The 144,179-nt window shown below is 41.7% G+C and overlaps 2 protein-coding genes and 1 non-coding gene across 6 annotated transcripts in view; all 3 read left to right on the top strand.

The window, feature by feature from the left end:
• The window catches only part of TAF1B (TATA-box binding protein associated factor, RNA polymerase I subunit B), a 60,704-nt gene extending 22,707 nt beyond the window's left edge, over window positions 1–37,997 (top strand). For both annotated transcript variants that reach the window (XM_060186999.1, XM_060186998.1), the window contains exons 8-15: window positions 1–73; window positions 11,817–11,964; window positions 19,854–20,031; window positions 20,856–20,902; window positions 25,503–25,593; window positions 27,196–27,266; window positions 28,561–28,783; window positions 36,229–37,997. The exon at window positions 1–73 is cut by the window's left edge and continues 27 nt beyond it. In XM_060186999.1, coding sequence (XP_060042982.1) covers window positions 1–73; window positions 11,817–11,964; window positions 19,854–20,031; window positions 20,856–20,902; window positions 25,503–25,593; window positions 27,196–27,266; window positions 28,561–28,783; window positions 36,229–36,433 — 1,036 coding nt within the window. In that variant the 3' untranslated portion in view covers window positions 36,434–37,997. The remainder of the gene's footprint in view (window positions 74–11,816; window positions 11,965–19,853; window positions 20,032–20,855; window positions 20,903–25,502; window positions 25,594–27,195; window positions 27,267–28,560; window positions 28,784–36,228) is intronic.
• Window positions 37,998–65,602: 27,605 nt separating this feature from the next.
• GRHL1 (grainyhead like transcription factor 1) lies at window positions 65,603–133,938 on the top strand. Of its 3 annotated transcripts, none has more exons than XM_060186996.1 (16): window positions 65,603–66,232; window positions 69,949–70,135; window positions 72,126–72,196; window positions 75,571–75,961; window positions 77,000–77,076; window positions 78,969–79,125; window positions 79,527–79,638; window positions 80,821–80,915; window positions 114,910–115,068; window positions 119,761–119,848; window positions 122,977–123,116; window positions 124,259–124,296; window positions 126,511–126,602; window positions 126,945–127,030; window positions 129,761–129,825; window positions 132,264–133,938. In XM_060186996.1, the coding sequence occupies exons 1-16, from the start codon at window positions 66,213–66,215 to the stop codon at window positions 132,376–132,378; spliced, it is 1,893 nt and encodes a 630-aa protein (XP_060042979.1). In that variant the 5' UTR covers window positions 65,603–66,212; the 3' UTR covers window positions 132,379–133,938. The 3 variants fall into 3 exon arrangements, with proteins under 3 accessions (XP_060042979.1, XP_007529894.1, XP_060042980.1); XM_007529832.2 differs by having other exon boundaries at window positions 65,605–66,232; window positions 119,761–119,812; XM_060186997.1 differs by lacking the exon at window positions 65,603–66,232 and adding an exon at window positions 66,239–66,736.
• On the top strand, window positions 81,176–81,301 carry LOC132537908 (small nucleolar RNA SNORD22). Its single transcript, XR_009549320.1, has one exon. It is a non-coding gene; the product is annotated as a small nucleolar RNA SNORD22 (small nucleolar RNA).
• Window positions 133,939–144,179: the final 10,241 nt, after the last annotated feature.

The following is a 144,179-nucleotide window of genomic DNA, read 5'->3' as shown; positions in this document are numbered from 1 at the left end:
TATAAATACTTTTGAACATTTTCCAGAGGAGATGAAACTATATGGGCGTGACAAATTAATCTTTGCTATAGAGGTAAGTTAATTTTTTTATTTTGTCATAACTAATAGGACATAAGAGTAGTATGATGAATTATACTCCTTAACTGATATATTACTTGGTATTGGGAGGATTTTTTTTTTCCATCTAGCTTTTATTGCATCCAAATATGAAGTATAAGTGTGTATACCCACAAACAAATTAGGTGTGTTGTTATACTAATTTTTAAAGGCCTTATATAGAGATCTTTAGATGATTCATTTCTTAAAAAATGTTTTATTGGGAGTCGGGCGGTAGCGCAGCGGGTTAAGCGCATGTGGCACAAAGCACAAGGACCGGAGTAAAGATCCTGGTTTGAGCCCCCGGCTCCCCACCTGCAGGGGAGTCGCTTCACAAGCAGTGAAGCAGGTCTGCAGGTGTCTCTTTCTCTCCCCATCTCTGTCTTCCCCTCCTCTTTCCATTTCTCTCTGTCGTATCCAACAACAGCAATAACAATAATAATAACTACAATAATGAGACAACCAGGGCAAAAAAGGGGAATAAATAAATATTTAAAAAAGAGTTAAAAATATTTTATTATTGTTTGCATACTATATTCCTTTGAAAAAAAGAAAGTTGTTTCTGTTTAAAGAAGTACTCTATTAAGTTCTTTTGTGTGTATCTTTTTCTAGATCTTTTTTCAGATATTTTAAACAATTTCTGTCTTAATTTTTTGAGTACTCAGTGGTTTTCTTGCCTTTATTTTTTATTACAAGCTTTTAATATATTACTATTAAATATTATTCTTTGCTTATCTAAGAAACTATTTTCATAGGTCTTCATAACTTGGCAACCTTTATAGTATTTACAGTTTAATTCAAGAGACGTTAGTGATCTTTACTATACTCTGTGGGATAAGCTGTTGAGAATAATACAACTATGAGGACAGGTGTACATATGTCCTTTAAAATTATCATCTTCATGTCCTTTAGATGTATGCCAAGAGTGGTCTTACAGAATTAAAAAGGGTTTTATGGTCCCAGAGGTGGCACAGTAATAAAGCTTTGGACTCTCAAGCAGGAGGTCCTGAGTTCGATTCCTGGCAGCACATGTGCCAGAGTGGTATCTGGTTCTTTTTCTCTCCTCCTATCTTTCTTATTAATAAATAAAATCTTTAAAAAAAAAAAAGAATTAAAAAGGGTTTTCTTTTTTTTTTTTATTTTTTTAACCAGAGCACTACTTAGCTCTGGTTTATGGCTGTGGGAGGGGGGGGATTGAACCTGGGACTAGAGCCTCAGGCATGAGAGTCTGTTTGTATAACCATTATGCTATTTACCCCCACTCCCGCCCTCATTATTATTTTTTTAAGGACTCTTCATACTGTTTTCCTACACCGGTTTGGGCCTACACCAGTTTGCATACACTTATAATTCCTCATATATATATTTCTAAAACCATTTCTGGCTTAATGTTACTTTCTATATAGAATATATCACACCAACAGAGTACCAGAGCTCCTTTTTCACCAATCAGTCCTCACCAGCACTTGTTGTTTGCAACTTTCTTGATATAGGCACATTGTTTTCTTTTAATTTCTGTATTATCTTTATCTATTGGATAGAGACAGCCAGACATCAAGAGGGAACAGGGTGATAGAGAGGGAAAGTCAGAGAGACACCTGCAACACTGCTTCACTTGTGACGCTTTCCCCATGCAGGTGGGGACCAAGGGCTTGAATCCGGGTCCTTGAGCATTGTAAGTACATTCAACCATGTGCCCCAGCCAATTGTTTTCTTTATCATGTTTCTCATCTACTGATAAAACTTGGCCTTATCTCTACTTGTTTTACTTTTTGTGGTTCATTGACCTTTGATTGGTGAGTGTATAGTTTTCATCAAAGTCGAAAAATCTCCATCCATTATTTATTCAAATATATTTTTCCGTCCTCCCTTTATTTTTGTGTGGGACATTGGTTCTATTTTAGACCACTTGATACTGTTCTATCAACTCATTAAGATATTTGTCCTTATTTCTTGCTTTTTCTTTCCTTTTTCCTTTTTTATTTCTTTTTCTTTCTTCTTTTACTTCTGTTTTTTTTTTTTTTCCTCCTTTACCAGTGTGTTTTATTTTCATTCAATTCTGTGGTCATGTCATCAGATCCACAGTTCTTTATTTAAGTTTATATACCCATCAATGTATTCTTTTCTGTAACTTCCATTTTAATCTCATTTTTTTATGTTTCCTTCATTATGTTTACATTTTCTTTTATACCCTTGAATCTCTTGACTGTTTTTATAATAGGTGGTTTAAGGTTCTTAGCTACTATTAATAATTTCATTATCTCTGTTATTTCTGGGTATGTTTCCTTTAATTGATTCTCCTGTTATATCTCAGATTTTCCTGCTTCTTTGCGTGTCTGGGAAGTTTTGAGTGGTTGCAGGTGTGACTTTTAGGTTGTTGGATCCTTTGATTTTTTTTTTTTTTAAGAATTTATTTATTTATTCATGAGAAAGATAGGAGGAGAGAAAGAACCAGCCATCACTCTGGTACATGTGCTGCTGGGGATCGAACTCAGGACCTCATGCTTGAGAGTCTAGTGCGTTAGCCACTGTACCACCTCCCGGACCACCCTTTGATTTTTTTTTTAAGTCCTGATGCATAATTAGGAAACTTAGATATCAGTTTGATCCTGTAGAAGTTTGTTTTTAAGTTATTAACAGTTGGTTCATGGCTTTTATTCTCTTTGTAAATAAAGTTATGTACAGTGTACCATTTCTGTTAAACTAAAAAGAAACTAAACTAGACTTATTATGTATCTAGATGTAATCATGTGTATGATAAACCTTTGGGAAAAAAAGAAAGTTCATGAGAGTCAGGCGGTAGCGCAGAAGGTTAAGCGCATGTGGCGCGAAGCGCAAGGACCAGCATAAGGATCCCAGTTCGAGTCCCTGGTTCCCCACCTGCAGGGGAGTCGCTTCACAAGCGGTCTTCTTCTTCTAGCGTTTGCCCTTCTTCCGTAGCCAGTCAACAGCATCAGGTTGAGCCTGATGTAAAGTTTCGAGACCTCCTTTGACTCTGGAGAGGTGGCAGTCGTTGACTATGTGGGTCATAGTCTGTCTGGAGCCGCAGGGGCAGTTCGGGTCGTCTCTGGCTCCCCAGCGATGGAACATAGCGGCGCACCGGCCATGGCCTGTTCGATAGCGATTGAGGAGGGCCCAATCATAACATGCTAGGTCAAAGCCGGGTTGACGCTTGCAGGGGTCTGTGATGAGGTGTTTGTTCTTTACCTCAGCTGACTGCCAACTCTGTTTCCAAGAGACTGGAACAGAGAAGTTCAGTGTAGGCGTAGGGGACCAGATTGGGTGACGAGACGTCAAGCGTTGAACAGGGTGGGCGAAGATATCCGCGTATATTGGCAGGTCCGGTCGAGCGTAGACGTGGGAAATGAACTTAGATGATGCCGCATCCTGACGAATATCTGGCGGGGCGATGTTGCTAAGAACTGGCAGCCATGGAACTGGGGTGGAACGGATGGTTCCAGAAATTATCCTCATGGAGGAATATAATTTGGAATCGACCAAGTGGACATGGGGGCTACGGAACCATACTGGGGCACAGTATTCTGCAGTGGGATAGCATAATGCCAGAGATGATGATTGTAGTGTGGAAGCGCTCGCGCCCCATGAAGAGCTGGCCAGTCTTGCAATGATGTGATTCCTCGCGCCCACCTTTGCTGCAGTTTTTATGAGATGTTTGTGAAATGACAGAGTGCGATCGAGAGTAACGCCAAGATAGACTGGCTGGGCTTCATGCCGGATTCTCGTATCGCCAAGCTGCACATTAAGCTCATGCGAGGCCGAGGCATGGTGTAGATGGAAAACAGATGATACCGTTTTTGCAGTGCTAGGAATTAGTCGCCATTTTTTACAGTAATCAGATATCAGAGACATGTCTTTCGTGAGTGTTTCCTCGAGGATGTCGAACTTGGATGCCTGAGTTGCACAGCAGATGTCATCGGCGTAGATGAACTTCCTTGAAGAAGTTTTTGGGAGGTCATTGATGTAAATATTAAATAGCGTAGGAGCCAGAACAGAGCCCTGGGGGGGGAGGCCACTTGAGACAAGTCTCCATCTGCTAGACTTGTCACCCAGATGTACCCGGAATCTTCTGTTTTGGAGAAGAAACGATATAGTGTTGGCCACCCATGGAGGCAGGCATCTTGAGATCTTGACCAGGAGACCACGGTGCCAGACCGTGTCATAGGCTGCTGTGAGATCAACAAAGACAGCACCCATCTTTAAATTCTTCTGGAATCCATTTTCAATGTAAGTTGAGAGGTCCAGGGCTTGTTCGCAGGGCTTGTGAAGCAGGTCTGCAGGTGTCTGTCTTTCTATCCCCCTCTCTGTCTTCCCCTCCTCTCTCCATTTCTCTCTGTCCTATCTAACAATGACAACATCAATAGCAACAACAATAAAAACAAGGGCAACAAAAGGGAAAATAAATAAATATTAAAAATTTTTAAATTTTGAAAAAAAAAAAAAGTTCATAATGAGCAAAATTTACAATACTTCTTACCTCAGGAGAGAGAGAGACAAACACATATTGGTGTTGCAGTCAAGTTCTATAGTGGACTCCTGGGTATTTATTATCATGCTTCATAGTTTAGATATGTACTGTTTTATACTTTTTAGGATTTTAATTTTTTATTTATTTTATTTTTGAGAGAGATTCAGGGAGCTAGACACTCAGAGGGAAACATCAGAGCACTGCTCAGCTCTAGCTTATGGTGGTGCAGGGGATTGAACCTGGGACCTTGAAGCCTCAGGCATGAATGTCTCTTTGCATAACCATTATGCTATCTCCCCCTCTAGCCCCGCCCTCCTTTTTAAGATTTTTAAAGGCAGCTGGAGGATGTTATCTAAATAGAATGTCTAAAACAATAGTAAGCGGCAGCTTGTTATAAGTGGGGTTGTTTGTAGGTGTCTTACATTTACCACTATTGGAGAGTTAGCCTGAGATATAACACATGTGCCTTACCTACCCTGAGCATGGCCAGAGTTCTTAGCCCCATATGGGAGCTGCTGTTGCGATGGAGGATGTTTCATGCCACAGTGTCTCTTCTTATCTGTCTCTGTAGCTGAATGTAAAGGCAGAGTAGAGAAATCTTGCATGTGTGAGGAGCTGACTCTGCAAAAGAACTAAAAAGATTGAGTTGGAACAATATTAAATGCTTGGATTTTGTTATCCACAAACTTAATGTAAGTCTGTATACATGTTATGTACACAGGCTGTATTTGTTAGTGAAATGATTTTAAATAGCTAAAAACAGAATAAGTATAAATATTTTATCATCACAGGATTTCAAGTTGATCTGTTAATTTTTTATCACCTAGATAAGGAAACTTCCAGACTGTTGCTGGTATATTTGTTACATAGTTACATCAGAAATTCATTAAGCATGCCATTTGTTTGAAAACTATTTCTTGAAAAAGTGCACTACTAGCATTACCACTAGTAGAGCATATGTGCAAATGTATAAGGGATATGAATTCTCTTTGTAAACAAAGATATTTAAAATTATAAAGTTAGAGGCATGTCAGTATCACTCATGAAAACCAATATGCGAGATATAATCTTAACAGTTAATTAATTGTACTGTTCACCACATACTAAGGTGAATAGTAAATCAGTTTTGTGAGAAAATGTTTATTTGAGGCTACAATGATGATACTTCTTTTAGGAGAACCTTGACTCTTACTTGCTAAATGAAACAAGTAATTTCATATGGCTTGTGGGTAACCTAACTTTATTTATTTATTTGTTTTAAAGATTTTATTTATTTATGAGAAAGATAGGAGGAGAGAGAAAGAACCAGACATCACTCTGGCACATGTACTGCTGGGGATCGAACTCCAGATTTCTTGCTTGAGAGTCCAAAGCTTTACCACTGCGCCACCTCCCGGACCACCATAACTTTTTTTTATGGCTGAGGGCAGGGGTGCTGTCATCTCAGAGGCTACACTACTCCTGACTCATTTCTTCAGGTAGAATCAGAGAGGCAGAGGCAGAGACACACAGAAAGAGATACCACAGCACCAAAGCTTCCTTCAGTATAGTAGGTACTAGGCTCAAACCCAGGTTTCACACATTGCAAAGAAGCACACTGTCCAAGTGAGCTATTTTTCCTTGCCAAACCAGACACATATTTCTCCTCTCCCCCTCCTCTCCCCCCTCCTCTTCACTCCTCTCTCCTCCTCCCCCTTCCTCACCCCTCCCCTCCCCTCCCCTCCTCTCTTCCCTTCCCCTTTCTTTCCTCTCCTCTCCTCTTTCTCTCTTTCTCAGTTTATTGTGGGGTGAGTGGTTTACAGTGTGGTTGTGGGCATATGGGCACATCAATACCCCATGACCTTTTTTTTTTTAATATCTGTTTTTTAAAAAATATTTATTGGATAGACACAGCCAGATATTGAGAGGGAAGGTGGTTATAAAGAGGAAGAGAGACAGAGAGACACCTGCAGCACTGCTTCACTTCACCATTCATGAAGCTTTCCCCCTGAAAATGGGGACTGGGGACTCAAACCTGGCTCCTTGCGTACTGTAATATGTGCGTTCAACCAGGTGTGCCACTACCCCGCAATGACCCTTTTCACACTCTCAGCCCCTCCCTCCCCTGAGTCTCAGTGTGGTACACACACCCTGCCAAGTCCAAAGTCCGCTTTGTTTTCTTTTTCTGAAACCAGACACATCTTAAAGAGAAGGACTCAACTAGATTTTTCCCAGATCTCATCCTGGGGCCAAAATAAATTAGTGTCTCCTTTTCAGTTGGAAAGTCCTCACTGGTGATCATTTCATAAGTGTGTATTTGCTCATATGTGTTGTCTTTGTCTATAAGCCAACAACATGTTTCTAAAATGTTGAATTAAGACTGTATTTCACATAAAATAATGTGTTAGAAATGTGTTCATCACAGACTCACAGAAGACTTTTGAAGAAAAAAAATATATATACATATACTGTTATTACATGGTAAATTTAAGACAGCATAAATAATTCTGGCAGACTGAAAATTCTAGGTAGATTGTTTTGTAATATGTGTGGGAGTCATTTGATCCTTCCACAATAAAAAAATATATTGCAGGGGTTTTTCATTATTTCTTATGTTTATTCCTTGTTAATTTTCCTTTGTCTCCTTTTAAGTTTGGATTACAGGTGCATGTAGCACTAGCTTTTTCTTAGCTGAGTCTTTACTTCAAAACAACAGTAAGAATAAGTAAGGGTGAGGCACTGTACCCTTTTCTTTTTAATAGCTAAGCAGGAAGTTCACCTCTGACAGGGTATTGTAATCAGGTTTATCACAAGAGCCTGCTGTTGTGTAACAGAAACTCTAGCTTGTCCTTACCTGTCTTAAGGCATTGCTTCATGAAGGAAAATAAACTCACTGGAATATTTGTGAAATTCTATAAAATGCTTTCCCAAGCACTCTGTTTTTAAGTGCATGCTGGAACGATGTATTACAGTTTTGTGGACTTTTAAAATATATATATTAAACTTGTGGCTTATTGCCATTGTAATTGAGTCTTTATCATCCAGAAGCCCTGTGTGTCAGTCTACTATACTTTTACAGCACATTTTCAGCCACGTTTATTATTACTCCCCACCCCCTCCCTCTTGCCCCTACCTCCCTTTTCAAGAAAAAGGGGGAAGGTTTGGAATGTCTTCTAATGAGTGTTTATTTAATTGACAGGCAGCTTTTCTTCATTTTGTGCTTTGCCTTTGCTCACAAAAGTGCATTCACTATGCCATTGTATGTTGAAACTTTTAAATGGAAACGGCTTTTCATTAACAAAGGAAGCATTTTCTTTCCTCCTTCCATGTCTTAGCTTTCTCCACTAAGTCTTGGCTTCTTCAGCAGCTGTACCTCCACCAGAAATGACAAAAGGTGCAATTGTTCTAGAAGATGGCGATGAAGATAATGCCAGTGGAGCTTTTTTGTGTGTGGGCTGCTCAGGACTGTTTTTCTTCTGTGTTTGGTTTTGTTTCTGTTATTTCAGCAAGCTGACCATACCTCAAGCTTCCCCCATCAGCACCAAAGGAGAGGCTCTAAAGACCCTTAAACTTTTATCCTAGGTGAACTGTTTCTTTCCATTAAGTTGTTCACTTTGTGTTAAGTGGGCCTCCCTGTCCCAATAACAACACATCTGAAAAAAACTCACTAAAAAAATAATGGAATGGAATAGAGGACACAGTATTTTTTTTTAAATAATTATTTATTCCCTTTTGTTGCCCTTGTTGTTTTATTGTTGTTGCTATTGATGTCGTTGTTGTTAGATAGGACAGAGAGAAATCAAGAGAGGAGGGGATGACAAAGATAGACACCTGCAGACCTGCTTCACTGCTTGTGAAGTGACTCCCTACCTGCAGGCCTGATTTTTAAGAACAAAGCTCAGGAGAAAAGACAAAGTGTGCAAATTAAGTTTCTGTATTTCCAGCCGTCTTCTTTTTCTGAGTTGAAATTGTCATCTCAAGAAAGGAAGCCTTTTTATTGTATATACTTATTTAGTTAGAACACAGCCTCTTTCTCTCTGCCTCTTTACCTCCTGCTGCTTTGTTTTTTTACCTAACTTTTTAAAGTTGAGTGCTAAATCACATAGCATACTTCTAACAAACATCATTCAGTAGTTCATCTGGCAGGTTAAACTGAAATGTAGCCTCTCCCATGAGCATCATCTCTATACGGAGTACCAGATAGCCAGATCACTGACTGAACCAAAGTATTAGGTCAGTGCACACTTGTCTCTACCTTATTATTTTTGTTTTGACTTAATTTATTATTATTTTTTTTTTACCAGAGCACTTGATCAGCACTGGCTTATGGTAGTGCAGGGTACTGAGCCTGGGACTTTGGAGTCTCAGGCATGAGTCTCCTTTGCATAACCATTATGCTATCTACCCCTGCCTCCACTTGTCTCTATATAGACACTCATCTGCCAGTGACTTACAGACAGTAGAGTTACTTCTGTCTTTCCACCCTAACATTCTTTATTTTAATATATTGTAAACTCACAGAGCTATTTTTAACTGGATAATGTGTAGCATACATATTATTTACCATGGTCCTTTGACAGGGTTTCTAAATCCTTTCAAGAATTAGTCATTTCATCATCTCTCACTAGACTCAGCAAGAAGGGATAAAGAGGAAACTGGAAATTCATTCCGAAGTGCATCTCAGTGTTTTGAATGTTGATCAACAACATTCTGATCTTCTCTCTGAATGAGTAAAAAGAAAAGATGTAATGCTGGTTCAGCCAAACCCACTCACTGGCTCTTTGCCACATGATTCATCTTGCCTTAGAGCCATCTTACACTCTCTGTGAAACTAGGTCCTGTTGGTTGAAAGAAAAAGAAAGAAAAGAAAAGACTCTTCCAGAGCTGTCAGTCATTTCTTAAGCACCTCTAAATGAAGGTCTTAGTGAATCAAAAGCTAATACACTCTGAGTCTTCAAACTTTACTCTAGATGTGTTCACCATATTACTTTGTAGACCAGATGTAGCTGTTGGGATTGTTTGTACAATCACTGTTAGAATAATAATATGACAGGTTGAAGTTCTACCTGTGGGAAATCAAGGCGAGTGTAATGATAACCGGTGTCCTATTTCCCTCACTCCCACTTCTCCCTTAGAATTACTACAGCTGATGTTTTCTTTTTTCTTGGCTTCCCACATCTTAATCATCATGGAATTTGTGATGCAAAACCATCTGGGGATTTCTTCTAAAAAAAAAAAAAAAAAAGAAGAAGGTGGATGACCTCTTCATTTTATTCTTTGCTTTCTGTTTAAGAAAATCCTGGAAACTTTGTTTAAACTGCAGTTCCTTAAGCCCAGTGTTAGAGACTGATTTATATTAAGTCTGGTGTGGGTTTTAGGAATCTGCTTTTTTTTAATTTGGTCATCTCTAGGGTTGACTTTTCCACATAGAGATAGACACAGGGAAAGGGTCTTGGTAGGGGAAGATTAACTGTATACTTCCTGTCTGTTGCGCTATCTCTCCAGTCCAGTAAACACTTTTTAAAAAATAATGGCTTGATATGTGTGCATGTATTGTATCTCCAATAAAGAAGTGGTGGATTACTGATAAAAGTCCCAGCTATCCCATAGCATAGTTAAATGTTGACATACATAGTCTTGCTACACAGTGAAGAAACGAATGCTCTGCATGCAACAGTATAAATGAATGTTCAAAACAGTGTTGAGGAAAAAGATGTCTCCAGGTTTATAAAGAATCAAAACAAATAATTAACACTACTCTTATGTATGGTTACAAGTCCAGTTGGCTATGAGCGTTATAGTTATGTCTTTGCAGACATGTGTGTAGATTTCTGCTGGGCATATGTAGGTAGAGTACATTTTTTAAAAAATATTTTATTTATCTTATTTAGATGCAGACAGAGACAGACACAGAGAGAAAGAAACACCAGAGCACTGCTCAGCTCTGGCTTATGGTGGTGTGGGGGATTGAACCTGGGACTTTGGAGCCTCAGGCATGAGAGTCTGTTTGCATAACCATTATGCTATCTCCCTCATCCGGTAGAATACATTTGTATTCATTTAATAGATACCATCAAACAGTTTTCCAAAATGTTTGTTATCCTGACCCAGTTTGACATGGGTTCTGCCATGTGAAAAATGTTATTCTGAAATCCTGTGAGCCTTTAAATATAACCTTTGGGTAGTACTTGATAGCTTTCTGCCTTGTGCCAGTTACTTTTGCATACCTTGTTTCCTTTTCTTAATTGCCAACTCATTGGAATGGGGTGTTTTGTCTTTTTTATTTCCCAGAGTACCTTGCAGAATAGAGTCTCAATTCATTTTTTAGAAAAATAGATGAAAAGTTATGTGTAATATCAACAGTGTTTATAAATGACAAAAATCTAAATACTATTCCCACTGTACTACAGGGTTGATCTCAAAGTGGGCAGAATGAATTTATTAGTACTAGCCTTTAGATTCTCCTGGATTCTATAAAAGAGTCTTACATGCTCTGGGTTGTCAGAAAAGTCCTGATGCATTTTTGCATAGATGCATAATGCATTTTTGCATATATCCTAACTCTGACAACCCAATATTATGTGGAAGAGCATAGTTTGAAGTTGAGGTGTTGATTTTTAACTATTAGACTTAAACCCTAGCATTATCTCTCAGATAGAAAGCATGTAAATATTATGCAACAGCAACTTAACTTTCTTAGCTGTGAATTTGAATATTAATGAGAGGGTACTGGTGAAGAAGGGTGAGAGGGAAGTTTTGCTTTAGAGCAATTGCTTCAGCCTTGTAGCTCCAATTAGGTGAAGCTGATATCCCTTCCCCTAGCCCTCTATGACTGGCAAGAGGTAATGATTTCACTATATCACGGATAAGGCCTGAAAAAGTTTGATGAACCCAGTGGAATTCTGTTTAGTTTTATTTATGTATTTATTTTACCAGATCACTGCCCTGCTCTGGTTTATGGTGGTTTGGGGGATTGAATTTGGGCCTCAGGCATGAGAGTCTTTTTGTATAACCATTGTGCTATCTCCCCCACCCTCAAATGGAATTTTAGTGAGGTGTTTTTTTCTTTGTCCCCTTCTTATTTAGTATCATTACTGAATATAGGATATTAGGGGTTTGTGGGTGTTTGCCCCTTCATGCTTTTCTTCATATTCCACACTATTCAGTGAATACACACTATTTTTTAAATCAGAAACTTTTCATAAATAATTTATATTGTAAAAGCTGCTCTCTTAACTATCTTTTTTAATTTCAGTCTTGGCCTATCTATGAAGATATCTATAAAAATACAATCGAGCTTGCCACATTTTTAGATTTGCCTCGTTTTCCAGATATAACTAAAGATTGCTATCTTCACCCAGACATCTTGTGTATGAAATACTTGATGGAAGTCAACCTTCCCGGTAAGTTTGTAGTGTACAGTGATAAAGCTTTTACCTGAACAGTGTGATACAGTTTTGAGCCCATCCCTAACCTCACTGAAACAAGCTTTGGTGCTTTGATGTCATTCTCTGTCTTGTCTGTCTGAAAGTCAGCCCAGAGTGATGAAGCCCAGGTGATGACTGAAAAGTAAGCAGATACCTACTACAATTATAAAGATCAAATTATACAATCCAAACATTGATCATTAGAGCTACCTGGCAGGGTCCATTAATAATATAAAACTTGGGGCAGTCTGGCGGTAGCACAGCGGGATAAGCGCAGGTGGAGCAAAGCGCAAGGACCTGTGTAAGGATCCTGGTTCGAGCCCCCGGCCCCCCACCTGCAGGGGAGTTGCTTCACAAGCGGTGAAGCAGGTCTACAGGTGTCATTCTTTCTCTCCTCCTCTGTCTTCCCCTCCTCTCTCCATTTCTCTCTGTCCTATCCAACAACAACGACATCAATAACAACAACAGTAATAACCAAAAAAAAAAAAAAAAGGCAACAAAAGGCAATAAAGAAAATTTTTAAAAAATCGAACAACAACAATAATATAAAACTTGGGAGTCAGGTGGTAGCACAGCGGGTTAAGCACACGTGGCGCAAAGCACAAGGACCGGCTTAAGGATCCTGGTTCGAGCCCCTGGCTCCCCACCTGCAGGGGTGTTGCTTCACAGGTGGTGAGCAGGTCTGCAGGTGTCTATCTTTCTCTCCCCCTCTTTGTATTCCCCTCCTCTCTTCATTTCTCTCTGTCCTATCTAACAATGATGACAACAACAATAACTACAACAACAATGAAAAACAAGGGCAACAAAAGGGAAAATAAATATAATATATATATATATATATAACTTAATTTTTAAAAATGTATTTGTTTATTAATGGGAAGGATAGGAGGAGAGAGAAAGAACCAGACATCACTCTGATACATGTGCTGCCGGGGACTGAACTCACGTCCTCATGCTTCAGAGTCTCAGGCTTTATCTACTGCACCACCTCCTGGACCACATAAAACTTAATTTTAAAAATCCTTTAAAAAACATTTAAGGTTATTTTAAAGTGATTAAAAGGATACTACAGGGTGGAGGGTAGATAGCATAATGGTTATGCAAATAGACTCTCATGCCTGAGGCACCAAAGTCCCAGGTTCAGTCCCCCACACCACCATAAGCCAGAGCTGAACAGTGCCTTGCTTAAAAAAAAAAAAAAAAAAAAAAAAGGACACTTTCAGAAACAAGAGTTGTGTTTTAGTGTGGGTGTATATACTAGAGAGACTATAATTGCTTTGTTTTAATTTTTTTATTTCTTTTTGTTGTCCTTGTTTTTTATTGTAGTTATTATTGTTGTTGTTGGATAGGATAGAGAGAAATTGAGAGAGGAGGGGGAGAGAAAGATAGACACCTACAGACCTGCTTCACCAGCTGTGAATTGACCATCCTGCAAGTGGAGAGTGGCGGGGGGGGGGGGGGGGGGGGGCCTCGAACCAGGATCCTTACACGGGTCCTTGCACTTTGCACTACCTGCGCTTAACCTGCTGTGTTACCACCCAACTTCCTAATTTTATTTTTATAGATTTTTTTATTGGATAGAGACAGGATGGAACAGAGATAGATAGACAGACAGATGGACAGATGATAGATGGACTGACTGGTCCTGCAGCACTGCTTCACTGTTGTGAAACTTTCCCTATGCAGGTGGGGACCTGAGGGCTTGAACCCAGGTACTTGCACATTATAACGTGTGCTCAACTGCTCAGCCAGGTGCACCACCGCCGGGGCTCAAGAATGTTTGGTTTTTATAGTTATTTACTGAGTGAAAGTAAAGTAACAGATATTTCAGGATATACTGTTAATTGCCTAGGTACCCCACCCTCACAGAAAAATTAGTACTTCACTATCCTACAAAGCATTATTATTTCTAGGATTTTTTTTTTTTAACCCCAGAAGCTAATCTATAGCAGGGCTTTTACTCTTCAGTAACATATTGCTAATTCTAGTTCCTGAAACAAATAGGGGTCAAAGTCTGATAGAATCACAGTGAATTCTTTAAAGTAGTGGTACAGAACTTCACTAGACCTTATTCACCATCAAGACACACATAACCTGATGGAATCTGCCACTGGAATCCAGCCCTGAATTTCTTGCTAGACTGGAAATGTAAGACATTCAGGACTTTTATTCTGAAGAGAAAAACACAAACATTGTATGACTATATTATTTCTTAAACAATATCAGTAGTGCTATTGAACATATATATTAATAGGAAATAAAATACACATATATAAAACTGTTGTATATAGTATAGTTTTAACCATTTAACTATAAAGATAAATATCAACTGGGGTGGCCATTAGTGGGATAGAAAGAGTTCACTTCTTGCACACCTGATGCTCTAGGTTCTGTCTCAGAACTAAATATGATAGAGAAGTGCTTTGACCTCTCTTATAATGAATCTTAATAAGTAAATATGAATGTAGTATATGAGTAAGTACAAACATTGTCTATAATTTTAAGATTTGTTTTAAATATTTTATTTATTTATTAATGAGAAAGATAGGAGACAGAGAGAAAGTACCAGACATCACTCTGGTACTTGTGCTGCTGGGGATTGAACTCAGGACCTCATGCTTGAGAGTCTAATGCCTTAGCCACTGCGCCACCTCCTGGACCACAATTTTAAGATTTTTTTTTTTTTTAAAAGAATCTATTTATTTATTTATTCATGATAAAGATAGGAGGAAAGAAAGAACCAGACATCACTCTGGTACATGTGCTGCCAGGGATCAAACTCAGGACCTCATGCTTGAGGGTCTAGTGCCTTAGCCACAGTACCACCTCCTGGACCACAATTTTAAGATTTTTTTTTTTAAAAAAATTTAATTATCTATTTACTCATTGGATAGAGACAGCCAGAAATCAAGAGGGAAGGGGAAGATAGGGAGAGAGAGAGACACACACCTGCAACCTTGCTTCACCACTCACAAGCTTTCCCCTGCAGGTGGGGACCAGGGACTCGAACCTGGGTCCTTGTGCATTGTGACATGTCCACTCAACCAGGTGTGCCACAACCTGGCCCCCAATTTTTAAATATTTTTAAAAGAACAATTCTTCTTCTTCTTCTAGCATTTGCCCTTCTTCCGTAGCCAGTCAACAGCGTCAGGTTGAGCCTGATGTAAAGTTTCGAGACCTCCTTTGAATCTGGAGAGGTGGCAGTCGTTGACTATGTGGGTCATAGTCTGTCTGTAGCCGCAGGGGCAGTTCGGGTCGTCTCTGACTCCCCAGCGATGGAACATAGCGGCACACCGGCCATGGCCTGTTCGATAGCAATTGAGGAGGACCCAATCATAACATGCTAGGTCAAAGCCGGGTTGACGCTTGCAGGGGTCTGTGATGAGGTGTTTGTTCTTTACCTCAGCTGACTGCCAGCTCTGTTTCCAAGAGACTGGAACAGAGAAGTTCAGTGTAGGCATAGGGGACCAGATTGGGTGACGAGACGTCAAGCGTTGAACAGGGTGGGCGAAGATATCCGCGTATATTGGCAGGTCCGGTTGAGCGTAGACGTGGGAAATGATCTTAGATGATGCCGCATCCCGACGAATATCTGGCGGGGCGATGTTGCTAAGAACTGGCAGCCATGGAACTGGGGTGGAACGGATGGTTCCAGAAATTATCCTCATGGAGGAATATAACTTGGAATCGACCAAGTGGACATGGGGGCTACAGAACCATACTGGGGCACAGTATTCTGCAGTGGAATAGCATAATGCCAGAGATGATGATCATAGTGTGGAAGCGCTCGCGCACCATGAGGAGCTGGCCAGTCTTGCAATGATGTTATTCCTCGCGCCCACCTTTGCTGCAGTTTTTATGAGATGTTTGTGAAATGACAGAGTGCGATCGAGAGTAACGCCAAGATAGACTGGCTGGGCTTCATGCCGGATTCTCGTATCGCCAAGCTGCACATTAAGCTCATGCGAGGCCGAGGCATGGTGTAGATGGAAAAGAGATGATACTGTTTTTGCAGTGCTAGGGATTAGTCGCCATTTTTTACAGTAATCAGATATCAGAGACATGTCTTTCGTGAGTGTTTCCTCGAGGATGTCGAACTTGGATGCCTGAGTTGCACAGCAGATGTCATCGGCGTAGATGAACTTCCTTGAAGAAGTTTCTGGGAGGTCATTGATGTAAATATTAAATAGCATAGGAGCCAGAACAGAGCCCTGGGGGAGGCCACTTGAGACAAATCTCCATCTGCTAGACTTGTCACCCAAATGTACCCGGAATCTTCTGTTTTGGAGAAGAAACGATATAGTGTTGGCCACCCATGGAGGCAGGCATCTTGAGATCTTGACTAGGAGACCACGATGCCAGACCGTGTCATAGGCTGCTGTGAGATCAACAAAGACAGCACCCGTCTTTAAATTCTTCTGGAATCTATTTTCAGTGTAAGTTGAGAGGGCCAGGGCTTGTTCGCAGGTAGATCTTCCTGGGCGGAAACCAGCTTGGGCGGGTGATAGGAATTTCTCTGTAAGATGAGAAATACGTGACAGAAGCAGCCTCTCAAGGAGTTTGTAACACACGGAGAGGAGAGAAATTGGTCTATAGCTGGTGGCCAGTGTTGGGTCTTTCTTTGGTTTCAAAACCGCTATAATCTTCGTACGACGCCAAACTTTGGGCATAGACTCAGATTCCAAGATGTGGGACAGGAATGAAGCGAGCCACTTCTTTGCCGCGGGACCCAGGTTAAGAATGAGTTCTGGGGTGATGTTATCATAGCCAGCAGCTGTTCCCAGTTTAACCCTCTTCAAAGCGTCTTCCAGTTCAGGCAGTGTAAAGGGAGAGAGTTTTGGAGATGGACAAGATAACCGGAAGTGGGATGACCACTCATGGGAAATTTCTCTTTTCCAGACTGGGTCGATCTTAGCACGTCCAACTTGAGTTAGGTGACTGGCCACTGAGTTTGGAGATACGGGAGGATGGGAGACGGGAGGGGGTTGACTACCTGCTCCCAGTCTGTGAAGAAGCCTTCCTACTTGAGTGGGTGAAGTTCAGACTTTCCGTGAGTTGTTACCAGCGGGCTTGGTGTGCTGCATCCAGGGAGGCAATGAGATGGTCAGCCACATCTGGGTTGCCCGACTCATCATACTGCTTTAGTAGTTGCTCGCATTCAGCATCAAGACAAAGAACAATTTAAAGGTTTAAATATATCACTTATATTTGGAGTGTATATCTGCTTTGTTGAGATTTTAAAATCAATTGAAGACCCAGAATCTGGGAAATCTTATTGCCATTTTTACTGCCATATTTCAGTGTGTTACATAGGTCAGAATTACTGTTTTGGATATTTTAAACTTACATCTTCAGTGGTACTTTGAAAATGTGAAAGTTGTATATTCCCTGATGTACTCCAAAATCTTGAATTTAAATAGGGGAATAGAAGAAATACCAGGCATTACTAAAGCATAACTGATTCAGTCTTATGGTTTATGAAAAGGGTCTAGCTCATATGACTACTACTGGATAAGAGAAAGGGTGGTAGTATTTTCTGACCTATGTTTATTTTAATAGTATTTCTCACCTAACTCTTCTTGAGAATAACAAGTAAAATTAAATACACTAACATGCAGAGAGGTACTTACTATCATATCATATCTATTTAAGTGCCTTCTTGGAGATAGTATTATAAAGAACTGGAGTAGAGAAATTTCATTTCTCACAAACTGTTTGGTAGAAGAAGTATATTATTATTATACATATAATATTACTTAATAATACTGAAAAAATCAGAAACAGCCTAAATATCCAATAAGAAGGTGATAGTTAAGTACATAATGGTTTATATATGTACTTAGTATATCATTATGCAGCTTTTAAAATGGTATCTGTAAAGAATTCAGAAAGCTTGGGAAATGTTTATGTCATGATAAAAACTGAAGTAAATTAAATTATAAAAGTTTATGTAGCATAATCACAGCTACAAAAGATGGAAACATTAAGATATTAGAAATACAATCAAATCTTAGTGCTATTTCTGTTTTGATAATATGTTTTTTCTTCTGCATTTATATATTTTCCTAATGTCTACTTAGTAGTGGGGCCAGAGAGCAGTAAACAAAATAGATTTACAAATTAAGGTATGGTAGATCCAAAAAGGATGACAGAGGACCTGGTGGGGGTTGTATTGTTATGTGGAAAACTGGGAAATATTATGCATGTACAAACTATTGTATTTACTGTCAAATGTAAAACATTAATTCCCCAATAAAGAAATTTAAAAAAAAAACACAAATTAAGGTATGGTGAGTGTTTTAGTATATTCATTACATGATTTCTAAGTTCTTTCAGAATTCTTGCAGTTTTTGTCTTTGTATGTTACCATCAGTTTTATTGTGCTGTTTAAAAAAAATAAAAGCAATCTGAAAACTAAAAATGGTATTAAGCATGCTGGATTAACAGATGCCCCTCCTTAGAGCCATACTTGTGATCATGTTGTCTCTGGAACCAAGGTAGAAAGGTTTCAGGCAAGCATATTACACAATCTTACTGAGTAAGCACTATTTCTTTGATGACTTTGAATAAGCTTCAAAAACACATTTTCTACCTTTGTTGCTCCTACTGGAACTGGCAGACTTACTAGAGAGAATTTTTGGCAGCTTTCACAGTAACATATAATTTGTGAAGAAGTGTGGTATTTCATAGTGTCTTTAACTACATTATTTCATTTGTGAAGGTGAGAAGGACAGATGAGTATTCTTATTTGCATAGAGAAACTCAGTGGCACCTAGATGGGAAGTAGCAGAGTATGTACTTAAACCCAAGCAACTTGTTCTAGGGCTACAGTTCTTTCCATGTTATGTTCAACTGTACTTATTTCATTTCTCATATACTTTCTAATTTAGAATATCATATTTCTATTTTATTTTTATTACTCTATTTTTGGCATAAGAGAAGCAGTTTAAGATACTAATTTTAGATGAAGTCAGGCATGTTCAGGGTAATATGGCTGTTGACAAGATACTAATTTTAAAAGAAATGGAGTCAACATTTTCCACTCTCTATAGTAATAATAATATTTTATATATTTTTTGTTATCTGAAGAGACTACAAACTTTATAGCCCAATATAGATAATACATAAAATTTTGGAGACTGTATCTTAAAATTAATTTCCTCAGTGTTTTCAGTGTATGTAGTTGGAGGGAAAATTCTATTACTCATTTTCTGTATCCCTCCTTGGTAAATGTTCGATTGCTTAATTTTGAGTCCTGATCTTTCTCTACCAAAGTAGAATTCATGAGTAAATTAAGATGAAATCTTTATGCTGAAATTATGTTGGCAGCAATAAATTTTTATCACACAAAGCTCTGCGTGATCTCGCCTCACGTATCTCTTCAAAATAAAAAAATGTGTGTTGTTAGGGGAAACACAGTGTAGTACTTGGAATGGATTTATTGTAGTCCACCCGAGAAAAGGACTCTGGGGGGAGGAGCCTTTCAGGGTCACCCTCTGGGGGTTGTGGTGGGGAATAGTCTTTAGGTGGTGGGAGCGGTGTGAAACTGTACTCTTATTAACTTAAGAGTCTTATAAATCACTGTAATTCAATAAGCCAGGGGAAAATACATTTGACTATTTAAAGTTCTATAACTTTCTACATTTTAATCTGTGTATATATTTCTTTAATTTAAGCATTTAATGTATCAAATTTGTAAACTGAATTCAGAACTTGGGCTTAAATTGTTTAAGCAGTTATATAAAAACTTAAGTTTTTAAAAAGTGTATGTTTTAAGATAAAGCTGGTCTTACAAAAATACACATTCATATGATATAATTAGCCAAAGAAGTTAATTCACATTTTCTTCATTTATTATTCAACAGATGAAATGCACAATTTAACCTGCCAAGTGGTTAAAATGACTGGAATAGGAGAAGCGGATTTTCTCACATTTGATCCTATAGCTAAAAAGGCAAAAACTGTTAAATACGATGTGCAAGCTATAGCTATCATTATAGTAGTATTGAAACTGCTGTTTTTATTGAACGACAATTTGGAATGGTAAGTCTAGATAAATTTTACTAGAAAAAAAATGTTTTATTATATCTAATTATTCAGAGTGAAAGAATCCATCCATAAGTTATCTCAGCAGAAACTGGATTCATCCATTCATTATAGAACATTGATTAGTAGTAACAGTTATTTCTCACATATTATTTTGATTCAGCCTATCTGAGACTCTTCATTTACCTTAGTAAGTTGTATTATGTTTTTAAATGAAACATGATGCATAGTGATTGTAGAATTTTGAATCATCATAAATAAATCCTAAGGAATTACTTAACACTTTATTTGTGTGCTTTTAGATGCTTGGCATAGTCTCTTAGACACTATTTTGGAAAATCAAGGATCTTAAAATTATACCTCTCTTAAATATAACAATGATTAGCAGTTATCTATAATATTTTCTCTGCTTCAATAATTGCTTCTTCATTAAAATTTGGCATTAATTTCAAGTATTTTGTACTTTTTTCCAGAAGAATTAAAAATTTAACTGTCTTCAAATAACTAAATAAACTGACTTTCTTTTTTAAAAATATTTATTTCCTTTTGTTGCCCTTGTTGTTTTTATTGTTGTAGTTATTATTTATTGTTGTTATTGGATAGGACTGAGAAAATGGAGAGAGGAGGGGAAGACAGAGAGGGAGAGAGAAAGATAGACACCTGCAGACCTTCACCACCTGTGAAGCGACTCCCCTGCAGGTGGGGAGCCGGGGGCTTGAACCGGGATCCTCACGCAGGTCCTTGCACTTTGTGCCACGTGCACTTAACCTGCTATGCTACTGCCCAACTCCCTAAACTGACTTTCTTGTTGATGTTTCCAGGTCTTTGTCTGATATTGCTGAGAAATATAATGAAAAGAACAAAAAAGGTACTTAATTTTTTAATCAATCAAATGCAAAGCTATTGTAAATGATGTATCAAAACATTTAATAGTAAAACCTAATCATAATAGTAGGAAATTTTGAAAAATATATACATACATACACACACACATATACAAATTGTATATACAAATTGTACCTTGTACCAGAACTATTTATTTTTTAAAGATTTTTTAAATATTTATTTATTCCCTTTTGTTGCCCTTGTTGTTTTATTGTTGTAATTATTATTGTTGTTGTTACTGATGTTGTCATTGTTGGATAGGACAGAGAAATGGAGAGAGGAGGGGGAGAGAAAGAAAGATACCTGCAGACCTGCTTTACCACTTTTGAAGCGACTGCCCTGCAGGTGGGGAGCCAGGGGTTCAAACCTGTATCCTTACACTGGTCCTTGTGCTTTGTGCCGCGTGCGTTTACCCCGCTGCACTACCGCCCGACTCCCCAGAACTATTCTTAACTTTTTAATTATTTATTTGTTTTATTTCCACCAAGGTTATCACTGGTGCAAATTCACCTCTCCTGGTGACTTGCTCTCTTCCTTTCCTTTCCTTTCCTTTCCTTTCCTTTCCTTTCCTTTCCTTTCCTTTCCTTTCCTTTCCTTTCCTTTCCTCTTTCTTTCTTTCTTTCTTTCTTTCTCTCTCTCTCTCTCTCTCTTTTTTTCTTTCTTTCTCTCTCTCTCTCTCTCTTTCTTCCTCTCTTCCTTTCTTCTTTCCTTCCTTCTTTCTTCAGAAAAAGGTAAATTGAGAGGGAAGGGGAAGATAGAGACACCGGCAACACTGTTTCTCTGCTCAAGATGCTTCTCCCCCCTGCAGGTGGGAAGCAGAAGCTTGAGCCCTGGATCTTGTGCATGGTTATGTGTGTGATCTAGTAGGCATGCCACCTCCTGACCCCACTGGGATTAATTTTTCGAATAATTATCTAATGATATCTTTAGACATAGTCATTTCCTGCTATGTGTAAAAATAAGGTTGTGGGTTTTCTTGGGTTTTTGTTTTGTTGTCTTTTTAATAAGCTGGGTCCTTGTGCTTAGGCAATTTCACAGCTCCAGAGCTACTTTATATTAGCATCGTCATTGCTATTATTATCATTATTGCTCAGATAGAGGGAACACACCAAAGTACCAGAGTGGCTTCTGATGCCATGGTATTTCCATGAGGTACTGGGACTTGAGCTTGGGTCACATCGTGGCACCCTACCCAGACATCCATCCCTGTGCCCACAGCCAACTTTATTTGCAGCTTTTCTTTCCTAGCCACACTAGTCCATAGACTTACTGAGAGTTTTCTGGCTTTACCATCTATTTTCATGCCTTCAATCTTTGTTCACAGTAGTTCTTCTATATTTGAAATGCTTTTTCCTACTTATCCCCAAACTTGGCAAACCTTGTCTTCATTCTTCAAGGTGCAACATAAATACCGTTATTTTTTGGTCTCTTCACGCTCATCTCCTATCTCATCTTTTCCCAGATCAGTGCCACAACGACTCTTGTCCAAACATTCACTAGATTTTTTTTTTAATATTTATTTATTTTATTCCCTTTTGTTGCCCTTGTTGTTTTATTTTTGTAGTTATTATTGTTGTCGTTGTTGGATAGGACAGAGAGAAATGGAGAGAGGAGGGGAAGACAGAGAGGGGTAGAGAAAGATAAGACACCTGTGGACCTGCTTCACCGCCTGTGAAGCAACTCCCCTGCAGGTGGGGAGCCAGGGCTTGAACCAGGATCCTTCCTCCAGTCCTTGTACTTTGTGCCACCTGTGCTTAACCCACTGCACTACAGCCCAACTCCCATTGACTAGATTTTTAAAATTTAGCACACTGAATTATAATCACTAAACTAAGTATATCTAGCCCAGTGAAATTGTCAGTATTTGAAAAGTGCTTAGAAGACTATCTGGCAAATAGAACACAAGTGATGGATAGACAGGAATATAAATTGTGAACCTCTAAAAGCTAGGACCTTTCTTACTTTTAGTATATATCCTAACATCGTGACTTTTCAGCACCAACTCAGTGCAGTTTGATAAATACACAGATTCTTACTTTCATTTTCAGAAACTGAAGATTTTCCTCAAGATTTATATTCTTTTTTTTTCTTCATTTTATTGAAGTGTGGTTGTCTAAGATTGTATGATAGTTAAATCGTACACTGTAATGATTTGATACACATATATATTGTGGAAGTATTCCCCCCTTATCATGAACACATCTGTCACCTCACATGGTTATCTATTTTTTTGGAGGGGGGATGAGATATCTAAGTTCAGCTAGCAAATATGAACTATGTGATGGACTTTGTTAGTATTTAATTAATTAATTAATTAATTATTGGATAGAGACAGTGTGACCTCTATTTCCCCCTCCCTTCTCAGTTTTTCTCTGTCTTATTAAATCAAGTGGGGGGGGGGGGGAGTTGGCTGCCAGGATCAGTGGATTTGTAGTGCCAGCACCAAGCTACAGCAATAACCATGGAGGCAAAAAAAAAAGAGGTTGAAAAGTAGTTGTTAGGGCTGTTAGGTGGCACATCTGGTTGAGTGCATGTTACAGTGTACAAGGACCGAAGTTCGAGCCCCCAGCCCCTACTTGCAGGGGGAAAGCTTTGTGAGTGGTGAAGTAGTACTGCAGGTGTCTCTTTGTCTTTCCCTACCTTCTCAATTCCTGACTATCTCTATCCAATAAATAAATAAATAAATATAATGATAATAATGAAGAAAAGTAGGTCTTAGAGGCTGCAGTGTGAGGGAGACAGAGAAGGGCTGTTAAAAAGCATATATTTTTAGTCGAATGAATAAAACCTGAGGATCTACTGTAAAATACAGTGACTATACTTAGTAATAATCTATCATAGGAGCCATGCAGTGGCGCACACATGATTTGATAGGACAGAGAAAAACTGAGAAGAGAAGGGGGAAATAGAGGAGGACAGAGGAAAAATAGACACCTGCAGACCTTCACTGCTTGTGAAGTGTCCTCACTGCAGGTGGGTACTTGGGGTTCTAACCCAGGTCCTTGCACATAGTACTATGTGCACTTTACCCAGTGTACCATTGCCAGGCCCCAGACTTTTCTTTGAGTTTCACTTTTGTATGTGTATTTGCGTAGGTTTCACACAGCATGTTCATTGGTTTTAGGAGACTGAACTTAAGGCTAGCAGTCATATTAAGTGTTCTCACCAAAATATGTCAAAAATAAATTAACATCTTTCTGTTTGTTGCCTAATGCTGATCCCTGCCTAGAGTGAAAGATTGAGCGAGATGTTTTCTAATGTTCCTTCTCACAAAGGGTCATAATAGACTGTCGACAGTAAGGATACACAGCATGCCCTGACGTTATCTCCCCCGTGGTCCGCAAAACCAGTCTAGTCTGTAAACAGGACAGAGATTGTTTTCTTCCTTCTCTCCTGGCTGCACACTCACCCTTACCGTTACTGATGATGAACTTGTGGCTTAGGGAAATCGTAACTTGCTTAAATTAATCAAAGAACTTTGAGTTCAATTAATCATTACAGTTTTCCTCTAAAAGCTCCTGGTACTTAGCTTTATTCTGTGACTGTATAGCTTATAAGGCTGCATTAACTAGGCATTGAAGAAGGCTATTTTCACTAGAGAATGTGTTTAAAAAATTTTTTTTTCACCCTATTATTCAGTCATCTTCCTCTTGTCAGCCCTCCTTCTAGCTTCCTCACTCTATAATCTTCTTCTATTATTATATATTTTCTCTTTTTACTCTTCCCATCTATAATATGGATTCAATAACAGTGGTAAGTGAGGTTTTGGTTTTTTTTGTCCATTTTTGTTGTCTCTGTCTTCGCTATCTTGAGCATACACATCTACTTTCCAGTGCAGTCCACTTTCTTAATACACTACATTTGAATTTGTATTAGGATTGGAGAGAACGGGAATAGGAGCTGATGAAACAAAAAAGTTGCATTCAGCTACTATAGTGTCATTTGCCATCTTCAGCAGTCATTCATTCCTTAACTTCTATGTTGTCAGACATACTGGGACATCACCTTATGGTAGGCAGTCTCCTAGATGATGAGTTGGAAAGCAGAGGTCTAGCTTTTTGGTGACAAGCAAGATATCCTTTAAAAAAATTTTTTTAATGGCGATTTCACCATTTTCTTTTTCTGTCTTTTTTTTTTTTATGGGTAGAGACAGAGAAGTTGAGAGGGAGAGGGGGAGACAGAAACAGACACAGAGAGACCCCTGCAGCCCTGCTTCACCACTTGTGAAGCTTCCCCCCTGCAGCTGGGGACCAGGGGCTGGAACCAGGTGCCCCACCGCCTGGCCCCAGCAAAATATTCTTCCAGTCTCAAAGAGATAGTAGTGAACTCTAGGAGAAACATACATTTTAAAAATAAATCTGCTTTTAGTACAATTCATTGATAGGGTCACAATATAGGTAGGAATTCTGAGAAGGGAATGGCTGGCTGTTTAGGAGTCAGACTGAAAAGGCAGTGATTCCATAATTTTCAAGGGCCATTTTATAAATGTTGAATCATGTCAATATCTAAGGATTCAAGAGAATGGTGTGTATTATTATTATCTACCTTGTCTAGTTAATAATTATGGATATCATTTCTTTCAGATAAACCATGGTTTGATTTTAGAAAATGGTACCAAGTAATGAAGAAATCTATTGATGAGAAAAAACAAAAATGGGAGGAAGCCAGAGCAAAGTATGTTATCTTCTCATTTTAAATTCACTTAGTTTTTTGTCCTGTCTTATTTCCATATGAAAGCTGAAGTTTGGGGGCCAGGGAGGTGATTTATCTGTTTTGCCTGTATGAGGTGTTCTGGGCGTGAACCCTGTACCACAGGAGAACGATGGAGACGGTGAACAGAGCTCTATGGATGGTGGAGCAGTGCTCTGTGTTATCTCCGAGCGTCTCTTTCACACTCTTAGAAGAAAATAAAATTAAAAATTGGGCTGGGGAAGTGACTTAGTGGTAGATCACATGGGTGAAATTCTGCATTTGACCTCTGGCACTACATTAAGAAAAAAAGTTGGGCCGGGGTAGATCGCATAATGGTTATGCCAATGGACTCTCATGCCTGAGGCTCTGAAGTCCCAGGTTCAGTCTTCGTACCACCACCACCCCCCTCCCCTTAAGCCAGAGCTGAGCAGTACTCTGGTTAAAAATAAATAAGTAAATAAATAATGTTGAAGTTGATCAGTGTAGAGTTGTCGGCATTGTGACATTTTTTTCCTAGAAATGTCACTGAGATTCTATCTGTTTTTTAGCAGAGCTGGGGCCTCATGTACATATGATTTCACCACTCCCAGGTCAGTGTTTTCATTCAGACAGAGAGACATCACAGTACCTGAACTCCTAGTGTCATGATACTCTCACATAGTGTTGAGTCCCACCCTAACCCTCATTACCAGGATCCCTCTTTTTTTTTTGTAACATAGAGAAGGCAGAGAAAGCATGGAAGAGACCAAAGCTTCCTTCAACGCAGTGGAGATCAGTCTCACTCCTGGGTCGTGCACATGACAAAGCAGCACACCGTCTAATTGGACCATGTTGTCAACCCCTAAGACCCCTCTTTATAGAGGGTGTTCTTTGGGCTGAGATAATATTTAGAAATCACTGCTGAGTACTGTATGGGTATAAAGGTTTTTTTTTTAAATTTTTATTTATAAAAAGGAAACATTGACAAAAACCATAGGGTAAGGGGGGAAGGGGTACAACTCCACACAATTCCCACCACCGTTCTTTGCTTTCTAGAACACCTGGATTAATCTGGAAAGTTGGATCAGTTCAAGATCTCCATTTTATAGTGTCATCTCCCTGATGCTCCCTCTGTAGACTGGGATGACTTGAGTCAGTACATGGATTATCAAGTTGTTCTGCTGAAATCCAGATCTTTCCCTCTCATTTCCAGCAGGGATAGGATTGATTCCAGGCATTAAGTAGCAAAAGACTGGCACATACTTTTCACTTTGTATGAGATAAAAGAAATCAAAAGTACTACCAATTTAATTATCAATCAATGGGCAGTTGGGTAAGGGGATTTTTACGGTGAGGAAAGCCTTACCTGTATTATATAACCCATAGCCTCTTATGGCATCCAGGAAACTTTGTAGTGGATGTTGGCTTATTCTCTCCTTTGGTGATGCTTACTTCCTCCTAGGATGTAGCCTCTGTAAATATGTTAATAGATCATTCTAAGCCGGAACTATTCCACTGAGTATCAAGACTTTTAGATCTTGCTCAAGAGAACCTTCTCGAGCATGTATTAGGTTCATTTTATCTCCATCCTCCTACTTTGTATAGGTACTTGTGGAAAAGTGAGAAGCCACTGTACTTGTCATCCTACAACAGACCAGTAGTATATAAAAGAAGAGGTAAGTTGGGGGTCGGGTGGTAGCGCAGCAGGTTAAGCGCACATAGCGCAAAGCGCAAGGACTGGTTTAAGTATCCCAGTTTGAGCCCCCGGCTTCCCACCTGCAGGGGGTTTGCTTCACAGGCGATGAAGCAGGTCTGCAGGTGTCTGTCTTTCTCTCCCCCCCCCCCATCTTCCCCTCCTCTCTCAATTTCTCTCTGTCCTATCCAACAACAACAACAATAACAACAACAAGGGCAACAAAATGGGGAAAATCGCCTCCAGAAGCAGTGGATTTGTTATTCAGTCACTGAGCCCCAGTAACAACCCTGGAGGCAATAAGTAAATAAACATATAAATAAATAAGAGGTAAGTTGCATTTTCTTTCATTAATACCAACTAACAACAGTTGTAGGAAGGCTAGATATTTTGACTTGAAAATTAAAAACACAAGTAATTTTTTTTATTTTTTTATTTATAAAAAGGAAACATTGACTAAACCATAGGATAAGAGGGGTACAACTTCACACAATTCCCACCACTAGAGAACTCTGTATCCCATCCCTACAAGTAAATTTTTAAATTTCTTTCACATATGTTCATGTACACATCCAGAGAAACATCATCCTCTGAAAGAAATCTACATAGGCATATATTGCAGGAATATCCTGCTAATCAAAACTAAGTTTAAGTTCCTAATTGTTTGGAAAATTGCTTTTAGTTTGTCTTATCATTTTTCTCCTTCTTCCTCTTTATCCTTTTCTTCTTCCCCTTCTTCTTCCTCTTCTCCTTCTCCCTTTTCTTCTTCATAAAATACACAAAAAAGAAGTAGTTGGATCCGGATGGTGGTATACCTGGTTAAGCACACATATTACAATGTGCAAGGACCCAGGATTGAGACTCCGGTCACCACCTGCAGGGGAAAAGCTTCACAAGTGGTGAATGAAGTAAGGTTGCAGGTATCTCTCTCTCCCCCTTCCACTCAATTTATGGTTGTCTCTATCCAATAAATAAAAAAAAACAACAATTTTTATAAGAGAGAGAGAGAGAATTTCTCCTTCAAAAAAGTAGTAGTTCCCCTATGCCCCCTATACTCTTAATACTAGCATAGTACATATGTGAAAATTAAAAAACCAACATCAACACACTATTATCAAGTAAAGTACAGTCGTTCTCTGCTTGGAGAACTGCTGAGCTCTGTTTTGAACCCTGAGACTCCGGAGCCTTGAGTAGCCATTATGCTATCTACCCCAGGCCCTTCTCTGTGCTTTAACATTAGTTCTTATATTACTCCCTTGCTTCCTGCTCATTTCCAGAAGTGGTGGTGAATCTACAAAAACAATTTAGCACATTGATTGATTCCACACCAGTTGCTGAAAAACAAAACCCCTCAAGTTTTCAGTTCAACTGGACTGAAGAAAACCCCAACAGAACTTGTTTTCATGGACATAGCCTCCAGGGAATCCTGAAGAAGAAAGGCCAATCACTGACAACCATGAATTCACTTTACTGGCTTAGTACACAGAAATTCTGTAAAAGGTACGTGATGCTTTTAGATCTCAGGGGATTAAAAAAAACATGATATCTTTAGTTTGTTGAGAAGTAGTATTTTGTAATGGAAAGATGTTTGTTTGTTTGTGTTGGTCATCACTGGGGCTTTAGTGCTAGATGTCAGCTTTTTCAGATAGAGACAGAAGGGGAGGAGAAGAGGGAAGACACCCCAACACCAAAGCTTCCCCCCAGTGTGGTGTGGTTGGAGCTTGAACCTGGGCCCCTCTCAAATGAGCTCTCTCTCTAACCATCACATATAATTTAAAGGAATGACTATGATGTGAGCCAGATAGGGTGACCCAAGAGATGGCACAGCGGATAAAGGGCTGAACTCTCAAGGATGAGATCTCAAGTTTGATCCCCAGCATCACATATGCTAAAGTGATACTTGGTTCTCTTCCTCCTCTTTCTCATTACTTTAAAAAAAAAAAGAGGTGGGGGAGTTGGACAGTAGCACAGCGGGTTGAGTGCACGTGGCGCGAAGTGCAAGGACCTGCATGAGGAGCCTGTTTGAGCCCCCAGCTCCCCACCTGCAGGGGAGTCGCTTCACAGACAGTGAAGCAGGTCTGCAGGTGTCTGTCTTTCTCTCCCCCTCTCTGTCTTCCCCTCCTCTCTCCATTTCTCTCTGTCCTAACAGTGACAACAATAATAACTACAACAATAAAAACAACAAGGACAACAAAAGGGAAAATAAATAAATAAAATTTAAAAAAGAAAGAAAGAGATTAAGAGTCAGATAGTTTATTTGTTGGAATTAGAAGATGGGATGGGCAGACGATAGTCGACTTAATGGAGTACACACTTTACCGTGCATGAGCACTGGGTCTGAGCCCCTGGCTGCCATGTGGGAGCACTGTGCAAAGGGAAGTTTCACAAGCTGGGAGCAGATTTGTGTTGTGCTCTTTCCTCTCTGTCTGACTACAGACAAATACACCCGTATCTTACCCTCTTATTTGAAAAAAGGAAAGGAAAAAAAAAAATGTCTGCCTAGGTTGGTAGTATCTCTCAAGTACAAAAAGTCTCAAAAACCCTGGGGGGTGAGGGTGGGAAGATGAGCTTATAATCAGGAAAGACAGAAGTATACACTTGAGCTTTGCCTCAAATCATACAATATACACCTTAAACTTGCATGCATGTTGTATATTAACTTTATGGAGGGAAAGGTTTAAATTATAAAACCTTGTCTCAGCGTACCTTTGTATTTTCACACTGTTCCCAATTCCACATTGACACAGAAGTCATCTTTAAGGCAGTTTAACAAGATAGGTAAGTGCTGATCAGTCCAGCTGTTGATCTCACAGCTCTGCACTTGCTGTCTGCCTCCTCTAGAGCTCTGCTACCCCAGTTGTAAAAACAGGACTAATACTGATTTCTCTCTCTCTCTCTTTTAATTTATTAATTTAACAACTTTGGTACTTTCTTTTCTTTAAGATTTTATTTATTGTTAATGAGAAAGATAGGAGGAGAGAAAGAGAAAGGACCAGGCACCACTCTGGTACATGTGCTACCAGGGATTGAACTTGGAACCTCATGCTTAAGAGTCCAGTGCTTTATCCACTGTGCCACCTCCTGGACCACCTGGTCTTTCTTCTCAAACTCCAGTGGACCCCCCCCCCCATCTCACTCAAAATACAGTTAAAAGACCGTGTAAAGCCCCCAGCCCCCACTATTCTCTGACCCTATGTGTACCCTCCTCCTTGGTCACTGTCCCTGTTCACACTGGTCTTCTAGCTTTTCCTTAATCTTACCAAAGGACGCCCCTCGTGCCAACTGTTGTATGTTTGTTCTTCTCTGGTTTATCCTCATGAGCTCACTTCATTCCGATTTTATTCACACTATTTTATTTGTCTGCCTCCCTGTACTAAGATGTAAGATCCTTGAGTTCAGAGACTTTATTTTATTTCATGAGAAATCCCAGATGCTAAAACCTACCACATTGTAGATATACACCAAGTATTTGCTGAATGAATGAATGAGAAATAGCGCCTGCCTCATAAGGTCTTTATGAAAATTAAGTATTTAGTCTCTGTCACATAGAAAACTACTTTAAAAAGTGGTAGCTATTCTCATTATTCTTTCAAACAAATTTGATTTTTCAAGAAGTTTCACTTCCTAAATGAATTTGTCAGTATTAAATTTTATTGCATGGATTAAAATATATACAATATAACTAAGTCTGGAGCGACTGAGTGGCAATGTCCAAAGAGCAGCAGGCACGCCAGAACTCCACCCCCAGGGGCAGCTCTGCTTCTGATGTAATAGATTCCTTTGCCTTGGTTAGTGGAATGGCTTTTTCAGATTTTAAGATTTCATTGAGAAGAGCAGAGAACTTGGTACCCCTGGCCAGTGAGGAGCACCTGCATAGACTTGTAAGTTAGGGTGTAGTGATAGGTTCTGGTGCTTTTCTGCCTGGTCTACCCGCAAAGCCTGTCCTGAATTGTGTGTTAGGAGGTTACTTACACCTTGGTGCTTTTTAATATATATATGACAGAAATTTAAACAGAAGGGTAAGCTAGAGAGGGAGAGACACACACACACCTGCAGCCTTACTTCAACACTTGTGAAACTTCCCCCCTGCAGGTAGGGACAAGGGGCTTGAACCCAAATCGTACACTGTAGTGTGTGTGCTCAGCCAGGTGTGCCACAGCCTGGCCCTACCTTTGTGCTTTCTAACTGGCACAGTAATGGATTTTTGGATATTTTTAACAGACTTAATGCTATTTTAGATATTAAAAAAACAAGGATGAAACAACTGAGTTTTGTGGAATTTGTGTGTGTGTAATTTAATAATGATTGACAAGCTTGTAAGATAACAGATACAATTCCACACAATTCATACCACCAGAGTACTGCATCCCATCCCCTATGTTGGAAGGGTTTCCCTATTCTTTTTTTTTTTTTCAGTCTTTTTAATTTTTATTTATTAATTGGATAGGGACAGAAAGAAATTGAGAGGGGAGGGAGAGAGACAAAGAGACACCTACAGCCCTTCTTCATCACTTGTGAAGCTTTCCCCCCTCAGGTGGGGATCAGGGGCTTGAACCTTGGTCCTTGCAAACTGTAGTGTGTGCACTTAACCAGGTGTGCCACTGCCTAGCCCCGGGTTCCCTATTCTTTATCCCTCTGAGAGTATGGAACAAAACTTTTTATGGGGTGCAGAAGGTGGAAGGTCTGCCTTCTTTATCTGCTTCTCTGCTGAACATGGACATTGATAGGTTGATCTATACCCCCAACCTGTTTCTTTCTTTCCTTGATGGGGTAATCCTCTGGGGAGGTTAGGTTCCAGGACGCATTGGTGAGGTTGTCTGCCCAGGGAAGTCAGGTTGGTGTCATTGTAGTATCTGCACTTGGTGGCTGAAAAGCAGTAAGATATAAAGCAGGACAAATTTTTTAATCATTAGGAACTTAAAGGTTAAGAGTAGAGCAGATGGAAGTAAGGGTTTTCATGTGGGAGGAAGCTAGGAAGTCTTATTTTAAGTATGATCAACTGAGGGGTTTTTTTCCCCTTTGCTTGGACTACAAGACTAAACTATAACACACATAGATGAGTTTCAAACTTTTCTGTATGTCCCTTAGCCCCTCATTCAAGTGGTTACTCTACTATCAGCCATGTTTGTCAGACTAAGTTGTCTGATTTCCAAATTCCTAATCTTCAAAAAGAAACAAGTACAAGAATGACTGAGAGGTGCTCTGCTGATAGGCATCTTAACAAAAACATAAATGACATCCTTTTGACAAACAATAAAGGAGCTACCATGAGAACCAGACACAGACAAAAGAACTCAAATTATAGTGGTCTTTGAAGTTCATTCATGACACACAGTTAATAACTCCACACACTACATAAGTCTGACTTTGTCTTACCAGCTGCATGGAGCATGTCCCAAAATACTCTTTGCATTTGTTTTTCCTGCTGCATTTTCAGTACTCCTTCAACAAAAATGGGCAACTTGAGGAGCCCAGGCGGTAGGTAGCTCACTGGGTTAAGCGCACATAGTACAAAGTGCAAGTGTCCAGGTTCAAGCTCCTAGCTCCCCACCTTCAGGGGGGTCACTTCGCAAATGGTAAAGCAGGTCTGCAGGTTTCTATCTTTCTCTTCCCCTCCTCTCTCAGCTTCTTTCTGTCCTATCCAACAACAACAGCAACAGTAGCAATGGGAAAAGGATGGTCACCAGAAGCATTGGATTTGTAGTGCAGGCACCGAGCCCCAGTGATAACCCTGGAGGGAAAAAAAAAGGGTGCCTTGTAATAATGTGATTGCAAAGGATAAGAAGTGTGCTGGGTGTGCTCTTTACGATAACTACTGCATAGCTCAGTTTTTAAAGCTGTTCATCCATGATTAAAATGAAATATGTTCATCCTTAAATGGTCAGTGGTGTAAAGAATTTTGTTTTGCAGAAATTAATTTTAAAGGCTCAGTTCAGAAGAAACAAGCATTGTACTGTAAGATAACTGTAAGAAGACTCTGACCCTGAGGAGTAAGCAAAGAAAGTCTGCACAACCACTTCAGATACAAAGATTATTTATCCTTATCTAAGGCAGAGCTTTTTTTTTTTTTTTTAAGATTTTATTTATTTATTTATTAATGAGAAAGATAGGGGGAGAGGGAAAGAACCAGACATCACTCTGGCACATGTGCTGCGGGGAATTGAACTCAGGCCCTCCTGCTTGAGAGTCCAAAGCCTTATCACTGCACCACCTCCCAGACCACGGCAGAGCTTATTTTAATGATGTTAAATACTCTTAATATTCCTCACATATATACAAGTGCTCCTCTATAAGTAAGCCAGCTACAGACAGCTCAGTGCAGAGACCTGTTGTACAGGATGGAATCTCTTCCCTGACTTTCCTGTCTTTCCACAGGAAGAGGGACAACTGTGATTCTTCCAGTTATATCCTACAGGAAATGAAGTTTGGGCACCCCACAGAAGAAATTGAATTTAAATTTTTCAAATGTTCTTTTCAATTTTTTTTTTTGACAATAGCCAAAAAAAAAAAAAAAATCCCTCAAATATTGTGACCTAGGAGGTGGCACAGTGAATAAAGCATTGAGCTCTCAAGCATGAGGCCCCCAAGTTCTGTTGCCATCATTGCATATGCCAGAGTTATGCTCGGTTATTCTCTCTCCCACACAAAACTTTAAAAAATTCAAATATGTCATATGTCAAGCATACTGAGACCACCAAAACATTATTATCAGGATTATTTATTTTACTTTTTTTGTGACTTTCTGGGGAATTAACTCACATAGACCTGACAGCATTACTGAACAGCCTCCTGGGGTCTTTTTTATTATTATTATTTTAATTAGAGGGAAAGGAAGGGAAAGAGTAGAGATACCACAGCACCACTCCACCATCCATATTGCTGCCATATGGTCCTGTTATTGTTTGTTTGTTTTCTTAGCAGAGCACTGCTCAGCTCTGGCTTACAGTGGTGCTGCTGAGAACTAAACCTGGCACTTTTGTAGCCTCAGGCATGAGAGTCTCTTTATATGACCATTAGGCTATCTATTCCCCCTGCTATGTGGTTCTATGGCTCAAACCCAGAGCCCCACACACGGTAAGACTCATGCTCTACCAGGTGGGATACTCTCCAGCCCCTGATTAATTATTTGTACAAATTTCCTTTTAAGAAGTGTAGTGTTTGTAAAAGGAATAGTCTCAAGGAAGTTTGTACATTGAGACCCCTCCCCCTTTTCTACATGTAAACCTGTATTGATCCACTCACATAAAGTTGCTTATATCTTCTTGCTGCGTTTATTTGCCACACGTTTAAATATCAAACAGAGCGCAGAGAATCTCACTCAGTTTATATACCATTCAGAGGAGAATAATCGAAACTAACAAATTCTACATACTGTATATTAAAAACTAAAAGAGGAAGAGCAAGAATCCAGCCTGAAAGTCTTTTTGCGGTTTATTATGCTATCTCCCTAGCCCTTTTAATGTATATCCTTATCTAATTCCTTTGGTTACTCTATGAGATAAGCATTGCTATTTTTTTCCTTTCACATCTCATAAGTGAGAAAATCCAGAATAAGTATCCATAATCGTAACTGATGAGTAGTAGAAGTCTGTCATACAAACATGAACATTATTACAGGAATTTATAGCCATGTATAGTATTAAGTAAAAATATCTAAAACCTTACATCTGGTGGTTTGTTTGTTTTTTTGACATTTTATTATGGAAAATTTCAAATAATATGCACAATTAGAGAAGATAATATAGGGGAACTCCTTGAACCCATCAGCAAAAAGCTAGGCTAGACTACTTCCCCTGTGCCCTCTACTTCTGTACTATTTGGGGACAAAAATATTTTTAAACAAAACCATAATATCATTAATCAGACATTTAATAAAACTAGTTATTTCTTATTGCCCACACAGTCAATGCTTAGACTTTCTCAGTTGTCACATAATTTTTTTTAATAACTCAGAATCCAACTAAGGTCATGACTTGCAAGTGATTGTGCTGTTCCTTAAATGTTTGAGTGCTTTCCTTTGTAAATTCTCCTTTTTTATCTCTCCCCCCACAAAAGGGAACAATTTATTTTGTTGAGTAATCCAGGTCATATGTACTATAATTTCCCATAGTCCAGACTTCACTGATTATAACCTACTGTACCATTTAACGTGTTCTTCTGCTCCCTGGATTGCACATACCTTGATATGGTTAGAGTTAAGGACTGCTAATTTGAGCTAGAGATTTGGAAATAGAGATTCGATGAGGTTGATGTTCTACTGCATTAAAATAAGTGAAACTGCTTTTGTAACTTTTTGTAACTTCTTTCTGTAGTGTGTATTGGGTGGTAAACTAGACAATCAAGTGCAGTGTCTTATTTACATAGTGGTTGGAAATTACTTTTGTTTGATTTCACAGTGTATCCAGAATTGTTGTATTTGAGTTTTTGTTTCCCTGGGGGTGTGGGGGAGGGACGACACTCACCTGGAATGAAAGATCCTCTAGGCAAGGAATCAAAAAACCTGACTCTAGGATGAGAGTATGGATCGACCTGTCAACGCCTATGTTCAGCGGGGAAGCAATTACAAAAGCCAGACCTTCAACCTTCTGTATCCCACAATGACCTTGGGTCCATACTCCCAGAGGGTTAAAGAATAGGAAAGCTATCAGGGGAGGGGTTGGTATACGAAGGTCTGGTGATGGGAATTGTGTGAATTTTGTCAATGTTTCCTTTTTATAAAAAGACAAACAAAAAAACCCTGACTCTAATACCACCTTGTATGGTGACCACAGACATTGTTTTTTTGTTTGTTTTTTTTTAAATTTAAGAGTTTTATCATTTCCCCTGAGTTTCCTTCCAGCTCAGAGCACTATTATATATATATATCTGGGGATGTTTAAGAGATGCAGGTATACATTTCTGAAAGGCCATTTAGAGATAACGTCTTTCTCTCCTTTCCTTTCTAGCCATTGTAAACATGTGACAACTTACGAAGAATCATATTTTTCTCAGAGTTACCAGTTTGTAATAAGTCTCTTCTCTTTCCTGCTAAGAATAAAAACCTCCTCTCTCCATGAAGAAGTGAGCTTAATTGAAAAGAGAATCTTCAAAGCAAAATACAATCAATCGAAAAAGAAACCTTCAAAAAAGAAAATAAGAAAAGTGAAATAGAATTTTCCCTGAGGAAATATTTTAATAGTGACAATAATTTCAAATTATGACATTCCAGAAAATGGTGGGAAATACAGTTGTATTGCATTATTATATATGCATATATATGTATACACACAAATATACATATAAATGTATCAAAATAACTTATACAATATTTATTGGAAAACAAAGTTTGAATTTGTTAATGTATGAGTTTTCTTTTGAGAAAATTAAAGTAGTAAGTTATATAAATGATATTCCTAAATTTATGTTCATTTTAAAGCTTAATGTGTTTGTTTTTTTTATAAAAAGGAAACACTAACAAAACCATAGGATAAAAGGGGTACAAGTCCACATAATTCCCACCACCAGAACCTAAAGTAGATCACTTGGGGGCCAGCAGTGGCACACCTGGCTAAGTGCACATATTACCATGTGCAAGGACCCAGGCTCAAGCCCCAGTCCTCATCTGCAGGGGGAGCTTTATGAATGGTGAAGCAAGTCTGCAGATACCTCTCTCTACCTCCCCCTCTCTTCTCAATTTCTCTCTGTCTTATCAAATAAAGGAGAGGGGGAGAGAGGAAATTAGGGAATCCTTGGATTCCCACACACAGATATGAAGGGCCTAGACCTCTAATAGATCCATCCATCTCTCCTCCACCACTGCTCACTTCATCAAGAACATCAGCACAAGCCCTCTTATGGGCTACCAGGAACTTGTCCTCCCTATAAGGTAGCAACGGTAGGGACTGCCCCACTCTCTGAAAGACATCCTGCCCTCTGGGTCATCCTCCCTGCCCCTCGGAGAACACTGGTCCTGAAATAAGTGCAGCCTGGAATGTTCCCACCTGTGACCATGAACTGTGAGCTCAGACTGACAGGACACAGGCTTCTGTGCAAAATATGAATATAAATGGGCCCTGGGTCAAGTTGATGGGGTAAGTAGATAATTTCATTCAGGAATTCTCATTTGTGGCAGCTACTCTGTCTGCCCCAATCCAACTTTCTAGTCCTATTCTCAACTCTTTGTCTCCATCTTCCCAGACAATAGTTGTCATAGGTCCCTAGGAACATACCTAAAATGAATTTCCTTGCATTTTTCCACCCTAAGATCCCTATTCTCATCTGTTCTATTCCTACTTTGTGTTTCCTGTTCATTAATCATTTTGTCCTGCTTTATATCTTAGCACCTTTCAGCCACCAAATTGCAGATGCTATCAGAATTCCAACCTGACTTCCCTGGGCAGACGACCTCCCTCACCAGTGTGTCCTGGAACCCCGCCTCTCCAGAGCCCTACCCCCTAGGGAAAGACGAACAGGCTAGGGGTATGGATCTACCTGCCCAAGACCCATGTCCAGTGGAGAAGCAGTTAGAGAAACCAGAATTCCCACCTTCTGCACCCCCAAAATAATTTTTGGTCCATATTTTCATAGAAGTCAATGATAGGGGAAGATGACCAGAGGGCTCTGAACTCCAACTCCATCAAGACCCGAAGAGAGAAGAGGAAAAAAGGAAGGACATTCAGAAGTAGTATTAGGTGTAGGTGTGACTTAGAAAGGAAGAGAAAGCAGGACCATGGGGGGGGGGGGAATGTAAAGGGGGGGCAAATATATATAAATACAGAAAGTTATAGAAATAATAATCAACCTATCTCTACAAGCTTGGGAGAACTACTGTAGTTTCCAGTGGAGGGGAGATGGGGATACAGAACTCTGGTGGTAGGAATGGTGCAGAATTATACTCCTGTTTATCTTATAATTTTGTAAGCCAATAGTAAGTCACTAAAAAATTAAAAAGGGACTCCAGATCCCCGCCCCACTGAGGAAAGATAGAGACAGGCTGGGAGGATGGATCGACCTGCCAACACCAATGTTCATCAGAGAAGCAATTACAGAAGCCAGACATTCCACCTGCTGCATCCCATATTGGCCCTGGGTCCATGTTCTCGGGGATAAAGAAAAGGAAAGCTTCCAATGGAGGGGATGGGATACGGAACTCTGGTGGTGGGAATTGTGCCCGTCTTACCCTACAGTGTTGTGATCATTATTAAATAAATTAAAAAGGAAAAAATGGCCGGGTGCTGGGCAGTAGCACAGCGGGTTAAGCGCACATGGCACAAAGCGTACCAACCTGCTTAAGGATCCGGGTTTGAGTCCCGGGCTTCCCACCTGCAGGGCGTCACTTCACAGGCGGTGAAGCAGGTCTACAGGTGTCTATCTCTCCCCCATTCTGTCTTCCCCTCCTCTCTCAAATTCTCTCTGTCCTATCCAGAAACAATGACATTAATAATGACAACAAAGATAAAGAAGGGCAACAAAAGGGAAGAATAGCCTTCAGAGCAGTGGGTTCGTAGTGCAGGTACCAATCCCCAGCAATAACCCTGGAGACAAAAAAAAAGGGGGGTGGGGAATGGCCACTGAGAGTAGGATTTGTCTTATAGGCACTGAGCCTTGGTGAAAACAAAGATAAATAAATCACTTAACTTTATGCTGCAATGTAAATTCCAGGTGGATCAAAACATTAATGTATATGTCTGTATATTTAAATATTAAAAAACTAGGAAAAAACAAGTCTTACTGTTTTTATCTTACTGCTTTTATCTTACAGTTTTTATTTTACTTTGGCTAGAGACAGAAAAGTTGAGAGGAAAAGAGGAGATAAGGAGGGAGAAGGCTTGCACTGCTTGTGAAGTTCCCGTCTGCAGATGGGCACCAGTGGCCTGAACTCAGGTTCTTGCACATTGTCATGTGTGCACTCAGCCAGGTGCACCACAACTTTGAATATTTTACTGATCTTGAAATGGGAAGGACTTTCTAAGCAGGAAACCAGGATGTCCCAAATGGCCTATCCAGAAGCCAAAAGGAGAAAAATCTTGATAATGTGACAAAATCAAAGGAAAATGACAAAATTCGGGGGGGGAGATTACTTGTAGCACACAGTGGAAAAAGCAATAATCTATTATTATTATTATTTATTCATGAGAAAGACAGAGAGAAGCAGACATCACTCTGGTACATGTGTTGCCGGGGATTGAACTCGAGACCTCATAGTTGAGAATCCAACACTTTTACCACTGTTCCACCTCCAAGACCACTGCAATAATTTCTTTAATGCATCAGTAGCTTTTGATAAGCAATAGGAAAAAGACAAGCTGAGCAAAGCATAGGAAAAGATAGCTTTCTGGATAAAAGAAATACAAGTGTCAAGACATCTATTCATCCTCATTCATGTAAAAGAAATACACACAATAGTTCACCTGGGAGGCTGCAAGTTGGCCTGAGAAAACAAAGCAGAACTTGAACTGGATTTGGCATGCTGTACCAAACTAAAGAACTCTGGGGTGTGCGGGAGTGTTCAGGTCCTGGAACAAGATGGCAGAAGAGGATCTAGGTGGGGGATTAGAAAGTTATGTGGAGTTGAGTTGGGCAGTAGCGCAGCGGTTAAGCGCAGGTGGCGCAAAGCGCAAGGACCAGCGTAAGGATCCTGGTTCGAGCCCCGGCTCCCCACCTGCAGGGGAGTCCCTTCACAGGTGGTGAAGCAGGTCTGTAGGTGTCTACCTTTCTCTCTACCTCTCTGTCTTCCCCTCCTCTCTCCATTTCTCTCTGTCCTATCCAACAACGACGACAACAATAACTACAACAATAATAAAAAGACAAAGGCAACAAAAGGGAAAATAATTTTTTTTTAAAAAAAAGAAAGTTATGTGGAAAACAGAAATGCTACATATGCACCAACTATTGTATTTTACTGTTGACTGTAAATTATTAATCCCCCCCTTCAATAAAAAAAAATTAAAAGTTGGCTTGGAGCAGTGAAATCCCAGCAAGAACAAAAATTCTGACATGCTATGCAAATTGATGGGCACTTTTTAGACTGCATTTAACAAAAATCAAATGTATTTATTTCTCTTACATCATGAAAATCTGGAAGTAGTTCTGGAGTTCAGGGCCTCAAAAGTATCATTAAGGACACTCTCAGCATGTTGGCTTTTGTCCTTCTGTTTACTATCTCATGGTCACAAGCAAGATGCTACAGTCTGATTCAAAAATTCAAGGTGGAAAGAGGGCATTGTGAATATAAAGACTCAAGAGACTTTTAATGAAGACAGCTTTTTTTTTTTTTTTTTTTTGCCTGCAAGGTTATCGTTATCGCTGGGGCTCAGCATCTGCACTATGAATTCACTGCTCCTGTGGCCATTTTTTTCAATTTTTTGGATAGGACAGAAATTGAGAGGGGGAGGGGAAGACAGGGAGAGAAAAAGACACCTGCAGACCTGCTTCACCACTTATGAAGTGACCTCCCCTCTACACTGGTGGAGAGCCAGGGGGGCTCAAACAGGACACTTGCTTTGGTCCTTGCACTTAGTACTATGTGTACTTAACCTGGTATACCACTGCCCCCGCCCCAGCTTTTCTAAAAAAAAATAATAATAATAACCCAATAGTTTTATTTACATAAATGGACCAGAACTGCATTATTTGCTCAGTAACAAAAAGGAATGGATTACCATGGCAGGGAACTGTTAGCAAAAAGATGAAGGGACTAACTGTAGGCAGTGAGCAACATCTCTGTACATGGTCTTTGTTCTCAAGTTCAAAGTCCTTTATTTTTGCCTTTTTTTAAAAAATGTTATTGTTGTCGTTGTTGGATAGGACAGAGAGAAATGGAGAGAGGAGGAGAAGACAGACAGGGGGAGAGAAAGACAGACCCCTGCAGATCTACTTCACCGCCTGTGAAGCGACTCTCCTGCAGGTGGGGAGCCCAGGGCTCGAACCGGGATCCTTGCGCCAGTCCTCGTGTTTTGCGCTGCCTGCACTTAACCCACTGCACTACAGCCCGACTCCCAAGTTCAAAGTCTTAACATCTTATAGTGCAAAAGCATGATGCCATGGCACTACATATAAAATAGTTCCTAACATTTGTTGGCCATCCAGTGCCAGGGTATGCTTAGAAACTTTTTTCAGCATCCAGATTTTTTTAGTCTTATGGAGAATAACCCAATAGTAAGTGCTTACATAATGTCACCAGACAAAAACAATGCCACTGGATTTTATTATCTATTACTTTTTTTCAGCCTCTATTGCCATGATTCTTGAATCTCAGCAATTAAAGATATCGTAGGAGGAGGGGCAGGCAGTGGTGCACCCACTTAGGCGTGCATAGTACTATGTGCAAGGATCTGGGTTTGAACCCCCAGCTCCCCACACATAGGGGAACATCTCAGGTGTGATGAAGCAGGTCTGCAGGGGTCTATCCTTCTCTCTGTCTCCCCTTCCTCTCTCAATTTCTCTCTGTCCTATCCAATAAAATGGCTTCCAGGAGCAGTGGATTTGTAGTGCCTGCACCGGGTGCCAGCAATAAACTTGGAGGAAAAAATTTAAAAAGACACCTTGGTTCCTTTGGGGTTAAAATGCTCACTTTGGAATAAATAGTAAAGTTATAATTCAAATTCCTTTATTTTGGTTGGAGACAGAAATTGAGAGGGAAGGGAGAGAGAGAGAAAAGGAGAGAAAGAGACCTGCAACATGGCTTCACTTCTTGTGAAGCCATCCCCCACCCCCTGTACGTGGGGAGCAGGGTCTTGAACTTGGGTCTTTATGCATTGTAACGGGTGCACTCTACCCAGTGCACCACCACCAGGCCCCATAATTTAAATTCCTACTAGAGCTGTTTGCCTTTTCTACTTCCTTCCTCCGTCCACATGGGGAAGAGCCCCTACTATCCATGCATTCTCTGGCTCTGGTGTAGAGAAATGGTCGCTGGTGGCTGGTACTGGTGCCACATGGGGTTAATAGGGCCCCCACAGTGGAACCTGAATCAGCATAGCCCCTTGTTGACTCCTGTTCTCAGCTCCCACCGGCCTTGGTAAATGCTAGCTCTCAACCCTATTAACTTCCTTCCACATCTTCATTATGAAAGGACTTTGGATCCCTCCCCCAACCTGGGGTGGGGGTGCCTGAGTAGGCTAGGCCTCCCAATCTTCCCTTCTGCAGTCAACTCACTGTCCTGGCATGGAGAACCCTGTAGGTGGTCTCCACAAGCCCTATCTCCTGCCCAAATACTTGCCTCAGTTTTATTTAATCTACGAAGGCACACTGTTATGAAACAAGGCAGATATAGGCTAAGTGTCCTAATAGATGTACAAAAAGAGCTCAGTGGGAGCCTAGAGGAGGAAGAGATAAACAGTTTTGAAGGGCTCAGGGCATAGAGGAGCTGGCTTTCCAGGGATGCCTAACAGACTCCCAGGCTTCCCTGCCACAAAAGCAGAAATCATAATTTTAATCTTCTTTCAGGGAAAGTAATAAACTGCTTTACCACTCACTGGAGTGATAAGGTAAAGCAGTTGATTTGGGTGTAATTTCTCTAATGAACAAGTCTTTTTTTATTTATTTATAAAAAGGAAACATTGACAAAACCATACGATAAGAGGGGTACAGCTCCACACAATTCCCACCACCAGAACTCTGTATCCCATCCCCTCCCTTGATAGCTTTCCTATTCTTTATCCCTCTGGGAGTATGGACCCAAAGTCATTGTGGGATGCAGAAGGTGGAAGGTCTGGTTTCTGTTATTGCTTCCCTGCTGAACATGGACGTTGACTGGTCGGTCCATACTCCCAGTCTGCCTCTCTCTTTCCCTAGTGGGGTGGGGCTCTGGAGAAGCAGAGCTCCAGGACACATTGGTAGGGTTGTCTGTCCAGAGAAGTCTGGTTGGCATCATGCAAGCATCTGGAACCTGGTATCTGAAAAGAGAGTTAACATATAAAGCCAAACAAATTGTTGACTAATCATGAACCTAAAGACTGGAATAGTGTAGATGAAGAGTTGGGGGGGTGTCTCCATTTTGTAGATAGCTAGTAGTCCTATTTTAGTTATATTCCAAAGGGCCCATGACTGTACTAGTTTTTTTTTTTTCCCTGAGCCTGAAATCTGATATGCAGGTGGATCCAAGTTATTGTCTGGGGAGATGATATCATGGCTGGAAAAGGGACCAGAAAGCTGGATGAGGGAAGAGAGTAGCTCCCTAATATGGGAAAAGTGTATAGATATTGTTGATTGTAAACTCCATTGATTTGATCTGATCTGGGGCCCATATTCAGCTTAGGAGCCTATGTGACCTCTGCATCCCTGTAGATCTGAGCTCACATTCTGTGGTCATGAGTAGGAACATTCCAAGCTGCCCCAATATTGACCCATCTTCCTCAGGTATAGCATAGAGTATGGTGTCCAGCCTCCCTTCAGAGGATGGAACATTCTCTACCATTGTTCATCCAAGTTGAAAGCAAGGAAGGTCCTATTGAGGGCCCACAAATGGGTCTATTTTGTTGTTCCTCATTGAGATGACTGGTAACAATGAAGAGAGGGATATATTCGAGGTCTAGGCCCGTCCTGTCTGTTTGGGAATCTCAGGACTCCCTGAATAGGGCCCCAGCTGATGGGGTGGCCTGGTGAGTGACTAAAGAGTCACTGTTAATTTATGCCAGTCTCTTGCCCTTATTCAGCTTTTGCAGTCCTTGCTTTGATAAGCTTAGCTTTAGAGTGAGTGAGGGAAGTGTAATAGGAAGTAGGTGAGGAGGGTAGCTAAGTCTAAGTAGACACTATTTCATTATGAACTTGATACTGACTCACTACAGACTATTGTGTACTTTTGCTTTCAGGTATATATTTTGCCCTAATTTATGGATACATGTGAACATATGCTCTATCTCAGGGGACCTGGTCTATATCTAGGTTTTGGGACTTTGTTAGGAAGTGAACCTCCTGGGATGGAATTAGAGAATCCTATGAAAGGAAAGGTGCCACCCAAGTAATGAGGCTGAAGGGTTGACATTCCATGCCTGACGTCTCTGGACACAGTCTGAAGTGAAGCATGCCGAAGTGGTTGGTACTCCTTGTTTTGAGTAGGTTGGGATCGGCGGATGCAATATCATTTGGTATGAATTGAAAGAAGCATGCAGGAAAGTGAGCCCCACCCTAGAAGTTCCAGGACTGGGGGAAATATAGGCTCTATAGAGGAATCAGGAGGTTCCTTCTGTCTTAGGGTTTAAGAAGGCAATTATTGCTATAATCACATTTTTTGACAATTGGGTTAACTTTGAAATATCCCTTTGTTAGGATTTGCTGTATCATACACAACATCACTATAATTTATGTCCTTTGACATTATTTGTATATAGCTGTGCCACCGGTTGCTTCTGTTCTCCCTGGTCTAAGCTTTTAAGAGAGTCAACATATCAAAGATTCAGCCTATGTATTAAAAAGGCTCAGTCTGTGCTTTAAAAAGTTGGAGACATTCAATCATTTTTTTCCCCTCTCTTATTAATTAAATAGTGATTTATATTACTACAAATTAATAGGAGTGTCCATAAACACCATTCCCACCACCAAAAGACTGTGTCCCATCCCATCCTTCCCTCTCCATCCCCCCCACCCCCTGAAGCCCAACATCTACCCTCACCCTTAACCCAGGGTTTTTACTTTGGTGCCCTACTGAACAAGTCTTTTTATTGTATTCCTTATGGCTACAACAAAAACATACATTTATGGGCTGGGGAGACAGCATAATGGTTATACAAAGATTTTCATGCCTGAGGCACCAAAGTTCCCCAGGTTCAATCTCCAGCACCACCATAAGCCAAAGCTAAGCAGTGTTCTGGTAAAAAGGAAAGAAGAAAGAAAAGGAAGGAAGGAAGGAAGGAAGGAAGGAAGGAAGGAAGGAAGAAAGAAAGAAGAGAAAGGAGAAGAGAGAGCAAAGTAAGAACAAAAGAGAAAGGAAGAAAGAAAAAAATTTACAATTTAGTTGACCACCCTAAAGGTAAATAAAGCCACTGTGAGATTTCAACTGGTCTCCAATCCAGTAACTATTTTAAGAGTCTGGAATCATGTGAAAAAAGAATCTTTAAATTGTTTACCTTAGTGATTTGCCTAATATATTTTTTAATTTTTTATTATATTAATCTATTTCCCTTTTGTTGCCCTTGTTTTTTTTATTGTTGTAGTTATTATTGTTGATGTGATTGATGTCATCATTGTTAGATAGGACTTAACCTACAAAGCACATGGACCTGCTTAAGGATCCTGGTTCACGACCCCAGCTCTCCACCTGCAGGGGGGTTGCCTCACAAGCAGTAAAGCAGGTCTGCTGGTGTCTTTCTCTCCCCCTCCCTGTCTTCCCCCTGCTCTCTCAATCTCTCTCTGTCCTATGCAATAGCAAAAATGGAGAAAGATGAGCACCAGTAACAGTGGATTCATGGTGTAGGTACCAAGGCCCAGCAATAACCCTGGAGACAAAACAAAAAAGAACTCTGGTGGTTGACATGTATTTTTGTAAATCAACATTAAATCACTAATAAAAATTGTAATCTGTAAAGTATGCAATGAACCTCTTTTTCATGATACTATAACAGAATTTAGAAATGCTCAAATAATTTAATCTATGGGGTTAACTCATAATTTTTAAATTTTGAATATATATATATATCATCAGCTTAATATTCTGTGTTAGACTTACAAGAATAGGGGTGAATCCCACCTGCCAGCTTTGTCATGGGAATGAAATGATGGTTAACAGGTCAGGAGCTTGGGGATGACTGTTCACCACTGGGTAACATTTCTCTCCAGACCCAGATGCCTGTCATTCTCACTCAGGTAGTCTCAAAAACCCAGAGGATGGAGAGCTCAAACCCGGAACAGTAAGACAACTGAACATTGATCTGTAATTCTTTATTATGCTCCTGGGCCATTGTTTGTTTTTCCTCTACAGGCACAAAGCCACCTGGGGGTGGGTGGGTGGAGATGTCATATTAATTCAATACCGCATTTACAAAAAAAAGGTCTGTTGCTTAGAAGGAGAGAAGGAACATTATTTCTGAGTCTTAAGGAAAAGCTTGAATGGAATTCCAAAGTGTGACTACTGTGAAAGTTCCATGAATTAGCCTATCTTGTGGCTTGTTAAGGGTGTGCATTGTTATGTTGAATATGTGGCATGTGACGTTTTACAATTTGTGTTGTTGAACGCTGAGTAAATGGGCTCCCGGTTAAGTATCTCACAAAATGTTTTCAAGATGTTCTTAGGGGAGCTGGGCAGTAGCGCAGCAGGTTAAGCGCACTTGGCGCAAAGCGCAAGGTCCGGCATAAGGATCCAGGTTCCAGCCAGCGAACCTGCAGGGGGGTTCGCTTCACGGGTGATGAAGCAGGTGTGCCGGTGTCTTTCTCCTTCTCTGCCTTCTCCTCCTCTCTCCATTTCTCTCTGTCCTATCCAACAACAACAGCTATGACAACAGTAATAACTACAAGGGCAACAAAATGGGAAAAATGGCCTCCAGGAGCAGTGGATCCGTAGTGCAGTCACCGAGCCCCAGCGATAATTTTGGAGGAAAAAAAAAAAAAGAAGAAGTTCTTAGTTTATGTTCCCTTGTTTTGTGCCCTTGTGAAGCATTCATAGCATAAAATGATTTCAGTGCCAGATTTATCGAATAATACACTAGGACTTGAGAAGGGTTTACAATAATAGAGTGCTTTATTGACTTTATAAATTAAGAACCTGGTATTTCAGTTCGCTTGATTTTTTTGCCCTTCTGAAATAATTATTTCCAACTAGAGCCATTAGTACACACTTTATGGATATTTGCATTGAACTGGGTGACTCACAGATACTCCCAAAAGAATTTTTTTAAGTGAGAATACCTTGTAAATACATTACTTTTTTTGTCATCTTTGTTGTCTACATGAATCCAAGTCAAGTGATTAAGTTAAAGGTTACCTAAAATGAGAAAGGTATTCTCTGAATTAAACTCCAAATTTGTTTTATTTATTTATTTTTACTTTGGGGATTAATGGTTTACAGTCAACAGTAACTACAGTTGTTGGTACATAAGTAAAATTTCTCAGATTTCTGAAAAACACTCTTTTTGTAAAAGATTTTAAAACATTTATTTATTCCCTTTTGTTGCCCTTGTTGTTTTCTTATTGTTGTAATTATTATTGTTGTTGTTATTGATGTCGTCATTGTTGGATAGGACAGAGAGAAATGGAGAGAGGAGGGGAAGACAGAGAGGGGGAGAGAAAGATAGACACCTGCTTCACTGCCTGTGAAGCAACTTCCCTGCAGGTGGGGAGCCAGGGGCTCAAACCCGGATCCTTATGCCGGTCCTTGCTCTTTGCGCCACCTGTGCTTAACCCACTACACTACCACTGAACTCCCTGCAAAACAATATTAACTCCCCACAGCTATGTCCTCTGCCATCGTGCACCAGGACCTGAATGACACCCCACCACCACCACCCCCCACCAAGTTCTTTTTTTAAAAATCATCTTTATTTATATACTGGATAAAGACATCTAGAAATCAAGAGGAAGGTGGTGATGGAAAGGGAGAGAGACAGGGAGACACCTGCAGTCCTGCTTCACCACTCACAAAGCTTTCCTCTACAGGTGTGGACTGGGGGCTCCAAGCTGAGTTCTTGCACATTGTAACATGTGCACTCAACCAGGTGTGCCACCACCTGGCCCCCTCCCCGCCCCCCAGAGTTCTTTACTTTGATGCAATACAGCAAAACTCCAAAGTTTTTAGAGTAGGAAATATGTGTTCTTCTCTAAATTAGATAAGAAACTATGAGAACAATTTTTTTTTTTTTTTTTTTTTTTTACCAGAGCACTGATCAGCTCTGGCTTATGATGGTACAGGGGAAATTGAACCTGGGACTTCAGAGCCTCAGGCATGAGAATCTCTTTGCATAATCATTATGCTCTCTACTCCTGCCTTTTATATCTTTACCCTTTTTCAGCCACCATGCTCCAGATGATATCATGATGCCAATCTAACTTCCCTGGAGAGATGACCCCACCAGTGTGTCCTGGAGCCCCACCTCCCCAGATCCCTGCCCCACTAGGGAAAGAGAGAGACAGGCTGGGAGTATGGATCTACCTGCCAACACCCATGTTCAGTGAAGAAGCAATTACAGAAGCCAGACCTTCCACCTTCTGTACCCCACAATGATCCTGGGTCTATACTCCCAGAGGGATAAAGAATAGGAAAGCTATCAAGGAAGGGGATTGGATATGGAGTTCTGGGGGATGGGCATTGCATGGAAATGTACCCTTCTTATCCTGTGGTCTTGTCAATATTTCCACTTTATAAATAAAATTTAAAAAAGAAACTATGATAAAGCATGTTTACTTACATTTATCTTTTTAATATTTATTTATTTTTCCCTTTTGTTAGCCTTGTTTTATTGTTGTAGTTATTATTGTTGTTGATACTGGTGTCGTCGTTGTTGGATAGGACAGAGAGAAATGGATAGAGGAGGGGAAGACAGAAGTGGGACAGAAAGATAGACACCTACAGATCTGCTTCACCGCTTGTGAAGCAACTCCCCTGCAAGTGGGGAGCGGGAGGCTTGAACCTGGATCTTTTCACAGGTCCTTGCGCTTCACGCCATGTGCACTTAACCCACTTTCCTACCACCTGGCCCCCTTGGTACATCTTTCTGGTGCAGGTCCTTTTTTTTTTTTTTTTTCTCTAACTAGAGAATAAGCTCTAGAGACAGTCAGGGTGGGGTAGAAGGGCATTTCCCATGGCCCTGTATAGAACCCTACATTCAACAGACGTTTAATGGCATTGATGATAGAAAGGGCAATGTGACCAAAAAAAAAAAAAAAAAAAACTCCCTGCTTCTCTTCACTATTGTGTGCAATGGTCACTAGTGAGAAAATGAACTCAGTCATCTGTTTTCTAAATGTTGACTTTAAATCATATTGAAGTAAGACAGAAGGGGGTGCTGGGGAGGCAGCATAGTGGTTCTACAAAAAGATTTTTTTTATATTTATTTTATTTATATATTCCCTTTTGTTGCCCTTGTTGTTTTGTTGTTGTTGTGATTAATGTCATCATTGTTAGATAGGACAGAGAGAAATGGAGAGAGGAGGGGAAGACAGAGAGGGGGAGAAAAAGACAGACACCTGAAGACCTGCTTCACCACCTGTGAAGCGACTCCCCTGCAGGTGGGGAGCCGGGGACTCCAACTGGGATCCTTAAAGCCGGTCCTTGCTCTTTGTGCCATCTGCGCTTAACCCGCTGTGCTACTGCCCGACTCCCCTACAGAAAGATTTTTATGCCTGAGGCTCTGAGGTCCAGGTTCAGTCCCCGGCATCACCATAAACCAGAGCTGAGCATGGCTCTGGGCTTTCTCTCTCTGTATCTGTCTTTTGTTAAAATAAATACAATGTTTTTTAAAAGACAGAAGAGGAAAAGGGGGTATAAATTTTGTTCCTCTCAAAATACCTGTTTAGAATTTTGAATTCATAGAGACATCTATATAGAAACATATATATATATATATATATATATATATATATATATATATATATATATCCTCCTTTAATCCTCTTAAGGACTCTGATGTGGTCCTGTTTCATTTTACCTGAGGACAATGAGAGGCTTTGATCTCTGGCAATCTAGCCCAGAATCTGTGAACTTCACCAGCTCCCAGCACTGCCTCTTGAAGACCTCAATCCTGCTCATGTCAGTTTGGAATCTAAAGAACCCCAGAGATACTCCGAAGAAGCACACATTAGCATGTATGATGAGAGTATGTCCTCACTCTCTGCCCTCCTCCCAACCTCCACCTCCAAACCTGTTTGTCTTCTCTGTTCCCTGCCTCTTAATTATAGCATCATTCACCTAATGGTCTCAGCCATAAATTGCCAACCGCTCCCTGCCCAGCCACTCAGCTCTGACAGTTCCACAAGCAAGTCCCTCTCTGGCCAGTCTCCAATCGACACAGTCACAGCCTAGCTCAGGCCTTCATCATCTCCCTCCTAGTGGGTTGCAAAACCTTTCTTTCCAAGCATCTGTCATCTCTCTGCCTCTATTAACACGGTAAGGTCCAGGCATCCTTCGAGGGCTCCCCTGTTGCCTCCACAACCTTCCTGCCATGCTCTGCCCCTGCTTCCTCATCTCAGTCCAGGGGGTCCTGATCCAGCCAAGATACCACGCACCTCAGGGCCTTTGCCTGTGATGCTTTCCTTGTCAGGAATGTCCTCCCTCTTCTTAGGAAAACCTTTCTTCTCTCTTTATGACCTTACTCCAATAGTCTTTCCTCTGATTTCCCCACCTCAGCTCTCTGGGCAGAAGACATACATCACAACCAGAGCACATGCCTCCATCTGGGCTTTTACAACTTCTGTGTGAATGTGCCTGAGGCTCTAGACCAAGTCACTTGCTTGAGTGCCAGATCTTAATTTCGTGGAGTGTCTGCACACCCCAGGGTTTAGTGGGAGATCTGAAGTCAAGAAACTCGACACCTTATGTGTAAAATGGAGTGCACAGAGAAGAACCAATCATTGGCAGCATGCCAAAGAAACAAATCTGGGGCGTTTTACCCACTGAGTTTGTAATCATGAAGTTTGCACAACTCATTTCCACTCACCACTCCTAGCTCAGGAGAAACTTGGCAGGAGCCCTCTTCTGTGCATTTATAATGAGATGCCCGCCCATTTGCTTGGCTCTATGAAGTGTGTGTGTGTCTGGTCCTCCATGTCTGTATTAAAAAGCCTCTGATTTTTTTTCAAGCTATTTTTTTTACTTTATTAAATGATGTAAAATAGCATGCATGCTTATTATATACTGTTGTCTGTGTTTTCTTATATATGAAAGCTTCTCAAAAGTAAAGATAAACAAACAAAATGATGTCATTTGGTACACACACACACACACGCACACACACACGCACGCACACACACACACACACACACCAGTCCTTTAGCTGGCATGTTACTGGGTTTCCTATTGTACAAATATAAATATCAGAGGAAGTGGGAGACTTGAAGTTGTACTGAGGCTAGAGCACACCTTGGGAACTGTTGCTGAGGAAAGTTCACGAAACTTTTTCAGTCAACTTGTTTCCTTGGGTGGGGGGTGGGGGAGTTTGATAGCAAAGAAATTCTTATGCCTGAGGCTCCAGAGTCCCAGGTTCAATCCCTTGTACCACCATCAGTCAGAGCTGAGCAATGTGCTCTGGTAAATATAAATAAATAAATAAATAATGGTTTGGGAGGTGGCGCAGTGGCTAAGGCACTGGACTCTCAAGCATGAAGTCCTGAGTTCAATCCCTGGCAGCACATGTACCAGAGTGATGTGTGGTTCTTTCTCTCTCTCTCTTATCTTTCTCATTAATAAATAAATAAAATCTTTAAAAATAATAAATAAATAAATAAATAATAAGGGACCAGGCAGTAGGGCAGCAGGTTAAGCACACATGGTGCAAAGTGCAAACACCAGAGCATAATCACAGTTCGAGCCCCAGGCTCCCCACCTATGGAAGAAGGTCACTTCACAAGTGGTGAAGTAGGTCTGCAGGTGTCTTTCTCTCCCGCTCTCTGTCTTTCCCCCTCCTCTCTCGATTTCTCTCTGTCCTATCCAACAACAACAGTAACAATAACAACAACACCAATAACAACGAGGGCAACAAAATGGGAAAAATGGCCTCCAGGAGCAGTGGATTCATAGTGCAGGCACCAAGCCCCAGTGATAACCCTGGAGGCAAAAATAAATAAATAGATAAATAAACAATAAAATAAAAACAAATCAGCTTGTTTTCTTTTTTCCTTTTTATTAATGATTTAATAATGACTTACAAAAATAAGAAAATAGGGATATAATTCTGTGTGGTTGCTACTACTAGAGTTCTGTGTCTGCATCCTCTCCACTGGACACTGCAGTGATTCTCCCAAAGTCACAGATATGGAAGCTTTCTCTCTGATTTTCTGACTCAGTCTCCCCACTTGCTGATCTCCACAATGACCCCAGCATAATCACTAGGAGTTTTGTAATTCTCTGAGAAGATGTTAAAAGGGTTGCAGAATATCTAGGTAATAATACCAATTCCAAAGTAATCTAACTATAGTTGTGCTCATGGTCATTTCAGATCAAACACATACTGGTTCCTTCTCCTCATGAGAAACTATCCTGAAGCTCCCAGATCTGATTCTGCTTCCTTGATACTTGTATTAAAAATCTAAATATCCTCTTCTCCCTTTTCCCCTTCTAGTTCTTCCTTTACTAGCCAATAGGAATACCTTAGAATTCCAGGGATTGGAGTCTACAGTTCTACAGCTTAGAAAAGATATCCAAAAAGTGAGTTTAAGGATCTAGAATCATTTATTTATTTATTTTCTATTGGATAGAGACAAAGAAATTGAGGGGGGAGCTAGAAGAGAAAGAGACAGAGATACCTGCAGACCTGCTTCAACACTTGTGACTCTTTCCCCCTGCAGGTGGAAGTCTGGGGCCTGAATCTAGGACCTTGCACACTGTAATGTATATGCTTAACCAGGTTCACCACTTGCCTGGCCCCCAAGTCCTCAACTTTAAAGTAGTGGAAATTCTTATCTGGGGAAGAATTACTATGTGGGGGAGGGGGGAGTAAATATCTCTTTTCTGGCTTCCTACCTACAAAGAAGGGTTATTTCTAATTTATTAAAATGTTGCAATGTTATACGTATAGATTTTATAGTAAAGAGGTTTTACCACTAGTAATCTTTACTTCAAAGAATAAAGTGTGTGAGCCGGCAAGGCAGAGTGATGGCCTCTGTCTGCTGTCTGGTCTGTTTTCTGGAAATGGTAGTCGGCATAATGGCTCCACCCACTGAGAGTTAGTCACTGGCAAGAGAGGTTTACTGGAGGTGAGAGCCTTCTGGCAACTGTGTTGCAATTGTTGAGCCTTCACTGGCTTGATCGATGGGGCAGTGAGGCCATAGGAAAAGAATGTGAGAGATCTGGGTTCTAGTTGCCAACAAAAGGGTGACACTCAACTTGACAAGAGCTTCTGCCTCCATCCAGAAACAAGGAGAGCCTGGATCCAGTCCCAGGCATTCGACCAGACTCCCCGGAGACTGTTGTATCCTGGTCTAACAGGCAACCATGGCCCAGTAGCAGGGAAGCTTTGATGAGCAAACATGCTCACGGCAGGGCTGCAGAGAACATCTGCTAAGAAAGCATGCAGACAGCCGAAATGGAAAGTTTGAGAGTCAACGTAAAGAATGATGCCATCTCCCAAACCAGAGTTGTCACTAGGAAGCCCTAGCACAGCACTGTCGTATCCAAGTGCCCAGGGTGCTTTGGGATGTGGTCACAAGGTAATTTCAGATTATTCAGATATTGGCTGTACCACTATAGAAGGGAAAGTATGGGATGATTCAAAATAAGCATCTCAGGGCCCATGTCCTGAATTCACTATGTGTCTCTGAATGTGTCATTTGACCTCCTTGAGCCTCGCTGATTCCCCATGTGTAAGAGTCAGGCTATAACCCTGTCTAGTCTGATGGTTGCTGTAAGGATTGAGTGAACTCAGGTATATGATCACTTTGAACACTGAGTAATGTGCAAAAACAGTATTCATGTTGCTCATGAAAAACTCATGTTGGCCATTCCAGATCACAATGGTTGATCTTCTATCATTTATGCTTATCCCTTTGCTGCGTGATCAGGGATTTGAAAAATATGAGATATAATTTCTGGCCCTTAAGCAGTTTGTAATGTAGTGTGGAAATGGAAAAGTCGAACACTTCATAGTTACCGAGTGGTTCCTGTGTGTTACAGACATTTTTCATAAAGCAAAAACAAATATACAAAAGTCATGCTGGGGGGCCAGGCAGTGACACACAGGTTAAGTGTATACATTACAGTGCACAAGGACCCAGGTTCAAGTTCCTGGTCCCCACCTGTAGGGAAGAAAGCTTGACGAGTGGTGAAGCAGGGATACAGGTGTCTCTCTGTCTCTCTTCCTCTCTATCTCCCCCTCCCTTCCCAATTTCTCTCTGTCTCTATTCAATACTAAATAAATAAAAATATTTTTTTAAAACCATTTAAAAAAAAACAAAGAACAAAACAAAATTCATGCTGGAACCAGTAAGTAGCTCCATACTTTACCATTCGTGAAAACCTGGGTTCAAATTCCTAGTCACCACACGGGAGGGAGCACTTGCATGGGGGCTTCACGAGAAGTGCAGCAGTGCTGAGGTGTCTCTCCTCTTCTTTCTTTCTTTTTAAAAGAAATATTTATTTATTTCCTTTTGTTGCCCTTGTTTTATTGTTGTAGTTATTATTGTTGTTGTTGTTGCTGGATAGGACAGAGAGTAATGGAGAGAGGAGGGGAAGACAGAGAGGGGGAGAGAAAAATAAACACTTGCAGATCTGCTTCACCACTTGTGAAGCGATTCCCCTGCAGGTGGGGAGCCGGGGGCTTGAACTGGGATCCTTCCGCTGGTCCTTGTGCCTTGCGCCACCTGCACTTAACTCACTATGCTACCACCCGACTCCCATTCTCCTCTTCTTTCTGCCTCTTTCTTCCTTCCTCTCTTTTTTTCACCTTGTATCTTATAAAAACAGGGGTGGGGGGGAGGAAAAATAGTCCACTGGGAGCAGTGGAATTATGCAACCATGGAGTCCCAGAAATAATCCTGGTAGTAAATAAATAATAAATAAGCAAGCTATGGTGATAGGGATTGTTATCTCATGCTCTCAGATATGAAGCTGAGGCTTGGAAGATGTATAGTACTGTTAGGTCACAGAGCTGGGAAGTAAGGGTGGAGATTTCACACTCTCTCTTCCTTCCACACCTGGCTCCTCTGGAAATCTGGAGTGGATGATTCTCCTCTTACAATAGCACTAAGCATAATGGCTCTGGAAAACTGGTTGGAACAGACTCTCGGATATCAGGTGAGGAGGTTCTGCCGTGATCTCACCAGTACTTGAGTTGTACCTTCAGTGTTGGCCATGTCATCCGGGTGAGGTCCCTGAATGTGATGAGCTCTGCCTTTAGTCAGGTAGTGATCTGGTCACCAGGACATCAAACAAGCACTTGGAGGAACTGAACAGTCACTGCCCACCCGGTCTCTAAAGATGGAAGCCAACTAGCAAATGCCTTTGTGTCAAGCACTGTGATCTGTCAGTTTAACTCCACAAAACATGATCGTTTCTGCATTTTGAGATGACAAAAACCAGAACTGGTGGTAAAGTTAGTGATGAAGGTAAGAAGGAGGCAGATTTGGGATTTTAATTCAGGTCTGACTGATTTCAATTCACCGTTTCAAAAGCCATGCAAAAGTGGATTCACTCAGAGGCAGCGCAGTTGTGATGGGAAAGTTGAGGCTTATTTTGATTACTTTGAATGGAATGGGAAGGGTTCCTGGAGAAGATGGCTTTGGAGGTTGGTTTTAGAAGATGCAGGCCTTGGGCAGTGAGGTAGAGCAGAGCAGCAGAGCAATCAGGGGCCTGACACTGCAGGACACGTTCAGGGAAAACTGTGGCCAGGACTAGGGGTGTGGGAGCTCTCAGCTCCAAATTCAGAAATAAGAGGTCAGATGGGAAAAAAATTTGAATCCCAGGTTGAGGAGTTTGGACTTCTAAGATAGCCAAGATCAGGACAATTTTGATTAACCATTCTTAGAGTCATGAGCATTCAAGCCAGAAGGGACCAAGTGATCTGTGCAAACTCTTCTACTACTGAGTCCAGCAGAGAAGTACCCAGGCTCAAGTCACCTCGTAGAACCTGGGCTGAAATGCTATTTTCTATTATTTTTATTTTGACCAGAAAGAGAGAGGTAGCATAACACCACTCCATCACCCATAGAGCTTTCTTTCTTTTTTGCCTCCGGAGTTATCACTGAGGCTCAGTGGACAAATCCACTGCTCCTGGTAGCCATTCCCCTCACCCCCATTTTTTATTGGATAGGACAGAGAGAAATTGAGAGGGGAGAGGAGACAGAGAGGGAGAGAGAAAGACAGACACCTACAGACCTGCTTCACCACTTATGAAGCATCCCCCTTGCAGGTAGGAAGCTGGGGGCTCAAGCCTGGATCCTTCCCTAGATCCTTATGCTTAGTACTATGTGTGCTTAACCAGGTACATCAACACCAGGCCTCCCATTCATCGAGCTTTCCAGTGACTTCTGAGTTGCTATCATGCAATGTCCATGCTGTCACATGTGGTAAGAATACTGAGTTGAGCAGGGGAGATAATACAGTGGTTACGCAAAGAGACCCTCACACCTGAGACTCCCAGTTTCAGTGCCCCACACCACCATAAGCCAGAGCTGAACAATGCTCTGTTAAACAAATAAACAAACAAACAACAACAAAAAACCCCTAAGTTGGCAAGATAACTCATCTGGAAGGGTACCCATCCACATCACAGTAAAGGAAGCTTTGGTGCTGTTGTTTTTCCCTCTGACGCTCTTTGTATTTGAAAAAGTCAGTCCAGTGTGGTGAAGCCCTGGAAAGACACACACACACACACACACACACACACACACACACACAGACACACACACACACACACACACACACACACACACACACTTTATCGAGTGAGCTATCTTCCAGCCCCTCAGGTCTTATACCTCAATCTACCCTGCCCTCCTTGACTTCCATACCCCATTCTGTCAATTACAGGACAGAGTCCAAAATTTATTCCCTAGTTTGAAGCACAGAATTTGCAAAGGTACTTTCAAAGATCTTCCTCTTCTTAAAAAAAAAAAAATTACCTGTCTTGAAGTCTCTTTAACTTTTATTATCTTTTTTTATTGGATAGAGACAGCCAGAAATCAAGAGGGAAAGGGACTTTTCAAAGTTAACCCAATTACTAAATAATGTGATGATAACAATAACTATCCATTGTCTTCTTGAACCCTAAGACAGCAGGAACCTCACATTTCCACTATAGAGACTACATTTCCCCCAGTCCTGGAATCTTAGGGTAGGGTGCACTTTCCCACATGCTTCTTTCAATTCATACCAAATAATATTGCATCCGCCGATCACAACCTAATCAATGCAAAGAGTGCCACCTCAGCATGCTTCACTTCAGACTGTGTCCAGAGACTTCAGGTGTGGAATGACAACCCTTTAGCTTCATCACTCGGGTGAGACCTTTCCTTTCATAGTATTCTCTAATTCCATCCCAGGTGGTTCACTTCCTAGATATAGACCAGGTCCCGTGAGATAGAGCATATATTCACACGTATCCATAAACTAGGGCAAAATATATACCTGAAAGCAGAAGTACACAATAGTCTGCAGTGAGTACCCCCCAACGCTTCTTCTGCACTACTCCAGCCTTTAGGTCCATAATTGTTTAGCAATTTGTTTGGCTTTGTATGTTAACTCTCTTTTCAGCCACCAGGTTCCAGATACCAGCATGATGCCAACCAGACTCCCTTGGACAGATGACCCCACCAATGTGTCCTGGAGCTCTGCTTCCCCAGAGACCCACTCTACTAGGGAAAGAGAGAGGTAGATTGGGAGTATGGACCAACCAGTCAATGCCCATGTTCAGCAGGGAAGCAATTACAGAATCCAGACCTTCCACCTTCTGCAACCCACAATGACCTTGGGTCCATACTCCCAGAGGGATAAAGAATGGGAAAGCTATCAGGGGAGGGGATGCAATATAGAGATCTAGTGGTGGGAATTGTGTGGAGTTGTACCCCCCCATCCTATGGCTTTGTTAATGTCTCCTTTTTAAAATAAATAAATAAATAATAAAGAAAGAAAGAGAGAGAGAGAGAGAGAGAGAGAGAGAGAGAAAGAAAGAAAGAAAGAAAGAAAGAAAGAAAGAAAGAAAGAAAGACTCCTATTGGGAGTCAGGCAGTAGTGCAGCGGGTTAAGTGCAGGTGGCGCAAAGCGCAAGGACCAGTGTAAAGATCCTGGTTTGAGCCCCCGGCTTCCCACCTGCAGGGTTGTCGCTCCACAAGCAGTGAAGAAATTGTCTATCTTTCTGTCCCCCTCTGTCTTCCCCATCTCTCTCCATTTCTCTCTGTCCTATCCAACAATGATGACATCAATAACATCAACAATAATAACTACAACAATAAGATAACAAGGGCAACAAAAGGGGGTAAATAATTATTTATAGTATTATTTTTGTAATTTAAGAAATAGTAAAGAAATTAATTCAGAATGTTATCACCAATAGTTCACAGATTTTAAATTTCTGTTTAGAGAACTCTCAGAGAAGCACCAAATAATACTGCACTGAAATTTACAAAATAGAGCCCTTTTATTATTTTTATTACATTAGGATCTAATATCTTTGGACCTTTTCTTGTTTTTGGATTTTAGGGTTTGTTACTTATTCATTCATCCCATATTTATTATGCATTCATCATGCACCAGGCACTAGGTCTGAAGCCATTAGTCTTCTGCAACAGGAAGGTTATATATCCCAGATCTGCTGTAGATGAGAGGAGACTGGCAGGCAGAGGGATGCTCAAAGAGGAACATGCCCATCCAGCACACACACACTGGGCATTTTCTATGAGTCTACCAGGAGGGAGGGGCCAGTAAGACGAAAACTCCACTATAGTGGAGACAGACATAAACAGAAAATTGTGTATTACTAACAGAATATGGCCGCCAGGGAAATGACTCAGTAGTAAAATACAGGCCCCAAGTTTCATTCCTACCACTGCATATGGCTATGTGATGCTCTGTTGTCTCTCTCTCTCTCTTATAAAGTTAATAGATATTTTAAATCAACACAATGAGTACCAACCACTTTGGCATGCTTCACTTCAGAATGTGTCCAGAGACATCAGGCATGGAATGTCAACTCTTCAGCCTCATTACTCGGGTGACACCTTTCCTTTCCATTCCAGATGGTTCACTTCCTAACAAAGTCCCAAAACCTAGATATAGATCAGGTCCCATGAGATAGAGCATATGTTCACACATATACATAAACTAGGGCAAAATATATACCTGAAAGCAAAAGTACACAATAGTCTGCAGTGAGTCAGTATAAAGTTCATAATGAAATAGTGTCTACTTAGACTTAAATGCCCTCCTCACTCCAAACGCTTCTTCCTTACACTTCCCTCACTCACTCCAAAGCTAATCTTATCAAAGTAAGGACTGCAAAAGCTGAATAATGGCAAGAAACTGGCATATTTTTAAATATTTATTTATTATTTATTTATTCCCTTTAGTTGCCCTTGTTGTTTTATTGTTGTAGTTATTATTGATGTTGTTGTTGTTGGATAGGACAGAGAGAAATGGAGAGAGGAGGAGAAGACAGAGAGGGGGAGAGAAAGAGAGACACCTGCAGACCTGCTTCACCGCTTGTGAAACAACTCCCCTGCAGGTGGGGAGCCGGGGCTCGAACCGGGATCCTTAGGCTAGTCCTTGTGCTTTGCGCCACGTGCACTTAAACTGCTGTGCTACCACCCAGCTCCCGAAACTGGCATATTTTAACTAAGATTCTTTAGTCACTATCAGGCCACCCCATCAGCTGGGGCCCTAGTCAGGGAGTCCTGAGATTCCCAAACAGACATGATGGGCCTAGAACTCAAATAAATCCTTCTCCCCACTGTTACCAGTCATCTCTATCAGGAACAACACACTACCCCTTTGTGGCCCCCCATAGGACCTTGCCCTCAACTTGGATCAATAACGGTAGAGAACGTTCCATCCTCCGAAGGGAGGATGCATAACATACTCTATGTTCCACCTGAGGAAGTTGGGTCCTGAAATTGAGGCAGCTTGAACATTCTTACTCATGACCATAGAATGTGAGCTCAGATCTACAGGGATGCAGAGGCCACATAGGCTCCTAAACTGAATATGGGCCCCAGATCAGATCAAATCAATGGGGTTTACAGGCAACAATATTTGTACACTTTTCCCATATTAGGGAGCTACTCTCTTCCCTGATCTAGCTTTCTGGTCCTTTTTCCAGCCATGACATCATCTCCCCAGACAATAACTTGGATTCACCTGCATATCAGATTTCAGGCTCAGGGGGAAAAAAAAACTAGTACAGTCATGGGCCCTTTGGAATATAACTAAAATAGGACTACTAGCTATCTACAAAACAGAACACCCCCCCCCAAAACTCTTCATCTGCACTATTCCAGTCTTTAGGTTCATGATTAGTCAACAATTTGTTTGGCTTTATATGTTAAATCTCTTTTCAGATACCAGGTTCCAAATTGGCAAACGCTAGAAGAAGAAGAAGGTTCCAAATGCTTGCATGATGCCAACCAGACTTCTCTGGACAGACAACCCCACCAATGTGTCTTGGAGCTCCTATTCCCCAGAATCCTGCCCCACTAGGGAAAGAGAGAGGCAGGCTGGGAGTATGGATTGACCTGTCAACGCCCATGTTCAGCAGGGAAGTAATTAAAGAAGCCAGACCTTCCACCTTCTTCACCTCATAATGACCTTGGGTCCATACTCCCAGAGGGTTAAAGAATAGGAAAGCTATCAGGATGGGTGGTCCTGGAGGTGGTATAGTGGTAAAGCTTTGGACTCTCAATCATGAGGTCCCAAGTCTGATCCCCGGCAGCACATGTGCCAGAGTGATGTCTGGTTCTTGCTCTCTCCTATCTTTCTCATAAGTAAATAAAATCTTTTTTTTTAAAAAAAAAAAAGGGGGGGGATGGGATATGGAATTCTGGTGGTGGGAATTGTGTGGAGTTGCACCCCTCTTATCCTACAGAATTGTCAGTGTCTCCTTTTTATAAATAAATAAATAATTTAAAGAATAACTATATGAGAGTTCCATATGACACACATACATACATGAGTTCCACATAAACACATATATACATACACATACATACATACATACACACACACTAGCATGTACACAGAAGTCAGAGCACCACTCTGGTATATGGGGTTCCAGGGATCAAATCAAGAACCATTGGCATCTCCAAACCCTGACTCATTAGGGAAAGAGAGAGACAGGTTGGCAGTATGGATCAATCTGCCAAAGCCCATGTCCATCGGAGAAGCAATGACAGAAGCCAGACCTCCCACCTTCTGCACCCCTTAATGACCCTGGGTCCATACTCCCATAAGGATAAAGAATAGGGGAGTTTTCAAGGGAGGGAGTGGGATGCAGAACTCTCATGGTAGAATTGTACCCCTCTTACCCAATGGACTTATTGATCATAATTAAATCAATTTTAAAAATTAAATAAATAAACATTACTTTTTAAAAAGTAGAAAAAAAAAAAAGAACCATAGACACTCAAGTCTGATTCTCTAGCCACTGAAAAATTGTCCTGGCCACACATTTTTTTTTTTAATTAGAAAATATAAGCAACATGTAAATGTGGTAGTGGGAAGGTACTGTAAGTATCTGCAGAGCACACAACCCAGCCTCTATGGTTAGGAAGGCCACCTAGGATGGGGACTGGGAATTCCAGTTGTCTGGAAGGTCAAGTGGTTAGGAAAAGTCAAGCGGTTACGGTCCAGGGTTAGGAAATAGAAACTTTAAATGGCAGGAAGGTGCAGTCAAATGCATCTGCCATTGCCTGTTTAAACACTAATATGGCTGGAGGACAAAGGGCAGCTAGTGCTGAAGAAGGGCCCACAGGCATCCATGTTGGCCCACCTCACTGGATGCCCGGGTGGCTGGCCTTCCTTTTCATTCTTGATTGCTTGACTGTTTCTAGGCTACCACCTCCCTCCTCTCTGAGCGACCTCTACCGTGGAGGCTCCAGTGTTGGCCTGATCCTTTTCCCATCACTGCCCAGGAGATTCAATCCCTTCAAGGCTTTCAATGTTGCCTCTACACTCACCACCCAGACTTTTCCACTGAGTTCCAGACTCACACCCAACAGTCTGTCTGCCATGTTTCCTTCCTTCCTTCCTTCCTTCCTTCCTTCCTTCCTTCCTTCCTTCCTTCCTTCTTTCCTTCCTTTCTTTTTTCTTTTCTTTTTTTGCCTCCAGTGTTATTGCTGGGGCTCAGTGCCTGCACTACAAATCCACTGCTCCTGGTGGCTATTTTTTAAAATATATTTTTAAACTTTATTTATAAAAAAGGAAACTCTGACAAAACCATAGGATAAAAAGGGAACAACTCCACACAATTCCCACCATCAGAACTCTGTACTGGATACCATTTTTTCCCTTTTTCTTGCCCTGTTGTTTACCGTTGTTGTTGTTATTGTTATTGTTGTCACTGCTGTCATTGTTGCTGGATAGGAAAGATAGAAGTCAAGAGAGGATGGGAAGGCAGAGAGGAAAGATATACACCTGCTGACCTGCTTCACTGCCTTTAAAGTGACTCCCCTACAGGTGGGGTCTCTCTCTCTCCCTTTCTTCCTTTCTTTCTTTTCTTCTTTCTTTCTTTTTTCCTTTCTTTCTTTCTTCCTCCTTTTACTCCTTCTGGTAAGATTATTTGTTTATTTTACCAGAGCACTGCTCAGCTCTGGTTTATAGTGGTATGGGGGATTGAACCTGGGACCTTGAGCCTCAGGCATGAAAATCTTTTGCATCGCCATTATGCTATCTACCCCCTCCTTGGTCAGATTATTTTGAAGCATGAATGAGATGATATCACTTCCCTCCTCTAAATCTTTAATGCTTTCCTTCTCATTTGGAAAAACAAAAACAAACCTGTAAACCCCATAGTTTGTTCCCTGGCCTCATGACCACTGTGGGGGTATCTCCTCACCTTGTTTTTTTTTCCCTCCTGCTGCTTACTGAACACAGCCAGAGTCCTCACATTCTGTAAAGTCAGCCTCTGCCCGGACCCCTGCAAAAGTCTAATCTTCAAGTCTCCCAAACACTCATTCCACCCATCAGCTTGCTTTGCTTAATTTTTTTTTCTCCAGCAAATTTTACTGCTTTCTGTCTCTCTAAAAGATGTGTTCACTTATTTAAAGAGAGAGGGAATGAGAGAAAGAACCCGGAGCATCATTCTGGCATAAACAGTGTGGGGAGTAGAACTCAGGAACTCAAGTAGTAAGTCCTGCTATCTACTACTGAGCCAATTCCCTGGCTGCACATCTTCCCATTGTCTAACATTTCATTTCATTTACTTATTTTGTGGGCCAGGGAAATAACATAAAGTTTATGCGAAAAGGCTTGAGGTCCTGAGGTCCCAGGTTGTCCTGAGCACCACTGTAATACAGTCATGTAGTGTTCTGATAAAAGAAAAAAAAAGGTTACATATTTTCTTATTTATTTATTTTATTTATTTTTAAAGTATTTATTTATTTCCTTTTGTTGCCCTTGTTTTATTGTTGTAGTGATTGTTGTTGTTGTCACTGATGTCGTTGTTGTTGGATAGGACAAAGAGAAATGGAGGGGGGGAGACAGAGAGGGAGAGAAAGATAGACACCTGCAGACCTGCTTCACCGCCTGTAAAGCGACTCCCCTGCAGGTGGGGAGCCATGGGCTCGAACCGGGATCCCCACGCCGGTCCTTTCGTTTTGTGCCACGAGTGCTCAACCCGCTGCGCTACCGCCTGACTCCCACTTATTTTCTTTATAATCTGTTACCCCAATTAGAATGCCAGAGGAGGGTAGGTCATTTCTTCTGTCAATTCACTGCACTATCCCCAGCATCTAGAATAGTGCCCGGCACATAATAGGTCTTTGTTAAATGAATGAGCAGATCCTGGAAATGAAAGGGGGCTTCAATTCTAGAAGCAGTTTGGGCAGGGGTAGGAATGGAGATGCATGGAGTCTGGAGCGAAACTACACTGGGCTGTTGGAAGGGGGTGGCAGCAGCAGGGAAGGGGGTGTGGGCTAGTGGTGAAACTCAGATGGGGGTTCTCCGAGTCCTAAGGGGAGACAGATTAGAAGTGGGGGGTGGGCACAAGAGGCAAATAACCAAAATACATAAAGAGCTTATCAAACCCAGCAACAAGAAAACAAATGATCCCATCCAAAAACTGGGGAGAGGATATGAACAGAATATTCATCACAGAAGAGATTCAAAAGGTCAACAGTTATATGAAAAAAATGTTCCACGTCTGATTGTGAAAGAAATGCAAGTAAAGACAACAATGAGATACCACTTCACTCCTGTGAGAATGTCATACATCAGAAAAGGCAGTAGCAGCAACAAATGCTGGAGAGGTTATGGGGACAAGGGGTCCCTTCTGCACTGCTGGTGGGAATGTCAATTGGTCCAACCTCTGTGGAGAACAGTCTGGAGAACTCTCAGAAGGCTAGAAGTGGACCTACCCTATGATCTTGCAATTCCTCTCCTGGGGATATATCCTAAGGAACCAATCACACCCATCCAAAAAGATTTGTGTATACCTGTGTTCATAGCAGCACAATTTGGAATAGCCAGAACCTGGAAGTAACCCAGGTGTCCAACAACAGATGAGTGGCTGAGCAAGTTGTGGTATTTATACACAATGGAATACTACTCAGCCATTAAAAATGGTGATTTCACTTTCTTCATCTCATCTTGGATGGAGCTTGAAGGAATCATGTTGAGTGAGATAAGTTAGAAACATAAATATGGAATGACCTCACTCATAGACAAAAATGGAAAAATATGACCATGATGCCAACTTGCCTTCCCTGGGTAGATAGAGGACCTCACCAATGTGTCCTGGAACCTCCCCTCCCCAGAACTCTACCCCACACCCACTAGGGAAAGGTAGGGACAGGCTGGGGGTATGGATCAGCTTGTCAATGTCCATGTCCAGAATAGAGGCAATTACAGAAGGCAGATCTCCCCACTTCTGTGCTCCATAGAGATCTTTGGTCCATATTCCCAGAAGGATGAAGACTAGGGAAGCTTCCAATGGAGGGGATGGGATATGGCACTTTGGTGGTGGGAATTGTATGAACTATACCCTTCTTATCCCACAATCTTGTCAACCATTATTAAGTCAGTAATAATAATAGAAGAAAGAGGAGAAGTTGTTGAAAGTAAGAAAACACAAAGCAGAACTTGGACTGGGTTTGGTGTATTGAGATGGGGGGGAGGGTTCAGGTCCTGGAACATAATGGCAGAGGATGACCTTGAGGGGGTTAAAAACGGAAATGTTACACATGTACAAACTACTATATTTTACTGTTGACTGTAACCATTAATCCCTCCAATAAAGAAAAAGGCAAAAAAAAAAAAAAAAGTGGGGGCTGGCGGGAATCAGCTGTGAGGAGTGAGGTGGGCCGCGGTACTTGGCACCCGGCGGCTCAGGTGAGATGGATGCTGCCACCCTGCAGGTAGGTACCCACGCTGAGAAACAAGGGGCTAGATAAGACACTGTCGTCGCTTTCCAGTGACAATATGAGATGGCTGTGCAGGAGCTTGTAAAGCCCGGCAGTCGAGAAGCAGCTGAGCTTTCCCGGCGCCATTCTTGGGCAGCGAAGACTGGAAAGTGTCAGCGGCCCGGGGAGGACCTGGCGCTTCATGGAGAGGAGCGCGGTGTGGCTCCTGAGCGCCAGCGGCGGAGGGCTTGGGTGGGTGGGGAAGGAAGGGCGCCCGGAGCCTTGGAAGGCGGCGCCCAAACAACACCCGTCCGGAGGTGGGCGACTGAAGGCGGCGGCGGCAGCGGCGGCAGAACCGGGACGCAGCGCCTGGTCACCCTCCGGTGGGCGCGCCAGGAGGCAGGTGCGCGCGGGGAGTGGAAGGGTCGCGCCGCCAGGGGAGAAGCTTTCAGCGCCCAGAGCGGACCACACAGACTCGGCCACGCGGAGCGCGGCCTGGAGCAGCTGCAGGCCCCGCCCGCGCCTCTGGGCACCAAGGCCCCGCCCCATCCCCGCCCTCTGGCCAATCACACTGTGTCTCCTGGCCCCCAGCCCCGAAGTCCCGCCCCGAGCTGGCGAGTCGCCAGCCAATGGGAGACCGAGGCCGGGCGCCCAGTGCGCGCTGCCCGCGCCGAGCCGGCTCAGAGCGAGAAAAGCGAACCCAACCCGTCGGGGCCGCCGCTCCGGACCTGCCGCCGCCGCCGCCGCCGCCGCCTCCTCCCCCCGGATCGGGTGTACTGTCCCAACCCGAAAGTCCAGTTCTGCGGCCCGGCAGCGGCGAGCGAGCGCGATGACACAGGAGTACGACAAGTGAGTGAGGGCGCCGGCGTGCGAGTCCGGCGGTGCGGCCCCGGGCCGCTGCTGCCCGCCCGGCTGACCGCACCTGCCGCGAGGCCGGGCCGGGCCGGGCGGGGGCCCTGGAGCGAGTCCGCGGGCCGGGGTGCGGGGCCCGGCCGGGGGCGCGTCTCACGTCCGCGGTCTTCTCCGCCGCCACCACCGCCGGCGCCCCCCCCCCCAGCTTCCCCCGTCTTTGTTCCATCCAAGCCCCCTGGGGAGACCCTGGCCTTGAGGGACTCGGTTCCGAAGAGTCCTCCCCCGCCCTGTCCCTCCTCCCCGGCCCCAGCGTCATGGGTGCGGGGGAGCACCCTGCGGGTGACCCCTCACTTGGGCTCTGCCGGTGGCCGGGTGAGCGCAGGCAGGTGCGGGGCTCTGGGACTCGGGGGTCCCCCACCCCGCGCGCCTTTGCCGGGCGGAGCTCGTGGGAGCTGTCGGCGACGCGCTCCGCGGCTGCACAGGTAGACCGACCTGCTCCAGGTAATCTCGCGCCGCTCCATCGTGTCACTGGGCCGGCCTGCTGGAACTTACAAAAAGAGAGAGAGAGAGAGAGAAATTGAGGGGAAAGTTGAAGTATTTTGGTCTCCAGGCATTTCTTTTTTTCTTTTCCTTTTCTCTGGCTGTGTGAGTGAGAAAATTGCTGTAGGAATTATTTTTGCCACTTGCATCATTGATGGTAATTACAGATTAACCATAATTAAAAATGTTCAGAAAATATTAAGAGGATGGAACTTCAAAATCAGGGTGATAAACTAGGTAGTGCTAAGATTATACCTGTTGGAGTTTGTGATTAAAGAAATATTTTGACAGATGTGAAGGCGGTTAATGTAAGATGTCAGCATTAGGGTCAACTGGGTGCGGGGCATTTCTGTATTTCCTTGGTGACTTTTCTGAAAATGGAAAACTGCTTAAAAGTGAAAAATGTATTTAAAAAACTAATAAGTGGTACCAAACCGTCCAGTATATTTCAGGCAGAGAGGTAATCCTCCCATTTTTTATAATTGCTTGGGATCATTTCTGCTTAACTGTGCTTCCCCCCCCCCCGATGAGATTACATATTATGTATGATATATCTTAAATAGGTTAATCTTGTGTTGTAGGCTATACAGTTAAAATATTCCTTGAAATATACTTCAGCAGTATGAAAGATGATTGATAAAGGACTTGACTCACCCAAAGCTGCGATAAGGCTTTTTGGGACTAACATCAGTCTGACGGTGATATGAGGAAGTAGACTAAGAAAGGGCGCTGGCTTCTTGCTTATTTCTGGACTTATAGTTAAGATAAGGCACATTTCCCAAAGCTAAAATTTTGGCCGTAGGCACACTTTGGAAATGCAAGACACCTCCAGGTGATCACAAACAGTACTGGTTGCAAAGAAATATCTTATTTAATTTCTGCTGCTTGTACAGATTTGGAGTGGGGGTGGTGGAAGAGAAGCTGAAAAACTAGCATTACGGGAATTAAATGAGCCAAGTGCTGTCATAATCTCATGGAAGTAGCTATTACACTATTAATAATAGCTTAGCTGTAGACCATTAAATCACCACAAGGTACCACTGGCGCAGTAGCTGTTACCCTCTGCTCCTGATGGTGCAGAGAATGGCCCTTTGTATGTGTCCCCCCCCCCCCCCCCCCCCCCGCCAATTTAAGATTTGTGTAAACTGTCTTCATTTTTAAAACAAACGTCTGCTTTGAGCAACCTGTCATGTTTGTTTTGTGTTAAAGTAATACTCTGCCTCAAGACTTCTCTTCCTACCAAATGGAGGATCCGAAGACTATGCTTTTGACCTTAGGAAAAGTATTGGCTTTGAAATAGAACTTTTTTTAAAAAACAAAGTTTTATTTATTTTTTAAATATTTACTTTTATGAGAGCGAGAGGCCACAGTGTGCTCAGCTCTGATTTATGGTGGTGCCAGGATTGAACCTGGGGCCTTGGAGCCTTAGGCATTCAAATCCTGTGCTCTAACACGTTGAGTCATCTCTCCCTGGCCTTGAAGTCAGACTTTTTTTTTTTTTAATATTTATTTATTCCTTTTTGTTGCCCTTGTTGTTTTTATTGTTATAGTTATTATTGTTGTTATTGATGTCATTGCTGTTGGATAGGACAGAGAGAAGTGGAGAGAAGAGGGGAAGACAGAGAGGGGGAGAGAAAGATAGACACCTGCAGACTTGCTTCACCGCTTGTGAAGTGACTCTCCTGCAGGTGGGGAGCCGGGGGCTCAAACCAGGATCCTTGCGCTTTGTGCCAGCTGCACTTAATCCGCTGCACTACTGCTCGACTCCCGAAGTCAGACTTTTGACTGAGGATATGTTAGATTGTTGGGTCCCTCTTCCCCTTTCTCAAAGATGTTCCTTTTTCTAAATCTGTGCCTATTTTTTAAAGGACCTGGGTGGCTGCCAGACCCTAACCTTTGTTGATTATTTGAAAAGATAATCAGTCTTTCTACATTCACTTTTAGAGTAGGTAGGTCACCTTTAGGCCATTTACATATTTCATTTGTGTGTTGCAATGAGGACTGATCTTTAAATTTGCTTGTTAGAGCAGTGGTAATTCAGAATAGCTCTGAATAGTTCCAAACATTAAAAACTTTTTTTTTTCTTTAAAAAGAGTCTCCATATCGCTGGAGGTATGGTTCCACTTTCTCTCTTTATTGACTTATGAAGTAGTACCAACAGAACTGTTGTGGAGACTGTTTACACTTCAGCCTTTTGGACTCAGTAATGTTTGCTTTACTCCTTTAAATTAAATGTTCTGTAAGGCTGTATACTAAGATCTTCACTGATTCTTCTGGGTTTTCACCCACTAAAATGTAGCATTGAAAAATGAAACAGTAGTCGCCCAGTGTGGAAAACTAGTAAAGATTTACAAAAAAAAAAAAAAATTTTTCCCCCACTCACCTATTTTCTCTAAAAAATCATCTGTTGTTGTTGTCCAGTGACTTCATTTATTGTTGCAGATTCTTAAGTGTTTATCTCTAAGATAAACGGTTAACTCCCTTGCCAGAAAATTATGGCTCCTTATTGATTTACAGTCCCCTTTGGCCACATTCCACTCTCAGTCTGCTGGTAATCAGTAGACTGTTGTAGCTCTCTCATATACCCTTGAGGATTAAGTGAAATACCCCTTTTTCTTTCTGCCCCCTACTTTTCTTCCTCTTCTTGGTAGGCAGGATGTTTTTTAAGTCACGGCATCAATAAGAGAAAGGTATGAAGTAACATGTAAGAACACGTTAATTGAGTATATATAGACTCCCTTAAGAGGGTCAGGTCTGTGTTTGAAGAGAACCAACGTTCTGTTTTATCTTACTTGGTCTTTGTGTTTGTTTATGTAAAGTACTTGAACAGTCTGGCATTTTCTTGGACTGTGTGTATGTGTTTGTCTTCCCCAAATAATGTGTCCTATGTTCCCTGTATAGGTTAACTGCAGGTTCTTGGCTCTCGTCAGTACCTTGTATCTTACTGGTTTACTCATTCATTGGCCTGTGTTAAAACAGATTTTCTCATAGTCTTGTCTTAATTTACTTTATTAGGGTCTTTGATGAAACAATGGACTGTTTTATGGGAACATCAAGGAATTGGTTGTTTTAATCGTGAAAAATTAACTTATGGTGCATTACAATGGAAAAGCTTCATATATATATATATTCTTTTTTTCTTTCCTCTTCTTCTTTTTTAAATTTCTCTGAAGCAAACGTCCAGTGTTGGTTCTTCAGAATGAAGCACTTTATCCACAGCGTCGCTCCTATACCAGTGAGGATGAAGCCTGGAAATCTTTCCTGGAAAACCCTCTCACTGCGGCAACCAAAGCGATGATGAGCATCAATGGAGATGAAGACAGCGCCGCTGCTCTGGGCTTGCTCTATGATTACTACAAGGTAGGCTGGCCTGCTCTTTAAAACCCTTAACCACAGTCCAAGATGCACTTGATTCAACAGCATATAAAACAGTAATTTGCTGGTAGAATGTAATGCAGGTTGCTTCTGTAGTGACTATAAATACTTTAATGAGTACTTTGACTTACTGTGGTTCAAAGCTGAAAGTCTGCGATCATAGAATCAAAGGGTTGTTTGTTGTTGTTTTTTTTTCCCTCAAGTGTGTTCCAGTTCTGTCTGAAAGATGAAGCTATCATAAAGGAAGATGGTAGATGTGTCTCATTGAGACTGAACATTTTACCAAAAGCAGTTTTTAGGGCTATCGGGGGACAGTGGTTAATTTACCTGTGCTCTAATTACTCCTACTCCTCTTCCTCCTTCTTTTTTAATCAGAGCACTACTCAGCTTTAGCTTATGGTGGTGCCACGGATTGAACCTGAGACTTTGGGGCCTCAGGCATGAGAGTCTGTTTGCATAGCCATTATACTGTCTCCCCTAACCCCCTGCTCTGTGATTGTTATTCCTTTGTATCTCATATGAAATAAAACCTTTAAAAGAAATCTTCATGCCTGTCTGCTAAAGGTGACAGTCTTAGCCTTGCTACTTATCATGCTTCTTGCGATAGGTATAGGGTTCTTTTCTTTTCTTTTTTTTTAATATTTATTTATTTATAACCTATTTTTTGTTGTTGCCCCTGTTTTTTACTGTTGTTGTAGTTACTGTTGTTTTTATTGATGTCATCGTTGTTGGATAGGACAGAGAGAAATGGAGAGAGGGAGGGGAAGACAGAGAGGGGGAGAGAAAAAGAGATACCTGCAGACCTGCTTCACCGCCTGTGAAGCGAATCCCCTGCAGGTGGGGAGCTGGGGGCTCAACCTGGGATCCTTAAGCTGGTCCTTGCTCTTTGCACCATGTGCACTTAACCCACAGTGCTACCACCGACTCCCAGGGTTATATCTTTGATCTTTCCCTTTTCATATTTTTATGAGAGGGACACACACACACACACACACAGAGAGAGAGAGAAAGAGAGAGAGAGAGAAGAGTACTGCTCAATTCCAGCTTGTGGTGGTGCTGGGAATTGAACCAGGGAACTCAGAGCCTCAGGCATGAAAGGCTTTTTGCATAGCCACTATACTATTTCCCTAACCCTTATTTTCTTAAATGAACTGCTTTGTTTCTGTTTGGATTTTATATAATAGCTTTGCTTGTGTTTAAAAGTATATTGTTAGTACACAAAACAATAAATCTTTTTTTAAAGATAAGACAAAACAGTAAATCTTTTTTTTTTTTTTTTTAGGATGAAACAGGAATGTAGGAATAGAGTTCCTTCATTCGTACTAAAAACTAGTTTCAAACATTTTTCATAATTCTAAAGTATCGCTTGGCATCAAGTCTCAGGTACATTGATGTCTACAATCTCCCCATTAACTTTTGCCTGCTTTTCCCCTTCTTTGCAAAGAAGAGCAGAATCAAAAGGAATGAACTGAGCAAACGAAGTTAGATTTGCCTTTTGGGATGTGAGCAGTGTGAATTTTTGGCATCTAAAGAAATTTATCAAATATATCCAGCATTGCGATCTTGACAGCAGATTGTTAACATGGCTGATCTTTCTGATTTTGCCTTTGTTCTGGAAGTAGAAAGGGCAATAGAGGAGAGCAGTGAGAAATTTCTCGTTGTGTTTTCAGTAGCTTCTCTATTACATGATGTAGATAAATGAATTCAACTGGGCCAGAAGAATTTTGTTTTAAGAGACGAAACTCAAACTCAGTGATCAAGTAGATTTGTGATGCCCCGAGTTTATTTGGCAACTTAATAGTCACTGGTTTTTATGTGTTCACCTGGTGACCAGGCTAGCTCTTTGAGGGCAGACACGATCTTTATTTATCCTGTGTCCCCCAACCCTGAGCTTACTGAAACCTACCTTGCTGAACTTACTGAAAATAATACCTCGTATAGTAGGAACTAAATTCTGTGTGTATCAATATCCAAGGTGCCAAGGGAGAGAAGGTCATCCACAGCAAAGCCAGATGTCGAGCACCCAGAGCCAGATCACAGTAAAAGGTAAGGCATAACGTACAGCACCACATAGTCTGCTTGAAAGACGCAGCATTTGGTGAAAATAAAATGCAAGATATTTAAATGATCGAGCACAGGTGCCAGAGGTAGGTAAGTTAAACTCTTAGTATCAGAATTTAGGTTTTTTTTTAAAAAAAATACATATATTTTTATTCATTTATTATTGAATAGAGAGAAATTGAGAGGGGGTGGGGAGAGAGAGAGGGAAAGTGACAGAGAGACTCCTGAAGCCCTGCTTCACCACTCATGAAGCTTTCCCCATTAGTGATTTGCCTCTTGGTAGTTAATGCTCGGAGAACTCCACTAGCCTATGATTTATTGGGTGGTACTTGTGTACACACTGTTTATTTTTATTGTGTATGCTTTCTTTTTACTGTTTCTTTCTTTTTTTTTGGTGTGTGTATGTTTCTTATTGTGATTCTAGTTCAAAATTATTTTTTTGAGAAAGGTTTATGAGTTTTACTTTATTTATTTTAAGATATTATTTATTCATGAGAAAGATAGGAGACAGAAAGAACCAGACATCACTCTGGTACATGTGCTGTCAAGGATTGAACTTGGGGCCTCTTGCTTGAGAGTCCAGTGCTTTATCCACTGCATAACCTCCTGGACCACTACTTTTGACATTTAATTAATTAATTAATTAATTAATTTATTGGAGTTGGGCGGTAGTGCAGTGGGTTAAGCGCAAGTGGTGCAAAGCGCAAGGACTGGCGTAAGGATCCTGGTTCCGGTTCAAGCCCCTGGATCCCCACTTGCAGGGGGTTTGCTTCACAAGTGGTGAAGCAGGTCTGCAGGTGTCTATCTTTCTCTCCCCCTCTGTTTTCCCCTCCTCTCTCGATTTCTCTCTGTCCTATCCAACAACAACATCATCAGTGGCAACAATAGCGGTAACGACAACAAGGGCAACAACGAAGGCAGCAAAATGGGAAAAAATGGCCTCCAGGAGCAGTGGATTCGTAGTGCAGGCACTGAGCCCCAGAATAACCCTGGAGGCAAAAAAAGAAAAAAAAATTATTGTCAGTGGGGCTTCATTGCTCCTGGCCAACTTTTTCAGATAGAAAGAAGTAGGGTTGGGGGAGGTGGGGGTGAGGGTGAGCAGTAAAGATACCATCGCACTGAAACTTCCCCCAAGGCAATGTGTGGCCAGGCTCAAAGCTGGATTTGTTGTCTCAGCAAAACAGACACACATCCAGGTGAGCTATTTTTTCACCTGTTTTCTACTTTTTAATAAATGGACATTTTCACATACAACAGAGGTCAAGAGATAATCTAATCTAATCCCACAGGGACCATTACTAGCTTCAACAGTATCAGTATAACTCTTCCTATTTGATCTATTCTTCCCTCTTTAATTTCTTAATTCATTTATTCATTTTTGTTGAAGAAATTTATTATTTATTTATTTCCCTTTTTTTGTTGCCCTTGTTTTTATCATTGTTGTGGTTATTACTGTTATTGTTATTGATGTTGTTGTTGCCAGATAGAACAGAGAGAGATGGAGAAAGGAGGGGAAGACAGAGATGGGGAGAGAAAGATACCTACATGGTTCACCGCTTGTGAAGCGACCCCCTGCAGGTAGGGAGCCTGGTGCTTGAACTGGGATCCTTAGGCTGGTCTTCAAGTTTTGTGCCATGTACACTTAACCTGCTGTGCTACATACAGCCCGACCTCCTGATGAAGAAATTGAAAGTGAGGGATTGGGTCATGGGGCACCTAGTTAAGCACACACATTATTACCATGTGCAAGGACCCTATTTCAAGTCCCTAGCCCACACCTTTAGGGGGTGAAGCTTCATGAGCCATGAAACAGGGCTTCGGGTGAAACAAAAAAAAAAAAAAAGAAGGAAATTTAAAGCAAATGCTGGCTGTCTTTAATGCTAAGTCTCTTTGAAACTTTAATAACTACTGTGTAGATAGTACTCTTCCTTTTGGGGGGTGGGGTAAATTCCTGGAGTAAATGTTCAAGGTTTTAATTTATTGGGGGGATTAATGGTTTATAGTCGACAGTAAAATAAAGTAGTTTGTACATGTGTAACATTTCTCAGTTTTCCACATAATTCAGCCCCATCTAGGTCCTCCTCAGCCCTCATGTCTCAGGACCTGAACACTCCCTCCACACCAGTCTTTTATTTTGGGGCAATACACCAACTCCAGTCCAAGTTCTGCTTTGTAGTTTCCCTTCAGTTCTTATTTTTCAACTTCTGTTGATGAGTGGGATCATCCCATATTCATCCTTCTCTTTCTGGCCAAGATTTGAAATTTTATTGACCCTGAAATATACCAAATTGTCATGTTGCTTTGCTCTTTAAAGTCATCAGCCTATGTGATTTGAGAGGACTTTGAAAATTTATTAATTTTACTGTACAGTAGAACACTTACTTATATTGCCTAGAGTATTTGTCAAACCAAAAGTAATTTTTTTCTTGCAAACTTACTGGTATAATAAATTGTTAAGTTTTCTTTTAATGAAAGAACATGCAAGATAAGGGGCCAGGCAGTGGTGTGCCAGGTTAAGTGCTCACATTATAGTGTGCAAGGTTCAAGCCCCCTAGTACCCACCTGTAAGGGGAAAGCTTCACAAGTGGTGAAGCAGGGCTGCAGGTCTCTCTCTCTTTCTCTCTCCCCCTTTCCCTCTCCCTGTCTCTCTCTGTCTCCCCTCCCCTCTAAATTTCTCTGTCTCTATCTAATAAACTAATAAATAAAAATAAATATTTCAGAAAGAAAGAAAATGCCAGGTAAGCTTAAATTCTAGAGAAAAGATTGGCCAAAAACTAACCGCTCATAATTCTTAAACTCTTGCAGTGCCAGACATTATTACTCCATCTTTCTCATCTCATTTCACCCTCCTCGTAACTTTGTGAGAATAACTACCACTGTAACCTGCATTTAGTAGATGAGCATGCTACTACTGCTATTACTAAGAGATGAAGTAATTTGCTGAAGATCATGTAGATTTGAATGGAGGCAGTCTGATTCTAGAGTCTGTACTTGAATCTCTGTTCTGTGTGGCTCTCACTGTTCACCTTTGCAGCTTCAGGCATCTAGTAAAGTGTGGTCATTTTACTAGGCTTGTTGACAATATAGGGAAGCTCTAAATTTCCCGTATTTCAAAGGAAATTTGACCTATTTTTAGTTATTTTACTAATAATTGTAGGGTAACTACAATTATGAAGTCTTTTTTTTTTCTTGCTCTAGTACTGGATTATTGTGCCATTTTCTGCTCATTTGGTTTTATCAACTGTATCAAAGGACCTGACATCCCACTGCCGTTAGTAATAGAGAAATTATCAAAGAACTGTATCAGCACAGAATTTGAAAACAGTCTTACTTACTTAAATATTTATTTGTTATTAAAGGAGCAGCATACCAAATGTGACTGAGCAGCCCCTCATTTCTGCTGGAGAGAACAGAGTGCAAGTACTGAAAAATGTGCCATTTAACATTGTCCTTCCGCACAGCAACCAGCTGGGCATTGATAAGCGAGGCCACCTAACTGCACCTGATACTACAGTCACTGTCTCCATAGCAACGATGCCTACCCACTCCATCAAGACTGAAACAGAGGCCCATGGCTTTGCTGTGGGGATCCCCCCAACAGTGTATCATCCTGAGCCCACTGACCGTGTGGTAGTTTTCGACCGGAACCTTAATACCGACCAGTTCAGCTCTGGTGCCCAACCCCCAAATGCTCAAAGGCGCACTCCAGACTCTACCTTCTCAGAGACCTTCAAGGAAAGCGTTCAGGAGGTACAGGAAATGAAAGCATCTTCCTCAGACGACTGTGTGTTTGTCTAAGTATTGGGTTCCACCCCTTCCTTGTTACATAAGCTTGAAACTCAGCCTGAAATGAATGGATTAGGAACAAAAGATTTTTTTTTCCCCTCTTCAGAGTAAAGGCCCATGGGTATAATTTGTAAACTAAACCTATAAAACCAGAAATTATTATCAAGAGCACATGGCTAATCTTACCAGCAGCTGAGTTAACAATTATGATTTCAGCTAAGTGATTTGCTGGAGAAAGAGAACCCCTTCATAATCTGTGGACAACAGATATATCCACATAGTTGGTTTTCAGCTTTTGTCCTAGATTAACACAAGCTCCCTGCAACAGGTCTTTAGTATTAGATGATTTATCATGTCTTTGCTTAGTGTTTCTTGATTGGTAGTATTGTCAGGGAGGCAGGGAGATATTGATGACAAATACATTGTGTGAAATTTACAAATTAAGTCCAGATATTTTGGAGGGTTTTATGGTGATGAGCACGTCTCTCAGGTAACTAAATGGGGACATGAAATAAACCAAATTTAATGACTTTACAGGGAAAAGATCTCTTTTCTCTGCTTATAGAATTTGGAGTAGACTAGTCACCTTGCCTGAGAAAAGGTGCCAATCCAGCCAGCCAGATGGAAACTTGATACTGTATCTTAACTCAATACTGACTACTAAAAGTCATGGAATTTCAGCTGCAGAGTCTAGAGCTGGACCAGAATTGGGTTGTATGGGAAAGGTGGAAAGAAGGAAGAATGAAGTGCTCTGTGGTGAGAGAACCCTGTGTAGACTGTCTAGATTTCATAGAATGATATATTAAATGAAAAATTTGTTTTCCATTTACTTTTCTTTTTTTTCTCCTATAATCTTTCAGAGTTGAAATTTTTACTTTAAAATGATATTGAAAGAGTAGTGGGTCACTGTAAGCCACACACTTTCATGCTATACCAGACATTGGCCTTTCGTAAACCTGTTAACCAATTAAATAGTTGTGGCTTATTACATTGATATTTCAGGTTTTCTTCCCCTCGGATCTCAGTCTGCGGATGCCTGGCATGAATTCAGAGGACTATGTTTTTGACAGTGTTTCTGGGTAATAGTTGTATTTTAATTTGATCCTTAACTTTCAGTTTTTATGGCTTTTTTCTTTTTGTTAATTTGACATTGAAAAATCAGAGCTGGCTTCAGCGGGCTTTCACCTGTACTTACTGTGGTTGTTGTGGTAATATCTTTGCTAGAGGTTCGCTGCAGATCATTTAATCTTGAACTCTCAACTGTGTTTCATGTTTCCTTAATTCTTGGTGTTGGTGCTTTTTCTTTCCTTTAGTTTCTTTATATGATGGCAGTAGAATAGAATCTAGAAGAAGATATTAGATCAGATCTCTGAGATTCTGTTTCCAAAAGTGTATATACTTCTTTGAGAATTTGGGAATAATATGAAGTGAATAATCCCTCCCCTTTTTTCATATTGATAGTAAAATAAATGAAGTATTTTTTTAACCTGGCAAGCTCTTTTTAAACTTCATAAAGTTATATTACTCTAGGAATACAAATATCTTAAAAGCTAATATATAAATACTTTCAGAATACTTTTACAAGTCTAGAACTCCATTGTATAGATTTTTTGTTTGTTTTTTGCCACCAGGGTTATCTCTGGGGCTTGGTGCTGGCACTACAAATCCACTGCTCCTTCCTGGAAGCCATTTTTTTCCTTTTTTTCTTTCTATTTTTATTAGATAGGACACGTAGAAAGGGAGATGGGAGAAGGCGATAAAGAGGGAGAGAGGAAGAGAGGTATCTGCAAACCTGTTTTAATGATCATGAAGTATCCCTCCCTCCCCCGATGGGAAGTGGGGGACACAAACCCAGGTTCTTTGGGCATAGTAATGTACGTGCTTAACCGGGTGTGCCACCAACCCAGCCCCTTATAATTTTGCTTTATACATATTTATGTGTGTTGTATTTTGAAATAGAAAAAATTTTATTTAGAACCCTCGGGAGTTCTGGGGATGTAAAACTTCCCAGAAAAGACTGCTTCAAGATGCAACAGTCACAAACACAGGTGCCTTTAAGATCTAAGACAGGTCAGCAAATGTTTTTGGTAAAGAAGCAGCTAGTAAACATTTTAGGCTTTGTGAGCCATATAGTCTCTGTTATAATTACTCAGCTCTGCCTCAGAACTCAAATCAGCCTGAGATAATACATAAACATTGTTCAGCTGTGTTCCAATAAAACTTTATTTACAAAAATAGGTATAATTTTCCAGCCTCTGGTCTAGGGAGAATATTAAACAGCTGTGAGATAGCATCTGCCTGGTACTGAAAGGCAATGGAAATGTAGAGACTTGTGGAATGCTCATCTAAATGCTTAGACATTGAAATTCTAAGCAAAACCAAGAAGCACCGTGCAGACCAAATCAGATTTAATGAGGACTCCCCAACCATCTGTTCACAGTCTCTGCTGCTGAGTAAATACTAGATGGGCAGCTTTCCAAAGTCTTTTCAATTATTAATACTTTTACTATCCATAGTTTCCAAACTTGTAATTGTTTACATTACTTCACATATTTTTTTAGATTTTTAAAAATATTTTATTTATTAGAGATAGAAAAATCAAGAGAGAAGAGGGAGAGAGAGAGAGAGAGAGAGACCCCTGCAGCACTGCTTCACTGCTTGCAGAGTTTCTCCCCTGCAGGTGGGGACTGGGGGCTTGAACTGAAGTTCCTGAGCAATGTAACATGACCTTAATAGAATTACCAGCAGACATTTTGTAGCCTCATTCCAGGAAGCTTTAAGGATTTCTGGGTTGCTTAACAGCATCTTAATCATGGAAAAGTTGGCCAAAGCGATTAATAATAGTTTCCTGGTAGTCTGCTGTTTGCATATACATTCACACTGAGCGTTTCAATATTGAAGCATATATAAAGCTTCCAAGAAAGTGCATTCAAGACTATGGCGTTTTTTTTTTTTTTCTTCTGTTCTTTAGAAACAACTTTGAGTATACTCTGGAAGCTTCAAAATCACTTCGACAGAAACCTGGAGACAGCACTATGACATACCTGAACAAAGGCCAGTTCTATCCTGTCACATTAAAGGAAGTGAGCAGCAACGAGGGGATCCACCACCCAATCAGCAAAGTGCGGGTAAGCGCTGCTTTTAATTCTGGTCTCTGGGAGAGCTGGTCAGAGCTTAGGACTTCCGGCCAGACACCAGTCTCAAAGAAAGTCTCAGATTTTGCAGTTTTTTTTTTTGAGATTTTCTTCTTAAATTTTCCAAAATATACTCACTTGGGGCTGAGTAGTGGCACACCTGGTAGAGCACACACATTTACAGGGCACACAGCCCCTTCCCCCAGTCTCCACCTGCAGCGGAGAAAGCTTCACAATGAATGAAGCAGTGCTGCAAGTGTCTCTCTATCTCCCATTTCCTTCTTGATTTCTGTCTCTGTCCAATAAATAAATAAGATATGTGTGGGAAAAAACGTAGAAAAATAAGATAGTCATCTTTTAGTGTCTTTCTGTTGTAATGCGTTCATTTTTTGTAGAGTGTGATCATGGTGGTTTTCGCTGAAGACAAAAGCAGAGAAGATCAGTTAAGGCACTGGAAATACTGGCATTCGCGGCAGCACACAGCAAAACAAAGATGCATTGACATAGGTAAGGAGTTCTGGAGCCTGCTTTTATTCCCAGAGGTGCAAGCATCCAGTTTTTTAAATCCAATTATTCTTGGCAGTCATCAGCTTCCTGCCGAAAGCATTTGCATTTTTATGCCAGCTACTGATCTGTTCCAAATACTGTCCTTGGCCTCCGGGAATTGGTTCTGTGAACACTACTTCCTTCATAAGGACATATGCCCCCTACAGTGGCTTACCATATGACAACAGGGCCTAATGTCTTTAGCCAGCTCACATGAGTGTTCTGCTTTCCTTTTTACATAGTTTTAATATCTTCAAGAGAGCCTGATAATTTGGAGCTGATAGTCAAGGTGAAAAAATTAAACAAGCCAACAAGAAACAGCTTAACCATCATCCTTAGTTATGTGCTGAATTACATTGCCAGATTTTTCTGTCTGTTAAAGACCCAGAGATTTATCTCTTAGGGTATAGCAGCAGACCTGTGCAAATTTGTAGTAGTGATGCACCTGGTTGAGTGCACACATTACAGTGCACAAGGACCCAGGTTCAAGCCTCCAGTCCCCACCTGCAGGAGGGAAGCTTCATAAGCGATGAAGCAGTGTTGCAGATCTCTCTCTCTCTCTGTCTCTCTCTCTCTCTCTCTCCCCTCTCTCTCCTCTACCTCCCACTTCCCTCTCGATTTCTCTGTCTCTATCCAAAATAAATGAATAAAATATTTTAGAAAATTAAGAGAGAACAAATTTGTATTTATTGAAGTCAGTTGATAAAGACTCCCTGTTCTTGCTGTGCTTATAATTTCGTACAAACCATTGCCTGTATCACAGTATGACTTAATTTTAGTATCACTCCTTTCTTAGTCTTTCATAATGCTCATGTTCTCTTTTCAGACTAATTGACAGAACTAAATTCTAGTCTTGACTCTTTGGACAAGTTTTATGACCTTGAGACAATTATTTAAACTTTTTAGACCTAAATTTCCACAATTTTTGACATTGTTACATTACATTTATCTGAGCTTTCCTTTATTTCATAGTTTCTGTGATTCTTGTGATTTCTGAATTTCTTAAAAACTTTTTTCAATCCAGCCAAATGTTAATTTACATTATCCAGAGGTGGCAATATCAAAAATGGAATCTTTGAGCTGGTATAATGTCATGTTGGAAATAGAAACCACTAATTTCTTTTTTGTTTTCATCACTCATAGCTGACTATAAAGAAAGCTTCAATACCATCAGTAACATTGAGGAGATTGCTTATAATGCCATTTCTTTCACTTGGGACATTAATGATGAAGCAAAGGTAGGTAAGAAGTTACAGGGGTGTCTTTATTGCCAGCATTTTGAGAAGTGGGAGGAGCTTAATAATTTGACAGATGCTGTTTGATAGTTTTGCATGCTTTTTTTTTTCTTTTTTTCCATTTTTCTTTCTTCCTTCCCCCCCACCCTTTTCCTTTGTTAAGGAATAGAAAGGACATCCCCGCACCACCATTATAAACCAGAGCTGAGCAGTGTTCTGGCATTATAATAATAAATAAATAATCTCTGTGGGGGAAAAAAGGATCCCAGTGAAGAAACACCCAAATGTCTTACCTCCTGTCCTAGTCCCAGGGCCTGCAAAGGTGAACCCACTAGGACTGACTGGGGGAGAAGAGGAAATTTGGCTCCCCAAGGAACTGTCTGAGGGATTAGGAGAAGAAGAAATTAAAAGAAAAAGAAAGGGAAAAAAAAAAAAAGGAATAGAGAGGATAAACTTGGTTAAGATGAGCATAGGGCAGGGGTGATAGCATAATGGTTGTGCAAGACTATCATTCTTAAAGCTCTGAGATCCCAGGCTCAATCCCCTGCACCACCATAAACTAGAGCTGAGCAGTGCTCTGGTCTCTTTCTCTTATTAAAATAAGTAAGTAAAATTTTAAAAAGGAAGAAGGTGACTATAGCCGTAAGCCATGAAGTTCATGACAGGACTTGGGGAGAGGTTGTAGTTGCTGTCTCACCACCTCTTTCCTTCCTATTCATTCATCAGAGCCCGCTGCAGACTTTCTCCATTTTCATTATTTTACATTTTCTGATAGGATGGCTTCTTCCTGTATACTATGCAATGATCTTCTCTTTCCATCCTCTCCTTCCTCCAAGAAAGATTTGCCACTACACTTCAGCACATGCGGCCCAGAGTCTGTGCCAGCAGAGGGACCAGCAGCTCCGGGGTGGGGGTGGGGGTGGGGAGCTGCCATCTACTCTCTGTCACCTCCATTCCCACTTCTCCTTCACTGTACTTCATTCTCTCATTTGCCAAATGGAGTTGCTACCTTCTCCCCCCCCCACCCCCCCTCCTTCTTGAAGGGAGGTTGTCAGGATTATGGAAATGATGCCAGTGAAGTTATGAGTTTCTTCAGAAAGACCTTCACGTTCAAATTGTGTCTGAGATCATGCTGTGTAAATATGGCTCTCGCAAAGCTTCTCTGACTTTCACAAGTGACACACTGCCTTCAGTTCACATGATCATTTGGATAATTCTAATTGGATTAAAAAATTAGAGTTCTACTATTTATTTTCCCCTTCGGGTCACTTTAAGAATTGGAGGCTTAGTCAGAGCTGAGCAATGCTCTGGAAAAAAGGAAAAAGAAAGAAAAAAAAGAGAGAGAGAGAGAGAAATTGGGAGCTCGGGCCAACAGAATCGCCAGCCTGAGAAGGCATGCTATCTAAGTGAGAGCCTGGCCGTCATTACTCTAGAGGAAGCTTGGGGAAGCCTCAGTGCTATCATATCTTTCTCTCTGTCTCTGTCTTAGTCTCTGAAAGAAGGCTCAGTAACAATAAAAAAAATAATAAAAAGTTGGGAGCACAAGCAACTTAGATTAGAAGTTGTGTGTGTGTATATGTGTGTGTATGTGTGTGTGTGTGTGTATGTGTGTGTGTGTATGTGTGTGTGTGTGTACAGTTGTTAAAATAAAGATTGATCTTTGGTGTTTGTTACAGCATTAGGTATGCTTTACTATATCAGGGATCATTTACAAAGATGTGATCACTTTTCTCTCCTTTTAAATTTTAAGATTTAGGGGCTGGGTGGTGGCACACCTGTTTGAGTGCACATGTTACAGTGTGCAAGGACACAGGTTGGAACCCCCGGTCCCCACCTGCAAGGAGAAAGCTTTGCAAGTGGTGAGGCAGTGCTGCAGGTCTCCCCTCCCTCTCCCTCTCTCTTTTCTTAAAATTTTTTAATTGATTTATTTATTCATGAGAAAGATAGGAGAGAGAAAGAACCAGATATCAATCGCTCTGGTACATGTTTTGCAGGGGATTGAATTCGGGACCTCATGGTAGAGAATCCAGTGCTTTATCCATTGTGCTACCTCTCTCTCTCTCTCTCTCTCTGTAATAAATTTTAAGATTTATTTATTTATTGAGGGGGGACAGGAATCAGAGCATAACTCTGGCACATGGGATTATGGAGGTCAAACTGGGGACTCATACTTGAGAATTCAATGCTTTATTCACTGCTCCACCTCCCAGACCACCTTTCTGTCCTTCTTAAAAATTTCTTTTATCCCATAAGAGGTTTAACTTATGGAATAAAACATTTTTATTAGATGCCAACTATGACAGAATTTCTTTTCACACCCCTAAGATTACTTTTAAAAAACATCTGACTAGGGGGTGGGGCAGTCGGTTGAGCTCACTCGTTACTATATGCAAGGACTTTATTTAAACCCCCGGCTCCCACTTTCATGGGGGATGTTTCACAAGTGGCGAATCAGGGCTGCAGGTCTCTCTCTCTCTCTCTCTCTCTCTCTTTCTCCCCTCTCAATTTCTCTGTCCTATCAAATACACTTTTTAAAAAAGGAAAAATGGCCACTGGGAGTAGTAGAATTCATTGTGCATGCACCAACCCCCCAACAATAATCCTGGTTACAAAAAAAAAAAAAAAAAAAACCTGTATGAGTGGATTCTTGAGCATTTTGTTACTTTCATGTTACAATTACTTTTTGTTGTGGTTATATGTAAGTCAAACATGTGTCTTAAGACAGGTCCTTGGGTTCCCCATTCTACAAGGAAACTTAAACATTATAATTTCAAAATATTTTATTGCTTATTTATTTATTTATTTATTTGATAGAAACAAATTGAGAGACATGGGGAGATAGGGAGAGAGACCCCTGCAGCACAGCTTCACTGCTTGTGAAGCTTCCCCCCTTGCAAGTGGGGACGGTGAGCTTAGACCAGGTGCTTGCATATAGTAATATGTGCACTCAAAGGGGTGCGCCACCACCCGGCCCCACATTATAATTTCTTTAGGTGTTCCTGCTGACTGCTTCAGTCCTGTACAGATGTCATCAGACTGATTAGTCCAGAATCTGGTGCTTTATTAAATAACACATTCACTACAGAAGAGCTACCAGGAAGAAAAGTAAACTTCATTTTATATAGTTGTTGTTACAGTCATTTTGAAATTAAATGTCATAATACTGGCAGCTAACAGCAGCCTTTAAGAAGACTGGCCTTATGCCCACTAGGTGTTTCTGTTCTCAGTGTAAACTAGAGAAACATCTGCCCACCGTAGGCAGATGGTAAGAGCATGGAAGTCCCGAGTTCACTTTCCACATTTATCTGTGACTTTGGATTAGTCCCTTGTTTCACTAGCTCAGTTTTTTTCTCCTCCTCCTCCTCCTAGGAAAATAAAAAGGTTAGTGACCAACTCTCTTTGCTGGCACAGTGTCAGGATTAATAAGCACTTGTCAGTGTGTGATCTTGGTGGAACAACCTTGCATATGGGCAGGGTGCTTTGCTGGGTTGATGTGTCACTCTTTAGGGTGGGAGTAATGAAAGCCAGAGTGACAAGTAGGGATAATGGCTGGTTTTATTTGGAAGACCTTCAGCATGTTTGAATTAAGGAGAAATGTTGGAAGCGTATCTGAAGCAGCCTTAATAGCATTGTTAATTGATGGAGCCAAATCCAGTTTCATTTTACCTTCCAGACCCCCAGCACTGACTTGATTTTTAAGTCTTTGTCTGCTACTGGCAGAATGCTGTGTTGTTTCTTAATGAGGCTGTTCCCTTTTGAAGCTGATTATCAGGCATCATCTGGAAGCTTCTGTTGGAATTAAGTATCTAGGTTTTTTGCTTTCCCTGGCCAAGTTGATGTTTTCTGTTTTTAAACTTAAAGTAATTGTTACCCCAGGGCAGCTCGAGTATAACAGATAATGCATGCAGAATCCTGTATAGTCTTTTTTTTTTTTGCTTTTTTTTTCACTTTCTTGTCTCAATTCAAGATACATTTGTTGGCTCTTAATTCCTGTTTATTCTCCCCTACAAACATAAGGGCTTATTGGAGGTCTATGGCATTCCATTCTTCCCTGCCCCCACTTCTGGAGGAAGATTGCCTCATATTCCTTCTTAACCATGCCAGTATGAGGAAAACCAGAATTCCAGGTCTGTGTTGACAATCAAACCCGCCTCCATGACTTCTACTATTTACATTGAAGGTGCTATACTTTGAGAACACATTAGGTTGAGTCTGCACTATCTATCTATCAGCATACTCAGATATCTGCTGCTGTTATGAAAACTTGAAGAAATCAGGGAACTTGTGAAAAAAAATTAATTTACAAAGTGTCAGGGGGAAAGGGGCCTACATCAAAAAGCAGAAATATCGTAGAAATATTCCCCCAGGCAGCCCTAATCTCTCTACAGTGTAGGTGCATTTCATTCATTTTTCTGTACTCCACGTAAAATCAAATTTATCTAAGTAGTTGGGTGTGTTTTAAAGAGCCAGAGATCTTAAAGCTCATCAAGCATTCCTATTTCATTGTGAAATAGTCAAATTTTTCTTCCCCCTCCTGATGTACTGCAGAGGTCAGCTGCTGGAGGTCATTTTCGGCAAGGAGAAACGTTTACCTCTGAGACATGAAAGGAGGAAGCTTTGGTGAGGACAGTGGGCACTTGTCTGTTGGGGAAGGGAGCATTAGGGAGGATAAGAGAAAGTGGAAGAAGCATGCACGTAGATAAAGGATGGAAAGATGCTATCCAGAGCTAGCTATGCACCTTTCTATACTATTCATAGCTTTAGTCAAAAAAACACCTGAGTGTCTGGTGTTTTCCAGGAAACTGCTAGAGCCAGGCAGAAGCACCATTACTGTAATTCAGGTATGTTGTGGGATAGATAAGCTTTTGTGAGATAACCCGAGAGCCTAAATAACATCATGGTTTATAAGGAAGTGTTTTCATACCACTTTACAAGTGAGTTTTGGAGTCACAGACACAAATAACTCAGAACTTGGGGCTATCTGCTCTGCTCCAGTTTCAGTATTCCCAAAACCAAGTGAGTAATTCTGAATCAGCTGTACATGTTAGCCTAGAGTTTAATTTCTTGCTTAGGTTGTAAATCTGAGAGTTTACAACAGCACTGAGATTTGGTAAGTGATATGAAGTAAGGGCCTCTCAAAGCCTGAAATCTAAGACAAATAGAGGAGTAAGCAGTTAGGGAGTGTTGCCTGCTTGGTACTCATAAGAAAGAACTGAGTGCTCCAGTAAGTATAAGTATGTATTTGTCTCCTCATGAAAAATGCGGATTCTTGGGAGCAAGATTCTAACCTTTGAAATGGACAAAGTATTACTGATGGAGAAATATCTTAAAGCGTAAAAATTCTTACTAGAGTGGCATTATGGATGTAAATTCTTGGAGCTGAAGAGCACTTTCACTACCAGGAATAATTTGTGTTGATTGTTGAACGAGTGATACATAACTGCAGAGGAGTAGAAATTATAAACCAAAAGAACAGTTGTGTTGGATTCAAGCAAAAACTAGGCCAACCAACTCTGAGAGAGCCCTGTAGTCCAGGGAACTCTAACAGCAAGGGATATCTGTGCATGATATGGGAACATATTTGATTTTAGCTAACTAGATATTTAGAAAGTAGGGAAATAGCTACCGTTTAAAGCAAAGCCCAGTAATTCTTTTTTTTTTTTTTCAAACTTTTTTTTAAATTTTTTTTTTAAATATTTATTTTATTTATTCCCTTTTGTTGCCCTTGTTGTTTTATTGTTGTAGTTATTATTGTTGTTGTCATTGTTGGATAGGACAGAGAGAAATGGAGAGAGGAGGGGAAGACAGAGAGGAGGAGAGAAGGATAGACACCTGCAGACCTGCTTCACCGCTTGTGAAGCGACTCCCCTGCAGGTGGGGAGCCGGGGTTCGAACCGGGATCCTTATGCCGGTCCTTGTGCTTTGCGCCACCTGCGCTTAACCCGCTGCGCTACAGCCCGACTCCCAAAAGCCCAGTAATTCTTTGATCATCTGTATGTAACTATGATCTCTAATATTAAGCAACTCTTTTTTTCCCTGTGAGGGCTTCACGGGGACTTCACCAGGTAATTTCACCATTCCTAGCACTTCTTTTAAAAAATCTTCAGATAGAAAGCAAGAGAGAAGGGTAGAAAGAGTAAGAGTGCAAGGAGTCGGGTGGTAACACAGCAGGTTAAGTGCAAATGGCACAAAGCGCAAGGACTGGCATAAGGATCCCGGTTCGAGATCCCAGCTCTCCACCTGCAGGGGAGTCACTTCACAGGTGGTGAAGCAGCTCTGCAGGTGTCTGTCTTTCTCTCCCCCTCTCTGTTTTCCCCTCCTCTCTCCATTTCTCTGTCCTATCCAACACAACAGCATCAATAACAACAACAATAATGACTACAACAATAAAATAACAAGGGTAACCGTAGGGAATAAATAAATATTAAAAAAAAAAAAGAAAAGAAAGAGAAAGAGTGATACCACAGCACTGCTCCATCACTCAGGAAGCTTCTCCTTTGCATGGTGCTATAGTGTGGCGAGGACTCCAGCCCCGGTCCTCATTCATCCATCATAAAGTGTGTGCTCTGCTGGGCGAGCTCTCTCCCAGACCCAGCAAACCTTTTAAGATGTAATGAACTAGGGGAGTCGGGTGGTAACGCAGCGGGTTGAGTGCACGTGGTGCAAAGCGCCAGGACCAGTGTAAGGATCCCGGTTCGAGCCCCTGGCTCCCCACCTGCAGGGGAGTCACTTCCCAAGTGGTGAAGCAGGTCTGCAGGTGTCTTTCTCTCCCCCTCTCTGTCTTCCCCTCCTCTCTCCATTTCTCTATACTATCCAACAACGAAGACAGACAAAAATAATAACTATAACAATAAAACAAGGGCAACAAAAAGGGAATAAATAAATAAATATTTTTAAAAAGATGTAATGAACTTCAGGAATGCAAAATAGCTAGCACTTTTTGTTGATAGTGACTTCTTTCTTTCTTTACTGCCAAGATTATCACTGGGGATTGGTGCCTGCATGACTCCACTGTTCCTAGTGGTCATTTTTTTTTTTAATTTAAATTTTTTTTCTTGAATTTCTTTATTGCGGAATTAATGTTTTACATTTGACAGGAAATACAATAGTTTGTACATGATGGTGGTCATTTTTTTTTATAGAGATGAGACACAGAAATGAAGAGGGATGGGGGGAAAGAGAGAAGAGAGAGAGCTGTGCGTCACTGCTTCCTCCCCCTGTAGGTAGGGACTGGGTTAGTAGTGACTTCTAAATCCTTTTACCATGGATGCGTCTGATTTTTAAAATACTGACAGTCGGCTGGCAAAGTAGTTCACTTGTATAGTGTGCTGCTTCCCATGTGTGCAACCTGAGTTTAGGCCTAGCCCTCACCACACTGAAGGGAGTTTCGGTACTATGGTCTCTTTCTGCTTCTCTGTCTCTTACAAGAAACTAAACTAAAGTAAAATAAAATAGAATACAATAAAAATATTAACAGTAAAGAACTTACTGTTACACATACACATAGCTCCTGCCTAAAGTTTGCAATTTCTGAGAAATTCAGTGTGCTGTTTTGTTTTATTGTATTATACATGCACTAACCCCGCCCCGTTCCGTCCCCCAAAGATTTGGGTGTTTCTCTCTCTCTTTGTGTTACTGGGAAGCCTGGTCACATGTTTATGTCTCCTTCAAACTTTTAGAAAGAAGCACATGGCTTGTTTGGGATTAGATCCCTCAGGTGGAATCACATCTTTTTCTTGGTGGCATGGTCTTACCTCTGGGATGACAGCTGATTTCAACACACCTTTTGTCTCTTCGCAGTTCAGTTTTCTTTAAGGTGCAGGGAAAGAGGCTGTCAAGAGATAGGACAGAACCAGAGCATCCTCCTGGCTCTAAAAGGGGAGAAAGCCTAGTCGTAAGAGGCCTTGTGTTTTTACTTGTAATTACAATCTGTCAGCTCTAAGGAAGAACTCCAGGGCATTCTGAAGGACTGTCCTTCTGAGCCAAATGTTTTGTGTGTCTTGGAGAGGCTCATGTTACAAAAGAAAGAGGATTAAAATAGAATGTGGTGCCCGACTAGAGTCCCGAGAAGCATTACCATGAGGGGGCCTGTGTTTGCATGGAGTGCTGGTATCTTTCCCTTTTGTTTCCTTGTCTTAGTAAAAATGTATGGAGTTCCTGGTGAGGGATTATTGAGGCTTGTAGAAGTTTATTCTGTAAGAGGGGTGTAACCATTCTTGTAACTTGAACTTAGGACTTTTTGTGTGTGTGTGTGTGTGTGTGTGTGTGTGTGTGCTTGTGGGGATGCAGGTTTATGAGTTTAATAACAGTTTATTGTTTTGTCTAAGTGTATTATTTAGAATTTGTTGTGAGAGTAATTTTTAATTTGTTTGGGCTGAGCATACTGTTTGCGTTTATAGGGATTCCATTCTAGTGAAACATCAATCAAGTGGTCCATTAAAATAAGGTGTTGCCATGTTTAGTTGCACTAAGCAGGGACAGGTTTGGTTTGTTTCACAACTTTAAATTTGCAGAGTGAATGGGAGAGAGAAAGGGGAGATGTGAGTCAAATATCTTACTTACTGTTGCAATTAAATATACGCAGGGGATTTTAAAATGAAGTGTATACTCCCTGGCCTAAATGAAAAAAGAAGAAGCCATGAAGCTTTTAAAACAAAAGATTCAGTGACTGTTAAGAGTCTGGGCAGATGTGAGCTAATTAGATTGAACAACATCTTCCTGAATCTTCTCCTAAAACTCCTAAGGATACTAGTTATAGAAGTTTCTAAATTGACGTTCACTTGATTCTCAAGGTTTCCTTTTGTACAGTTTGGAAACACATATCTATGAAAGCAATATGTATATGCCAGGAAGCTAGTCATATTAGACTTACAGACTGATCAGTAAAGCTGGCACTGATTCAGTTAATTATTCACAATGGGAAGTTTTGCTTTGAGTCTTGAGTATGAGAAAGTTTTCTTGAACATTCAATTTTTAAAAAATTATTTATCCATTTATTATTGGATAGAGACAAAAACTGAGAGGGAAAGAAAAGACAGATTGGTAGATAGGTAGGTAGATAGATAGGTAAGTAGAAAGATAGATAGATAGATAGATAGATAGATAGATAGGGCCCTGCAGCCCTGCTTCACCACTCATAAAGCTTTCTCCCTTCAGGTAGGTAGGCTTGAACCCAGGTTCTTGTGCTCTATAGTGTGTGTACTTAACCAGGTGCGCCACCACCTGGCCCTGAGCAGTTTTTTTTTTTTTTTTAGCCACATTTCTTGAATTTTGACTTAATAATATTTCATGGAGTGTAGTTTGTAGAGACTATAAACAGTAGGTTCTATCCAGATATAAAATGAATGCATTGAATCATGGTGGAACTTTAGAATCTACAGGTAACAATAGCCTGCATTTATCATAGCACATGCCTCAGGGCAAGGACCAAGTGTCTGATGTTTTTGATTGGACAAGGGAGACACTTGGCAACTGAAGAAAGCTTTGGTCTGCTGGTGAAACCTGTGTCTTGAGAAACGAGTTTGAAGCACCCATGTGTATTTAGTCACTATTTGTGCTGTCACTTGAATTCATTTCTTCTTCTTTTTTTTTTTTGGTCAAATTTCGCTCCTTCCTCCACCCTACCGCTGTCAAGAAACAAAAAGCTCTTCTGTAAAACTTTCTTCTTTGACAGCTTGTCACCTTAACCCTCCTCCTTCTTCTCGGTCCTTCCTGGAATTTTCATCTAAAGTGGCTTTCTAAATCTGTCATTTCAACCAGTTTTGCTACTTGGAAGCTAACTCAGAGCGCTTTGACGCCCACCTGACATGATTCTATTTACCTGGACTAGTGATTTCAAGACATCAAGGGAGGGAGCTCGGGGCTCAGATTTCTTTTCTATGGCATGTCTTCATGTAAGACTCCGTTCCTTTAGTAAATATTCGTGAACTCTATAAATGAATTATTTATGGAGAAACTTTTTCTTTAAGTTTGTTTTAAGTGGGAAGTGGTTTAACTTGACATTTTGATTGGAAGTGAACTTGCCCACCCAGTCTCCCCTGGGTCCTGTCTGCCTACGTGTTCTGTGTCTCTAGATGCTGGAATGTGGTCTGTGTTTGCTTTGTGTTGCACCTGCATTGGGCTCTACATATTTCAGAACAGACAGTCCACTTATTTGGGACAACAGGTGCTAAAGCATTGTCTCTGCCAACTGTTCTTAAGTTCACCAGGTTCTGTGTATGTGATATGACAGAGAGAAGATAGTATATGGGCATGTCCAGAATGTCTCTCTTTCTCCCTTTTGAATGCTCCCCCACACCTCCATCCTCTCCCATTCCCTCTCCCTCTCTCTCTTCCTCTCCCTCCCTCCCTCCCTCCCTCTCTCTCTCTGACATTTTGCCTGACTCTGCAGTCTATATAGAAACCAAAGCTAAGGTGTGGGTGGTGTGGGAAGGCAACACTGTGGCAACAGGAAGGGTGATGACTAGGTCCCTGTTTTTCCTCCAGGGAACCGCCCCATGTAGACGTGAGAATATTTCAAGGTAGTGCTTTGCTCTTCCCACATCTCTCTCCTCCCTACCCTGACCTTCCAGTTGCTTTTCTTTTTCTTCTCTTTCTTTCCTTTTTGTTTTTGTTTTTTTTCTTTGTCTTTTTCTGGATGGTCATTTGATAGTCTGAGAGGTAACAAAGACTCCTTGAACATGAAGACTACTGTTCTTGCTGATAGCATCCTATAATGGGGTGTTTAATCACCTCACATCATCAGAGTAGAGGAAAGTGTGAATTTCCTAGGGCTATCTGATGACTTAGTAATGCAACCAGATTCTACTACAGCGTTTATAGCTCAGTCTTTGTTGCCTTTTTGGACGTAATCAATTAATTAGGTCTGCATATAACAAAGTAGAGGAACGAAGAGGCTCCTACAGAACTTCCGTAACCAGAATTTGCTTGTCTTAGGGTAGTAGTTTGTGGTTGAAGGGAAAGGAGTATTGATTAGGATTAAGCGTCTGCTTAATTGAGTATCTAGAGCTCAGCATTCAGTCCTGTCTCGTCAGACTTTAGTTAAGAACTACGTCTGGATTTGTTTTTTTTTTTTTCCCTCCAGAGTTATTGCTGGGCTCGGTGCCTGCACCATGAATCCACCGCTCCTGGAGGCCATTTTTTCCCCCTTTTGTTGTAGCCTCGTTGTGGTTATTATTATTGCCATTGTTGATGTTGTTCGTTGTTGGATAGGACAGAGAGAAATGGAGAGAGGAGGGGAAGACAGAGAGGGAGAGAGAAAGATAGACACCTGCAGACCTGCTTCACCGCCTGTGAAGCGACTCCCCTGCAGGTGGGGAGCCGGGGGCTCGAACCGGGATCCTTACTCCGGTCCCTGCGCTTTGCGCCACATGCGCTTAACCCACTGCGCCACTGCCCAACCCCCTATGTCTGGATTTCTTACGCTGTTTCCCACTCTATTGGCTTCAGCTGGCTTTCACAACTTCACATAAACATATGGGGAAACAGCGCGTTTATTTAATTCGTGCTGTTGGATTAAGGGTAAGAATAAATCATGGTTTTGACCTCACTTTGTAATATTATCTATTAGGAAGTTTCTAGGAAGAGCTGCTTGGAAATGATTTAAAGTGATCTCTGTCACAGCTACAGAAGACAAATTAAAATTTGTTCTAGGGCTTTTACATACCACCCCGCCCCCGCCCCAGATATAGTGAGACTCAGTGTCTGCATAACCACCACTACCAGTGCCTATTTCTTTAACTAGAAATCGAACAACTTGGTGTATTGCACCAAAAGTAAAAGACTCTGGGGTGGGGGCAAGTCACATCCTGGAACATGCTGGCAGAGGAGAACCTAGGGGACGACAGATTGTTACGTGGAAAAGTAAGTAATGTTACACATCTACAAATGACTACTCTATTTTACTGTTGACTGTAAATCATTAATCCTGGGAGCCAGGCGATAGTGCAGTGGGTTAAGCTCAGGTGGCGCAAATCTCAAGGGCTGGCGTAAGTATCCTGGTTCAAGCCCCTGGCTCCCCACCTGCAGGGGAGTAGCTTTACAAGCGGTGAAGCAGGTCTGCAAGTGTCTGTCTTTCTCTCCCCCTCTCTGTCTTCCCCTCCTCTCTCCATTTCTTTCTGTCTTGTCCAGCAACGATGGCATCAATAACAACAACAATAAAACATCAAAGGCAACAAAAGGGAATAAGTAAATAAGTATTAAAAAATCATTAATCCACCCCATAAAATAAAAAAAAAAGAAATTGAAAAACAGAAAGAGGGGAGGAGAGTGACAGAGAGAAGGGGTCATGCCTGCAGCACTGCTCCACTACTTGGGAAGCTCCCCCTGCAGGTGAGGGCCAGGGGCTTGAACTTGAGTCTTCTTGCATGATAATATGTGTGTTCTACCAGATGATCTACTTCCTGGCCCCATTTTCTAATTTTTCAAAAAGTTTAGCTATTTAGAATGAGAGTTTCACATGGGCGGAGGGGGGGCGGGCACTATGTCTGCCCCGTACCAGTTCATGCTGTGGATCAAATGGGAGCCTGAGGCAGGCAAGTCCTGCACTTTACCAGTTGGACTATTTTCCTGGCCACTGGGCTTTCCATTTTCAATTTAGTAGAGCAGCTGTGTATTAGCAGTGGCTACTATTATCTGTATTTGACTAATGGAATGGCTAAAAATGATGAACTCTCAGAGGCGACCAGTGAAAAACACAGGAGGGGCAGTATCTCCAGCAAGGCCATCTCATCAGCTCAATCCTATGACTGTATGAGGTCAGATAGGAAGCTAGGAGTAGTCACACATAATTTGATTTAAAATACAAGGACTTTGGGGGATAGACATTAGTCCACCCAATATAGCTCACGTGTCACCATGCACAAGAATCCAGGTTCAGGCAGCCAGTCCCCATCTGCAGGGGGGAAGCTTCACCATGGATAAAACAGTGCTGCAAATGTCTCTCTTTCTCCTTCACTGTCTCCCCCTTCTCTCTCAATTTCTCTTTGTGTCTATCAACAAAAAGAAAAGAAAGAAAAGGGGGAAATGAAATGGTGGATTTGTTGTGCAGGCAGCAAACCCCAACAATAACCTAGTGACAAAGAAAGAAAGGAAAGAAGGAAGGAAGGAAGGAAGGAGAGGAAATACAGGGATTTTTGAGTCTTAGGCCTTGTGGTGAGATATCAGTCTTCTACTCACAGTCATTTAGAGATGCACATGTTTTCCTACTTCACCAAACACTTTTACGATTCATGCTTCTTTAGTTCTTGTCATTGTGACCGTATGGTTTTGAGATCACTGAAATTGGGGTGGGAGATGTGGGTCCTGACCTTGACTTAACAAAGTCTGTTTATTGTGTGTCCTTTATGTGTATCTCCGGAGCCTGAGTCTCTTAAATGGACACTGTCTCTAGAGTTAAAAGATAAAGTAGCCAGGCTCTTCAGGCAGCAACTTTTAGAGGCATCTTCCATAATCAAATCAGCTTTTTTTTTTCCTTCTTTCTAACAGATCTTTCTCTGATATTTACTCGGCAGTTAGAATGCACTTGATCTATCTGTACATCATAGCACACATGACAGTGTACGATACTGACAGAAGGAATCAGGCATGCTTCCAGCTCTACATTCTTGTATTTACCCCCCCCCAAAAAAAAGACTATGTATACTCTCATTTTCATTAACTAGTTAATTTCTTGAATCCTTATAGAAAATTCTATGCAAGGCAAATAATTTTTGCCTTTAAGGAGAAAATTGGACTTAAGTCACATTGATTTCTTTTTTCTTTTTTCTTTCTCTCTCTCTCTTTTTTTTTTTTTTTTAGTTTTTTTTTATAAAATGGAAACACTGACAAAAACCATAGGATAAGAGAGGCACAATTTCACACAATTCCCGCCACTAGAACTCCATATCCCCATATCCCATCCCTTCCCCTGATAGCTTTCCTGTTCTTTAACCCCCTGGAAGTATGGACCCGGGTCATTGTGGGATGCAGAAGGTGGAAGGTCTGGCTTCTGTAATTGCTTCCCTGCTGAAATGGGCGTTGGCAGGTCAATCCATACTCCCAGCCTGCCTCTGTCTCTTTCCCTAGTGGGGAAGAGCTCTGAGCAAGCGGGACTCCAGGACACATTGGTGGGGTCGTCTGCTCTGGGTAGCCCGGTTGGCAACATGGTAGCATCTGGAACTTGGTGGCTGAAAAAGAGTTCAGATAGAAAGCAGAGCAGATTGTTGACTAATCCTGAACCTAAAGGCAAGAATATAGCTTTTTCCAAAATGGAGAACCCAAATCTCCATCGGCAATATTCTTTCTCTTTCTTATGCAGATAGAAATGGGAGAGAGAGAGGGAGTGAGAAAAGGAAGGAAGGAAGGAAGGAAGGAAGGAAGGAAGGAAGGAAGGAAGGAAGGAAGGAATCTCTGCAACAGTGCCCTATCGCTTCCAGATAAGGATTGGGGCTTAAACTCAGGCCCTTGTGCATGGTAATATGTGCACTCTACTAGGTGTGCTGCCACCTAGCTCATATATTGATTTTCTTAACTACACATTCATTCATTCATTCATTCATTCATTCATTCATTCATTCATTCAGCAAATCATTCATTGTATTTCTCTATGCAAACACTATGGAGGAATTAAAAAAAAAAAAAGACAACAAGGGCAACAAAAAACATGGGAAAAATGGCCTACAGGAGCAGCGGATTTGTAGTGCAGGCACCAAGCCTCAGCTGGAGGCAAGAAAAAAAAAAGATTCAAGGACAAAGCCTACCCTCAAAAGAGATTATGCTCTCTATAATGGATGGTACGGATTATAAGTGAGGTTAACAAATGCTGTTGCCCAGCAGTGGCACCCCCCAGCTGAGTGCACAGACTACTGTATGCAAGGGCCCAGGTTCAAGTCCCCAGCCCTCACCCACAGAGGGAACTTTAGGAGTGGTGAAGCAGTGCTGCAGGTCTCTTTCTCCCTCCCTCTTTCCCTCCTCTTTCTCCTCTCAACTTCTCTCTGTTCTATCAAACAAACAAACAAACAAATAGAATAAAAGTTTTTTTTTAAGTCTTTTATTTATTTTATTTTTGAGAGAGATGCAGAGAGAGAAAGACAGAGAGAGAAACACCAGAGCACTGCTCAGCCCTGGCTTATGTTGGTGCTGGGGATTGAACCTGGGACTGCAGAGCCTCAGGCATGAGAGCCTCTTTGCATAACCATTATGCTATCTACCCCCACCCAGAATAAAAGTTTTTCAAAAACCTGCTCGTGGTCTGGAAGGTGGCGCAGTGATAAAGCTTTAGACTCTCAAGCATGAGGTCCTGAGTTCGATCCCCAGCAGCACATGTCGCAGAGTGATGTCTGGCTGCACAGTGATAAAGCTTTGGACTCTCAAGCATGAGGTACTGAGTTCGATCCCTGGCAGCACATGTGCCAGAGTGATGTCTGGTTCTTTTTCTCTCTTCCTATTTTTATCATAAATAAATAAAATCTTAAAAAAAAAAAACAAAACTCCCTTCTCTTCAGTGTTCCAGGGACTACCTGGGGAAATAGCTCTGCTGGTATAGAACAAGAGTTGCATGTGGTTCGATGCCCAGTACTGCATGTACCTGAGAGGTACTCTGACGTCTCAGTCTCTTTCTCACAGGAAACTCTTATCTCATATGAAATGAATAAAATACATCTTTAAAAAAAAGAATTTTAGAGAAAAAGTACTTTCATCTTGGGAAATCAGAGAAGACTGTATAGAAGAGGTAATACTCAATGTAGTTTTTTGAAGTATTAGACATACCTGAAGAAAAGTTCACTCCATTGGACCTTTTTTTTTCCTGTATGATATTTTTGCCCATGAAGGAGACATTGTAGATTTAGGTGGGAGTTGATTTAAGCAGTTGGGGTAAGTCAGTTTGCAAAGGTGTTTTGATATTTTGGGGATCAGACATTGTGTAATTTAGGGAACAGCAATTGGATTTTTTTTTTTTAAACCAGAGCACTGCTCAGCTCTGGTTTATGGTGGTGCAGGGGATTGAACCTGGGACTTTGGAGAACAATTGGATCTTATCTTCTGCAACACTTGGAACAAAGAAAATTGTAGGCATGATCACACCTGTCAATAGGACACAAAGCCACAAATGAAGGGATAACACTGAACTAGCTAATACAGAGTTGTTAGGGACTTGACGTTTCTGTCACTGAAAGATGGCCATTATAGGTAACATTTCAAAGTGTAAAAATGAATAGGTGCAATAGAAAGTTACATCATAGCTCAGTTAAATTTATCTCTGCCTTAGGCTTTACCTTCCCTATATGGCCTATGACTATGTCAGTGGCCTCTAAATAATAGTCTTTTCCAAATTGGTTGAGGGGATATATATATATGATTGTTCAATTACTTATTTAGCAAACATTTATTTAATGTCTATTATGTGTGGAAATTTGCTTTTCACTTTTGGATTTTACCAAGAGTACCTTGGTGTTCAAGACTGCTTGGAAGAAAGATAGGAACACAAATATCCTCTGAACTTGAGCAGCAAGTTACATAAGCTCTGAGCCTTGATTTCCTCATCTTTGAAATGGGGTCAGAAAAAAAAAGAAAAAAAGAAATGGGGTAAGAATAGAACCAGTTTCATAGGTTGTGTTGAAAAAGCCTAAAAGCATCAGATGCGTTGTAAGAATGTACTAAATGTAGTTAGAATTTCAGAGTAGCATATAGTTTTATTTGACTGAAGTTCAAGAATTCATAAGTTCATAAGAAAAACTTGTCTTATTCTGACAACACCAGGATGATCTGAGAATGTCAACATGAATAAGACATGACCTAGTTCTCAAGAAACTCAAGATTTGGTAGGGGAAGATCGCCATTCTCGTAAGTCTAGTGATAGAAATAAATACAAAGGAATACAAGTTACCCTAGAATGGAATGAGAAGGTTTCTTGAGGTGACAAGTTTAGACTGGTCTAAAGGATGGTGGAGGGTGGGGGGGTAGATAGCATAATGGTTGTGCAAAGAGACTCTCATGTCTGAGGCTCCAAAGTCCCAGGTTCAATTCCTCACATCACCATAAGCCAGAGCTGAACAGTGCTCTAGTAAAAATAAAATAAAATAATAATTAATCAATAAGAAAAAAAAAAAAAAAAAAGGATGATAGGAACTAGTCAAGTGTTCAGAACCTAGAATAAGCCTTTAACCCTCACAGTTAAGTGCAGAATGGAAGTACTGGGACTTGACATGGGAGATAAGCTTGGAGAGGAGCCCATGCCCTCTCTCCTGAAAGTCTTCTGTCCTTATTAAGCACTTACACTTCCCCTTCTAAATGTGTTTATTGAACTTTTGGGGTCTGAACCAGGTATACAGGAGTTGGATTTTCTCTAAGGATTTTAATGTTCAGTTCAGCACTTAAAGACTCACAAGTGCATTTGTTTTTAATGAAATGGATATATTGCCAAGACCCTAGGATAAAAGGGAATAGTTCCACACAGTGCCCACTCCCAGAACTCCGTATCCAGTCTCCTCCCTTGATAGTTTCCCTATTCTTTTTTTTTTTTTTATCTTTCTTTATTGGATAGAGACAGCCAGAAATTGAGAGTAGGGGGAGATAGAGAGACAGAGAGACACCTGCAGCCCTGCTTCACCACTTGCAAAGTTTTCCCTCTACAGATGGGGAGTGGAGGCTTGAACCCAGGTCCTTGCACACAGTAACCTGTGCACTCAAGCAGGTGCACCACCACCCAGCCCCTAGCTTCCTATTCTTTATCCCTCTGGGAGTATGGACCCAGGATTATTGTGGGGTGCAGAAGGTGGAAGGTCTGGCTTCTGTAATTGCTTCCCCACTAAACATGGGTGTTGGCAGTTCGATCCACACTCCCAGCCTGTCTCTCTCTTTCTCTAGTGGGGCAGGGATCTGGGGAGGCAGGGCTCCAGGACACATTGCGGGGCCCTCTGCCCAAGGAAGTTGGGTTGGCATCATGGTATCATCTGGAACATGGTGGCTGAAAAAGAGTTAAGATATATAATGCAGAAGAAATTGTTGACTAATCATGAACCTAAAGGCAAGAATATTGCAGATGAAGCTTTGGGGGTCTCCGTTTTGGAAAAAAGCTAGTAGGTCTGTTTTAGGTATATTCCAGTGGACCCATGACTTTTTACTAGTTTTTGCCTGAGCCTGACATCTAATATGCAGGTGGACCCAGATTATTGTCTGGGGAGATGGTGTCATAGTTGGAAAAAGGATTTAACGTGAGTCACTTGGTGCCAGAAGGTTTCAGTGTCCTTGTTTGTGATTGAATATTAAAGTTGAGCCAAATAAGTCCTTGGGGTTTGTGTAAGCAAACATTTTGCAACCATGTGTGTAGACTGAGTTCTCAAACTAGCATCTGGAGATGCTTGTGTATACATGTACTTATATGAATATGTATTTTAGAGTCCAAGCAACTTTTTTTTTTGTCTTTCTAAATGATGCCTACTCAAATAGTATTCACATTTGAGGAATGTTGCTCTAGGAGGTAGAAAATAAGGCTGGCAAGATTGGTGTTATGTGTAGCATTTTGCAATCTACAGAATTTAGTTTTTTGTTGTGTAAGACAGTGGTGAACTACTGAACATTTTTTTAGTAAGGATGAAAGGTTAACATTCTGTAGTGCTGTTCTTATTTGGCAATTGCCTAGTATCAGTGAGAGAGACTCTTCTCACTGCATTGTCTGCTTTGTAGCCATTTTATTATTCAGAGAACTCTATAATAGGTTGGGAGAAGGTAGTTCTCCAATGTCTGAAGGAGGAAATAAAAATTCTCAAGGCCTTCCACAGCCAAGCTTGAAGCTCCTCTCCCAATTGCACCCTTATAGGCACTTTTACACTCTGGGAAAAATAAGAGCCTCTCTGCTTGAATACTGCACTTGCCATCATTTAACTGCTGACTGGATGACTTACAAGTTCTGTAACTTTTCACTGATGAATTCTGAGTCCTTTCTTAACACTTTCTGTGAGTTAAGTGGATGAAACAATATTTATTTCTAAAACTTGTCCCTCAAATTTAAATACTTTTTTTTTATAGGACAGAGAGAAACAGAAGAGGGGAAGATAGATAGATAGATAGATAGATAGACAGACAGACAGACAGATAGATAGATAGATAGAAACAGAGAGGGGAGGGGAAGATAGATAGATAGATAGATAGACAGACAGACAGACAGACAGACAGATAGATAGATAGATAGATAGATAGATAGATAGATAGATAGAAACAGAGAGGGGAGGGGAAGATAGATAGATAGATAGATAGATAGACAGACAGACAGACAGACAGACAGACAGACAGACAGACAGACAGACAGATAGATAGAAACAGAGAGGGGAGGGGAAGATAGATAGATAGACAGACAGACAGACAGACCAACAGACCGACCGACCGACCTGAAGCTGAAGGTTTTATCAGAATTATGCTTTGGTACATTGATGCAAAACTCAAAAAGAACAGATGACTGAGGAGTTTGTAAACTTGCTTTCAGTTGCTTTTGAATTGCTGTCTCCCTGTGTCTTCTTTCTCCACCCCTACTTAAGGAGGAACAGTGGAGAAAGAAGTCAGCTCTGTGAAGAGTGTTGCATAGCTGCCATAATATTTTCTGGGGGAAAAAAAGTATAAATTAGTTCAAGATCAGAGGCTGGGTGGTGGTGCACCAGGCTAAGTGCACATAATATGAAGCACAAGGATCCCAGTTCCAGCCCCAGGCTCTTCACCTGCGGGGGTTGGGGAGAGGTCATTTCACAAGAGGTAAATTAGGTCTACAGGTGTCTCTCTGTTTCTCTCTCTCTCTATCTATGTGTCTATCTCTCTTCCTTTCCCCTTCCCCTTCCTTTCTCAATTTCTCTCTGTCCTATCCAATGAAAAATGGCTGCTAGGAGCAGTGGATTTGCAGTGCAGGCACCGAGCCCCAGTGATAACCCAGTGATAAGCGGAAAATATATATATTCATTCAAAATCTGAGTTATTTTTTTTAAAAAGTCTATATAAAACTAATTCCATAGCAGTATAAACCACTTGATTGTACTGTTTTCTAACTGAGGTTCAAAACCAAAATTAAATATTTTTAAAAGCTCTAAGTGCATGAATTCTCAGTCAAGAATGAGGAACTCTCTTTTAAAAATGGGCCGGACATTTATAAAGAATCTTGCAGAGCATCTTCAGCCTGTTTCACAGTTTGTTTTTGTGGTTAGTTTTCCTTTTTCCTCTGGTGATTTTGGATGGGGACATTACTTGCTCATCTTTTGAGCTTTAAGTTCTCATTTGATTAAAATCAAATGTCTCCTCAAAAATCACTGGCCAGGAAGTGGTAAAACAGAAAAGATAATTTTTGAGTCCTTAAAGTTCCATTTCAGAGAAATTTATATCATTCTGGAGAAGGAAGGCTGTGTATTTTGCAGCCAAGGCTCAGACTTCAGAAGTACAATTCATAGTGTGTGTGTGTGTGTGTGTGTGTGTGTGTGTGTGTGTGTGTGTGTACACACATGAGGAGTCTAAATACTCCAGTATATTTGTCTTATATAGAGAAATTGGATGTATAGTAATATCTCTGACTTTTCTAAATTCCTTTTTCAACCTCTAATGGAGATACTGGATTTTTTTTTGTTGTTTATTTTAAATAGCACATTGTTGAATTTAGTGTGTGTGTGTGTGTGTGTGTGTTTTGTGTGTGTGACAGACAGATGAGAGTGACATTTGTTATTTATGATATTTGTTCACTTATTATTCTGCAGTGCCAGTGTTTGAAGCCAGAGTCTCATACATGCAAGTGACTGGGGAGGTGACTCGTGTTTTTCATTGTTGTAGTTATTATTGTTGTTATTGATGTTGTCGTTGTTGGCTAGGACAGAGAGAAATGGAGAGAGGAGGGGAAGACAGAGAGGAGGAGAGAAAGATAGACACCTGCAGACCTGCTTCACCACATGTGAAGCGACTCCCCTGCAGGTCGGGAGCGGGGGGGGGGGGGGGGGGGGGGGGGGGCTCGAACCAGGATCCTTGCGCTTTGAGCCACTTGCGCTTACCCCGCTGTGCTACTGCCCGACTCCCAAAAGTTAGAATATTTACTACTGGGATCTTTTACTGAAAAGAAAAGGAAAAAAAGGAAAGGAAAGGAAAGGAAACAAAAGAAAAGAAGAGAAAAGGAAAGAAAAAGAGTCCATTAACTCCTGGTTTAAATACTTAAAAAGCTTTCTTTGTGTGTGTGTCTACACTGCACTTCTCCTGAACTGTGCATATTCACCCTTTGCATTTTCCGCCTTTTCTTAAAAAACACACACGTGAAGCCGTGCTGTGTCCCAGGCACTATGAACAGAGCTGGTGAGTTGGCTCTGTTCTCAGGAGCTTCTGGCTTAGTGAGGATGGGTCCCTGGTCAGTTTCACATTAGTTGGTAAACATGTTTTTTTTAAAAAAAATTATTTCTTTATTGGGGAATTAATGTTTTACATTCAAAGGTAAATACAATAGTTTGTACATGCATAACATTCCCCATTTTCCCATTTAACAATACAACCCCCACTATGTCATTCATCATCCTTCATGGACCTGTATTCTCCCCACCCACCCACCCCAGAGTCTTTTACTTGGGTGCAATATGCCAATTCCATTTCAGGTTCTACTTGTGTTTTCTTTTCTGATCTTGTTTTTCAATTTCTGCCTGAGAGTGAGATCATCCCATATTCATCCTTCTGTTTCTGACTTATTTCACTCAACATGATTTTTTCAAGGTCCATCCAAGATCGGCTGAAAACAGTGAAGTCACTATTTTTTACAGCTGAGTAGTATTCCATTGTGTATATATACCACAACTTGCTCAGCCACTCATCTGTTGTTGGACACCTGGGTTGCTTCCAGGTTTTGGCTATTACAAATTGTGCTGTCAAGAACATATGTGTACACAATGGATGTGTTGAGTTCCTTAGGATATATCTCCAGGAGAGGAATTGCAGGGTCATAGGGTAGGTCCATTTCTAGCCTTCTGAGAGTTCTCCAGACTGTTCTCAACAGAGGTTGGACCAATTGACATTCCCACCAGCAGTGCAGGAGGGTTCCTTTGACCCCACACCCTCTCCAGCATTTGTTGCTGTTACCTTTTCTGATGTATGACATTCTCACAAGAGTGAAGTGATATCTCATTGTTGTCTTGATTTGCATTTCTCTGACAATCAGAGACTTGGAGCATTTTTTCATGTGTTTCTCGGCCTTTTGGATCTCTTCTGTGGTGAATATTCTGTCCGTGTCCTCCCCCCATTTTTGGATGGGATTATTTGTTGTCTTGTTGTTGAGTTTGGCAAGCTCTTTATATATATTGGTATGTATGACATGTAAAGATCTTCTCCCATTCTGTGAGGGGTCTCTTGGTTTGGGTAGTGGTTTCTTTTGCTGTGAAGAAGCTTTTTAATTTGATGTAGTCCCATAGGTTTATACTTGCCTTAGTCTTCTTTGTAATTGGATTCATTTCATTGAAAATGTCTTTAAAATTTATGCAGAAAAGAGTCCTGCCAATATTTTCCTCTATGTATTTGATAGTTTGTGGTCTAACATCCAAGTCCTTGATCCACTTGGAATTTACTTTTGTATTTGGTGAAATACAGTGATTCAGTTTCATTCTTCTGCATGTTTCAACTCATTGTTTCCAACACCATTTGTTGAAGAGACTCTGCTTTCCCCATGTAATAGTCTGGGCCCCTTTGTCAAAGATTAGATGCCCATAGGTGTGGGGCCTCATTTCTGGGCTCTCAATTCTATTCCACTGGTCAGTGTGTCTGTTCATGTTCCAGTACCAAGCAGTTTTGATGACAATGGCCCTATAATACAGTTTGAGATCTGGGAGTGTGATGCCTCTGGTTCTGTTCTTTTTTCTCAGCATTGTTTTGGCAATTCTAGGTCTTTTCTGGTTCCAGATAAACATTTGTAGCATTTTTTCTATTCTCCTAAAAAAATGTGCTTGGGATCTTGATGGGGATAGCATTAAATTTGTAGATGGCTCTGGGTAATATATTCATTTTGATGATGTTAATTCTTCCAACCCATGAACATGGAATATCTTTCCACTTCTTTGTGTCTTTTTCAATTTCTTTGAGTAGTGACTCATAATTTTCAGTATACAAGTCTTTCACTTCTTTGGCTAGGTTTACTCCTAGATATTTTATTGTTTTTGTTGCTATAGTAAAAGGAATTGATTTCTGGATTTCAGTTTCTTCTAACTTAGTGTTTGCATAGAGGAATGCCACTGACTTTTGAATGTTAATTTTGTAGCCTGACACCTTACTGTATTGCCTGATGATTTCTAAAAGCTTCTTGCTGGATTCCTTAGGTTTTTCCATGTATACTATCATGTCATCTGCAAATAAGGAGAGTTTGACTTCTTCTCTTCCAATCTTTATCCCTTTAATTCCTTGCTCCTGCCTGATTGCTATGGCAAGAACTTCCAACACTATGTTGAATAGTAATGGTGATAGTGGGCATCCCTGTCTAGTACCTGATCTGAGGGGAAATGCTTCTAGTTTTTCACCATTGAGTATGATGTTGGCTGTAGGTTTGCTATATATAGACTCCACTATCTTCAGGAATTTTCCATCTAGTCCCATTTTTTGTAGTGTTTTGATCATAAAGGGATGTTGGATTTTGTCAAAGGCTTTCTCTGCATCTATTGATATGACCATGTGGTTTTTGGTCTTGCTTTTGTTGATGTGGTGGATCACATTGATTGATTTACGTATATTAAACCAACCTTGCATGCCTGGGATAAACCCCACTTGGTCATGATGGACAATCCTTTTGATATACTGCTGTATCCGGTTGGCTAGAATTTTGTTCAATATTTTTGCATCTATGTTCATCAGAGATACTGGTCTGTAGTTTTCTTTTTTGGTTGTGTCCCTGTCTGCTTTTGGTATCAGGGTGATGTTGGCTTCATAGAAGCTGGCAGGGAGTATTCCAGTGTCTTCAATCTTCTGGAAGACTTTTAAAAGTAGAGGTATTAGTTCTTCTTTGAAGTTTTTGTAGAATTCATTTGTAAAACCATCTGGTCCAGGACTTTTATTTTTGGGGAGATTTTTGATAACTGTTTCAATTTCATTAGCTGTGATGGGCCTGTTCATGTTATCCACTTCCTCTTTACTTAGTTTTGGAAGTTGGTAGGTATCTAGGAAGTCATCCATTTCTTCCAGGTTCTCTAGCTTGGTGGCATATAGTTGTTCATAGAAGCCTCGCATGATATGTTGAATTTCTGCGGTGTCTGTTGTGATATCTCCTCTTTCATTTACTATCCGATTTATTTGGGTCTTCTCCCTTTTTTGTTTTGTGAGTCTGGCTAAAGGTTTGTCGATTTTGTTTACTCTTTCGAAGAACCAACATTTACTTTGTTGATCTTTTGTATGATTTTCCTATTCTCAATGTTATTTATTTCTGCCCTAACTTTAGTGATTTCTGACCTTCTGGTTGCTTTAGGGTTCCTTTGTTGTTCTTCTTCTAGGTCTTTAAGATGTGCAATCAGGCTGTTTATTTGTGCTTTTTCTTGTTTCCTAATGTGTGCTTGTATAGCTATGAACTTCCTTCCCTCTTAGGACTGCTTTAGCTGTGTCCCAAATATTTTGATAGCTTGTGTCTTCATTTTCATTGAAGTCTCGAAACATTTTTATTTCTTCCTTGATTTCCTCTTTGACCCAGAGGTTGTTAAGAAGTGTACTGTTGAGCTTCCACATTTTGGGACTATTACTAATCTTTTGTTGATTGTTAAGTGTTAGTTTAATTCCACTGTGGTCTGAGAAGGTGCTTGGGATGATTTCAGTGCTCTTGAATTGGCTGATGCTGTCTTTGTGGCCTAACATATGGTCTATCCTTGAGAATGACCTATGTGGATTTGAGTAAAATGTGTATTCCAGCTTCTTGGGATGAATGACTCTGAAAATGTCCAATAGTTCTAGTTTATCTATCTCTTCATTTAGCTCCCTTATGTCTTTATTGATTTTCTGCCTGGATGATCTGTCAAGTTGAGAGAGTGGGGTGTTGAAGTCCCCTACTATGATTGTATTTGTGGTGGTCTGGTTGGGTAAACATGTTTTAAACATGGTTTATCCACAAACATCAACCTGTCAAAATTGTACATCTCGTGAGGAATAATTAGGAAAAATAGATTTGGCAGGTTTTTAAATAGTTTCTCTCTGCTATCTTATGAATTTTGAGTTCTTGAGGTTTTATGTGAACTTACTGAATAGAAGGTTGAGCAGATAAATAGCTTTATCTTTATCTTCCTATTGACTAAATTCATACTTACCTGATTTGATAGGACTGTGACCCTGTAAATAATTTTTAACTAAGAAATATCTGATTGAATACACATATAAACCTATTTAATAACATCTGAATTTGTGATGTGGGAGGTAGCACTTTGGGTAAAGTTTTGGACAAGAGAGAAAGAAATGCTGCATTTGACCCCCAGCATCTAGTGTACCAGAGTGATGCTCTGGTGTCTCCATACTCCCCACCCCATTAATAAATTTTAAAAGGAATATCTGAACTCTGCAGAGAAAGAAACCATATATTGGGCTTTAAGAATCCAAGTTTTGGAGTCAGTGGAGCTCTTTTGTGGACCCAAGTGTATGGATCCATCACTAATCTAGCTGATTTAGAATTACAGGAGAACATCTGTGAAATGGGCCTTGAATCAGGACCCACCTCAGCCAATGAGAGCAGGATCTCCAGGTGTGGTCAGGGGCACAGGAAGGGTTACTGTTCTCCTGAGTGATTCCGGTGGGTTAACAGTGAAGCCCCTGGCGTTGTATTTTTAGAACCACTGCTTTATAAGAGCCTTAATTTTGCACAAGTAGTTCTTATGTTGAAATTGCAACCTTATATGTACGTTAAAAATCATCTGGGAGGTGGCTCAGCAAGCAAAGTGTGCACGGTATATGCTTTGTAATCCTGAGGCCCTGAGTTCAGTCCCAGGTACCACATGTGACCAGAGCACAGCTTTGCTTGCTCTCTCTCTCTCTCTCTCTAAAAAACAGTCTGTTGACAAATGTATTCCACAAAATTATTTTCGTTAAGAACTAGGAACACAAATAACGCACAACTAATAGTAACAAAAAATAACTCTAACACAGTGTTAGTGCACAGGACTTGTATGTAAGAGGTTCCAGGTTCAATCTCCAGTCCCACCAGTAGAGCTGAGCAGTGCTCTGGTTCATATAATGAGGAAGAGGAGGAGGAGAAGAGGAAGAAGTTGTTTTTCATAAGTAAACAGAGTAGGATATAAGATTCATCATCATTCAGTATGGATGTAGTCACAGGATGCTAGAGTTAGAGGAGATCTAAAAGTCATCTAATTCAGCTGTGTGCCTGACTGGCAAATCCCTTTACCCGGCATCTCAACACTCTTAGTGATGGAGCTGGGACCAAAGCCCTTCTGGCCAACTGCATTGCATCTGGCTAGAAAACAGCTTCAGGGCAACTTGCCTTTTTGCAAGCCTTTGGATGATGCTTAGGATGATGAGTGTGTCCCTCTTGGTGCCAGTGTGTCCCTGAACTGGCCTGCTTTTGCCTTGGACCCTACAGTGAGAGGCTTCATAAGCACAAGTCCCCATTTTCTTTCACAAATATCCTCTTGGACCCTGGCCTAGCATGCTTATAGTCCCCCATAATTTTTTACTGGTATGTCTTTTTTCTAGACAAGATCTGATTTAAATGACATTCTATAACCCTTCATTGATACCTGTAGAAAATTGCCACATATGGAAAGAATTAATGTAAAAAACAGGAGAAACTATATGTAAAAGATTCTAAGTGGTCGTAAATAACAGCGAAGGCAGCATCTCTCTGACAATTCTATGTTTACCCTGCTCCTGGGATAAGCTTCTGCTTACTTCTCCTTCAAATAGAAACTTGAAACTGGGAAGCAAGGGGAGACTTGGTGTTGGGTTGGATTACCATGAAATCCTCATGTAAATGGAATATCACTTTGGGTCAGAAACTTCCTGGAATTATTGAGGGTAAAGTGTAACTTTCCCAGGCAGCTATTTTTGAGATAGGAATTGAGCTATGTGGCATAGAATGGGGGAGAGAAAAGTTTAGTTTTTTTTTTTTTTCATTTGCTTGTATAATGAAAAAAACAGTGACTGATAATTTCTTTTGCTGGGCAAAAGCTTTCTAATTTGATGGAGTCCCACTGGTTTATTATTTATTTTTATTTTTGTTTTAGTCTTCTTTGTAATTGGATTGAAGATGCCTTTAAAATTTAGATGGAAAAGAGTTCTGCCAATATTTTCCTCTAAGTATCTGATAGTTTCTGGTCTAACATCCAAGTCCTTGATCCACTTGGAATTTACTTTTGTGTTTGGTGAAATATAGTGATTCAGTTTCATTCTTCTGCATGTTTCAACCCATTTTTTCCAACACTATTTCTTGAAGAGACTCTCCCCATTTAATAGTCTGGGCACCTTTGTCAGCGATTAAAAGTCAGTAGGTGTGGGGTCTTACTTCTGGGCTCTCAATTCTATTCCACTAGTCAGTGTGTCTGTTTATGTTCCGGTACCAAGCAGTTTTGATCACAATGGCCCTATAACACAATTTGAGATCTGGGAGTTGTGATGCCTCCGGTTCTATTCTTTCTTCTCAAGATAGTTTTGGCAATTCTAGGTTGTTTCTAGTTCCAGATAAACATTTGTAGCTTTTTTTATATTCTCCTTAAAAAGTTGGTTTGGATCTTGATAGAGATTGCATTAAATTTGTATATGACTCTGTATATGATTTCTGGATAAGATATTCATTTTAATGATGATAATTCTTCCAACCCATGAACATGGGATATCTTTCCACTTCTTTGTCTGTTTCTGTTTCCTTGAATAGTAACTCATAATTTTCAGTATATAAGCCTTTCTTTTGTTAGGTTTATTCCTACATATTTTATTGTTTTTGTTGCTATAGTAAAAGGGAATGATTTCTGGATTTCTTTTTCTTTTCTTTCTTTTTTACTTCCTAGCTTCTTTTCACCCCAAGATTCCTAATTTCATCTACTCTGTTCCTACTTTTTAGGTTTCCATTTATTAAACACTTTTTTCCTGCTTTATATCTCTTTTAAATTTTTATTTAATTTTTTAATTTAATTAATGTTTTACTATTGACAGTAAATACAAGTTTGTACATGCATAACATTTTTCATAACATTCTCTGGATTTCTTTTTCTTATTAGTGTTTGCATAGAGGAATTCCACTGACTTTTGTATGTTAATTTTGTAGCCTGACAACTTTTTTTTTTTAACCAGAGCACTGCTCAGCCCTGGTTTATGGTGGTGTGGGGGACTGAAGCTGGGACTTTGGAGCCCCAGGCATGAGAGTCTGTTTGCCTAACCATTATGCTATCTACCCTTCACCCCTCCTCTTTTTTTTTGCCACCAGGGTTATCTCTGGGCTTGGTGCCTATACAGTGAATCCACTGTTCCTTTTGTCTGTTTGTTTTCTATTTTAATTTAATAGTACAGAGAAATTGAGAGAAGAGAGGAAGGTAGAGAGAGAGAGAAAAAGATAGACACCTGTAGACCTGCTTCACAGCTTGTAAAGTGTCGCCCTTGCAGTTGAGGAATGGGGGCTCCAACCTGGATTTCTGTGTGTGGCATTGTGTGCACTCAGCTAGGTACATCACCCAGCCCCCATGAAATTTTAAAAAAAAAATAATTATATTTATTAAGGAAAGGGATAGGAGGAAAGGGAGAAAGAACCAGGCATCTCTTCAGTACATGTGCTGCCGGGGATCAAACTCCAGACCTCATGTATGAGAGTCCATTGCTTTATCCGTTGAGCCACCTCCAGACCACCTCATGAAAGTCTTTTTGCATAGCTACTATGCTGTCTCCCCTGCTTATGTCACTGTATTTAGATTTAGATATTTAAAAAAAAAGTGGGGGGGTCGGGCGGTAGCACAGCGGGTAAATGTGCACGTGGCACGAAGCACAAGGACACAGGTAGGGATCCCAGTTCGAGCCCCCCAGCTCCCCACCTGCAGGGGAGTCGCTTCACAGGCAGTGAAGCAGGTCTGCAGGTGTCTGTCTTTCTCTCCCCCTGTCTTCCCCTCCTCTCTCCATTTCTCTCTGTCCTACCTAACAATGATGACATCAGTAACAACAACAGTAATAATAACTACAGCCAACAATAAAAAATAATAATTTTAAGAAAGAGTTTAAAAAAAGAAAAAAAGTTACATGTAAAAAAAACAGGGTAGCAGGTAAGCTAAGTAGTAGATCTGATTCTGTGCTAAGTGGGAGGAAGGGGCAAAGTAGAGGAGATGGGCCTAGCCTGCCAAGTAATTACAGGCCAGTCAGGGAATAAAACACATACATACAAAGGAAACTGGCAATTGTTCCCAGTAAGGAGGAGAACCCAGATGATTCTTCTGGAATCAAAGTGATCTGAGAGAGAAGCAGCAGGATATAAGGGAGACGTCCTCACATGAAGCTCAGTCCTTGCCTTTCTACTTGAAGGACAGTTTAATAAAACCTGTCTAGCAATATTATAGATCGTGGGGGCAAAAACTCATGTAGCAATCAACTAAAGATATTGAATAAATACATAAAAGAGTTGGGTAAAAGAATAATAACTGATGTTAAATATATTCTACACTTTGTATCACTATAAAATTGGGAATTATCATAAATGATTTTATGTATGAAGGAAATACAAATTCAGTGACTGTAAATTGTTTTCCCAAATTCATACCACCAATAAGTGACTTGGTCAGAACTAGCAATCAGAGGTTTATACTCTTAAGTCTGTGCTTTTCCCCACCATGGCAGAAATTGTAAATCTAAAGGTTGTAAATTATACATTTAAATTAAAAAAAAAAAAAAGAAGGGAGTCGTGCGGTAGTGCAGCAGGTTAAGTGCACGTGGCACAAAGCACAAGGGCCAGCGTAAGGATTCAGGTTCAAGCTCCCGGCTCCCCACCTGCAAGGAAGTCGCTTCACAGGCTGTGAAGCAGGTCTGCAGGTGTCTGTCTTTCTCTCCCTCTCTCTGTCTTCCCCTCCTCTCTCCATTTCTCTCTGTCCTATCCAACAATGACAAATCAATAACAACAATAATAGTTACAGCAATAAAAAAAAAAAACAAGGGCAACAAAAAGGGAATAAATATATATATGAAATGTATAACAAATAAAGAAAGAAAAGCTCTGCTGTTAAAAAAAAAAAAGAAGAAAGAAAGAAAAAAAAAACCTGTCCAGCTTCACCTGTTGAAGGAAGGTGAGGCTGTGCCTTGAGATGGATGACAAGGCAGTGGGCACAGAATGCTCACACAGGGCCTGAAACCTGGTGTTGGTGCCCACCACACTGCAGGTCCGGGAACAACGGGCTTTCTGTGGAGGTGGGACTTGAGCTGGACCATTGAGATGCAGAGTCAGGAAGTCTGCAGGTGTGCTGGCTGGGACAAGAGGGGACAGGAAGAGGGACAGAGGGGTGAGGCAGGTGTGAGCATTCGGAGGCTGATTCCACAGGTGCTGAGTCCACTAGTCAGAGTGGAGCGCTCTTGAAAGACCAAATTTAAGTTTTAAATTGCTTCATTTGGACAAGTCCTTATTCTTTTTGGGTAGTTATGGTGTGTTTATGATTTTATTTTTTCATACTTAGAATGGTGTATAGACTAGAGAAAGAATTAAAAAAAAAAACTGTTTTAAGCCAGAGAAATTATACCAGGTCTGCGTACCTGAGGCCCCAGAGGCCTATGTTCAGTCCTTACCACCACCACATGCCAAAGGTGACTACTGCTAAGGCCTGCCTCTTTCTCTCTCTCTCTCTCTCTCACTCTCTCTCCCTCCCTCCCTCCCTCTCTCTCTCAAGTAAATCTTTAAAAGTAATTTACACACCTTCTAGAGAGGGTCTTTTGTCCTAATGGTTAAGATTCTTCTTTTCTTCTTTCTCCTTACCCCTCTCTTGCCATTCTGTTTCTGCTCATCTTATATTCTTACAAATTTTTCTCCTTTTTTTTTTTTTTTCTTACCAGAGTACTGCTCAGCTATGGTTTATGGATGGTGGTGCTGGGGATTGAATCTGGAACTTCAGAGCCTCAGGCATGAGAGTCTCTTTGCATAACCATTCTGCTATCTACCGCCACCCTCTCCTTTTCTTACTTAAATCTGTCCCTCTCTGAGTCTTGGTTCATCATCACCATACACAGTGGGTGGCACCTTTGCTCTTTGTGGTTAGGGTGAGACTGGGGAGCAGGGGTGGGGAAGTATCCCACTGTGTCTTTGAAATAGGCAAACCTGAGTTTTGAAACTGTAATTCTAATAATGTCCTCTGTGTGGTGCTCAAGCATCAGAAATGAATTCTGAAACTAAACAGTTGAAAGGGAGCTTAAAAACATTGATTGTACATAAGTTTTTTTTTTTAATATTTCATTTATGTTATTTTTGAGAGAGCTGCAGACAGAGAGAGACACAGAGAGAAACACCAGAGCACTGCTCAGCTCTGGTTTATGGTGGTGTGGGGGATTTGAACCTAGGACTTTGGAGCCTCAGGCATGAGTCTGTTTGCATAGCCATTATGCTATCTCCCCCACCCGACTGTACATAAGTTAAAATCTCTCTCCCTCTCCCCTCTCTCTCTCTCACTTGCGCACAAGATTTTTACTTTACTTAGTGTACAAAGGTTTATCTGGACTTAAGTGACAGCCACCAGCACCACTTCAGTAATGTGACTTGCTGATTTCATACATTTCAGAATATTAAGAGTATAGGGTATGACAGGTTATCCTTACAGACATGAATTCAGACAGAGTCCCAGAGACTTTTGTACTGAGCCATCAAACAATTGCAGTGTACATAATTGGTATATTGCACCAAAGTAAAAGATTCTGGGATGGGTGGGGGGGAGAATGCAGGTCCTGGAAAAGGATGGCAGAGGACCTAGTGGGGGTTGTGTTGTTAATGTGGAAAACTGAGAAATGTTATGCATGTACAAACTATCGTATTTACTGTCGAATGTAAAACATTAATCCCCAATAAAGGAAATAAATAAATAAAATTGAATTTCATTTAAAATGTGCATAATCAGTAACATTTTAAAATAACATCAGTGGGAGTCGGGTGATAGCGCAGCAGTTTAAGTGCAGGTGGCACAAAGCGCAAGGACCGGCGTAAGGATCCCAGTTTGAGCCCCCGCCTCCCCACCTGCAGGGGAGTCGCTTCATAAGTGGTGAAGCAGGTCTGCAGGTGTCTATCTTTCTCTCCCCTTCTCTGTCTTCCCCTCCTCTCTCCATTCTCTGTCCTGTCCAACAACGATGACATCAATAACTACAACAAAAACAAGGGCAACAAAAGGGAAAATAAATAATAATAAAAAATAATAACATCAAATGAAGGACAGCTGTCAGGTGGTTTCACTTATGTGTGGAATATAAGTGATTAGACCAATGAAATGCCCCTTCTCTACCCCCCCAAAAGTAACTAAACTGTCTCTCAGACTCTGAGAACTATGGTGGTCGGGAGTAGGGAACAGGACCTTAGTGGAGGATGCAGTGGCTTGCATGCATGTATGAATAGGGACTGTACCCCCACCTCTGTAATCTTAAAATATTGTGAAACTTTGTCACATCACTAATAGAGAAGATTTTTAAAGAAAATTAAGGGGCCAGGTGGTGGTGCACCTGGTTGAGTGCACATGTTACAACACTCAAGGACCCAGGTTCGAGCCCCCGGTCCCCACCTGCAGGGGGGAAAGCAGGGCTGCAGGTGTCTCTGTGTCTTTTTCCCTCTCTGTCTACCCCTTCCTCTCGACTTCTGGCTGTCTCTATCCAATAAATAAGTAAAGATAATAACTTTTATTAGAAAAAAAGCTAATAATGACATCAAGCACAGCCAAGGAGGGGCTCAATAGATAGAACAAAGGCTTTACATTCATGACCCTCCAGGTCTGATCCCCAGTGACCAGAGCACTGCTCTTCCCTCCCCCGCCCCAATAAAATACCATCTAATAAAATTAGACCTCTCCCACTATCTAGAAGGGAAAATTGACAAAGATACAATGCTATTATTTTCTCCCCTTGTCCTTTCTAATTAAAACTTAGTTGATCATTAGCTTACAGTACTATATAAATTTATTTTTATTTTTATGAGTGATTTAAGAATGGTTTGCATTATCTTAAAATTATAGGGGTGGGATGGGTGGTGGCTCACCTGGTTGAGTCCACCTGTTATGTACAAGGAACCAGGTTCAAGGCCCCTCTTCCCACTTCAGAAGCAGTGGAGCAGGGCTGCAAGTATCTTTCTGTCTCTGTTCCCCTCTGTCTCCTTTCTCAATTTCTCATGTCCTACCCAATAAAATAAAAAGTAAATGAAACAATAGTTTATAAATCTTTTTGAATTTTTTTTTTTTTTTTAGCCAGAGTATTGCTCAGCTCTGGCTTATGGTGGTGCAGGGGGTTGAACCTGTGACTTGGCAGCCTCAGGTATGAAGAATCTTTTGCATAACCATTGTGCTGTCTCCCCAGCCCTACTCTCTCACATTTTTTTTTAAATACAGTCACAGGGTGGGAGATAGTACAATCATTCTGCAAAGACTTCAATGCCATAGGCTTTGGGGTTTCAGGTTCAACCCCAGATACCACCATAAACCAGAGCTGGAAAGTGCTTATAATGAAGGTAGAAAAATAATGAAAAAAGAGTGAAAGAAACAAACAAACAAAAAAAAAAACCCTAGAGTCAAGGTAAATACTATTTCCTGTCTCATGGATTCAGTTTTTTCTTTTCTCTCTCCTTCCCTCCCTCTCTCTCTTTCCCCCCTGAATACTACATAAATTTTAGGAGTACAACTCCACGCTGTTTTTTTTCCCCTTAAAGTTTTGCCATTCCTAAAACCAAAGCTAATTTTTGAAAGAACAAATCCTTGATTACCTCTTAAAGAGATGTTTATTTTACATGGGCAACTGAGCTCTCAGCCTACAACATGTTTGAGCAATTGCGGTGATGTCAGTATTTCTCGAAGCTGCACCAAGGCTGACTATCCATGAACCTTGTTTACAGAGCCCTTCCTTGCCTTTACAGGTTTTCATCTCTGTGAACTGCTTAAGCACAGACTTCTCTTCTCAGAAAGGCGTGAAGGGCTTGCCTCTTAATATTCAGATTGACACCTATAGCTATAACAACCGCAGCAACAAGCCGGTGCACCGGGCATACTGCCAAATCAAAGTCTTCTGTGACAAGGTAAGGCTGTAAGATTGGCTAGGGGTCCTCGGAGTTAAGCATGTGAGGCCTGCCCCACCTCACAGAGAATTCGCAAGGTCTCTTAAAGAATTCAACTCAATATGAATGCATAGCTGGTGAGGCAGCTTGTTTTATGTTGTTTTTATGCAGAGGGGAATGAACGCAGGAAGCTTGTACAGGTGTGATACCTCTGAGCTGCTTGGCCCCATTTTCAGTTTGTAGTTTTTGAGGTCGAAAAGAGAGGGGGAAAACATCAGATCAGCACTCATTGTACATGGTGTTCTTCCTGTCATGCATGGCACTCCCATATGCCACTGGGAGCCAAACCTAGGGTCTCACACAAGGTTTGGCTTGTGGCCTACCCTGCTGAGACACTTACTTCCCGGCTTTTAAAATTGTTTACTAGCAGTTATTGTTTCAGTTATACACCATCATTATATAGGGAAGAAGAAAATCCCAGTTTGTCTGGGACACTGAAAGGACCAGGAAAAGCATCTTGTTCCGCATGTGTGTAGTGGCGCATGGGACCCACTTGGGCCCCTCAGCAGATTGGCGCTCACAGGCAGTGACGGTGAGGACTGCTTGTGACAGGCCTCCCTCTGATAGGCTGTCCCACTGCACGGGAAAAGATGAGGCAGGCAAGAAGAGCAACTGTGATTCCAGTGTGTTTTTTTTTCCCCCATGAAAACAAGATGATCTCTTTTTGCCAGGAGCTCAGATGATTCAATTAAGAGAGAAGCCAGCAGGCCCACTGTGTCTTAAAGACTGGAAATAGTGGTCTCCTCAAGAACCCAGCAGACGAAAGAGGGTCTGCTTGACTGACATTGAGGAAAAGCAAAAGAGGGATAGTACTGATTCCTGCTCATAAATAGATTTCCATTTAAGGCCAAGACCTTTTGAGGGAGGCTCCTGTATTGTTCAGTGGTCTTACAGTTCTCCTTGCTACGTACTCTTAAGTGTCCATTGTATGTCCTAGAGTTATTCATGTTGGTGTTTGTTTCTTCATTACTTTGATGTAAGACCTTTATGGTGAAAAACCAAACAAACAAAAAACCTATATGGTGGTAAAAGAAAATCAGAGCGACGGTTAGAAAACTTGGCACCTAGGGTCAGGCAGTGGCATTATCTAGTTGAATGCACACATTATAGTGCACAAAGACCAGGGTTCAAGTCCCCGGTCCCCACTTGTAGGGGAGAAGCTTCATGAGCAGTGCACCAGTGCTGCAGGTCTCTCTCTCTCTCTCTCTCTCTCTCGCACTCGTGCTGTCTCTCTCTCTCTCTATCTCCCCTTTCCTCTCAACTTCTCTCTATCTCTGTCTAAAACTTCTAGGCCCAAGCAGGTAACAATGAAGCAAGTACTAATGGAATGAATACACACCCCACATGTATTTTTAACCTGAAGAACAGATTCCTCAGCAGAGAAAACCATATGCATGGCCTTCTAGTCTAGATAACTGATACCAGAGAGAGAACGCAAGACTCAGTGAAGTTCGTGCAGCCACCATCAATCCCCTCACCGAGCTTCATGCTGCAGAATCAACTGACAGAGTATTAACTTTTCAAGAAGCCAGAGGTAGTTTTCCAGATAACAATGAAAAGAAAATTTCCCATTGTTAACAATTAGGCTGAGTGCATTAGCTACAGAAGGGCATCTGTCTATCATAAATAGAAACTACTAGCACATCAGAGACGAATCTACATAGATAACCTTGCTTCTTCAAATACCAGAAACTTCCATGTCATAGCAGCAGATGAAGTCCATCTTCAAAGGCTTAGTCCAAAAACTTGCTGTTGGCATCTGTTTCAGACAAGGCTTCCTGTACCCTCTAGCATCATCTGCTGGGCAACAAGACCCTGCAGTTTTCCAGGGTGTTGAAAGGCTTTATTTTTTTTTAAATTTTTATATGTATTTATTTATTCCCTTTTGTTGCCGTTGTAGTTGTTGTTGTTGATACTGATGTCGTTGTTGTTGGTTAGGACAGAGAGAAATGGAGAGAGGGGGAGAGAAAGATAGACACCTGCAGACCTGTTTCACCACCTGTGAAGTGACTCCCCTGCAGGTAGGGAGCCGGGGGCTGGAACCCGGATCCTTACGGTGGTCCTTGTGCTTTGCGCCACCTGCACTTAACCCGCTTAACCTCCCGACTCTCGGAAGCCTTTATTTTATTGTCCCTGTTATAGATCTCAGCTCCATCCTCTCCGTCCTCAGACAAGGAAGCCTCTTTCTTGATCAGTTTGTACATTAACATCTTTATGGTGCCAGTTTTGTACATGGGGATTGCTTTTTTTGCACGACAGTCTTTGCCAGAGAGAAATTCTGTTTTACTACAGTGAACACTTCTTAAGAGCCCCAACAAGAGGCAGAAACCCTGGAGGCCCAGTCCATCCACCGCTCCTGGTACTTGGTGATATCTTGTAGTACCTCCACTCTTTGGCTTTACACTGGACAACCTTTCTTAGCGTCCAGCTGTCCTGCCTCCACATCTCTCATCTGCCGCACTGTGTTCTTGTTCCGTAAAAGCCATCAGTATGCTCATCTGCTTTTGCGTGGCAGCATCACTGAGGGGAAAGAGATGCGAGGTTGGTGGGCAACTGATTCTAGTCTCAGTCTTTATATTCTGCTTTTTGTAAATGTGGCCTTATAGTTTAATCACTTCGGGCTTATTGGGATGCTCTTTACTGCCTCTTTTTTAAGTTTTTTTAAAAAATATTTTTAAGTATCGTTATTGATTGGATAGAGATGGCCAGAAATCTAGAGGGTATGGGGGCAATAGAGAGGGAGAGAGAAAGAGAGAGAGAGAGAGAGAGACGCCTACAACAATGCTTCACCACTTGTGAAGCTTTCCCCCTGAAGGGGGACGGGAGGCTCAAACCTGGGTCCTTGCTCACTGTAACGTGCGCTCAACCAGGTGTACCACCACCAGGCCCCTTTATTGCCACTTTTTTTTTATATTTATTTTATTTATTTATTCCCTTTTGTTGCCCTTGTTGTTTTATTGTTGTAGTTATTATTATTATTGTTGTTGTTGTTGTATAGGACAGAGAGAAATGGAGAGAGGGAGGGGAAGACAGAGAGGAGGAGAGAAAGATAGACACCTGCAGACCTGCTTCACTGCCTGTGAAGTGACTCCCCTGCAGGTGGGGAGCCGGGGTTCGAACCGGGATCCTTATGCCGGTCCTTGTGCTTCGCGCCACCTGCGCTTAGCCCGCTGCACTACAGCCCGACTCCCTATTGCCACTTTTTTTTTTTTAATTTCTTTATTGGGGGATTAATGTTTTACATTCGACGGTAAATACAATAGTTTGTACATGCATAACATTTCTCAGTTTTCCACATAACAATACAACCCCCACTAGGTCCTCTTTTATTGCCGCTTTCGCTTTCAAGGAATTTATTTTCAGAGCCCCCAGCTTCTACTTACATAGATAACTCTGTAGAGACATCTGTGCCACCCCAAAATAAATGCCAACATGCCCAGCAATGTGATTAGCAGGTTGTTTTGTCTGTTTGCTTGCTTTCACAGTGCCAGGGCCTTATGTTTGCACGATCCTGTCATCCTTGGGATGGCTATTTCAATCTTTTATTTTTTCCCAAAAATTTAAAAATTGAATGAACTAAAGAAGGAAAGACACCACATCATAACTTCATTACTTTAGAGTTTCTCCCAGTGTCACCCTGATCCCACATAGTTTCAGGTGTCAGACAGTTCCTGGGCATTGCAAAGTGCATTCTCTACCTATTGAATTTTCTCCTGACCGCAATAGTCGTGTTTATATTACACTTTTCTGCTTCATTTCAGATCATGTCCGCTACTGATATATATATTTTTTTATGTTTTGGGTTCAGTTGTCTAGTATGCATACTGTCTGTTTAGATTTTTACCTGTTGCTATATACATCATGTCTGTAGGTCCTCCTTCTAGAACCAGGAGTAGTGTACCTTTTCTCTGCGAAGTGATTATTGCAGATTTCTAGTTCAGTCTTGGCTTTTGTGAGCTGTAATGGTCACATTTGTTGTCTTTGCTGACTTGTCCAAATCCATGGACAAAATCACAACTTTCAGCAGTAACATCACCATGTAGGAATGTGCACTCAGAGTAGGCGCCATACATCTCTTTTCTTTCGTTTTCTTATCTGCAGACACTGGGAAAAAGTCACTCGTGTGGTACGTTAGCAGTTTCTCAGCTTTTCAGTTAACCTGCCTACATCTACTCTAGACAGGAACTAAGTGTTGTCTCATTATTTCATATAGTTCAAAGTAGTTTTAAGGATACAAGTTTTATTTATTTACTATTTTATTTTTTGTTATTATCTTCATTTATTGAATAGAGACAGCCAGACATCAAGATAGTAGGGGGAGACAGGGAGAGAGAAAGAGAGACACCTGCAGCCCTGCTTCACCACTCGCAAAGCTTCCCCCCTGAAGATGGGACCAGGGACTAAAACCCAGGTCCTTGTGCATTGTAACGTGTGCTCAGCCAGCTGTGCCACCACCTGGCCCCTTTTATCTATCTTTTTTTTTTTTTTCTTTTTTAGAAGAAACCACTATGGCAATCTCCATGAATAAAATAAGTAATGAAGTTCATTTCCAGAGAGGAGATACACCTCCCCATTAATCAGAATAAAAAAAGTTCAAGATTTTAATGAAAAACATATAAGTGGAATAGTTTCTTGTCTTTCCTTGACCTGTAGGGAGCTGAACGGAAAATCAGGGATGAAGAAAGAAAACAGAGCAAAAGAAAAGGCAAGTGTACTGACCCCAGCTCCCAGTTGAATGCCTGTAAGTAGACATATTCCCTCCAAGTGTTTCTGATATCTTCCATTCAGAGTGGCAGCTTAAGCTTTCAAGAAAAGATCTAACAGTGGAAATATTTTTTTCTACCAGATACAGGATCATATGAATAAGTAATTTCGGGGAGAGGATTTTTAAGTTTTCCTCAAGTTCATGCTATTTTAGCGTATGTTCTATTTCAAACTACTAGTTCTGATTCTGAAAAAGCAACACTCATTCCACCTGAATAATGATAAATTCAGGACTTTTCTAGATTCTTACAAACAACAATAACAGCCTTGAGAGAATTTTAGATGTGATCATTCCAAATGCATTTATTTGTATAGTATTGTATAGGGTTTTTTGTTTGTTTGCTTTTCTAGAGCAGTCCTCAGCTCTCGATGATGGTTGTGCTGGGGATTGAACCTGGGAGCTCAGAGCCTTAAGTATAAAGTTGTTTTTGCGTAATCGTTAGGCTGTCTTCCCAACCTAGAACAATTGTATTCTAAACATTGGCAGATCTGTAGGGTTCCTGTTTGAACAGTTAGCCAGGAAAGTTGCTTTTCAGGTTTTGTTTTTTTTTTTTATGCTGTGACCAGCATTCATTTCACAAAATCCTATATTTCTCAGCTAGAATGGGAAAAGAAAGAAAGAAAAAAATGGTACTCTCTGCCAGTATGTTCATCTGTAGTCTGTGGGCCGCTAACATCTGTTCATTGAACAGTCTGTCTGGCTCCACAGATGTTGCTCTGCAGCATATTACTCAGGTTCTCCTGCTGGCATCAAAGTACAGACTTTGGTTTCCCACATCACTTCAGAGCCAGCTGGTGGAAGAAGATGGAGTTTGCAGTTTGGGGGTTGCTTTTTTGTTTTTGTTTTGTTCTTTTGGTTTTTTGTTTGTTTTCCCCACCAGGACTTTTTTAAAGTAGTGATTTAATAACGATTTACAAGACTGTTAAGATAATAGAGGCAGAATCCTACACAGTTCCCACCACCAGATTTCTGTGTCCTGTCCCCTCCATTGGAAACTTCACTATTGTTTATCCATCTGAGAGTATGGACCAAAATTGTTTTGGGGTTGCGGAAGATGGGCGTTCTGGCTTCTGTAATTGCTTCTCCATTAGACATGGGCATTGGCAGGTGGATTCATACCCTCCACCTGTTTCTGTCGTTCCCTAGGGCTCTGCAGAGGTAAGGTTCTGGGTCACATGGCCACCAGAATTTTTGTTGGGTTTTCATGCCTCCCAACATACTTTTTTTTTTTTTTTTAAGACAGAGGGTGAGAGACTGAGAGGGAGAGAGACAAGGATACCACAAAACTGTTAAACCACTCATGAAGCTTCGACATGGTGCTCCCATGTGGTGACTGGGGACTTAAACCAGGGTCTTAAAGGCTCATAGTAAAACGTGGGCTCTATTGGGTGAGCTTTCTCTTGGCTCCAGAGTCTGTAGTTCAATAAATTGAAAACAAACTGACATAGCTGAGGGACTAGCTCCACTAGTAAAGTACAGGACTTCGTATACCTGAGTCTCCCGGTTTGATCCCTGGTGCCACAAGTTGTGCTCTTGCTTCTCACTCCCTTTCTTTCTTTCTTTTTTTTTAATTTATTTATTTTCCCTTTTGTTGCCCTTGTTTTTTTTATTGTTGTTGTTGTCATTGTTAGATAAGACAGAGAGAAATGGAGAGAGAAGGGGAAGACAGAGGGGGGGAGAGAAAGATAGACACCTGCAGACCTGCTTCACCACCTGTGAAGCGACTCCCCTGCAGGTGGGGAGCTGGGGATCCTTACGCTGGTTTTTGTGCTTCGTGCCACATGTGCTTAACCCACTGGGCTACTGCCCGACTCCCTTCACTCCCTCTTTCATTGGAAACTCTTTATCTCTTGAGTGGGGGAAATAGCATAATGGTTATGCAGACAGTTCTCATTCCTGAAGTTCCAAGGTCCCAGGTTCTGTCCTGCACACCATAAACCAGACCTAAGTAAGTAATGCTCTGCTGAAGGGGAGGGAGGCTTCTTTCTCTAAGTGCACATGTTACCATGCCATGTGCAAACATTCAGGTTCAAGCCTCCATGCCCCACTTACAGTGGGGAGGCTTCATGAATGGTGCAGCTTCATCTCTTTCTCTCAATATTCTTTCTGTCCTATCATATTAAAAAAAAAATTCTTAAAAAGAAAAAAACCCTGCCAGGAGTAGTGGATTTGTCATGCAGTTCCTGCATCTCAATGAAAACCCTAGAGGCAACTAAAAAAATAAACAAAGTAACATAATAAATAAATCATATATATATATATATATATATATATATATATATATATATATATATACAGTCATGCTTACCCTTGAACTTCACTGAGGTAAAGTTCTGAAGTTGAAGCTATGAAGTGAAGACAGATGTCCTGAAATTGAGGGCTACTTTATATTAGGATGCATATTATCTCATGAGGACGACAAGGTGAAATTACTTCTAAGGCATGTCTGTAAAACTGTAAGTTCTTAGTCTTTCGAATAAAAACTGAATATGCTTTGCCCCCTTTTTGCTTATATGTTTCAAGATGCCTTTTATTTATTTTTTTTATTTATTTATTTTTTTTCCTCCTCCAGGTTGCTGGGCTCGGTGCCTGCACCATGAATCCACCGCTCCTGGAGGCCATTTTTCCCCCCTTTTGTTGCCCTTGTTATAGCTTCGTTGTGGTTATTATTATTGCCCTTGTTGACGCAATTCGTTGTTGGATAGGACAGAGAGAAATGGAGAGAGGAGGGGAAGACAGAGAAGGGGAGAGAAAGATAGACACCTGCAGACCTGCTTCACCGCCTGTGAAGCGACTCCCCTGCAGGTGGGGAGCCAGGGGCTCGAACCGGGATCCTTACGCCGGTCCCTGCGCTTTGCGCCACATGCGCTTAACCCACTGCACCACCCCCTTTTATTTTTTCTTAATCTTGATGTTCTGCTGACTTTAGTATAGAGACAATATTACTCCTTCACATGAGTTATCAGGTTGCTATAATTGCGGGTGATGTGACCTGTATCTTATATAGTGTTACAGTTAAAATGCCTTAAACACAAGGAAAGGGCTGTGGTCCGTATCCAGATTGTGTAATAAACTGACTGCGGTGTCCTTGTTTTTCTTTGCAGTTTCTGACGTGAAAGTGCCACTGCTTCCTTCTCACAAACGAATGGATATCACAGTTTTCAAGCCCTTCATTGATCTCGACACTCAGCCCGTCCTTTTCATTCCTGACGTGCACTTCGCCAACCTGCAGCGGGGCACTCACGTAGGTAACCAGGATCCTGGGGCTGGCTACCTGAAAGTCAGACTTGACCAAAAGACAGTCTCAGACATTCCTCGTGCGAGACAGGCAAAATGTAGTGAGGCTTGACCAGTGGCAGCTCTATGGAAGATCTAGCTGTGGGGTGACATGCTATCCTCTCAGTAACGTGTGTTTCAAGTTTCCTCAAATTGGAAGTACACTGTCACACCTGACAGCCTGATTCTCTTTGACTTTATTGACTTACATCTTAACTCATTTGAAAGATGGTAGACTAGTAGTTTGACAAATTTGAGTCTGTGATCTTGAGAATTTTATCTTATTTGAATTCAGGCAACTAAAGTCAAATTTAACACCCACACCCTGCTTTGAGCAAGGGCTCTGAAGAACAAGGAACTGAAGGGACTGAAGCACAGACAAGGTGGCAGTGCACCTAGTTAAGCACTCGTATTACGGTGTGCAAGGACCCAGGTTCAAGCCCCTGGCCTGCACCTGCAGGGGGAAAGCTTCACAAGTGGTGAAGCAGGGCTGCAAGAGACTGAAGCTTGCTTTTTATGCTGAGTTCAAATAATATATATATATATATATATATAAAAAAAAACTTGTGTACTTGGTAGACAGATTGGTGCAGACTAATGATTTTTCCCAGTTCTTAGGGGAAAGCCATTGCCTGGGTGTTCAGTTTCTAATGAGATGTTTTGAAGGGAGTGTGGGAGGGGTCCCCAGTTTTTTCTGTAAAGGGTTGCATGGTAAGTATTTTTGACTTTTGACCCAGGTGGTCTCTGTTCTGACTACTCAGCCCTGCTATTCAAATGCAGAAACAGCCATAAACAATATGCCGATGGTTGATAGGGATTATGCCAATAAATACTTTGTATCACTTCTTAGACTCTTGGCTAAGATCAGATGTGGTACAGAAAGGAACACAGGCCAGTGTTTGTCCCATAGGCTATAGTTGAGCAACCCTTGAGTTAGAGAAGTTCAAGATACCTCTGAGAATCTGGTTATTAACAAATAAGACTGTTGGATTTTGCATTAGATCTGTCAGATTCAAAACTATTTCTATTTTAGAAATGATTCTTTTCTCACCTGAAACATCTTAAGTATATGTTTGAATATAAAATGTGTTTCCCCCCTCCCCACCGTAGGTCCTTCCCATCACCTCAGAAGAATTGGAGGGTGAAGGGTAAGATTTATGTTTTATTTTGATAAGTTCGTTTTAAAAAATTTCATTCATTTATTTATTTATTTATTGTATAGAGACAAAAATCAAGTGGGGAAGGGGGAGATAGAGAGGGAGAGGGAAAGAGAGACACCTGCAGATAGCTTCAGCATTCATGAAGCTTCCCTATGTGAGGGTTGGGGGGCAGACCTGGGGCTTGAACTTGGGTTCTGGTGTATGGTGGTGTGTGCACTCTACTCGGTGCACCCCTACTGCACTGCTCCACAGCTCGTGGAGCTTCCAGCAGGTGGGGGGCAGGGCCTTGAACCTGGGTTTCCACATACAATAACTTGTGTACTCGACCAGGTGCACCACTACCTGGCATCAGCTCCTCTTCCACCTCTTCCTCCTCCTCCTCCTCCTCCTTTCTTCTCCTTTTAAATAGTGAGACAGAGAAAGAGAGACACTATAGCAATGCTCCGATACTCGTGAAGCTTTCCTTTGTCATGATGCGCCCATGTGGGGAACAGGGGCTCACGCCTGGGACCTTGTGCTTGGTAAAGTGGAGCTTAAGGAGCTAAGGGAGCTGCCTGCCTGAATTGAGCATTTTGAAGGCCAGTCACTATTCTTGAAGTGACCATTCTACTCAAAGCCAGGCACACTCTTCATGTTTTGTCATTTTACAGTTCCTCACTCTTACAGAACGTCAGTGGGAAACACCCCGTAGCTTGTACCTGGACGGCCAGTCACGCCCATGTCCTCCCTGCTCTCTTCCTTGGCGCCTGTGCCCACTTTCCCCTTTTATTTCCACTGATGCTGTTATAGTTTATCCCATCAGATCTTATGCTGTGATTGTCCCCACACCTTTTAGCCTATTTTTAAAATATTTATTTTTGTGGGAGGGAGATGGGGGGAGGCTAAAGAGATGTCAGAGGGCAGGCTCAGCTCTGGCTTGAGGTGATGGGGATTGAACCTGGGACCTCAGAACTAGAATCCCCTCTGTCCTACTGCACACTTAGATTACAGCACTCCCATCCGACAAAACTTGCAAAGACTCACTAATATCTGCAACATAAAATCTTAGACTGAGTCTGTCAATACATTAGTGCCCAACCTCTCCTTATAGGTTTGTCTTCCTGTGAAGTAGCCTGCCTCAGCCTGGCTGGCTTGGTTTTTTTCATCCATCCTCCCTTTCTGGACGTACTCTCTTCTTTCTTACTGCCATTATACGTCTCTCAAATACAACCTTCACTATAAAACTTTTCTTGGGGAGTTAGGCAGTAGCACAGCAGGTTAAGCGCATGTGGCACAAAACGCAAGGACCAGCATAAGGATCCCAGTTCGAGCCCCTGGCTCCCCACCTGCAGGGGTGTCCCTTCACAGGCAGTGAAGCAGGTCTGCAGGTGTCTATCTTTCTCTCCCCCTCTCTGTCTTCCCCTCTTCTCCCCATTTCTCTCTGTCTTATCTAACAACTATGACATCAATAACAACAATAACTACAACAACAATTTTTTTTTAAAGGGCAACAAAAGGGAAAATAAATAAATTTTTTTAAAAACTTTTCCTGAGAAAAAGAGAATTGTGCCTTGAAATGGCAGCTGTATCTACTGTGAGAGTGTCTGGCAGAGACTCACATGTTGTCCCAGCTCTGACCTTAAATCGCATGAGGAGTCCGCAGAATAGCTCCCTTGGATAGTGTGCTGCTTTGCCATGTGCACAACGCAGGATCGAGCCCAGCCCCCACTGCATTGAACAAAGCTTCAGTGCTGTGGTCTCTCTCTCTCCTTCCTTCTTTCTGGTTCTCTGTCTCTACACAAAATCACACAAGCCCTGGTTCAATCAGTTTGGGTCCTAAAGCCTCAGATTTCTGCCACAAAATTAGGAAAATAGGACAAACAATGTATAAAGGTAATTTTAAGTCTGAAAATTCAGGGGGCTGAGTGGTGGTGCACCCTGTTGAATGTACATGTTACCATGCATAAGGACCTGGGTTCAATCAAATCTCTGGTCCCCATATGTGTGGGGGAAGCTTTGTGAGTGGTGAAGCAGTGCTGCAGGTATCACTGTTTCTCTCTCCCCCTCTCTGACATCCCCTACTCTCTCAATGCCTCTCTGTCCTATGAAATTTTTTAAAAAGTGAATTAAATCGGAAAATTCAGTGATGCACTCTGAACAGTCTTTGTTCCTGCCAGTGATTTCAGTTGAAGTCACTGATTGCATACTTTGGATGGCTTACAGGTCTAACTTGAAAAGGGGGCCATACGGATCCGAGGATGACTTTGCAATCCCCCCTCCTGGGAAACTGACCCGGATAGAAGAGCCAAAGAGAGGTTTGCACTTCGTGGGGGTGGGGGTGGGGGTGGGGGGAGCTTAATTAGAAATGAATCTTGAATCTTCCAAGAACATAAATTTCTCAAACAGATCTTGTGAGTCCCACTTCGCGGAGTATTCTTCCGTCTCACCAACTCCTGGCTCGAGCTTGGACATAGTCCAGAGCTGCAGAAGCTGAAAAGCCGTGTTCCTTAAGACAGCTTTACATTGGCTTATGTTGTCTACCCTAGATGCAACCAGTGTTCCACGATCTTTTCTTATTTTGCTCATATAAATGATCTGTATCTGTTTCTTCTCTTTTTTTCTTTCTTTTTTCCTCCTGTTGCCTGTTCGTGGATTAGTGCTCCTCTATGTTCGGAAGGAGTCAGAAGAAGTCTTTGATGCCCTGATGCTCAAGACTCCATCCTTAAAAGGCTTGATGGAAGCTGTAAGTAGTGTGAATATTGTAATCCCCTGTCAACAGTGAAAAAGTAGCTTATATAGACTGCCACAAGAACAGATTCTACCAGACTGCCTAGATCCCTTGGTCATAGAGAAATCTCTGGAACCTCTCCTGCACCCCGCACACTAGTTGGTTGATAATACTTACTCAATGATGTCTAGCCCACTGAATTGAGTGAACCTGTGATGACCTATAAAGTAGTTTCATCTGGGGTTGGGGGAGATAGTATAATGGTTATGCAAAACAGACTTTCGTGCCTGAGGCTCCAACATCCCTGATTCACTCACCCATACCACCGTAAAACAGTAGTGCTCTGGTCTCTATGTCTATCTCTATATCTGTCTCTAACTCATTAAAAGAAAACAAATAATATGTACCTTAAAAAGAAAAAAAAAAAAACTAGTTCCATTTGTATATACTTGGTTAAAGGGAACTGCCATTTAACAGACTTTTAGCAAGAAAAGTTACTGATAATCAAATAAAATCTTTAAAACAGTATGCATAGGGCAGGGGAGATAGCATAATAGTTATGCAAACAGACTCTCATTCCTGAGGCTCCCAAGTTCAATCTCCTGCACCACATAAACCAGAGTTGAGCAGTACTCTGGTTCTTCTTCTTCTAGCATTTGCCCTTCTTCCGTAGCCAGTCAACAGCATCAGGTTGAGCCTGATGTAAAGTTTCGAGACCTCCTTTGAATCTGGAGAGGTGGCAGTCGTGGACTATGTGGGTCATAGTCTGGTAAAAAACAGAAACAAAAAATAACAGTATGTTTAAAAGCAGTGGCTTCTTACTTTTCCCTTAAGAACTCCTGTGTGTATGTGTGTGTGTGTGAACATGTATCAAGACCTTTCCTAAAGCAAAATTTAAAAAAATGTAGTGCATGACCAGCGATGACCATTAAGTCTTCCTGTAGGTCTTGGGAAAGGGCCAGCAAGAAATTGAGCCCAGAGTGCCCTTTTGGGATGTCAGTGAGAGACAGGAGAAAGAAACCAGGCTGGTTGCCCATTTTTCTATCTTTGCTACTCCCTCCCAGGGTAAAATTCAAGGAATCAGCCCTGTCTCCTGATATTTATTAACCTTGACCCCAGATAAAGTGGAAATCTTGAACTCAAGGCATGTGTATAACTGGGCTAGAAAGGCATTTTCCCCTGGGTCCTCTGACTACTGCATTGTGTGTGTGTTGGATTAGCAACTCAATTTCCAGGTAATGAGAAAAGCAATGGTAAAAAGCAAAGCAGATTAAGGAACGGTGGGAAGTTCATGTCCCCTTCCCACCTGCAGTACCATTCGCCCTTCCTTCCTTCCTTCCTTCCTTCCTTCCTTCCTTCCTTCCTTCCTTCCTTCCTTCCTTCCTCCCTTCCTCCCTCCCTCCCTCCATCCCTCCCTCCCTCATTTCTTTCTTTCTGTCTGTCTTTCTTTCTGTCTGTCTTTCTTTCCTCCTGTGATTCCTCCTGGACTCCTCTGTCTTACCTTGTCTTCTGACAACCCTTCCTCACTTCTTAAGAGTCTTGCAAGCTGTTTGATTTGGAAGAGAAAATAGAGTGTGAAAATGGACTGAGACTTTCTGTACCAAATATAACTCTTCACAGCTCATAAGGAATTCATTACCAGCATCTTATTTTGTCACTTGAGGCTGGTATTTCATAAATATACTGGCTGTTGGTACCCAGTGATATGGGAGAGGGGGACAGCTTACTTGTATGATGGGGCCTTGATTCAGTTTGAAATGAGTTTTGTCAGGTTGACAACAGTGTGCATGCTGCCATCGGAGGCCCCTTCTCTCAGTTCTGCCTCAAGCTTTGTTCTTCACATTGAGGGGGGAGGTAGTGACCCCAGTTTGGGAGTGATCTGGTTAACATTTCCAGAGAAAGCACCTACTCTCAACTGAAGGAGTTGCTTTCCTTAGAGTAGTTTATTCTCTGTATTTAAACAGAGCCTCTCTACCCTGAAAGGAAAGCACCCCCAGTCTCACTGTACTGTGAGGGCCACTGACTGATGAACAGGGGGGCCAGGCTGAGACCAGGAGAAGCTGAAGGCCATGGCCCTGTGGCTGCAGCTACGTGAACTGGGGCCTGGGTGATTCTTTAAGACCCCTTAACTGTTCTCTCTGGGCCTTTGACTGAGAGCACTGTGAGCATCTGGTGTTTCTTCTGAGCTAAGGGATACTGTAATTCCCTCCCCCTTCTTATAATTCTGTATCTGAGATGAACCACTCCTGCTCTTTAAACCCCACACACCCCTATGGTGTGTGAGGCAAGTCTTACATTACCAGTGCTGGAAAGCAGAATCAGAAAGGCCACCTGCTGGCGTAAAGCAAATCTGAACTACTTTAGTTTAGAAGTGTCTGACACCAGAGCAAGGCCTTCACACTCTTAAGTCAAAATACCTGTGACACATGGTTGTACGTGAGCCTACATCTGTCAGACCTGATGGAGTATCCAGATCACAGTGAACCCAAGTGTCACCTGTGGGTGTTAGTTCATAATATGGTGGTAGCGTGGCTGTTTCCCACACTCTTGTGGGACATTAACTACAGGGAGGCTGTGTGGTGGAGTGAGCAGCTCTACCTCCTACTCACAGTTTCTAGAAACTTAAAACTGTTCTGCAAAGTATTGATTTAACCACATAATGACCTATGTAATGTGTCACGTGCTGTACCTTATGGGGTTCTATAAGCAGCTAATCTTGTAATAACTTTTCTTTGTTCTCTTAAGATCTCAGACAAATATGATGTTCCCCTTGACAAGATTGGGAAGATATTCAAGAAATGTAAAAAAGGGTGAGCACTGGTCGGAATCCCTTATACTTCTGAGTAACAGTAACATTACAAAACATGAATGGTACTTACATGTGTGTCTTCCCAGTCTAGAAACATTAATGTGAATGACCAGAGTGAGAATTTAACTGGTAGAGGACAGGACTTGTATGCCAGAGGTTCCTGTTTAGATCCCTGGCATCACATGTACCAAAGTAGTATTCTGGCATTATCTCATGAAATTCTTAAACTAGATGAAACAAATATAAACAACAAAAGAAAAAAAATTTTAGAAAAATAATGTGTATATTCTTTCTTAAACTGTCTACATAAAATCTATCTACCTTGGGTCGGGGAGATGATGTAGTGGTTATGCAACAGACTTTCATACCTGAGGCTCAGAGGTCCCAGGTTCAGTCCCTGACACCAACACAAACCAGAGCTGAGCAGTGCTCTGGTCAAAATAATAAGTAATTGTTTAGTGAACTTAAAAAAAAAAAAAAAGATAAGAACTCTGTTTACCTTTCTATGACATCTCTGTGGTGTTTTTCCCAAGTAAACTTCTTATTTGCTCTTCCCACGATCGGCAACACAAGGGGGCTCCGAATCCCCAGCACGTCATGAAATACACTGTAGCCTGGGGGGAACTTCGAACCCCCATCATGAGCCAGGCGCAGACCAGGCAGCTCACGTGTTATTTCGTTTTCTCACTGCCCTCTGAGATAAGGCTACTATTCATAATTTATGGACAAGACAGCTGAAACACAGAGAGCCTAAGAGATTGTGCAAGATCAGGTGGCAGGCTAGCAGAAGTTAATGATTCCAGTTGAGTCTCAACTGACTTCAAAGCTTTTGCCCCCTCCGCCCCCAGCCCCACCCCCACCCCGAAATACCCTGGGTTGCACTGTCAATCTTAGAGTCTTGTTTCTTTGTCCAGAAATGGAGTGTTTTACTTCTCTTCTGCCTAGGTGTCTGTGCTCTTTGGCATGGATGTGGCATAGATTTCCCCCCACCCCACCCCCCGAACTCTAAATCACAGCCTAATTGGAATTGCCTGCATGGGCCAGTGAGAAGGACTGAAACGACCAGTAGTTCACTAAGACTTGGAGGAGTAGCTTCTGGGGAATTCATTTGTCAGGGACTTCAGAACATATAGATTAATTTTACTGCTCTGCTTTCTAAAACTGGCCCAATCAAATACTCTTTTCTGTGGGGGCCAAGAGGTGGCACACCTGGTTAAGCACATACATTACAGTGCACAGGCACCCAGGTTCAAGCCCCTGGTCCCCACCTGCAGAGAGAAAGGCTCACAAGTGGTGAAGCATGGCTACAGGTGTCTATCTCTTTCTCTTTCTCTTCCCCTCCCCTCTCAGTTTCTCTCTGTCTCTATCCAACAATAAATAAATAAATAAGATTTTTTAACAAATAAAATATTAAAAAATAATGTGCCCTGCACTGTTGTAAGTGCTCTACTTGCTTTCCTCACTTCATCCTCCCAACAATTTCATATTCCCATTTCCTGTATGGGCAGACCAAGAGTTAGAAAAGTCTAAATATTCCCATTTCCTGTATGGGCAGACCAAGAGTTAGAAAAGTCTAAATATTCCCATTTCCTGTATGGGCAGACCAAGAGTTAGAAAGTCTAAATATTCCCATTTCCTGTATGGGCAGACCAAGAGTTAGAAAGTCTAAATATTCCCATTTCCTGTATGGGCAGACCAAGAGTTAGAAAAGTCTAAATATTCCCATTTCCTGTATGGGCAGACCAAGAGTTAGAAAAGTCTAAATATTCCCATTTCCTGTATGGGCAGACCAAGAGTTAGAAAGTCTAAATAGGGGGGCCTGGTGGTGGCGCAGCTGCTTGAGTGCATGTTACCATGAGCAAGAACCCGGATTCAAGCCTGCAAAGGGAGAGCTTCATGAGTGGTAGAGCAGGACTACCAGTGTCTTTCTGTCTCTCCTTCTCCTTCTCCCTCTCCACCTTCCCTTTCTCTTTGTCTGTATCCAATAAATAAATAAATAAGATGTAAGAAGAAAAATTTTAAAAAAGAAGTCTGGGAGTCGGGCGGTAGCACAGCAGGTTAAGCGCAGGTGGCGCAAAGCACAAGGACCGGCGTAAGGATGCCGGTTCGAGCCCCCAGCTCCCCACCTACAGCGGAGTCGCTTCACAGGCAGTGAAGCAGGTCTGCAGGTGTCTTTCTCTCCCCGTCTTCCCCTTCTCTCTCCATTTCTCTCTGTCCTATCCAACAACAACAACAATAATAAAATAAGGGCAACAAAAGGGAATAGATAAATAAATATTTAAAAAATTAAAAATACATAAAAAAAGAATTTTTTTTTTTTTTAAAAAGAAGTCTAACTAATTTGCCTCAACTGCCACTGCTAGTAAGTGGCAGGGCTGACCTTGTGCTCTGGGTCTAACTCCAAAGCATGATGAGTGACTCTGTCTTACCTCTCCACAGGATTCTGGTGAACATGGATGACAATATCGTGAAGCATTACTCCAACGAAGACACCTTCCAGCTGCAGATCGAAGAAACTGGGGGCTCCTACAAACTCACCCTCACTGAGATCTAAGTGCACACTGGTCCACGGCTGCTAGCCAGTGAAGTGAAGGTGTAATGCAGCTTGGCAAGCGTTACTGTCAGTCAGCCACCTTCTAACCACGGGTGATGTCAGTGGAAGGGACTCCTTTCAAGTTGGGAATGGCACTGCATCTGACTTAAAGATAGCATTTAACCTACTGCATTCATGTTTTTCAAATGACAGAGAAATCCATATACCATTACTTATGAATTTTCTGATAGAAACACTTCCGATTTAAAGGTGAAAACTGTTCCTCTCTGGGACCCTATAGGGTATCTGCTACATTATTTATAAAACTTGGGGATCTCTCCCTTGTCTCTTCATTGTTGGTGGGCCTGCTCACTGGTACAAGTCAGAAAAAGCAATAGGCTTGGTTTGTAGGGACTATGTGTGCCCTTGTCTGAACCCAGTATAACTGACTGCCTCAGGTCAGCAAGAGTGGCATCCGAAAAGAAAACGGTAGGCCCTCTCTCCCTTCACCTCTTACCCCCTGGGAAATGTTTACTCAGATAGGGCATGTTACTGATATCTTAGTGTGTACCTTTCATGATCAACTGCCTTATGAAGAATTTACATGGGTTACAGTCGAATCGGTTAAGCTAAAACTGCATTGTATATAAGTGCAATACATTTTTGAAGGCGTGTGTCTGTAAATGTGTACATACATGTCTTATATAAATATATAATATATTAATATGGTATCTGTGTACATATAGTGAAGAGATGCAATAAGGTCTGCCCTGTGTCATCTAGGTCTTCTCTAGATGAAAGGTTAAGTTATTTTTGATAACGTATCACAAGCAGATAGAATACTATGCTTAGGGGACCCCATTAAAACACGTTGCCTGTGTTTTCTCAAGCACAGCGATTATTCCTTAGCATAGCAAAACCTTCTCAAGTGGCAAGAGATTCTGTTTGCTCTTGAGGATGTTACCGTTTGGATTTCTGCACTGTTCAGCAAATGAAGTAACGGATAAACACTACTGCAGTTCTTACCTGTTGTGTGTGCTAGTGTCAGTCAGATAGACTTTATTAATTAGAAGGAACAAGCACGGTAATGATAGACAAGTACTGTGACTGTTACATACCAAGTAATGCGCCTCATAGTGGAGTTCTTCCTAATGTTCCTGTTACAAGAAATGACTTCTGTTTTATTATGTTTCAGAGCCTTCAAGCCTGCATGCTAATAGTTCTAGTAAGCGTTCATGAATTTATGAGACTTTCTTACCATGGCAGGGGAATATTTTGTACACATATTTAAATATATAAAGTACTGAAAAGTAATTTTATAACAAGTAAAATCACGGGTACCTTTAGGTTCAGGGAGCTAGACTAGGTCATTTGTCCACATAGATTTGATAGTTGTCTTCTTATGTTAAAACATTCTAATGAAATATGTGAAATAAATTGCTGGTTTTCTAAGATGAGATGTGGGACATGGGTCATATACCAATATTTTCTATTTTGTTTTATGAAGTTGATCTTGACTTGTTTATAATTGTATCATTGAAGATGTGTTTTAAACCAAAGGGATTAAATTTTATATGTCTATTTCATAATATGTCATTTCCTCTGTCTGCTTTTATCCTTTCACAAGTCAGTAAAGCAAGATTTGCCATCTTAAACAAGTAGTGCTAAAAAAGAATCTCCTTGTTCTTCTCTCCTTATTTCCCAACATCTTAATTTTTCCTACTAGGTGCCTGAAATTCTGCAAGTAATTGCTAAGTGACGGAACTCTAAAGCATTTTTCAACTGTAGCCAAAATGTAACAACTCAAGATAAAGGGAAATCCTTTTAGGCCTGAATTTGTACTGTTCTTGGTTTCCTGGGGTTTTTTGTTTGTTTGTTTTGTTTTGTTTTTTTAAGTTGAACAAAAAAAAAAATGGTTGGTTAAAAATCCAGTATGTTCACTTTATCAGAATTTTATCTATCTATTTATTTATTTATTTATTTATTTTATTGCCACCAAGGTTTTTTCTGGGGCTCGGTGCCAGCACTACAAATCCACCGGTCCCAGCAGCCATTTTTTTTCCTTTTTTTATTTGATAGGACAGAGAGAGAAATTGAGAGGGGAGGGGGAGATAGAGAAAGAGAGACCCCATACCTGCTTCACAGCTCATGAAGCATTCCTCCCCCCCACCTCTGCAAGTAGGGAGTGGAGGCTTAAACCCCAGTCTTTGGGCATGCTAACGTGTGCTTCCCCCGTGTTTACCAGCACCCGACCCCAAGCAGAACTGTTTAATAAAACAACTCTCCTGAGCATAGCCAGGGAATCCTGGGCCAAGCTTTATAACTGTTTAGCTCTTATGGTGGTGTGGAGGACTGAACCTGTGACCTGAGAGATTCAAGCATGAGAATGTTTGCATAACTGTTATGCTATTTCCCCCACCCCCCCAAGTTTTTTTTTTCTTCCAAGTTTTGTTTAAAATATTTTTATTTATAAAAAGGAAACATTGACTAAACCATAGGATAAGAGGGGTACAACTTCACACAATTCCCACCACCAGAATTCTGTACCCCATCCACTCCCCTGATAACTTTCCTATTCTTTATCCCTCTGGGAGCATGGACCATTGTGGGATGCAGAAGGTGAAAGGTCTGGCTTCTGTAACTGCTTCCCCACTGAACATGGGCATTGACAGGTCGATCCATACTCCCAGCCTGCCTCTCTCTTTCCCTAGTGGGGCAGGGTTCTGGGGAATAGGAGCTCCAAGACACATTGGTGGGGCTGTCTGTCCATGGAAGTCTGGTCGCTATCATGCTAGCATCTGGAACCTGATGGTTGACAAGAGAGTTAACATACAAAGCCAAACAAATTGTTGACCAATCATGAACCTAAAGGCTGGAATAGTGCAGATGAAGAGTTGCGGGGGGGGGGGGGGGGTCCTCCATTTTGTAGATAGCTAGTAGGCATATTTTAGTTATATTCCAAAGGGCCTGTGGCTATACTAGTTTTTTTTCCCCTGAGTCTGAAATCTGATATGCAGGTGGATCCAGGTTGTTGTCTGGGGAGATGATGTCATGGCTGGGAAAAGGACCAGAAAGTTGGATCAGGGAAGAGAGTAGTTCCCTAATATGGGAAAAGTGTATAAATATTGTTGACTGTAAACCCCATCGATTTGATGTGATCTGGGGCCCATATTCAGCTTAGGAGCCTATGTGACCTCTGCATCCCTGTAGATCTGAGCTCACATTCTGTGGTCATGAGTAGGAATATTCCAAGCTGCCCCAATATCGACCCATCTTCCTCAGGTGTAGCATAAAGTGTATTGTCCATTCTCCCTTCGGAGGATGGAACATTCTCTACCATTGTTGATCCAAGTTGAGGGCAAGGTCCTATGGGGGCCCACAAAGGGGTCTATTTTGTTGTTCCTGATAGAGATGACTGGTAACAATGGAGAGAGGGACTTATTCGAGGTCTAGGCCCATCATATCTGTCTGGCACCCCCCCAAGTTTTATTTCTAGCATACTCATGACTAACATGTGATATCAGCTCCCTTATAGATTGATTTCCTATGACATCTGTGCATTTCTCACTCTTAACTCTTGGGCCATGAGTCACCTCTTAACTTTTGGGTCATTAGTCACGTCTGAACTCTTGGGGCAGTGCAGAGTCAGCTCTTTGTCACATGACAGTTCCAGAACCTCTCAGAGTGGAAGCTGTTGGGTCAGCTCAGAAACACCATCTCCTGGGGAGCCTTTCCTGTATGCCCCCTCCCCTTGCCAGCTCCCAGGCTTCCTCATAATCCCTAACTGCCCACCTTCAGCTGTATTTGTTTCTCCCTGCCTTGCTTAACTCTTTCCCCTCAAAACTTGGCCTTGCCTTGAAGGCAAAAGACTTTCCCTGCCCTTCCCCTCCACCCACCACCACCCTCCAGGCTGAACCCCATGTTCTGCTCCGGATGCACTGCCCCATTCTCTTGAGTGCTCACAGCCTGTCTCCTTAGCTCTTTGGCACCCAGCCCAAAGCTAATTCCAGAGCACATGACCTTGAAATGATCTTGCAGCAATTAAGTGGCCGGTTGGGACTCTGAATAGTAGCCCATTCTCTTACAAGACAAGAGCAGGGTGGTCAGAGAAGCTCAGAAGCTCAGAAGTCAGTCTGTGCTGGAACTGAACCAGGAGGCCGCAGAGCAGAACTCCACTGTTTACTTTGGCCGCAGATGCCGCTAAGACAGTGCTCTTGTCGGGAGTTTTTACAAACCAGTAAGACCCCATGGGGAAGGAGTCCCAGAAGCCAAAGTACACTCACATTTGCCATCCCTCTCTCTTTAAAAATAATAATGATAGTTTATGCTGCATCGACCAGTTACTGTTTCATTGCTCTCTTTTAAATATTCCCTTTTGTTGCCCTTGTTTTATTACTGTAGTTATTGTTGTTGTTGGATAGGACAGAGAGAAATGGAGAGAGATGAGGAAGACAGACACCTGCAGACCTGCTTCACCGCTTGTGAAGCGACTCCCCTGCAGGTGGGGAGCCGGGGGCTCGAACCGGGATCCTTACGCCACGCTTTGTGCGCTTTGCACCACATGCACTTAACTCGCTGTGCTACCACCCGACTCCCTCATTGCAGTCTCTTTAAAGATGTACTTGTTTCACTTTATGATAGGACAAAGAAATTGAGAGGGGAGTGGGAGGGAGAGAAAGAGATATCGGCAGCACTGATTCACTGCTCGTGAAGCTTTCCCCCTGTGGGTAGGGACTAGGGGCTTGAACCTGTGTTCTTGCACATGTCAATGTGTGTGCACAAATATACCACTGCCTAGCCCCACATTTGCAATTTCTTTTTCTTTTTTTTTTTTTTTTTGCCTCCAGTGTTATCGCTGGGGCTTGGTCCCTGCCCTACAAATCCACTGCTCCTGCAGGCATTTTTTTTTTCAATTTTTTGGATAGGACAGAGAAATGGAGAGAGATGGGGAAGATAGGGAAAGAGAAAGATAGACACCTGCAGACCTGCTTCACTGCTTGTGAAGCAACCCCCCCCCCCGCCACCTCACAGGTGGGGATCCAGGGGCTCCAACTGGGATCCTTGTGGGTCCTTATGCTTCATACTATGTGCGTTTAACCCAGTGCACCACAGCCTGGCCCCCAGTAAGTCGTTTCTATTCCTCCATCACCCATGATACTCATGTCACCCAATATTAGTAATATTTGCATCCCACTTGTAAACACTGGTCACCAATGGATAGCAAATATAGGCCAGCCAGTTAATAAGTAGTGTTCTCAGGCCTTGAACCTGTCACAGAAGGAGAGGGAATAGCAATAGGTTCCCAGATGGTTTCTTCTGTCTTACACATGCACACTCTTATCCTGAACCCCTTCAGCCACCGTCCCACCTTCTCTCAAATATTTTAGCCAAATTTGTTTGATTTTATTATAAATGTAACATAAGCCATTAGAGTGAATGTTAGAGCCCCAGAAGAGTTCATCCCCAGAAATACATCCCCCTCTCCCCAGAGATGAGTGTTGATAATTTTCTCAAAGGCTGCACAAGAATTTTTATACACAGGCAAGCTTCCTATCATACTATTTTGCAAGTGAAGTGCTAAGTGCTACTATTTTTTAATATTTATTTTCTCTTTTGTTGCCCTTATTTATTGTTGTAGTTATTGTTGTCATTGTCGTTGGATAGGGCAGAGAAATGGAAAGAGGAGGGGAAGACAGAGGGGGAGAGACAGATAGACACTTCACTGCCTGTGAAGCAACTCCCCTGCAGGTGGGGATCCAGGGGATCAAACCGGGATCCTTACTCCAGTCCTTGTGCTTCACGTCACGTGCGCTTAACCACCCGACTCCCCTAAGTGCTACTATTTTTGACAAATATTTGTCACTCTCCTTTTGGTGAGTGTCCTTCCTAGTGACTGTATTGTATTCAACCACGTAAATACCATTATATAGTCAGTACCCACTGGTTAGCTTTTAGGCTAAAGCCTTTTGGCCATTAGAAGCATTGCTACAGAAAGAATGGTATTTCTCTTTACGTATTTGCAAAGTGAAACTGTGGGATGAGGTCTTCATAGAAGAACCCTGAGTCAAAGACTACTGTTAGTATTTTTTTTTTTTTTTAGACCAGAGCACTGATCAGCTCTGGCTTATGGTGGGGCAGGGGATTGAACCTTGGACTTTGGAGCCTCAGGCATGACCATCTGTTTGCATAACCATTATGCTATCTACCCCTGACCGTACTGTTAGTATTCATAAGTACTGCCTGCCAGGTTGTCACCCAGAGCAAACCAGCTTAATTCTTGCCCAGAGACTGAGAATGTGTTGCCTGGTATCTTGCTGCTTTGATCTATGTTTGTCTCTGAGTGAAGCCAACTATGCCTTCATGTGCAGCGGCCATGTGGCTTCTTTACCCATGAGCTGTGTGTGTATATACTTGAAATTACAATTGTCCATAGCCCAGTTTCTCATTTAATTCACTTTAGCCCACTGCAATCTGCCTTCTGTTCTGCTTTACTGTTAGGGCGTTCGAGACCCTGACAAGCTCCTTAGGTCTCACAGCATCTAATTAAAGGGGGACTCTGTCCCACTTCACAGATGAGACGGTTCAGGAGACCACACTGCTAGGATGAGGTGAAAGCGACTCCGACTCCAAGCTTGAGCCTGCTTTCCATTATCACACAGTTTCCACTGAACACGCCCTTGCTGAGCCTGCCAGTGACATAACTGCTTATTTTTTCTCTCTCTCTAGGGCATTCAACATTCCAGGCAGCCTTTTAAATGACTTTAGCTTCATGATGGGTGTAGGGGGCAGAGAGTTTTGGTTGCAAGTACCAGAAACCCTTTAGGCTGCTTAAGCAGTAAAGGAAGTTTGCTGCTCTCATAACAGAGGTTGGAAAGCAGCAAAGCTGGAGTGTAATGTCACCAGACACCTAGCTTCTTTCTCTCCTCCAAGTTTCTTTTCCTTGTATGGTCTCAGATGATTGCCAACAGTTCCTCAAAACTTTGTGTCTTCTGGTTCAAGTTCAGAAGCGGGGGACGGGCAGAGGGAGAAGAGCCCAGGCAAAAGTCCTGGGTTTTACTTGGGTCTTCTCATGTCTACCCAGGAACTACTGTTAGAACCCCAGAATGAAAAACACTTTCCTTCAACCTCAGACCCTCACAAATAGCAACAAGACAGCTTAGGAGGTGACTCAGTGGCTGGAGCACGAGACTTCCAAGCATCAAGTCCTGAGTCCAGTCTCTGGCATCACATGCACTGGAATGGTACTCTGGTTCTCTCCGTCTGTCTGTCTGTCTGTCTGTCTGTGTCTCTCTCTCTCGTGTGTGTATATAAATCTTTTAAGGAAAATTAAGAGAATGGGGGGGACATAGCATAATGGTTATGCAAAGAGACTCTCATGCCTGAGGCTCCAAAGTCCCAGCTTCAGTCCCCTGCACCAACATAAGCCAGAGCTGAACAGTGCTCTGGTTAAAAAAAAAAAAAAAAAGAGGAGAAAGAGAGAGAAAGAAAAGAAAAGAAAGATAGGGCCCTGTTCGGGAAGTCCTTAGATTCCCAAACAGACATGATGGGTCTAGACCTCGAATAAATCCCCCTCTCCATTGTTACCAGTCATCTCTATCAGGAACAACAAAATAGATCCCTGTGTGTGGGCCCCCATAGGACCTTGCCCTCAACTTGGATCAACAATGGTAGAGAATGTTCCATCCTCCGAAGGGAGAATGGACAATACACTTTATGCTACACCTGAGGAAGATGGGTCGATACTGGGGCAGCTTGGAATATTCCTACTCATGACCACAGAATGTGAGCTCAGATCTACAGGGATGCAGAGGTCACATAGGCTCCTAAGCTGAATATGGGCCCCAGATCACATCAAATCGATGGGGTTTACAGTCAACAATATTTATACACTTTTCCCATATTAGGGAACTACTCTCTTCCCTGATCCAACTTTCTGGTCCTTTTCCCAGCCATGACATCATCTCCCCAGACAACAACCTGGATCCACCTGCATATCAGATTTCAGACTCAGGGGAAAAAAAACTAGTAAAGCCACAGGCCCTTTGGAATATAACTAAAATATGCCTACTATCTATCTACAAAATGGAGGATTTCCCCCCCCCCCCCCCGCAACTCTTCATCTGCACTATTCCAGCCTTTAGGTCCATGATTAGTCAACAATTTGTTTGGCTTTGTATGTTAACTCTCTTTTCAACCACCAGGTTCCAGATGCTAGCATGATGGCGACCAGACTTCCATGGACAGACAACCCCACCATTGTGTCCTGGAGCTCCTATTCCCCAGAGCCCTTTCCCCACTAGGGAAAGAGAGAGGCAGGCTGGGAGTATGGATCGACCTGTCAATGCCCATGTTCAGTGGGGAAGCAGTTACAGAAGCCAGACCTTTCACCTTCTGCATCCCACATGACCCTGGGTCCAAACTCTCAAAGGGATAAAGAACAGGGAAGCTATCAGGGGAGGGGATGGGATACAGAATTCTGGTGGTGGGAATTGTGTGAAGTTGTACCCCTCTTATCCTATGGTTTTGTCAGTGTTTCCTTTTTATAAATAAAAGAAAAAAGAAAAAGGAAGATTAGAAACTGAGGCTTTAGAAACCATAGGAGGGCCATGGGCCAATAACAAGAGGAGAAATCTTCACCAGTTGGCGTGTGTTGCTTCTGCCTCTGTCCCTCCCTCCCTCTGAGCGCACAGTGTATCTGTTCTGGGTGCAACCATTCTAGGTGCAGTCTGTGGTCTTCATCCTGTGCTGCTGCTGGTCCTCCTCCTCCCTCCTCCAGGTTATCACTGAGGCCTGGTGCCTGCACTGCAGATCCACTACTCCTAGCAGCCTTCTTCTTTTTTTTTTTTTTTAATAGAACATAGAGATATTGAGAGGGCAAGGGAAGATAGGGAGAGAGAAAGATAGACACCTGCAGACCTGCTTCACCAGGTCTGTGAAGTGACCCCCCCCTCAGGTGGGGAGCCTTGGACTCGAACTGGGAACCTTGTGCGGGTCCTTGCACTTCATACTATGTGTGTTTAACCCGGTGTGCCACTGCCCAACTATATATATATATAATTGGATAGAAACAGAGAAACTGACAGGGGGCATCCCCCCTCCCTTTCTACCTCCCCTTCTCTTTTAATTTTTCTCTGTCCTATCAAAAAAAGAGAAGAAATAGTTTCCAGGAACAGTGGATTCACTGACACCAAGCCCCACAAATAACCCTGGTGACAGAAAAATAAAGTGAAAATGACTATAACAATAAAGGAAACATCTACAGGTTAGAAAGTGAAGCATGTCATGAAAGATAAACGACTCGGGGCCAGGTGGTGGTGGTACACCAGTTGAACACGCAAGTTATCATGTGCAAGGACCTGGGCTTGACACCCCACCCCCACCCCTGCTCCCCACCTGCAGAGGGGAAGCTTCACAAGCAGTGAAGCAGGTCTACAGCTGTCTCCCTTTGTCTTTCCCTCTCTACCTCCCCCTCACCTTTCAATTTCTACCTATCCTATCTAATAATAATAATAACATTAAGAGGGAAAATGGCTGTAGAGAGCGGTGGATTTGCAGTGCCAGCACTGAGCACCAGCAATAATCCTGGTGGGGAAGGAAGGAAGGAAGGAAGGAAGGAAGGAAGGAAGGAAGGAAGGAAGGAAGGAAGGAAGGAAGATTAAGGGGTTAAAGACACCTAGGGATATAGGATGGGAGTACCTGATGGGTAGCAGGTGGGACGGGAAGATAGGCCTTTGTCTTGGAAGGGATCAGATGTACCCAGATCAGAGGAGCCCTAGAAACTGTGCCCCTGGGGGCTGGGTGGTGGTGCAGTGGATTAAGCGCAGGTAGCACAAAGTGCAAGGACTGGAGTAAGGATCCTGGTTCGAGGCCCCAGCTCCCCACCTGCAGGGGGTTCACTTCACAGGTGGTGAAGCAGGTCTGCAGGTGTCTCCCTCTCTGTCTTACCCTCCTCTCTCAGTTTCTCTCTGCCCTACCCAACAACAGCAATAATAACAACAATGAAAAACAACAAGGTCAACAAAAAGGAAAAAAAAATTTAAAAGCTTCCAGGAGCAGTGGATTCATAGTGCTGGCACCGAGTCCCAGTGATAACCCTGGAGGCAAAAACAAAACAAACAAACAAACAAGAAAACACAAAACTGTGCCCCTGTGTTGCTGTGCCTTGTTTCCCCTGGTTGAACATATACACTTGGTTAACAGTCCAGAGTGGAAGCTGTCTCCAGCTCACCTTATGGCAGTGTCATCCTCAGAACGGCTGATTTGACAGCCTTGGGCCAAAGGGTGACCACAGTGACCGCAGACTGCACATGCTCAGGGCCATGGTCAGGAAGGAGGCTGTTTCTAGAGGAACCAATGGAAAAACTTAACAGTAGACCGTGGAGGCTTTCACTGCTTGTCCCAAGGTGACATCATGGGACTTCTGGAACCTCAGGAGACCTCGCAGCTGTGCAACATTTGCTTCTTTTTTTTCTGTCGGGCAGCCCCCCTGCTCCATCCTCCATTGCTGACACTATAGCCTATTTACATAATCATTGTTCTGCCTGATCTATCTTCTTTCTACGAGACCCGCCCTGCCTGCAGGGTACATTAATCCTGCCAGTTAAAACCCTAGCAACCGTTGCTACGGAAGCTTTCTACCTTCCCCATTTTTCCTTTTCTCCACCCCTTTTCCTAGCCATTTCCTTTTCCGACTTGCCACTTCCGGTTATAAATATATAAAAGTGTTGTCTCTGATCAATAAAGACACATTGCATCCCACTCCACCACAAGTTCCTGGTCTCTCTCCCACGCTGAGTAAGCAGCAGCCCAGGTTGGCTCTGGTAGAGTTCTTTCCAACCCAGAGAGCACATACCTGGGAAGAAACACACTCACCCTAGCCTGGCATTTTTTTAAAATAATTTTAAAATATTTATTTATTTAATATATTCCCTTTTTGTTGCCCTTGTTGTTTTATTGTTGTAGTTGTTGATGATGTCGTCATTCTAGGATAGGACAGAGTGAAATGGAGAGAGGAGGGGAAGACAGACAGGGAGAGAGAAAGATAGACACCTGCAGACCTGCTGCACCACCTGTGAAGCAACTCCCCTGCCGGTGGGGAGCTGGGGGCTCGAACCGGGGATCCTCATGCCGGTCCTTGCGCTTTGCCACATGCACTCAACCTGCTGCGCTAACGCCCAATTCCCGCAACATTTGCTTCTAAGGGTATAATTCCAGCCTGCTCAGAGAACAGAGAGAAGGGCAAAAGAGAAGCCGGGTGGTGGCGTACCTGGTTGAGCGCACATGTTACAGTGTACAAGGACCCAGGTTTGAGCCCCAGGTCCCCACCTGCAAAGGGAAAACTTAATGAGTGGTAAAGTACAGCTTAAGTTGTCTGTCTCTCTGTTTCTCTCTCTCTTACCAGAGCACTGCTCAGCTCTGGCTTATGATGGTGCAGGGGACTCAACCTGGGACTTTAGAGCCTCACGCCTGAGAGTCTCTTTGCATAACCATTATATAAAATGGCTAGTTTCTCTCCCTCTCTGTCACCACCTTCCTTCTCAATTTTTGCCTGTCTCTATTCAACAAATAAAGATAATCAAAAATTTTACAAAAAAAAAAAAAGTTCAGGAGAGCTGAAGGTGCAGACAGGTAGACAGGTGAGGCCAGAGGGCCAGAATTATGACTATTGAATAAGATAAGCAGCCGTTGAAGGGCTTGGAGAGAAGAGTGGCTCGATCTGATTCTCATTTTGGAAGGATCAGTGTGGCTTCTGGAATGAGACTAAAATTAAGGGGCCCATGGATGGAGTCTGTGGGGATGTTAAGGTTCTAGATGTTTCCAGG

Source organism: Erinaceus europaeus, chromosome 3, assembly GCF_950295315.1.
Source record: "Erinaceus europaeus chromosome 3, mEriEur2.1, whole genome shotgun sequence".
NCBI classification, from domain to species: domain Eukaryota; kingdom Metazoa; phylum Chordata; class Mammalia; order Eulipotyphla; family Erinaceidae; genus Erinaceus; species Erinaceus europaeus.
This window is presented reverse-complemented; position numbering and strand designations above follow the sequence as displayed.

Bases quoted from the DNA above. Each gene is read 5' to 3' on its own strand.
- GRHL1 (XM_060186996.1), top strand. From the start codon at position 66,213: ATGACACAGGAGTACGACAA. The intron at 72,197-75,570 runs GTAAGGCATAAC...TTGTTATTAAAG, and splicing joins GAGCCAGATCACAGTAAAAG to GAGCAGCATACCAAATGTGA. The intron at 129,826-132,263 runs GTGAGCACTGGT...ACCTCTCCACAG, and splicing joins TTCAAGAAATGTAAAAAAGG to GATTCTGGTGAACATGGATG.